Source organism: Bos mutus, chromosome 18 (genome assembly GCF_027580195.1).
Source record: "Bos mutus isolate GX-2022 chromosome 18, NWIPB_WYAK_1.1, whole genome shotgun sequence".
In the NCBI taxonomy this organism is placed as follows: Eukaryota; Metazoa; Chordata; class Mammalia; order Artiodactyla; family Bovidae; genus Bos; species Bos mutus.
In genome coordinates, this window is record NC_091634.1 from 7,391,529 (window position 1) to 7,509,564 (window position 118,036).

General features: G+C 49.4%; 6 protein-coding genes across 14 annotated transcripts; 4 read left to right on the top strand and 2 right to left on the bottom strand.

Moving 5' to 3' along the window:
• Positions 1–1,381: 1,381 nt before the first annotated feature.
• On the bottom strand, positions 1,382–17,584 carry NUCB1 (nucleobindin 1). 2 transcript variants are annotated; one of them, XM_070387360.1, is made up of 13 exons: positions 17,442–17,584; positions 16,917–17,053; positions 13,241–13,348; positions 11,888–12,020; positions 10,686–10,789; positions 8,149–8,334; positions 7,792–7,882; positions 3,977–4,035; positions 3,585–3,677; positions 3,402–3,494; positions 2,932–3,102; positions 2,389–2,485; positions 1,382–2,274 (listed from the first exon to the last, which is right to left on the bottom strand). In XM_070387360.1, the coding sequence occupies exons 2-13, from the start codon at positions 17,040–17,042 to the stop codon at positions 2,162–2,164; spliced, it is 1,374 nt and encodes a 457-aa protein (XP_070243461.1). In that variant the 5' UTR covers positions 17,043–17,053; positions 17,442–17,584; the 3' UTR covers positions 1,382–2,161. The 2 variants fall into 2 exon arrangements, with proteins under 2 accessions (XP_070243461.1, XP_070243462.1); XM_070387361.1 differs by lacking the exon at positions 17,442–17,584 and adding an exon at positions 17,186–17,366.
• Positions 17,585–17,737: 153 nt separating this feature from the next.
• On the top strand, positions 17,738–26,210 carry TULP2 (TUB like protein 2). Of its 2 annotated transcripts, XM_005895376.3 has the most exons (13): positions 17,738–18,264; positions 18,557–18,589; positions 19,038–19,089; positions 19,504–19,630; positions 20,287–20,424; positions 20,670–20,792; positions 21,598–21,719; positions 22,378–22,680; positions 24,261–24,373; positions 24,868–24,982; positions 25,067–25,165; positions 25,401–25,572; positions 26,060–26,210. In XM_005895376.3, the coding sequence occupies exons 2-13, from the start codon at positions 18,558–18,560 to the stop codon at positions 26,191–26,193; spliced, it is 1,530 nt and encodes a 509-aa protein (XP_005895438.2). In that variant the 5' UTR covers positions 17,738–18,264; position 18,557; the 3' UTR covers positions 26,194–26,210. The 2 variants fall into 2 exon arrangements, with proteins under 2 accessions (XP_005895438.2, XP_070243459.1); XM_070387358.1 differs by having other exon boundaries at positions 17,738–18,589.
• A 1,104-nt stretch (positions 26,211–27,314) lies between these two features.
• PPP1R15A (protein phosphatase 1 regulatory subunit 15A) lies at positions 27,315–30,921 on the bottom strand. Its single transcript, XM_070387367.1, is given in 4 exon segments — positions 27,315–27,735; positions 28,145–28,473; positions 28,732–29,983; positions 30,680–30,921. Coding segments are annotated over 3 exon segments (1,917 nt in total). The 5' UTR covers positions 29,975–29,983; positions 30,680–30,921; the 3' UTR covers positions 27,315–27,390.
• A 1,798-nt stretch (positions 30,922–32,719) lies between these two features.
• On the top strand, positions 32,720–56,990 carry PLEKHA4 (pleckstrin homology domain containing A4). 6 transcript variants are annotated; one of them, XM_070387369.1, is made up of 20 exons: positions 32,720–33,301; positions 33,681–33,866; positions 34,977–35,081; positions 36,861–36,933; positions 37,050–37,150; positions 37,308–37,417; positions 38,931–39,149; positions 39,506–39,785; positions 40,415–40,489; positions 41,736–41,783; positions 41,913–41,993; positions 42,159–42,308; positions 43,028–43,126; positions 44,491–44,631; positions 46,155–46,254; positions 46,337–46,413; positions 53,664–53,825; positions 55,693–55,751; positions 56,149–56,261; positions 56,583–56,990. In XM_070387369.1, exons 2-20 carry the CDS (start codon positions 33,783–33,785, stop codon positions 56,843–56,845), a joined length of 2,340 nt encoding a protein of 779 aa, XP_070243470.1. In that variant the 5' UTR covers positions 32,720–33,301; positions 33,681–33,782; the 3' UTR covers positions 56,846–56,990. The 6 variants fall into 6 exon arrangements, with proteins under 6 accessions (XP_070243470.1, XP_070243473.1, XP_070243474.1 ...); XM_070387368.1 differs by having other exon boundaries at positions 32,721–33,301; positions 33,777–33,866; XM_070387372.1 differs by lacking the exon at positions 53,664–53,825 and having other exon boundaries at positions 33,777–33,866.
• A 153-nt stretch (positions 56,991–57,143) lies between these two features.
• HSD17B14 (hydroxysteroid 17-beta dehydrogenase 14) lies at positions 57,144–79,665 on the top strand. The gene is made up of 9 exons (XM_005895378.2): positions 57,144–57,583; positions 58,226–58,264; positions 58,454–58,536; positions 59,065–59,131; positions 63,467–63,558; positions 76,733–76,837; positions 77,212–77,279; positions 77,380–77,476; positions 77,567–79,665. The coding sequence occupies exons 1-9, from the start codon at positions 57,496–57,498 to the stop codon at positions 77,738–77,740; spliced, it is 813 nt and encodes a 270-aa protein (XP_005895440.2). The 5' UTR covers positions 57,144–57,495; the 3' UTR covers positions 77,741–79,665.
• Positions 79,666–79,813: 148 nt separating this feature from the next.
• On the top strand, positions 79,814–93,217 carry BCAT2 (branched chain amino acid transaminase 2). 2 transcript variants are annotated; one of them, XM_005895379.3, is made up of 11 exons: positions 79,814–79,984; positions 83,473–83,547; positions 83,868–84,071; positions 88,099–88,209; positions 88,306–88,425; positions 88,573–88,736; positions 91,115–91,257; positions 91,422–91,507; positions 91,688–91,828; positions 91,928–92,002; positions 92,794–93,217. In XM_005895379.3, exons 1-11 carry the CDS (start codon positions 79,961–79,963, stop codon positions 92,830–92,832), a joined length of 1,182 nt encoding a protein of 393 aa, XP_005895441.2. In that variant the 5' UTR covers positions 79,814–79,960; the 3' UTR covers positions 92,833–93,217. The 2 variants fall into 2 exon arrangements, with proteins under 2 accessions (XP_005895441.2, XP_005895442.2); XM_005895380.3 differs by lacking the exons at positions 83,473–83,547; positions 83,868–84,071.
• Positions 93,218–118,036: the final 24,819 nt, after the last annotated feature.

The window sequence follows — 118,036 nt, forward strand, 5'->3', positions numbered from 1 at the left end:
GGCTTCTCTGTCCATGGGATTCTCCAGGCAAGAACACAGGAGTGGGCAGAATTTCCTCCTCCAGAGGATCTTTCTGACCCAGGGATTGAACTCGATTCTCCTGCATTGGCAGGTGGATTATTTACCACTAGCGCCACCTGGGAAGCCCTAGTTGTATAAACATGTCCACTTAATACCAATAACAGCTATTACTTGCTAACCTTATATTTCAGGCCAGAGGAAATGCCACTCATGTATAGGCTTATTAGATCCTTCAAAGAATGCTGCAAAGTGGCTACCATTTTAAGCCTAGTTTCCAGATTGGGTCACTGAGGCCCAGCTTCCAGTTTTCCAAGAGAAGCAGAGAGGCTGTGGCTGAAGTTTGTGAAGGTCATTGTTGAGGTTCCTAAGGGAAGGGTGGGTGCAGCACTGTATCTTCCCAGTAAACTTCCTTGAACATTCCAGGATCTGGGAATATGTATTGCTTTTTTGTTTTTAAATTATTTTGCTTGCACTGGGTTTTCATTGCTGTGTGGGCTTTTCTTTAGTAGCGGCGATCGGGGGCTACTCTTTGTTGTGCTGCGAGGCCTCATCATTGCTGTGGCTTCTCTTCTTGTGGAGTATGGGCTCTAGAGCACACAGGTTTCAGTAGCTGCAGCACACAGCCCCTAGAGCACAGGCTCAGTAGTTGTAGTACTCAGGCTTGGTTGCTCTGCAGCATGTGAAGTCTTCCCAGACCAGGGATCAAACCCGAGTCCCCTGCATTGGCAGGCAGATTCTTATCAACTGGGCCACCAGAGAAATCCTGAGAATATGTATTGTTAATGACCCTCACAGATAATTTTTTATCACTGGGGCCTCCTTTACATTTCTTCCTTTTTGTGGATGCTAAACTAGACCTGTCTCATTCTCAGTAACATTCTGGTAAACAGGTTCTGGGTGGGCTCAGGAGGCTGATTTTTAGCCTCTGCCAATTTCGTCAGTTGTCAGTGCAGACAGGTGTGACATCCAGAGCAGCTGCAGCCACTTTGGGACAAGAGGAGTACAGGTTCCCCCCACCTTCCACGCACACCTACCACAGCAGGGCTAGCAGATGGGAGAACCTAGTTCCCTGAAGGCTTTGGAGTCACTTTACTTTGAGACTTCTTGTTTGGGGCGATAATACACTTTTCTTTCTTGTGTAAGCCTAGGTTTGGGTTTTCTGTCCTTGTGGCTGAACGGATTCTACTGAAGGTATGCACATGTGTGTAGGCAGCAGACCCATCAGGACAGGACAAAGATGCCACGATGGAGCCTCTCAGAAATGATGCTTGAATTGATTCTTAATGAAGAGGGCTTTGGCAGGTGAAGCACAAGTGGAGTTTCAGAAGAAACAGGGTTTCCAAAGAAACAGAGGCATGGCTTTGTTCCAGAAAGTGTATTTGGATGGAACCAGCATATAGAGCAGAACAGGGAGCCGTGTGAGATAAAGCCAGAAAGGCTGAGGGGCTGGAACCTAATCCTGCGGTGGGGTCAGTTCTGTGATCCTTCTGGGGATGTGGAAGGAAGGGGCTAGGAGCCATGACATCAGGGAGGGGGCTGAGATGGCTGGAAACCAGGGGTCAGGAGAGTCAGGGCTCCTGGGATCAGAGTTGATCAGCGATGCAGAGGACTCTTCTGGCCCTCACACCCAGCTGCGGGGGAGACACTATCTTTGAGGCATCGCCAGTCCCACAAAATGTAGAGAAAGGTGTTGAGGGGCCACTGAAGCCCCACAGACCAGCGGAAGCTGGGCCCAGAGCAGCAGGCAGGATTTCAGCAGCTGTGGGGATGCGGGATGCTGGAGTGGCCACAACCTGGGCGTCAAGGCCAAACCAACTAGAAAGGCAGGTGTGAGCAGACCCTCCCTGGAGGGAGGGGGCTTCCCTCAGTGAAGCTGAGGCCAGTGAGCACTCAACTGGATACGAGAAGGCAAGTCCCTTGGAGGGGAACAGAAAGAGGGGACCACAGACTGGAAGGCTGTGGAGACTGAGGTGGCAGATACAGGGCCTGGGCAGCAGTATGAGAAGGAAACAGCCAGCCTGTTCCCCCTCCCGCAGGAGGCCACAAGTGTGGCCGGGTCCCCAGAGGAGGTTGATTGTGACACTCCACCCCCCTCCCATCAGCCTTGGGAGGAACCCTGAGTGTTGGGGTCCTGGAATGATCACAGGTGCTGTGAATCCAGCTGGGGAGGCTCAGGGGTCTGTTCTGGGACCTTCTTTTCTGAAGCATCCACATCCTTCTGGTCACCAGCTGGAGCTGGGACGGGTACATCATCTGAAAACGGAGGGAGAACATGGCAGGGCTAGACATCGCGGCCCCTCCTCCCTCAGACACGGAAGTCTGGGCCCCCAGCTCCCTCCCTGGCCCCTGGGCCCAGCGGGCCAGCACCTGTGTCCGGGTGGAACTTGAGCTGTCCCTCGGGGCCGGGGGCTGGGTTGTTGTGGCTTTGCTGCTGCTGTTTCCTCTGTTCCATTTGCAGAACGGCCTGCAGCGGGTGGGGGAGATCACAGAGGCAAGACGGTAGCATGCTGAGTCTCCATGGCAACCTGCTCTGTGGTCATGGACCAGTCCTTTCTCTAGGGCCTTCAGTTTTCCTCTCTCACTGAGAGTTGGACTTAATACTAGTTAAAGATCCAGTTCTCCCTTACCTGTCATGGCTTGTGTCACACCTTGGGACAGGGAAGCCGCTTCCTCCCTCTTTGGCCTTCCCCTCCTTTCCTGCTTACAACCTCACTGCCCTTATCCAACATGGCAGCTGCGCAGCAGCCAGGGATGAGAACAATGTCTGCCCTTACTCAAGATGGCGGCGGCTGCCACCCATGGATCTACCAGTGATTAACATAGTGGCCCCAGGCCTTCCCCACTTGTGGACACACCAGGACAAAGGCCACCAGGGAATCAGAGAATGGATCCATTTCCCTGGCCAGTCACCTGCTGCAGCTCTCTCTTCTGGGCCTCCAGGCGGCCCTGGGAGCGCCCCAGAGCCTCGGTTTCCTGGCTGAGGCGCTGGGCCTTGGCATTGAGCTCTGCCTCCCGGGCAGCCAGCTCCTCCTCAAAACGCCTCAGCTCCTCCTCCGTGTAGGCAGGGTGCATCTCTACCGTCTGCAGGGTGAGAACAGGGGACGTCGGCAGGGGGACTCCACCCTTGCCCTGCTGATGGAGGAGGTTCAGGGAAGATGGGGAGGCCTGGGCCAGGCGTGTGGATGGAGAGACCTAAGCCAGAACTAGGGAAAGAGGATAAAGGCCAGAGTTGGGGGGAGAGAAATTCCAGGGGGTTGGGGGAACAGAGAGCTGAGGGTGGGAGGCCCAGAGAGAAACCGAAGTGGCCAAAGACCCTGAAGGAAGGGTTAGGTCTGTGAGAGAGGGATAGTCAGGACCCAGAGTATCACCCATGTCCTCACCTCCCAGCCCTCCCCGGTGTCCCCGAACTCCTTCCTCTGCGTGGATGCGAGGAACTCCTCCAGGGTCACGAGGCGGTCCTGGTTGGTGTCCACCTGGGGAGCCAGGTAAGGGTAAGCAACAGAGCAGGACCTCCTCCACCTACCTATCTCACCCCCGCCCACGACCCAGGTCCCTGCACTCACATTCTTCATCACGTGCTCGCGCATGCGCAGCCGCTCCTCCTCCATCTCCCGCATGTCATCGTCCTCATTCTTTGGGTCGTACACCTTCTCCAGCTGCAAGGGTCAAGTGAAAGGCAGGATGTACTGAGAGGTCCAGGGTTATGCTCCTTCGCAGGCTAAACTAACCACCCCCCCCCCCACTCCCACATGCACAGACACAGCAAACTTCAACTCCCATCAGTCTTTGGGGTACCCTGCCACTCCTGGCAGCCTCTTTTTGCCCAAGGGACTGCTGGGAGTTGTAGTTTTCACCCTGAACCCACATCCAGGGGCACCTTAGGGGATCCTGAGGATCCTAAGGGGACATGTGGTTGATATGGGCATCCTTTTCACCCACGGCCTACAAGACACACCTCCTTGGTGAAGAGGGCCTCTAGTTCCTGCTCATCTAGGACACCATCGCTGTTGATATCTGAAGAAGAGACAACAAGGTTTCTTGGGGGACTAAGCACAGAGTGGGTCAAGTCCCTAAGTGATCTGCTAGAGAAGATCTGGCTGATGCGAGGTCTATTCTCAGAGGACGGGCAACAGCAGGGTGGTTGTTAGGATGGTGGCCTTCAGACTTCAGTGCCCCACAGACCTGATGTTAGGACACCCCTTTCCCAACCATTCTCAAGAATGGAATAGATGAAGGTCAGGCTCCATTGGGACTATTCGTGGGCCCACTGTCTTGCAGAATAACTTGATCTCTAGCTACCAGTGATCTGGCCACAGGATCAGCCCCTTTGCCCAGGATCCAGGGGTGTCAGCGGCACCTCCCTGAGAACCACCCCAGGGCTGACTCCCATCGCCAGAGAAGCTTCTCCCTGCCAATGTGCCATATGTGCCTTGCTCACTGCCCCAACAGAGGTGGCCAGGAACCCTGATCTTGCAAATCCAATGGTTAGTCTTTAGCCTGCACTTTAACTTGACTTTCTGCCTTTGGCTCCCAAAACATCATTCTCTCCTCTCCAGCTGCCCTTATTTTCCTTAGCCGGCCCTGCCCTCTCCCTGACCTCTACACTTTGGTGTACCCCAGGGGTCAGGGTCATCTTTCCTATCAAGTATTCAGATTTGTCCATTACGGTTGCCACTAGTCAGATGGGCTGTTTAAATTTAAATCAGTATCAAATAAGATTAAAGTTTCAATTTATCAGTCCCACTTGCTACATGGCAAGCATTCAATACCCATAAATGGCCAGTGGCCGCCATATTGGGCAGCACACAGAACGTTAGCCATCATAAGGAGAGTTCAATTGGCCCAGACTTCCTTAGATGGATTTCCCTCACTTTAATGCCATCCATGAGCTGCCTCCACACTTGAATATCCCACTGCCTACTCTCCATCGCCACCTAAATGTCTAACAGACATCTCTTAACTTGATGTGAACAGACCCAGCTCCCAATCTTGTTTGCTTTTCTCTCCCATTCCTTCCAGTTGCTCAGGCCAAAAACCTCAGAGTCACCCTTGACTCTCTTGTTCCATTACAGTCCTCATCCAGTCCATCTCTGAGTCCTACCAGCTTGACCTTCAAGATGAATCCAGAATCCTATCACTCTTTCCTACTTCCATGGTCCAGCCATCAGCATCTCATGACTTCTGACTTGGATCCTGGTTTTGACCCTCGACCCCTACAGCCTGTCCTTGACACAGCACCCAGCACTCAGATGAATCCTGTTAACACTTGACAGGTGAGGTCAGTTCCTCTGCTCAAAATCCGTTTTCAGTGTCTCACTCAAGACAGAATAAAATCCAGCTTTCTCACTCTGATTGTAGAACTGCTCTTATCCCCCCAACAGTCTTTCCTATCATTCTTTTCTTTTGGTTGAGCCACTCAGCAGGTGGGATCTTAGTTCCCCGACTAGGGGAACTAAGTAAAAGCTCGGAGTCCTAACCCCTGGATTGCCAGGGAATTCCATTTCTCATCATTCTTCTCTTCCAGCATTCTGTTCCAGTGACCTTGGGAAACCCACCAAGTTCATTCTCCCCGGCCTGTGTTTGCTGTGTCCCCAGTTTAGACACGTATCTGTGAGACTCAACCCCTCACTTTACTGAGGTCTTGGTTCAAATGTCATCTCTCTTGAGCTGTGCTGTGCCATCCAGTGGCTGCTAGCTACACGGGGCAAATGAAATTTCAATGAGCAACAATCACATACAATGAAAAATTCATTTCCTTGACATTATGCTAAGGGAAATAAGTCAGTCACAAAGAAGACAAATGCTGTACAATTCCACTTCTATGAAGTAGTTAAGAGTCAAAAATCATAGAGAAAAGAAAACAGAAGTAACTAGGGGCTGGGGGAAAGGTCATGCGGAACTGATGATTAACATAGAGCTTCAGTTTTTGCAAGGATGAAAACACTTGCATAACAATGTGAGTGTACTTAACCCTATTGAAATGTACGTTTAAAAATGGCTAAGATCGTAGATTTTATGTCAAGTGTATTTTACTACAATTACAAAATTTTAAAAATTTAACTGCACACCCCCACCACTATACTGTTTCTTAGTTGTAAAACCCACATTTCAAGTCCTTAATTAATAGCCATGGGAACTAATGGAACACATGGGAACTAATAAGAACCGATTGTATGGCACAGGGAACTCTACTCAATACTCTCTAACGATCTACGTGGGAAAAGTAGCTTAAAAAAATAAGCTAAAAAAAAAAGCTGAAACTGAGTCACTTTGCCACAGCAGAAATTAGCACAACACTGTAAATCAACTATGCACCAATAAAAATGAATTTAAAAAGAAAAGAACAAAGGATGCTGGGTTAATAAACTTCCTCATTCATTTCAAAAAAGACTTCGCTGGTGATCCAGTGGTTAAGACTCTATGCTTCTACTGCAGGGGGCACAGGTTCAATCCCTGGTTGGGGAACTAGGATCCCATACTCTGTGTGGTATGGAAAAAAAAAAAAAAAGCAATTGGGCTGGCGGCTGCTGTCTTGGACAACACAGGCGTGGAACATTTCCATCAGCAGAGAAAGCTCTGCTGGACAATGCTGATCTAGCAAACACCTTTCCAGACCAAGTTATCTCAAAATCATCTGTAGACCCTAAATTCCGATGTCGTTGTTTCCATGGTACATGTGACTCTCTGATCATCTACAATAGAACCAACTTCACCAACTCTAAAAATGTACTTTTTTTGCTCCCCATATTTTATCATGCATGAAATTGGGAGGTATCTTATCATTGAGGGTGTGTCAGTTTAAAGGACAGTTTGTATAAAATTCGAGTGTGTCTTATACTCCAAGGTCACTTTGATTCACTGAAATAGAGTATTTGCCTCGTCACAGGCTCTGTGATGGCAGGGAGGCTTTCTTTTGTTCACATCTGTACCCACAGGGTCTCCATGAAACTCAGTCCTTAAGAGGTCACTTAGCAAACCTTTGTTGAATAAATGAATCAGACCCTGCTAAGCTCTGGTGACAGGCTATAGCTTTTGCGTGGGGATCCTGGGCACACCTGAGGGGGCCTGGCAAGAAGTGACATCAGGGGGATTCCCTGGTCATCCTGTGGTTAGGACTCTGCGCTTTCACTGCCAAGGGCCCCTGGTTCAATCCCTGGTCAGGGAACTAAGATCCTGCAAGCCTCAGGGCACAGTTAAAAAAAAAAAAAAGTGACGTCAGGATATAAGACCCAGCACGGGCCAGATTTAGAGTCAAATTCCTGTCATTTGGAGGTTTTGGAATTTGAGGCTGGATACAGAGGTGATGTTTCCAGGCAGGAGGAGGATGAAGGGGAATATGCCCCTGAATTAGCATGCAGAAGGGGCTTCCTGGCTCCTTGGAGGCCCAGTAACTAGAGCTCAGCACCCCCACCCCCAATACCCCTCCTTAGCAATAGGACCCCCGGGGGGACCAGGGCTTCTGTACTGCCATGAAGTAGGGCGGGGGCCGGGGGTGGTCCATACCTAGCCAAGCCTGGTTTGCTCTGTTAGGGATACTGATCAGTCCTTACAACCCAGAAGTCTGGTGTACCTCAGAAGAAAGGACCAGCTCTTGTATGCAGGATCTTGGCCCCAACAACAGGGAGTGACAGGGTCTTTCTGACCACCAGGGGAGAGGGGCTCAGCATTCTTAAGCCCCATGACATAAGGGAGACCCCTTTCCAGCATTCAGGCCCCAGACAGGTCAGACCTCAGTGTTAGCCTGGGTCCTGGACTCCCTCCCCACCTTACCATGCAGTATGAAGAAGGTCTTGGGGTTAAACCTGTTGGGGTCCAATCCATCCAGTTCCTCCCATACCTCCTTCAGCTGGGCTTGGCTGCCCTGTGGAAGGGAGAGCCAGGGGCTCATGAGCAAGAAGGCTGGGTCCCACAGGATGAAGCTAGAGAGAACCCTTTACCCCCATCCCTCGAATGTCTTACCCCTCAAACAAAAAAACTACAACTCCCAGCAGCCCCTGGAGGTAGCTAGGCACATTAAAAGGGAGCTCTGCCTTAAGGTCTGCTGGGAGTTATAATTTTTCAGCTGCTTTCCTGTGGAGCTCGGAAAGTTGGACGTGGTGGGGGCTGGGCATAAATGGGGGTTCTTACAGGCACATTAACTTTGGGGTGTTCTCGGTGCCGGCGCTGTTGCTCTTCCAACTTCCTCTCCGCCTCCTTCCGCTGCTCTTCCCCCAGGGACTCCAGATAACGGCGTCTCTCATGTTCCTTGAGCATTTCGTAGCGTTTGAACTCTTCATGATGGGCTGCGTCGTACTGGGCCAGGTCCCGAGTAGCCTGGGGAAAGGCAGCTGGTCATTCCCACCTCACCTCTATACCCAGTTCCTAATTCCAACCTCTGAATAGCCAGGCCTTTGGCTCTGAATCTGGACCGCCCCCCCCCTCCCCGTTCCACCTGTGCTGGGTCTTAGGTCCCAATGTCACTTCTTGCCCCATAACACAGAGCCTCCCTTCTTTGCTCAAAAAAAGATGAGGATGGTTACACAATAGCAACATTAACTCACCTGTTTCAAGTCCTCCACAATCTCAAGATCTTGGAGGAATAAATACTAAGGAATAGCTCATGAGGTGGCTTACAATGGAAAGCAGTACAGTTAAGAGGGTAAAGAACATGAGGGCTCTAATTATTCTGTCCAGGGTTCAAATCTAAGCTCTGTTATGTGAGCAAGTCCCAGTCGCTGTATGACCTGGGGCAAGTCACTCATTCTCTCTGTGCCTCTGTTTCTGCCTCTGGAAATTGGAGATAACAATACATAGTGGGTGGTCCAGGGTCTCCCCTCCCCCACCTCAGAATTCATGTGAACAGAACTGCAGAATGTGACTTCTTTGAAACAGGATCTTTGAAGATCTAATTAGGTAAGATGAGGTCCTGCTGGATGAGGGTAGACCCTAATTCTAAGGACTAGTGTCTACAGAGAGGACACAGAGAGAGACAGAGAGAATGCCATGTGATGGTAGAAGCAGAGACTGGAGTGAGGTGTCTACAAGCTAAGGAATGCTGGCAACCCCCAGCAGCTAGAAGTAGAAAGGAGCAGATGCCTCTAAAGAAACTTTGGTTTTGGCCCAGTGATACTGATTTTGGACTTCCGTCCTCCAGAACTGTGAGAGAAACCTTTGTGTTGTTTTAAGGCATGAGTCTGTGGTAATTTGTAATATGGCAGCAATAGAAAGCCAATACAGCTGTTGTGTGGGGAACAGACAGAGGTTCTCAACCTGGGCTGACTGCGGTCCCCAGGGGACAGCTGTCAATGTCTGCATATATTGTTGGTCACAGAGGTCTATTGGCATCTAGTGGGTAGAGGCCAGGGATGCTGCTAAACACCACACAATGCACAAACAGCCCCACAACAAATTATTCAGCCCCAAATGCCAAAAGTGCTGAGAAACCCTGCTGGCATGCGTGAAAGGCAGAAGCAAGAAGCCTATTTCTCAATATGATAGGGGTTGAGACCAGGAGAATGACAGTGGGGCTGGAGGAAAGCACAGAGTTTCCAGAATGTTTTGGAAAGAAGCGGCAGAAACATCCCTCAGGGACAGAGGTCAGACATGGACCCAATCAAATGACTGCTATTAGCTTTACAGCCACTAGATGGCGCTCCAATCAGCCAGGAAAGCAGGCTCAGGTTCAGGCTAGGAGGAAGGGAGTGGGTTCTGTCCAGGGGGTGCTGGGCAGCTACAGCAGGGCTGTGAGCCAGGGAGAGGCAGAGGCGGGGGCAGGCCTGAGTATCCCTGGCCACTCCCCAGCCCCACACTTGGCTTTGCACACGAGGCATGGTTGTGGATCCCACTTCTCACATGACGACTATTTAGTTGCTGGGCTAGTCTAACAAATTACTGCCAATTTTGTGGCTTAAAAAACACACACTTATCATCTTACAGTATGGAGGCTGGAGTCTGAAATTAGCTTCAGTGGGCTGCAATTACAGTGCTGGCAAAGCCGTGCTCCCTCCGGAGATTCTAGGAGAGAATCCTCTTTGCTTTTTCCAGCTTTTACAAAGACCTTTTTTTCTTGGCTGCCCTGATCAGGGAAATGAACCTGCACCCTCAGCAGTGAAAGCTCAGAATCCTAACCACTGGACCCCCAGGGAACATCCAGAAGTAAACTCAATTTCTTTTTTTCTTTGCCACGCAACACACTTGGCAGGATCTCAGTTCCCTGACCAGGGATGAAACCTGGGCCCTTATAGTGAAAGCCTGGAATCCTAAACTAGGATGCCAGAGAACCCTATAAGGACCCTTTTGATGACACTAAGGGCCCACCAGGATAACTCAGGCTCATCCCCCATCTCAAGATCCTCGGCTTAATCACATATGCACAGGCCCTTTTGCCGCATCAGGTCATATACTGAACAGGTAACGTCTTTCAAGGGGCCGTTATTTTGCCTACAACAAGGACACAGAGGAGAGAGGGGAGAGATCTGAATCCAGGTGTGAGTGAAGCCAACTCCCCCCACCCCCCAACTCTGCTTTCCTGTAGAGAATCTGGGGAAGGCGTTTAGGCACAACCAGCCCTCTGCAGCCTGCTGGCCTGTGAGAACACCAGGCAGGGGTGAGCAGGCTCAGTCCTGGGCTCCGTCCCCTTCTTCCCCTGGGGGCAGTCCTCTGCCTTCAGGTCCCCTGTAAGTTACCGTCTGGATCAACAGCTCTAGGTCCCGGGCCTCGAATGTGTGCTGATTCTGAGGGTCCAGGTGTTCAAACTGCTTCAGGAGGTTCAGGTGATCCAACTGTATGTCTGGATGAGAGGGAAGAGTGGGGGGAAAGCATGAACTCATGGAATGTTCCTTCTTCCAAAATCCCTATCCTGGACTGGATGGGCTGGATGTGCTCTAAAGGAGGTCACAGAGGGCATGGAAGGATGTCACAGAGGACAGCATGAATGGGCCTGGAGCAATCAGGGAAGGCTTCCTGGAGGAGGCAATGAACACAATTGAGTCTGATGCTGAAAATGATAATAACCAACATGTGTCAAATACATATTATATGCCAGGCCCTGCTCCCTAAACACATTAAATATATTAATGCATTTACTTTTCACAAAAGTCTCACATAGGTTCTGCCATTATCTCACTTTATGGTTGTGGAAACAGGCTCAGAGAGGGGAAGGGACATCTAGGTCACCATCTAAGAAGAGGCAGAATGAAGATTAGCTGGGCTTCAGAGCACATGATACTCAGCCTCCTTATGGGTTGAACTGCCTTGCCCCCACATTCACACAGGGGTTCAAATCCTGACCCCCAGTATCGCAGAACTTATTTGGAGACAGGGTTTTAGAGGTGATCAACTTAAAATGAGGTCATGAGGGTGAGCCCTAATCCCATATGACAGGAGTCCTTATAAAAATGGAAAATCTGGGGGCCTCCCTCGTGGTTCAGTGGTGAAGAATCTGCCTGCTAATGCAGGAGACACAGGTTCAATCCCTGGTCTGGGAAGACCTCACATGCCTTGGAGCAACTGAGCCTGATCGCTGCAACTATCTAGCCTGTGCTCTAGAGCCGGGGAGCCGCAACTACGGAAGCCCACTGCGCCTGGAGCCCGTGCTCCACCACAAGAGAAGCCCCTGCACGGCAACTAGAGAGTAGCCCTTGCTCTTTCACCGGTGGTCTGCCCAGCAAGGAAGACCCAGCACAGCCAAACAAATAAATTAAAAGAAAAAAATTTTAAGTACATTGTGGTAGGAAGAAAATTTGATCAATCTTCTACACAGATTTTACAAAGGCCTTGAGAAGGAGGCCCCGAAGGCGCCCCCCCGCCCAAATCACTTAGACGCAGGGGAGGGAGGCCGCCGGCCCCCGCACCGCGCCGCCGGCCCCGCCCACCGCGCCACGCTCACTGGGCTCCTGCTGGGCGTCCATCTTGGCCTTGAGCAGCATCCTCAGCCTAGACACCTCCTGCCGCTTGAGCTCGTCCAGCTTGGTACGGACGTGGTGGCTGACGAAGTCCAGCTCCCGGCTCAGCTTCCCACTCTGCCCAGGAGAGAGGGGACACTGGTCAAGCCGCCTTCTCTGGAGCCTTCTGCAAGCTTTCTGATGCCTTCCTGGGGTGCCCCAGAGCCCCCAAAACAGGATCGACATTTAGCGAGGGCTGATTCACACGACACCCCCCACTCCCGTCCCTGAAACAGAGAAAGTGCTGCGTGAGCCTGTCTTTTTCTGGGGGTGGGGGGAAAGGCACAGAGGGGTGCGTCCACTTGCTCAGAAGAGCGTGAGGGGAGGGGCTGGGATTGGAACCCAGCACCATACCACTCCAAAACCCGCCTGCCTACGTGGCAGCGTTTCTGACGTGGCAGCGTTTCTGACGTTATTTCGCACTTGTATGACCTTGAACAAGCTAGGTAGGCTCCAGAACTGCTGTTTCTCTGGCTAGGCAGCGGGACGGGCTGGGCTCATTGATCTCTGGTTCCACCCATCCATTGTCCGGGGGTCCAGGTGAGTGGGGACAGATGAGAACCCCAGGAATGCTGGGAGGTTTGCGGGGAGCAGGGCTGCCCTCCTCATCAGTCCTCGGTCAAGGAGTTTGGGGTAGGGCGAGGAGCGAGGCAGCCGTGTGTGTGTGTGTGTGTGTGTGTGTGTGTGTGTGTGTGTGCGCGCGCGCGCGCATTCTTTTCAAGAGACTCTGCTTAGGGGTTAGGGGATGGGGCAGGGTATGGGCTCAGGGCTCAGTCAGTCCAGGGACTGAGACCCAGGCCTCCTGGAAGGACAAACACTGCTACCAGGACCTCAGGGTCCGCCTCTGTAAAATGGGGAGAATCCCAGTTCCTCTGGAGGCTTAAGGTGAGAGTTAGAGGAGATGTGTGTGATGGCAGCATCTCCCGTGTTTTGAATTCTTCCTGTGTGGACAGCACTTTGCTGCGAACTCACAGAACCAGCCCTTTCAGGGTACAAACTGAAGACAGCCACTGTGCAGGTCCACGTCTTTTACACATCAGATAGTCCTGTCATCGCCCCACTTTACAGATGGGAAAGCTGAGGCACAGCGCAGGGAGGCCACACAGCTGGTAGAGCTGATACTGGAAGCCATGGGCCACCCATATCCACACTTAACCACACATTCTGTCTTCCCCGCCCAGATCCTTTCTCAGCTGTGCGACCTGGAGAAGCGACTTCTTCCGCAGGCTCAGACTCTGCCCTCTGAGCACGCATCCCCTCATCCCTACCCAGCGCGCTCGAAACCAGCCACAGCGCACCTTGATGTCCTCGGCATTGGCGGCCTGCAGCTTTTCCCGGAAGTGCCCATCAGTCTCCAGCACATTGATGACTTCCTGGAGGTACCGGTGATAGTACAGGCCTGTGTCCTGGGGCAACAAAGATGAACGTAGCAGTGCCAGCCCTGGGCCTCTCTCTGGTTCTGCCCTGCAGATAGGACCCAGAGACCACCCCACAGCCCTGAGCAGGAGATCTGCCCCATGGGACACAGGCTCTGGAGCCAGTGACCTCGGTTGCTCTGTAATCCCAAATTACCCGACCCTATGGGCCTCAGCTCTCACCTCCTCTTAGATCTGTCTGTGCTGGAGATGAAATTAAAATCACATGGGTAAACACCAAGCCCAATACTGCCCCCAGAGTGGACATACTGCAATTTATTGGCAAGCAGTGAAGCCGTCATTCATTCGATAAGCATTCACTCAGCCCCTACCATTTCCCAGGCACTGTTCAAGAGAACACAGCCAGTGAACAAGACAGACAAAAATCAGAACTTCCCTCCTGGTCCAGTGGTTAAGACTTTGCACTTCCAATGCAGGGGGCGCAGGTTCAATCCTTGGTCGGGGAACTAAGATCCCACATGCCTCATGGCAAGGCCAAAAAAAAAAAGACTGACAAAAATCCCCAGGCTCCTAGTCCTAGCCCTGCCACTTTTCTTTTCCAGGGTCTCACTCTTCCACAGACAATAAAATTCCCTACTTCTCAGAACTGTAGTGAAAAGTGATGAGATAAAAAGCCTGACACATAGTAAGGCTTTAGAAGAAACTCAGTCTACCGTAGCAATCATTACACGTGTTGAGGAAAATAAATGGGAAGAGATTGCCCAGCTATGGGTGTAACAGCTTCCTATTGCTGCTCTAACAAATATTACAAACTAAGTGACTTAGAGCTGTAAAAATTTATTCTTTTACAGAGTTCTGGAAGTCACAAGTCCAAACTGGTTCAGCAGGACTGGGCTTATTCTGCAGACTTGAGGGAACAATCTGCTTCTTTGCTTTTTCCAGCATCTAGAGGCTGCCTGCTGGAGAAGGCAATGGCACCCCACTTCAGCACTCTTGCCTGGGAAATCCCATGGATGGAGGAGCCTGGTAGGCTGCAGTCCATGGGGTCTCGAAGAGTCGGACACAACTGAGCAACTTCACTTTTACTTTTCACTGTCATGCTTTGGAGAAGGAAACGGCAACCCATTCCAGTGTTCTTGCCTGGAGAATCCCAGGGACGGGGGAGCCTGGTGGGCTTCCGTCTATGGGGTCACACAGAGTCGGACACGACTGAGTGACTTCACTTTCACTTTTCACTTTCGTGCATTGGAGGAGGAAATGGCAACCCACTCCAGTGTTCTTGCCTGGAGAATCCCAGGGATGGCAGGGCCTGGTGGGCTGCCGTCTGTGGGGTCGCACAGAGTCGGACACGACTGAAGCAACTTAGCAGCAGCAGCAGCAGAGGCTGCCTGCATTCCTTGGCTTATGGCCTGGCCTCACTCTGACCTCTGCTTACATCATCACATCGCCTCTGACACTGACCTTCTTGCCTCTCTGTTCTAGGGGACCATTGTGGTTACACTGGGCCCATCTGAACAGTACCAGACATACAGAAGGAAATAGCCAACCCACTCCAGTATCCTTGCCTGGGAAATCCCATAGACAGAAGAGCCTGGCGGGATCCAGTCTGTGGGGTCACAAGGAGTCGGACAGGACTTAGCAACTCAACAACAAAATACTACAGTATACAGAACTGTGAAAAAGAAAGTGAAAAGTGTCAAGGAGAAAAACAAAGTTTGCAGCATGGAATGTTTTTGCAACTCTTTCTGCACATGGATACTCCCTTGTGTATGCCAGCAACTAGACATATGTATTCAGATACAAGGTGTTTTTTTTTGTTTCATAAAAGTAAAGTCATACTCTGTAAACAAAACAAACCAGACAGGATTACTTCTCCACCTAACTCAATCACACCCGCAAACACTCTTTTGCCATATATTCACAGATTCTGGGCATGGACATCTTTGGGGGCCATCATTCAACCACACAGAGTAGGCTAAATCCCAAATCTGCCAATGACTAGCTATGTAATGACTAGTGGAACTGCTAGGATGCCTTCTTACATTTCAATTTCAGCTAAAACAACAAATAACTTTCAGAATATGGATACTGCATGGAGGGCATTTATATTAATAATTATTCACTGTGTATGTGAAACTCAATTTTAACTGAGCAAATCCTTTTTTTGCCAAGTCTTGCAACCTTAGTCCTTGGTCAAGATACTTAACTCTGTGCCTCTGTTTCCTCACCTGTAAAGTAAGGTTAAGGAATACCTACCTCATAGGGGCTGTTATGAGGATTAGAGGAGTTAATATCGCTAAATATTTAACTCAGAGCTTAGTTGTTGATCAGTTGCTCAGTCCTGTCTGACTCTTTGTGACCCCATGGACTGCAGCATGCCAGGCTTCTCTGTCCTTCACTATCTCCTGGAGTTTGCTCAAACTCATGTTCATTAAGTTGGTGATACTATCTAATCATCTCATCCTCTGCTGCCCCCTTCTCTTTTTGCCTTCAGCACTTAGTAGGAGCTGTCAGTGTTATTATGACTGCTGTCATCGCCATTTATAACCTTCTATTCACCTCAGAATAAAGTCTCCACCACGGTCCACAAGGCCCCGTGTGATTTGCCCCAGCCCGTCTCTGACCTCGTCTCCCCTTCCCTCACTCTGTCTCAAGCCACACTGGCTTCCTCTGCGTCCTTCTACTCACTCTGCTCTCCTCCACCATACAGCCGTTGCGCAGGCTGTCAGATCTCAGTTCAAATGATCCCTCCTTCCTCCCTGACTATCATCGCTGGTGGTCCATTCTTAGCAGCCCCAGCCTTTCCAGTGAGCTAGGCTGGTCTGAGAGGGCAGGGGGCTTGCTCTAAATGAACTAAGGGAAAGGGAACTCAAGCTGCACTTCTGTATCTGCAGAGAATTCACAAGGCAAAGGTCTCAGCTGCTGGGTGGGGACCTGCCACACCACACACAGGAACTCGGAATGATCTGTTCCAGAGACAGTAACGTGTCCATTCCTAGTGGAAGCTGTAGGATTCGGGCCACGAATCAGGGCACTGGCCTTGAGGATCTTTTAAAGTTCCAAATTCCCTAAGACCATAGGTTTCATAGTGTTTGACAGACACGCACTGGAATAAATGAGCATTTTCCATGCCCCATGCCCATCATACTTTAAACTACAACTCCCATGAGCTCCCTGAAGTGAGAACACCCCAGTTAGCTAACATCACCAGCTCAGCGTGCTACTGGGAAATCTTTTTTTTTTTTTTTCCCAGCTTCCTTCTTGAGGGGAGGGCGTCTTAAAGGAGCAGAGAGATTTAGGTGTGTGTGGGGTGGGGGGCAGGGGCCCGGGGGCGGGATGCAGATTTTCTATCTAAAATCTGACCTGATTCCCCATACCTCATAGTCAGAGAGAGACTTAAAATCTGACAGACAGACAGACACACACACACACACACACACACACGCCCTCAAGTTTTTCACCACGTCAAAGCCCTGGGACTGCAAAGAATGGCAGGCAAACTCCAAGCCACATCCGTAGCCACCCAGGGGCCACGGGGGAGCGGGAACTGTAGTACCACTGTAAACACATGGCTGGCAAGCAGGGCAGGGCCACTCACAGGGCTCTCGGTCGCGGGATTCTCCTCCTTGGGCGCCCCCCGCTCCAGGGGCACGGCCAGAACAGCGCGCAGCAGCAGTAGAGATGGCAGAAGGAAGAGGGCTGCACGGGGCCCAGAGGGAGGCATGGCGGCGTGGTCTGTGGGGGGCGGAGAGGTGGAATATGTCTGTCCCAAGACTCCTCCTCCCCTGGACCCAGGAGTCTGGACTTCCAGCGCCGCTCCCCGCCCCCTTCCAAGAATCAAGATCCCAAGCGTTTAGTTATCCGGACCTAGGAGTCTGAGCCTCCAGCCTTTCCTTCCTCAGACCCAGGAGTCCTGGCTTCCAGCATCCTCTTCGCTTAGACTCAGGAATCCGGGATCTCGACCCCCTCTTTGCCTAAACCCAAAGGTCGAGGCCCCAGCCTCCTCTTCTCCCAGGACCTAGAGGTACCGGGGTCCTCCCCCGAGATCCAGTTTTCCAGCCCTCCGGTCCCCCGCCTCCCTTCTTCCCAGGACCGAAGAGTCTAGGACCCTCCAGCCCCTTACCTCTCCTTCACCGCAGAGGGCGTCTTCCTGGCATAGGACCTCCGGAGCTTTCTTGGTGTTTTCCCCCCTAGGCCACGCCCACTTTCCCGCATAGGACCCGATCTCAGCAGCCTGATTGGTCCACGCTGACTCCAGGTTCCTCGGGCCTCTGTCTAGCGGCTCCGCCCCTTGTCGAAGTCGCTGGCCTTTTCTCGAAAGCCTATCCTCCTTTCTTGGAAGTCCTACCTTTTGACGCCACATATCCTGCTTTTTAGGAGAAAGAACGGAGACTTTCAAAGAGAACTACAACTCCCTCTCGACCGGGGCAAAATAAGTCTACTTCCGCGGGCATCTTGGCCTCTTTGGCTCATGGGAGTTGTAGTTTTCTCATTTATTTTCTCGCCTGGACGTGGCTGTAAATTACAGATCGATAGTAGTTGGCACAGGTCACATTATAACTTTCTTATGTAAGAGAGAAAAGAGCTTGCGACGAGGCCCCTCGAAGGTCCCTTTAAGGAACACTTGCACGTTCTTCCAATTTAGAACCCCTGGAGTAGGGTTGCCTGGCTGCAGCAGAGGCCAAAGGTCATTGCTTTGTTGGAAGTAGAGCGCGGGGTGGGGTCAGAAGGGAGGGGGATTAGGGCAGGTTCCAAGGGAATCCCCCGTCCTCCCTCTAAGCCCTCTTCTCTCCCCTGCTTACTTCCCAGAGACCCAGAGATTATGTCCCTGGTTTCCAAAGAGAGGGTCAGTTATGTTTAGAAATTGGCCAGACAGGCAAGGAATTGAGGTGTGAATGTGAAAAGTTTCTCCAGGTAGGAGAAGAGGTCTCCAGGATCCCAGGCAGGTGGGTACTGAGGGTCTGGGATCACTGGGGATGGGGTGTTTGGAGTCCAGTCTTGAGTTCTCATGTCTGGGTGAAGGAGAGAGTTAGGTATTGGGAGAAGAGCAAGCTGGACTCCTGGGCTCCTGATAGTGGTGAAAGCTGGAACAGGCTTCAGGGTCCCTAACTAATATTAGCACTGGAATTTGGGTTGCCTGGGTCCAGGAGAAAATCTCAAGCTTAAGATCAGGTGTTGGAGGGCAGAGCCTATTGGGATGTTGGGTCTGGTTCCTGACTCCTTGTTTTGCTTCTCCAGAATGTCTCGGGAAAGTGATACATGGAAGAAAGAGTAAGTGGGGGAAATGGGATGGGCAAGGGTAGAGATGGAGGGGGCAGCACACCTCCACAGCAGCTGTGGATTATGCCCACACCTGCTCAGCAGCTCTGGTCTCCTAATGATGTGTGCCTTGCAGGGAGGGGCTGGGGGCTTGGACTTCTGGGTCCTACCTACCTAACCGGAGGGAGCTACAGATGAGGACCCCTGGGTCTGAAAGAGGAAGGGCTGGGGGCTTTGAGTCCTGAGATAGGAGGGGCTTGAGATCTCTGACCCCTGGACTCTAGATAGGCCAGTGCAGGGAAAAAGAACTTAAGCACTGGCGGAGCAGACTCAGGTTCTATCTCTTCTGTGACCTCACAAGTGTTCAGAACCCTAAGTTGGGCAGCGGGAAGAAGGGGAAGGGCTCTTGGGCAACGGGGGTGCCCTGCTTGCTGTCACTATTAGCCTGCACCTCTCTCAGGGCCCTGGGAGATGAGCTAGCCGCTATGAGACTGCAGAAGCTGGAACAGCAGGTACTGTGCCCAGGAATCCTGCCAACCCTCCCCTTCTATCTTCCATACCCCCTCAGGAGTCCCACCCCCAGGACTTGCTCTGGGAGTGGTCCTCGTTGTGTCTCTCGTAGTCTCAAGTTTTGCAATTGGGAAACGAGAAAACAGAAATTCGGAATCCTCAGGAAGCAAATCTTGGTGACGAGACTCTGAAATTTCTAAGGAACAAGAGTTCTGGGTCCTTAGGACTTCTAGGTCCTTCGGGAGGAGGGGCCTGGATGCCAGGACTCAGGGTTCTATGGAAGGAGTTGCTGAGAGACTGAAGGCCTGGAACTCTCCCACCTATGCAAGGACTCCCCTTGCCCCAGGTCCCCTTTCACCCCAGTCTTCCGGTTCGGTTCCTAGACCCCCCACCCCACCTCTTTCCCGCTCCCGCAGTGGCGTCTGTTTGAGAAGAAGCAGCGACGGAAGCGCCAAGAGCCCCTCATGGTTCAGGCCAATCCTGACGCTTCAGTGCGGCCGCGGAGACCGAGGCGGCGGGAGGAACGCTTCTCGGCTGACAGCGGTGAGGAAAGGTGCCCGGAGTCCGGCAGGAGCACAGGCTGGAGGGAGGGGCCTGTGGGTGTGTGATGGCGGGTGGAGCTAAAGGGCCTAGAGGGGAGGGGCCTAGTGGAGCTCGTGGAGGGTGGGGGCGCTTTGATAGAGCGCGGGGGCGGGGCCTGTGAGAGTTCGGGGACGTGGCCAGAGAGATCGAGAGTGCAGGGTATGGTGCAAGTAGAGGTGGGCCCCGAAAGAGATCTGTGATTCGGCTAGGGTGGAGCCTGGGAGAGCCGGGGACCGCCCAAAGAGTGCGGGGACGGGGTCTAAGGAGTCGTGGAACTCGTGGGCTTGGGAGAGTTGGGGGAGGTGCCTGGAAAAGCGCCGGGACGCAGCTCCTAAGAAACTGGAGGGCTGAAGTAGGCAAAGCCCCGGGGCCAGGCCTGGGTAATTGAAAGCCGATTTACTGGAGAGCCCGCGTGGGACTGTTTACACACGGAATCGCGACAGTTTAGTGGTAGGACTGTGCTTCTTTGAGACTTGAGGTTCGGGTTCTGAGTGGGTCTCAGGGGTTTGGGTAGTCAATCAGGGACGAGGTTTGGGAGACCAGCGAGGAGGCGGATCTTCTCAGAGGACCAGGATTTTATGCTTCGTGTTAATGGGCCTCGCCACACCTTCTTCCAGGCCCCAGGAACCCTTTCCTTCAGGAGAATGTGCCAGAAGCGCATTTGTGCCCTGGATCCCACGGTATCCTGGGCACCGTGAGCTGCGGTGGAGATGGCAGTGGCGAGCGTGACCCTCTGTTACCGCCGACAGAAGCAGGTAATCTCAAATCCTTGGGCAGTTGATACCCCAGAACTCCACTCCCCCTAGAACCCAGAAGTCTAGAACCACTCAGTCCTTGATGTCTCCAAAGGGCCCCCGCGGGCCCGGATATGCTTCACCGCCAGGAGTCCAGGTCATGAAACTTCTCCTCCAATACCCAGGAATCTGCATCTCCAGCCCTCTTCCTTCCCTGGTATTCAAAAATCCCAGTCTCCAGTTCTCCTCCCTTTCTTGACTACCAGGCAGTTCTGATCTGGAGTTGGAGGAAGTCTCCGTGGAGGATGTTCCTGCCTCGCCACCTCCTTGTGAAGAGCCTCCGGGGACTCTTTTGCAGCGCAAAGGCTGGCCAGCCCGCCAACGATCTGGTAATTTCTGTGACACTGGGTGAAATCTGGTGCCCTGGTCCATTTGGCACTTCCTCCCCCTTTTTTTTGTAATAGCTCTGTTGAGATGTATTTCACATATTATACAAATTCACTCATTTAAAATTTTACAATTCCATGGTTTTCAGTGTATTTACTGAGATGTGCAACACACACCACAATGAATTCTAGACTATTATCATTACCCACAAAAGAAAACGCTATACATTTTATCAGTCACTGCCCCATCCCCCATTTCTCCCAGACCTAATAACTACTAACTTAATTTCTCTTTAGACACTTCATGTATAGAATAATACAGTATATAATTTCTTGTGATTGGCTTCTTTGGCTTAGCATGTTTTCAATGTTCATCTATTTTATAGCATTATCAGTATTTCATTCCTTTTTCTTAATACTATTCAATGGTAGGGAGATTTCCTTTTATTCTCATGACTTGACCAGTGATTTCAATAACAGGACTCTGGGTTATAACCCCAAATTTGCTCCCTCCTCCCATTTTAGTTCCCCAGTCTCGCGGATGCTCTCTCTGGGACAAAGGAAAGAGAGGACTTTAACCCCTCCCTGTCCTTAGATCCAGGGCAGTCACAGACTTCTCAACTTGTATAGACCCCTGTGCACATAGAGGAGGAGAAGAATCTGGCAAGTGAGGTTGATGATAAATAAGTAGGAGTCGGAAACCTAGGAGTTCTGAGCTTCTCCAGCTAGCACTGATGACCTTGTCCCAAGCTCTTGGGTCCCAGGTGCCCTGAGCTCAGTCTTTTCAGGGCTTTTTTCTACCCCTTAGGCACCAGTGCTGAGGACGAGAGCGAATTACAGGATGTTGGAATTGAATACGAAGTGCCCAGTGCCAGATCAAGCCCTGGAATGGATGGTGACGGTGGCCTTGGAGACTTGGCCTCCAACAAGGTGGGAGGTGGCACAGCCAATAAGGATATAGGAGAAAGAGGGCTAGTCTCAGGCTCGCGGGGCGCTAAAATTCTGCAGTCTAATCAAGGGCCCTTTTTACTGGTGGGTGGAACCTGTTATGTTTGGGCTAGCAGAAGTTCTTTGTGTGCAGCATTTATTTTCAACCTAGAGGATCGGAATTGATGTGAGCATATACCTTAAAACCCAGCCCACCAAAAGGCAGTGAGCTTTGGAGAGGGTGAAATAGTGATAGGAAAGGGCCAGATGGCACTCATTTTGGTATGAATGAAAGCGAGATAGTTTCAGTCGAGAAAATCTGGGCGGTGTTATATGTTAATATATAGACCTGGTGAACACGGGTATTAAAGGAATGGGCAGTACTTTCAAGAGGATTCTCCAATTGGTAGGTGAAATGGGTGTGGCTAATGTTACTGGCCAATCAACAAATGAAGCGATCTTGGGGTTTGAGCTTGGGAATTGAACGTACTGGCCAATCAGCAGGCGGCTGAAATATTTGACCAATAGACAGAAACTTGGTCGAGAGACAGAGCTGGGATGGCCAATCATCAGTTGGCAAAGCAGGGAGCCGGGGAGGGTGAGCGGGCTGAGGAGGGCGAGTCTCAGCTGTCTCTCAACTTGAATTTGGTGCGTGGGCCAGGGCGAAGACCTCGAAGAGAAGAAAGAGGAGCCGGAGTTTACCATGAGGAAATCCCCAGGGACAGCCGACGAAGTGGTGTCCGAGGGCGCGCGCAGCGCGGGCAGCGGCGATGTGGGGAACTCGCCCCGCACGCCTCCCTGCGCCCCAGGCCCTCGGCTGGGCGAGGACATGAGAGCATATGTGCTGCGGCCAGCGATGCGCGGTCGCACGGTGCAATGTCGCATCAGCCGCGACAAGCGCGGGGTAGACAAGGGCATGTTCCCGTTCTACTATCTCTACCTGGAGGCGGCCGACGGCCTAAAGGTGTGGTCTGGCAGCTTGGAAACAAGTCCCACCTCGCAGGGTCTGAGTGAGGTCAAGACTTAGGCGAATCGAAGCCTAGCTCTTCATTGAACTAGGACTAATCAGCTCCAACGCCAGGCCCTGCCCTTCAGAGAACTGGGCTCCTTTATTCTCAGAGCCCAGTGGCATAGGCCCTCTCCATCCCATAACCCAGGCTTGTCCACTTTCGAATTGAGCTGGCCTTTATCACAGCTAGGCCACGCCCCCTCAGAGTCCCAAACCCCACCCCTTACAGACCCTCCAGGTATTGGCCACCTTTTGTTGGGGCTTCCCTGGTAGCTCAGCTGGTAAAGAATCTGCCTGCAATGCAGGAGACCCCGGTTGGACTCCTGAGTCGGGAAGATCCCCTGGAGAAGGGAACGGGTATTCTGGCCTGGAGAATTCCATGAACTGTATGGTCCATGGGGTTGAAAAGAGTTGGACACGGCTGAGCGACTTTCACTTCTCACTTGGTCCAAATCTAGGCCCTAGTCCCCCCCAATCCTGAGACAGGTCCCGGCCTCTCTCAGGAGCTAAGCTTTTCCCTTCGTGGATTTTCCACTGATAGCCAAGCTACGCCCCTTTGAGTCAGGTCATTTCTCTCACGTGTGACCGCCTCTCAATTATTCATTCTCCCCCAGAAAGAGGCTTTTCCCCTACTCAGTGCCAGACAGGGTTTTCACAGATGAAACACTGAAGTCCTGCTGTAATGTTCCAAGTGAGGCCCGTCCCTATTCTAAAGCCAGGCCCTGCCTGCCAGGCAAGTTCACCCCCTGCCTTGGCTTTCCCTCAGCCCTGGGCCCAATATCCAAAGGATTAGGGGGAGATATTAAGATGTGAAATGAAACTCCCCTTTCGGGACCCAGCTGACACCCTGCATCTACCAGCAAGCCTCAGTTCAGTTGTTCAGTCATTTTCGACTCTGTGACCCCATGGAATGCAGCACGGCAGACTTCCCTGTCCATCACCAACTCCCAGAGCTTACTCAAACTCGTGTCCATGAGTCATGATGCATCCAACCATCTCATCCTCTGTCATCCCCTTCTCCTGCCTTCAGTCTTTCTGAGCATCCAGGGTCTTTTCCAATGAAGAAGACCTTTGCATTAGGTGGTCAAAGTATCGGAGTTTCAGCTTCAGTTATCAGTCCTTTCAATGAATATTCAGGACTGATTCCCTTTCCTTTCCAGCAAGCCTTAGGACACTTACTGCTCCATTACCCTTTCCTCTGTCTTGGGACATGGTATTTCCTTGTTTTTGAACCCCTGTGTGCACGCTAAGTCACTTCAGTCCTTTTCAACTCTGTGACCCTATGGACAGTAGCCCACCAGGGTCCTCTGTCCATGGGATTCTCCAGGCAAGAATATTGGAGTGGGTTACCATACCTCCTCCAGGGGATCTTCCTGACCCAGGGATTGAACCCTCATCTCTAAGGTCTCCTGCATTGGCAGGTCGCTTCTTTACCACTAGCACCACCGTCACCAGGGAAGCCCCGGTGTTTTGGACCCCTAGCTCTAGCCAAATATCAGAAGTCGATTCTAATGGGCTATTTATCACATCCACAGCACTTCCTTCTGGCGGGGCGCAAGAGAAAAAGGAGCAAAACCTCTAATTACCTCATCTCCTTGGACCCTACAGACCTGTCTCGGGATGGGGACAATTTTGTGGGCAAAGTCAGGTGGGCAGAGTTCTGATGTGTGTGCTAAACAGGTGGCAAGGGGTGGGAGGAAGGGGACAATTGAACTACACTTCCCAGCAGTCCAAGGGTACAAGTTCCACCTGTTCTAGAACTTTTTCTCGTAGGGACTGATGGGTTATGTAGTCCTTCAAGTTTTAACTCCAGGGTGGTTGGGAATAGAACTGAAGACTTCGGAGGCAAGGCTGGCATTAAAGACATTTGACTTCTTGAGCAGCAGAGAGCTGGGACTTCTAAGTTCCTGTGACAGAAGAGGGCTCGTGTATGTGAGTTCTGTCTTAGAGGAAGAGCGTTGCTAAAGGCCCAAGGCAGGAGCCTAAAAATCCTTCTCCCCAGAGGAAGAGAGGGACCTGGGACTGGTAGATGGAACAAGAGTCTTATGTAGAGGATGGATCGAAAGACTTGATGAGATGACATGGGAAAGCAAAACAGAAATAATTATTGTTTTTATTCTGACCATTTCCCTCCTGGAGCAGATCTAATGTCTTGGGCACCAAGTTCAGCATCTTCGACAATGGGGTGAATCCGGAAAGGAAACATTTTTTTCCGGAGACAGCTCGGATCAGGGAGGAGCTGGGGGCTGTATGTTATGTGAGTGTCCGGGCGGATGAGAGAGAGGAGTAGAACGGTGGGGAGGGAGAAAGAAGCAGGCCAAATAGAGCATACCACCCTCAGGAGACCAACGTCTTGGGATTCCGAGGGCCCCGGAAAATGAATGTTATTATTCCGGAAATCAACGCCCAGAACCAGAGAATCTGTGTCCAGCCACAAAATGTGAGTCCACCAAACTTGAGAATCTCTGGGTCAGTGGAGGAGGAAGGTCTAGGGGACCGGCCACAGGTGCTAAGAGGAGAGGGGGCCGATGGGTTGCATAAGGTCACATAAGCCTGGAGGATTTTGTCAGACTTAAATGTCTTAGGAAGGGAAAACTAGGGACTCAAAATTCTGCGTTCAGAAGAAAAAAGCTGGTTGGTAGTTGGCTAACCACGCCTCCTACTTTACCCTTAAGGAACAAGAATCGCTACTGAGTCGCCTCCAACGGGGGGCCAGCCAGGGCCTGGTCCTGCTGCAAAATAAAGCCCCATCGTGGAACGATGAGAGCGGCGCCTACGTGCTCAATTTTCATGGTCGGGTCACACGGGCCTCGGTCAAGAACTTCCAGATCGTTCATCCGGATGACCGTGAGCTCCTAGGAAACGGTTTACCTTGGCAAGGGGGCAGGAGGAAAAGTACTTGTCCCATTAGCACTTGAGCGTTTTTGCAGGGAGGGCCGACTCCACGCTATTGCAAAGCCTATGGGGAAGTGTAGTGTACATGGCTGAAAGTGAAGTCGCTCAGTCGTGTCCGACTCTTTGCGACCCCATGGACTGTAGCCCACCCGGTTCCTCTGTCCATGGGATTTCCCAGGCAAGAATACTGGAGTGGGTTGCCATTTCCTTCCCCAGGGGATTTTCCCGACCCAGGGATCGAACCTGGGTCTCCGGCATTGCCGGCAGACGCTTTACCGTCTGAGCCACCAGGGAACTCGGCTAAGGGCCCTGTAAACACACTTCCGGGATTCTGGGCGGAATAAGGGCGCCGCACAGCCTCTCGGGAGCCGTAGTTCTCGCGGCTCAGAGGCCCGCGGCAGGGAAATAACACACCCTCAGTTCCTGACTTCCTCTTCAGCGGACTACCTCGTGCTCCAGTTTGGTCGTGTAGCCCCAGACACGTTCACCATGGACTTCCGCTTCCCACTTTGCCCGCTCCAAGCCTTTGCCATCTGCTTGTCCAGTTTCGATGGGAAGCTGGCATGTGAGTAAATTCAATAAACAACTCTCATCAGCTTCTGTGCCTGCTCATTTAAAGGAAGGGCCTCAGCATGCCTTTTTTTACATGAGTTTACTAATAACCAATACTTACTAGATGGCGCCTGGGCGCTCTGTTCTGTGCCCTAGGGAGTGGGCTTGTGGGCAACACTTGCTCTCCTGAAATCATAGTCTGATCATGGGGGATGGGTCTTAACAAAAATTCAAAATGCTCGCCTGCTATAAAGGAGGAAAATATAAGGTGGCTGGGTCAGAGCAAGGCATCTCTAAAATATATATACTTTTATGCTACATCTGAATAACCACAAGGAGCTAGCTGAGCCAGAGAGGTCAGGGACGAGCTACATAAGGCAGCGGCTCATACAAAGGTGGAAGGGGGATTAGTGGTTTTCGGAAAGGGTGGTGTAGCATCAGCTTGCTGGGGAACCAGTGGGGAGGCGCAGGGTATGAGGCTGGACCGGGTGCAGGACATTTGGAGCACTCTTGTTTGAACTGCTGAGAAGAGTTTTTGAAGTTGGCGCAATAAGTAGGATGGGTAATTGACATGCATGTGTGGATGAAAGAATAATTACAGTAGTAGCCAACACTGAACAGGTTAACAAACATTGTTTTAATTATGACTTATTTTGGGATCTTACAAGCTCTTAAGGTATGTGCAGTTGTTAGCCGCATTTTACAGATAAGGAAACAGTTTATGGACATAGGATTTATAAATGTGAAATCAGGTACATTTATAAGTTTAAAAGTCTTGGGGAACTCACTACATCTGCCAGTAGGGAGGATAAGTCTTTGTATTTAAGGAGCACACAGAAAACTGGAGCTTAACCCTTTTTTAGGAATTAGTGAGTTCAGCTCCCAGACCCTTTGGGGATATAACTGTCCTAGGTTTAATAAAATGTAGGCAGAAGCCAAAAAAAACACAAAAAAAGAAACCCGACAAAACCCACCAGTCCTTGGTTCAAAGAAGCCTCAGGATGGGAAGAGGCAGATTTAAGGGATGATGGGAAATGTAGTTTATCTTCCATGAAAGTGCTGGCCTTTATGTATTCCCCTAACCGTCCTGGGGACTCAGGAGTAGTGAATGCTGTCAGTTCAGACACACACGGAGACGCTACTTACTACAAAAAGCTTTATTTATTATATAAACCTACATTCAAATAAATAAATAGTTAACACAAAAACTACTTCACATTAGCCACGCCTCCCACTGAGGTCTAGGCTAGGAGACACACAGGGAGGGGAGGGAGAGGCCAGAGCGTGGCTCAAGGGCGTGGCCTGGATGGGGGACATCGGTGAGGTCTGGGTAGGGGCAGGGACAGTGGCCAGGGAAGTGGGAGGGTTCCCGAGACGTGCCCAGGCCCTGGCCCGGGCAGCAGGGGTGAGGTAGGGACCCAGCTCCTCTTGGACCTGGGCGATGCGTCGGGCGAAGCGGCTTCGATCCCGGGCAAACTGCTCCCAGGGGCCTCTGCGGGCGGCCTGAGCCGGTCCTGCCCAGACAACCAGGGGATGGATGGAGACCTTCTCAGAGAAGCGCACCTGGAGATGGACGGGCACAGATACGGGGAGACACACACACACAAGATCCAGAGGGCCGCAGGTGGGGAGAAAGAGAAACAACAACAACAAAAATGAGTTGCACAACAATGCTTGTCATCTGGCTTGTTATCTTGCCTGCCAAGTGATTCCCCAGCTGACTCACTGAAGGTAGAGGTGGGGCCCTGGGGTTGACATGAGCTCAGAGGCTCCTTCCTCCCACAGGGGCCAGCCTCTTGCAAAGGATTGCATTAACGTGAACACAGCCCTCCCAATGGAGCTCACATGCAACCCTCTGCAAGTTGGGGGAGCCAGGAGTCGGGGCCTCCAGTCCTTTGGTCCCCAGGCCCAGGAGTGCCAGCTCCCAGCCCTCTCCTCCCTAACCTCAAGAATCTAAGTTCTCAGTACCCACCTTTCTGGTCTTCAGGAGAGGTTCAAGGTCCTGATGCCTGGTGGGGGTTTGTGCAGACTTGAGCCGTCTTTGCAGTCGGAGGGGCAACCGAGGAGGAGCCCAGGGAGGTGGGGGCTTCTCTCCAGGTAGATAGATGGCCACTCGGAAGGGGCAGGACTCAGCTTCTCCCCACTTCTCAGCAGCTTCTCCTCCGTCTGTTTTCTCTCCAGGCTGATAAATCTGGTCCCTGAGGAGGGCACTCTGGGTCTGAAGGGAGGGGCTGGGCCCCAAGTCAGCTGCTCCTGATTCATTATCTTCGTCCTCATACTCATCTTCTTCCTCCGTGTCTTCTCCTGGTCGATACACCCAGGCGCTCAGGAAGGCACTGGGGGGTGGGGTGGCAGAGGAGACCTCGGCTTCTCCCTCATCTTCAGTTGCTTCTGAATCACAGTCCTCCTCTTCCTCTGTGTCTTACACCCAGGCGCCTTGTCAGAGAGATGTGTCCCTCATCTTCAGTTGGTTGATACACCCAGACACTCAGGAAGGCACTTGTCAGAGAGGTGGCAGAGGAGACCTTGGCTTCTCCCTCATCTTCAGCTTTGAATCACAGTCCTCCTCTTCCTCCATGTCTTCTCCTGGTCGATACACCCAGGCACTCAGGAAGGCACTTGGGGGTGGGGTGGCAGAGGAGACCTCAGCTTCTCCCTCATCTTCAGTTGCTTCTGAATCACAGTCCTCCTCTTCCTCCATGTCTTCTCCTGGTCGATACACCCAGGCACTCAGGAAGGCACTTGTCGGTGGGGTGGCAGAGGAGACTTCAGCTTCTCCCTCATCTTCAGTTGCTTCTGAATCACAGTCCTCCTCCTCTTCATCCTCCTCCTCCGTGTCTTCTGGTTGATACACCCAGTCGCTCAGGAAGGCACTTGTGAGTGGGACGGAAGAGGAAGCCCCCATTTCCTCTGAATCACGGTCCTCCTCCTCCTCTGTGATCGCACTGGATGGATGCTGCCAGGTCCTGAGAGAGGGCCTCTGGGCTAGACTTGTGAAGTGTGGCCCTGGGTCAGCATCTCCTTTCTCAGCCTGTTTGTCCTTCTCCTCCTCCTCAGACTCCTTTCCCGAACAACATTCCCAGGCCCTGAGGTGGGAGCCTACAGATGAGGGGGACATGGAGGTCTTCGTGGCTGCTTCAGTCTCTGTTCTTTCTTCTGTGGCTCCATTCACCGGGCGGCACACCCTAACAGCTTCTCCATTCTCTTCCTCCTCTTCTTCCTCCTCCCCTGGGCAACACTTCCAGTGTGACAGAGGAAAAGAGAACGCGGTCACTTCGTTACCTCCACCTCCAGTAACGGCTTCTTCCTTCGATTCCTCCTCCCCAGGAAGGTCTGGCAGAGATCTTATCAGAAGGCTGAGGGGCAGGGGAGCAGGCTGGCCATCCATAAATTCTTTCTGCTCTCTAGGGACACCAGTTGCTTCTTCCCCACCGTACTTTTCATCATCATCATCTGAAAGTCCCCAGGCTTCGGGAAGAGAATGCTTGGCTTCCAGGTTGGGGCAGGCCCCCGGGGAGGCTTCTCGGTCCTCCTCAGCCGCTCCACTGTCTTTGGTCTCCTCTTGAGGGTGCCTGCCCCAGAGGGCATGGTAGGTGGCCAGAGAAGCCTTTGCTTCATCCTCCAGGCCAGCTCCTCCCTGATCTGCTTCGGTTACTGCTTCCACTAGCCAGGGCTCTGGAGGTCCTGGGGCCCTCAGGAGGCTCCAGGCCCGGCTGAGAAGGCCCATCAGTGGGGACAGGAGGAAGAGGGGGTGGGTACCTCTCCAGGGGGCAGGCTGATAGGGCATTTGGCCTGGAGCCATCTGTCTGGGCTGGGGAAAGGGGAGGAAAAAAAAAGGGGGTCAAGTTTAGAAGCCATTTAGGGAATAGCATCAGAGGATGATGACCTTGAGTCATCGCAACGGAAATAGTAACACAAATAGCAACACAAATAGCAACGTAAGAGTTCCTGCCTCACATTCTTTTCTGATCCCAGCCACTCCCATCTCTGACCTTCGTTTCCCCACCTCTTCTTTCAAAACCCAGGAGTTCCTAGTTCTCTCCTTCCCTTAGTCCAACAAGCTCCCAGCCCCATCTGCTCTCAAACCCGTAAGTCCTGGTCCCAGGAAGCCAAAACTCAGGTCCTCTACTTGCTTCTCTTGGGAACAAAGTCCTAGTCCTTGCTTCTCTCAACTCCCGAGGACTGACAAATCAGCTCCCATCACCCACCCCCGCCTTGGAAACTCAAAAATTCCGATCCCTAGATGGTTACTTTTCTGGGGACCCAAGAGTCTGGCTCCCAGACCCCTCCTCCGTCTGCCTCAAGACTCTCAAGTTCCCAATTCTTTCTGCTTCCTAAGTCGGAGCCCTGGGGTTCCTCCCACCCCTCCAGAACCCCTCAGGTTCCCAGGCCTTCCTTAGTACCCACCGGAATTGAGAAGTCTGACCTCCCGCCTTCTAACTGGCCAGGAGTCCGGTCCCAGCCCCCAACCCCTGGGAACCTAGGTGTTCCGATTCCCTCAACTCACCAGCTCTGGACTGCGCGTCAACCCGGAGGCAGGAGCGCCGGCTGAGGTTGCCACAAGTGATCGCAGGTTCGGACGGCTCGGGAGATCAGCGCGTTCATCTCGCCCTCCGGCGTCGGGCTCGAGGACTCAAGTTGTCACCGGCTGCTGCAAGCGCTGTCGCGACAAAGAGGCATACGATCGTCCAGGGAAACATACAAATACATTCAGGCCGGAAACTTCATGAAGAGGTGACGCCACCCTCAGCGTTTTTATGGACCAAGGCAGCCGGACGTGCTGACGTCAAAGGGGAGGCGGGGTTTCGAAACGTAAACGTGAGGGAAGGGAACGGAAAACAAGGTTGGACTTCTCGCGGAGATTCCGGGCTTTGTGACATCACGCGGCGGCGGTGTTTCCAAGCGTGGCCACGCCCCAAGGGAGCGAGCTGTCACTCAAGCGCGTGAACTGCTCAAGCAGAATGCGAACTCGTTTAACCCTTGTTCCAGGCAAATGCCTCGCCTCTCTAATTTAAAACCAGGCCCCGCTACCTGGTGTGGGAGAGTATTATTGTTCCCATATCACAGATGGGGAAACTGAGGCTTGGGAATGAAATCACTTGCCCAAGGCGATCACAGCAGAGTCTAGATTCATTGCCAAAGAGACAGAATGTGTAAGGCCCCTGAAGGCAGGCACTTTGCTTTGCTCACTGCATGGCACATAGTAGGTACTCAACAAATACGTGGTGAAAGTGAAGGTGTTAGTCGCTGAGTTGTGCCCGATTCTTTGTGACTCCATGGACTGTAGCCTGCCAGGCTCCTCTGTCCCTGGAATTCTCCAGGCAAGAATACTGAAGTGGATAGCCATTCTCTTCTCCAGGGGATTTTCCCGACCCAGGGATCGAACCCAGGTCTCCTGCATTGCAGGCAGATTCTTTATCGTGGTGAGGGGATACTTAACCAAAAATTCACACGCCTTCCCTGTCTCGGGCACAAGTCTCCACTCGTAGGTTTCACCTGCTTCAAATTTATCAAAACAAAACAAAAAACCTCTGCTTACACAAACTGAAATTCTGGCTGTGTAGCACCAACGGACTCTTGCCTGGAAAATCCCACGGACGGAGGAGCCTGGTAGGCTGCAGTCTATGGGGTCGCTAAGAGTCAGACAAGACTCAGCGACTTCACTTTCACTTTTCACTTTCATGCATTGGAGAAGGAAATGGCAACCCACTCCAGTGTTCTTGCCTGGAGAATCCCAGGGACGGGGGAGCCTGGTGGGCTGCCGTCTATGGGGTCGCACAGAGTCGGACACGACTGAAGAGACTTAGCAGCAGCAGCACCAACGGAACCTCATGGGAGTGAGGGGGGGGGGATCTTCTGTCACAAATTCCAGGCCCAGGAACACAGTCCCAGTCCTCCCCCGCACCGCCCTCCGCCACTCACCCCTTCCCTCCCACCCCACCCCGTAATCCTGTTCTTCAAAATATGCCCAGGACTCAAGTCTCCCTCCTGAAGGGGTCATCCCCAGTATAGAATGGAATTCTCACGTGAATCCGAGGTGGACATTGACCCTGGCCACTTGACCCTGCTCGCTCAGGAATCTGGGCCACTCCTCGTCACTGGCACACTTGGACCCGTCCACTTAAAGCCACCCTTCCAGATCCCAGCTCCATTTACAGCCCAGCAGTCCTGAATCCTAGCTCACACCTTTCCAGGTGTCCAGGAGTCTGAGCCCCCGCTCCTTCCAAGATCCTAGTGATCTCTACTCAGGGTGCGCCAGTGACCCCGGCCCTTGACAGCGACCAATCCACTGAGGCCCTGGAGTCCAGGCCCAGTTCCAACTCGCCAAATATTTAGGAATCCTAGCTTCAGCTTTTATGGGACCCCGGTGGCCCAGTCTCCAGTCCAGCAGGGATCTAGCGGTCGGGGAAGGGGCTGGACCTCGCCCCCAACCCCTCCCCTCGGCTGCGGGGGCAGCTGAGCCAGAGGTCAGGCTGCGGTGGGGAGGCCAAGAGGGGCGGGGTCAGCTGGGATTGGGAGGGGAGACAGACGCGTGGGCGGCTGGCAGAGGGAGGGAAGGACCCGCAGAGAGGAAAGAGAAACTGGGCGAGCGAGGAAGAGAGAAAGTGAGAAGGGGAATCCGGGAGAGGAGGAAAGAGCGGTCGTAGAGGGCCATGGAGAGAAAGAGAAAGAGATTGTAAGGGAGAGGGAGAGACGGGGCGAGACAGCGAGGGAGAGAGAGAGAGAGAGAGAGAGAGAAAAGGGGATGGAGACTTAAAGACGAGAACTCCGTGAGTCCCAGAGAAAGAACTGGACAGAAACAAGAAAGACGGAGAGAAAGTGGGGTGGGGGTGCTGCAGAGGAGAGAAGGAGTGAGGGAGAGACTGGGAGAGACAAGAGATTCGAGCGCCAGAGACGCGGAGACAGAAGGTGAGACTGGAGAGAGAGAGACAGGGTAAGAGGAAGAGAGATCGTCCGAGGAAGAGACACCATCAGAGACAAAGAGACAAAAAGGGTGTGGATGAGCAGGTGAGAGCGGAGGGCTATGAGAGGCGACCCCTGAGAGGCGGCCGAGTAGGGGGACTGAGGCTGGGTGTCCCAGCACCCACGCTGCCCTCGTGTGCTCTCTGCCCTCCGGACCCCAGAGCTGGTAAGTCCCCTGGCTGAGCTGCGAGGAGCTGCCAGAGTGCACATTCCTGGTGTCCTGGGACTTGGCAGGGATGTTTTAGGGGTGCAAGTGGGAGGGAGGGCAGGAGACAGGTAGCTGCCGGGGCGGGGGTAGCCCCGGAAAGAGTCAGGGAATGAAGGGTTCCTGAGCACAGAGAGGGTCAAATTCCTGGCCAGAGGGCAGGGGGGCAAGAATAAAGGGGCCCCTATTCTCTGGCCCGGGCTACAGATGACTCCCCTCTCCCCTCCCCACAGCTGCCAGGGCCGCCCACCTCTCTTGGCATCACTCTTGGTATGCGGTCCCAGGCCCGGGCCTCCCCCAGCACCCCCCAGGCTTCAAACAACAGGCTCTTTCTCCTCAGCCTCCTCCGACCTGCAAGCCCCTGACCCTGTCTCTGTCCCCACCCGGGTCATCTGCAGAGAGAGGCGCACACAGCTCCCTTTTTTCTCTCCTCAAGCCCCCAATGGAGGACGGCAGACCTCGGAGCAGTCTCAGCCTAGCCAGCAGCGCCTCGACTATCTCCTCGCTCAGCGGCCTGAGCACCAAGGTTCGACTTCTTGGTGGGGCTGGGGAGGAGCCAGGGGGTGCTCTGGGCTCCCCCATCCTCCTGTTTCCAAGCCCTGCTTTTGGCGCCACCCAAGGGACTCCGGTTGTCAAGAGCAAGGATCTTTAGCAATGGGGTCTGCCAGACCTAGCAAGGTCCCAAATTGCCCACCCGCCAAAGCTAGGAATTCAGAGGCACTCCCAGCTGTCCCCACCCCGCGGTATTTTCCTAATTTGAAGCCAGACTAACAACCCTGCATGACTCTGGTTGCTAGGATAAGGCCACTCCCCAGCCGTGACCTCCCCCCTCCCCAGCCAGGAACTCAGTGTCTACACTTATTAGGGACTAAGAAATCCTGTCTCTAGCCATGCCATCTCCCCAGTTCTGAAATCTGATAAAGGAAAGACCTTTCTCTGACCATAAGGCCTCATGGGGCCCGAGATACTTGCCTCCCAAATCATCTTCCCAGACCAAAGTTCAGCAGTGACATTCATTTTCTTGTCCTCCAGCCCCTCCCCTCACTCATTTCCAGCTTCCCAAGTTCAGATTCTGTAGATTTGATTCTGACCTTCGTCAGCACCATTGCCAAGGAAGGGCATTCTTTGGGAATCTGGCCTGGGATATCCGTGGGGACGGGGGTTGGGGGGGTGGCATCTATTGGAATGGAGGGATTTGGAGCTCGCACCACCACCCTGGATGTGGTCACTATGGAATGACATTCCCTGGCAAATCAAAGGTGTCCTTTGATTCCAGCTGACTCATCACCAGGGACTCAGCCATGTTGCTGGTTCAGATCCCAAAGGCTTCGGATCTCCATCTCTGGCTTTGGTGGCTAAGGGCATGATCTCCTTGGCAATGGACCCTTTATTCCCAAAGTCCCTCCCTAGTGGTCAATGGCCTTTTCATTGACTCCAGACACCTCTCTCCACCCATGGAAAGTGTCTCTTAACTCTGCACTATGCACATACAATTCTAATGCCCAAACTCAGCTCCCTCCTTGACCAGGTTTCTAAAGACAGCTGAGCGAGGGCCTTGGGTTGCCTGGGTCCCACTGCATGCCTTACCAAGCCCATCCCAAGTCCGTGTTCACTTCTGTCCTCCTTGTCTCCTCAGAAGTCCACCCGGGCAGTGAGCAAGGTGCACGCCGGCAAGCGGGGCAATGCTCTCAGAAGGGACCCCAACCTCCCTGTGCACATCCGAGGCTGGCTTCATAAACAGGTAGAGTGAGTGAGAGAAGGGAAAGGACCCTCCAAGTGATGTCAGAGGCTGTGCCTTTGGCTGTCCACCGTTTCTCTCCTTCCAAGTCTCCAAATATGTTTTTTTTTTTCCCCTATCCCTGCTACCTCCCTTATTCTGTCAACTCGTTCATTCCTGCCATGACTACTTCTTGAACATTTACCCTGTGCCAAGCCCTGGGGCACATATCATGTCAATAAACAAGTATCTAGCTACATCCAAGATGGCAGGGATGAATAATAAATTAATGTATATAAAAATGGATTCGATGATTTCAGATGGTGGGAAATGAAGCGCTGTGAAGAAATAACACAGGCTTCCCCAGTGGCTCAGTGGTAAAGAACCCACCTGCCAATGCAGGAAATGCAGGTTTGATCCCTAGGTTGGGAAGATCCCCAGAGAAGGAAATGGCAACCTACTCCAGTATTCTTACCTGGGAAATCCCGTGGTTAGAGGAGCCTGGTGGGCCACAGTCCATGGTGTTGCAAAGAGTTGGACATGACCTAGTGACTCAGCAGGAAGAAATAACATAGGAAAATGTGCTGGAAGGTGGCTGAAGGATGAGAGCTACATTTGACTGTTGGTCAGGGAAGGTGTCTCTGGGGAGATGACATTTGAGCTGAATTATATGTCAAGAAGGATCCCACTGTGTTAAGATCTGGGGAGCAGAGGGAATCTGAAAGCAAAGGACCATGCAGCAGGCAAAAATTTGGTGTTTTGTGGAAGCTAAAGTGAGAGAAGGAGGAGCGACAGGAGGTAGGGAAGGGTTCTTTAAGAGTGGTCCCAGACCAGCAGTATCAGCATCACCTGAGAACTTTCTAGAAATCCAAATTGTCAGCTCCCACCCCAGATCTACTGAGTGGAGAACGCCGGGGGTGGGAACCAGGGGTCTGTGTTTTAATAAGCCCTGCTGCTGATTCTTATGTGTACCAGAGTTGGAGATGCCTTGTAAGGCAGCAAGTTAGGGTAAGGAATTTGAGATTTATTCTAAGTGTGACAGTCATCTCTGTTTTGAGCAGGGGATTCACATGATCTGATATATAATTTTAAGGAATCATGAGTGGGGACTTGCCCAGTGGTCCAGTGGCTAAGACTCCTCACTCCCAATTTGGGGGCCCAGGTTCCATCCCTGAATGGAGAAGTAGATCCTACACGCTGCAACTAAAAATCCCACATGCCAGGATGAAGATCAAGAGTGTTGCAGTTAAGATCTGGCACAACCAAATAAATAAGTTAAAAAAAATACTTTTTTAAAAGATCATGCTGCTCCTGTGGGAAGGGATGGAAGAGAAGAGGAGAACAAGGTTGGAGATGGATTAGTTCTGTCAGAGGAAATGGGGAGATGCAGGGTATGGTTCAGCATCACCTTCTTGACCTCTCTGTCTCACATGCCATATTAAATGGGCCAAGTTATCCTACAGAAAGCTGATGCCAGTGTGTGGTGAAGTATCTTTCTGTCCCAGTCTTTCTGTAATTTCTCAATCCCCGAATGACAGATGAGAAACCATGAGGTTCCTAGTGGAGAAATGACTTGCTTAAGGGCACGGTGTGAAAGTGCTGGGGTTGGGAGTCATACTCAGGTCCCGCTGTGTCTAAAATCTGTGTCCCCTCAGCTGCAGCCCACTGGTTTCCAGTTCTCCAACTGAATCTGTTCCATCTAATATGTCTCTCTTTTCCTCCCCTTTCTGTGGGTCTTTGCTTCCAAGTGTCGCTGTCTCCACCTTTTCCCCGCCCCTCTCTACTTCCACTCTGTCTCCCCAGGACAGCTCCGGGCTCCGGCTCTGGAAACGCCGCTGGTTCGTCCTCTCTGGCCATTGCCTCTTCTATTACAAGGGTCAGTGCCCCAGCTGTAATGGGGTGGGCGGGGGCCCCCCTCCCCGTCTCCCTTTCCTCAAGTCTCTGGGCCTCCAGGTCTCTGTGTGATCCGTTATCCCAGCCTCTCTTTTGCAGACAGCCGCGAGGAGAGCGTCCTGGGAAGCGTCCTGCTGCCCAGCTACATTATCAGGCCAGATGGGCCAGGAGCTCCCCGAGGGCGGCGCTTCACCTTCACCGTGAGTCCCTTCATCCCCAGTGGGAACTAAGGCACTGGGCGGTGGGGGCAGGCATGCAGCATCCATTACTGGAGATAAAAGACCTTTACCAGGGTCCATGGCATCCTTCTTTTTAGAGGGCCCGATATCCTGGTCCCCCAGCTCTCTCTTCTCGCAGGCAGAGCACCCGGGCATGAGGACCTACGTTCTGGCTGCTGACACGCTAGAGGACCTGCGGGGCTGGTTACGCGCGCTGGGACGGGCCTCTCGCGCGGAGGGGGACGATTGGTGAGTATACGCCTAGGCCACGCCCCTGATCCTATACCTCCAATCTGGGCCCAGCTAATCATCCCAAACTCCTCCCCTTGAGACCCTGACACCTTCACTGTCTAATCACTGGTCTTCTAGCTAAGGCGACTCCGCCCTTCAGGCCCCACCTCCAGGAAACTTCATCTCCAATCGGCAAAAAGTATCTCTCTCCGCCGACCACTTTGTCCATCAGTATTCAGTTCAGTTCAGTTTAGTCGCTCAGTCCTGTCCGACTCTTTGCGACCCCATGGACTGCAGCATGCCAGGCCTCCCTGTCCATCACCAACTCCCGAAGCTTGCTCACACTCATGTCCATGGAGTCGGTGATGCCATCCAACCATCTCATCCTCTGTCGTCCCCTTCTCCTCCCGCCTTCAGTCTCTCCCAGCATTAGGGTCTTTTCCAGTGAGTCAATTCTTCGCATCAGGTGGCCAAAGTATTGAGTTTCAGCTTCAGCATCAGTCCTTCCAATGAATATTCAGGACTGATTTTCTTTGGATTGACTGGTTTGATCTCTTTGCAGTCCAAGGGACTCTCAAGAGTCTTCTCCAACACCACAGTTCAAAAGCATCAATTCTCTGGTGCTCAGCTTTCTTTATAGTCCAGCTCTCACATCCATACATGACTACTGGAAAAACCACAGCTTTGACTAGATGGATCTTTGTCGGCAAAGTAATGTCTCTGCTTTTTAATATGCTGTCTAGGTTGGTCATAGCTTTTCTTCCAAGGAGCAAGTGTCTTTTAATTTCATGGCTGCAGTCACCATCTGCAGTGATTTTGGAGCCCCCAAAAATAAAGTCTCTCACTGTTTCCATTGTTTCCCCATCTGTTTGCCATGAACTGATGGGACCAGATGCCATGATCTTAGTTTTCTGAATGTTGAGTTTTAAGCCAGCTTTTTCACTCTCCTCTTTCACTTTCATCCAGAGGCTCTTTAGTTCTTCTTCACTTTCTGCCATAAGGGTGGTTATCTGAGGTTACTGATATTTCTCCCGGCAATCTTGATTCCAGCTTGTGCTTCATCCAGCCTGGCATTCCGCATGATGTACTCTGCAATATAAGTTAAACAAGCAGGCTGACAATATACAGCCTTGACGTACTCCTTTCCCAATTTGGAACCGGTCCCGTTGTTCCATGTCCGGTTCTATTCCATGTCTATCAATACTGCTCCCCCAGAAATCTCCACCCCATGAGGCTGCCACCCAAACAATGTCAGATTAAAAAAAGGGAAGGCTCTAGGCTGTCTCTGTCTACTTGCCCCATTGTTCGGTCTGGAGATTCATAGTTTGGGCCCAGAGACATGGATGGACCTTGTGGCGTTGCACAAGACACTACTCAGGCCTCAGTTTCCCCATCTGCAAAATGCGGACAATGGTTGATAGTGCACTACCTCCCTTTTTTTTTCTTTGTAGATTCCTTGTCGGTGAAATGAGAATAAGGGCTGTTATAAGATTCAAAGGAGTGATGTCTTTTTTCTGTGTCCATTCTTTAGTGGGCAACCGAGGTCATCTGCACGGCCCCAGACTGGGGAGGGTCCAGGAGGCCCCGGTGGTCCCCCAGAAGTGAACAGGGGCACGGAAGAGGGGCGCGGCTCAGAATCACCAGAGGTGGCGCGGCTCTCCAGAGGTCGTGGCCGACCCGGGCTGCTCACTCCCAGCCCCACGGCTGACCTGCAATCTGGACCCCGAATTCGGAGGACGAGGAGCCCAGAGTAAGTTGGACGAGGGAGTCTGGGATGAGAAGGTTCTACAGGGCTGAGCTTCCGAGGGCATTCTGAGGGCGTGGCCGAAGGGCAGGGCTGGGACTGGTTAGGGGCGTGGCTTAGCGCCTTCTCGAAGGTGTGTGTGACTTGCTGGACGCTTGCTGGGTCAGAGTCTGTTGAGAAGTCCTAAGGAGGGGATGTCACAAAGAGGGAAATTATTCGGGATCGAGCTACTAGAGGAGAGTTCTGCTCCAGAGAGACAATGAGACACACTGAAGGGAGGCACGTCTTTGAGGCTGACTTGATGGATGGTGGGATGAGGGAGCTCTTGTTGACGCAGTTCGCCTTTTCTCTCCTCTCCACAGCCTGTTCACACCCCTCTCTCGTCCTCCCTCGCCTCCGAGCCTCCCCCGGCCCCGTTCTGCTCCTGCACGCAGACCTCCGCCCTCCTCTGGAGACGCGGCACCTTCTGCCAGACCCCATACCCCTCTGAGTCGCATCGATGTCCGGCCTCCCCTGGATTGGGGCCTCCAGCGCCAGACCCTCTCCAGGCCCCCCACTCCCCGCCGAGGACCGTCTTCTGAGGCAAGGGGAGGAAGGCCTCCCAGGAGTCCTCAGCACTGGAGTCAAGAGGCCAGAACACCGGTGAGCAGAGATGGCAGGGAGAGGGACTACAATGCCCATATGGCCAGCGGGCTGCCTTTCCAGGCCAGTCTCTAAGCCATTGGCCCCTGGGTATCATGGAGATTGTAGTTCAGCATAATCGCAGCTGGGTTCAAATGTGAAAGGGAGAGTGAACTTTATCTCCTGTCAGTTCTCAGGGCTGTCTTCAGGCTAGCCTTTGGCAGTTATTACCCCTTAAACATTATGAAATAGTCCAGAATATGCTCCTCTGATACAGTACTGTGAGAGACAGTGTGCATTGCATCTGCCTCGTGTGTCCAGTTTTCTCTTTCCAAATTGGTCACCTACTATTTTCTCTGAGCATCACGGGATTGCAGCCCAGAAAATCCAGAGCTAACCACAAATGTGAGAGTAAGAGTAGACTGCAACTTTCATTGGTCCCTGGGACTGTTTTGCAGGCTGTTCATTTCTTATCATCCTGCGTGTCGCCACAGTGGCACACAGCTGGAGAAAAGATAGTTGAAGTTCGGGGGCCCAGTTCTGAACCTCAGAGAGTCTCCTATGGCACTTCAATGCCAGACACATCCTTTCTATATCTGTTACTAAGACATGCCAATTTCTAAACATCTCTATTTGAATATTCCTCCCAGGCCCACTCTGGAACCTCCACATATCTCCAGCTCCCTCCAAGGCCTCCTGGGACCCGGGCTTCCATGGTTTTATTGGTAGGTATCCTGGGGCACCTTGAACCTGCCAGAGCCCCTCCCATGCTTTCTTTGCTATAGTGAATGTCATCTCATTGACTAGTGTGCCTGGAGAAGGCTGGGCATTTCAGGGTGCCTGCATAGGTGCTATGTCAGTTTCCTAGGGCTCCTGAAAACTCAGCTCCTGAAAAACAGCCTGCAAACAGCATATGTATACAGAATACCTCTCCACCATTCACACAATCTTCTTGTTCAGTCGCTCAGATGTGTCCAACTCTTTGTGACCCCGTGGACTGTAGCACGCCAGGCTTCCCTGTCCTTCACCAACTCCTGAAGTTTGCTCAAACTCATGTCTATTGAGTCAGTGGTGCCATCCAACCATCTCATCCTCTGTCGTCCCCTTCTCCTCCTGCCTTCAAGTCTCTACCAGTATCAGGGTCTTTTCTAATGAATTGGCTCTTCACATCAGGTGGCCAAAATATTGGAGCTTCAGCTTCAGTATCAGTCCTTTCAATGAATATTCAGGATCAATTTCCTTTAGTATTGACTGGTTTGATCTCCTTGTAGTCCAAGGGACTCTCAAGAATCTACTTCATCTTTCATTTGAGTCTTAAAGTTTTTCCATAGAGATTTTGTATGCCATTAGTTAAGGTAACACTGATAGTTTTTATATTTATTTGAATGGTGTATTCTTCTTTTTTAAAAATTATTTTCTATTAATAGTTATTGATGATGTAGAGATGTTTGTATCTTCCTTTTACATCAGGCATCCTTGCTGAATTCTCTTATTTGCTCTAATAATTTTTAAAGTTTTTTTGTTTTTTTTTCTTTTAATAATTTTTTTCTGTTGGTTTTCAGGGCAGATGAGTGCATCATCTGTAAATAATGATGGTTTTATCATTCTCCTTCCTACCCTTACACTTTTCTTTTTCTTAAGTTACAGCTTTTGTCAAGATCTCTAATACTGTGTTAAACTGTCACAGTGGCAGTGAGCATCCTTGTTTTATTCTCAATCACAAAGGAACTGTCTAAATTTTCTCCATCGGTTATTGTATTTGCTATAGTTATTTGGTAGCAAAGCCCACTGGGTCTTCCTAAAGCCAAAAATCTAGCAATTAGTCTACTGAGGTTTGCTTTTGCTAAAGCTTGGAACAAAGGTAATAAGGACAAGGGGTGCCAGCCAGTAGAAATAGGGCTCAGCTCAGCACTGAGCTACAATGAGGACTTGTTTGGGCATGTGACCCCCAACTTTTCTCTTTCTCCTCAGCCAGGACCCCCTCTAGACTCAACCTTCCATCAAAGCTTGGAGACAGATGTAAGTGCTACTGATGCAACCCTTGTTGAATTCGCAGAATTGGGGATAGAATGTTTTGGAAGGTGGGAGGGTGGGCAGGGCAAAGAGCCATGTCTGGTCCATTAGCAGCTCCTGTCTTCCTTTCTCCAGACTCTGCTGACCAAGTTGTGTGGGCAGGACCGGCTCCTGAGAAGGCTGCAGGAGGAGATAGATCAGAGGCAGGAGGAGAAGGTACAGGACTCTGGGACAGGGGAGGGAGGGGGACACTTGGCCTCTCCACCTGCCCTTAGCCCATCCTGACCCCCAGGATACGAGAGGATACCAGAAGCCAGCTTTTCTCTTGCCCTGAGGCTGGGTATGGTTTCAGAAGTCTAACCATCTTCTCTCTTGGTGCAGGAGCAATTAGAAGCAGCCCTGGAATTGACCCGACAGCAGCTGGGCCAAACAACCAGGGAAGCTGCAGCTCCTGGGAGGGCTTGGGGGCACCAGCGCCTCCTGCAGGACCGATTAGTCAGTGTGAGAGCCACTCTCTGTCACCTGACTCAGGTGAGCGTCTGGGAAGGGGCATACCTCCTAGGAGACCCCAGGACTCCAAGTGGTTACTAAAGGGAACTTTAGTTACTTTACCTTTCTGGACCTTAGATGCCTCTTCTGTAAACTTGAGATGATTAAAGTAATATTTACATCTTACGGCCATTGTGAAGATCTCATAAGTATATGTAAACGAATCACAGAATATTTAACGCCTATGCACCAAGTATATGGTAAGCATTACCTGTGTTAGCTGTAATTATTGTTACTGTAAAATGGAGACATTGATAGTACCTACCTCACAAGAATTAAGTGAGAGCTAAGAACAGTGCCAAGTAAATGTGCCAAATAATGCTAAGTAAGTGCCGAATAAATGTTAGCTGCTCTTGTTACTATTGGGACTGTCAAAGAAGTTTCTGCTGCCCTGTGGGGCATAAAGTTTGTAGCTTTGTCTGTCCAAGAATTCATTAGATCTGTGGACTCTGTCACCCTAGAGGAGTGCAGAGGTAATCCAGAAGATTCAGGAAAAGCTGTTCTATGTCTGCACTAGCTGTTCATTGAATGGCAGGTTCCACACAGATGCTGGGGTTCCCAGTAGTCTGAGCAGAGGCCCTTGGGATTGTGGTCCATATAGCCCCAGGGGACACTTCCTCCTGCTCAGCTAGGAAAAGATAGAATGGGGAAAGATATGGTGGGTGGGCATGCTAACTGTCTCTCTTTTTCTGGGACCTGAGGAGCGAGAGCGTGTTTGGGACACATACAGCAGCCTGGAGCGGGAGCTGGGCACCTTGAGAGAGACCCTTGAGTACCTGCTGCACCTCGGGTCCCCCCAGGTACACCCCTGCCCCAAGCCCCCAAGCCCTGCCTTGCTCTCCCAAGTTCACTCGGTCATCTCAATAAATGCAAGAAAAACAGTTATAAAATGTAATATCCTTTCAGGGTCTTCCCTCATAGCTCAGTTGGTAAAGACTCCACCTGCAATGCAGGAGACCCCGGTTCGATTCCTCGGTTGGGAAGATCCCCTGGAGAAGGGAGAGGCTACTCACTTCAGCATTCTGGCCTGGAGAATCCCATGGACTGTATAGTCCATGGGGTTGCAAAGAGTCAAACACGGCTGAGCCACCTTCACTTGCACTTGACTTTCAATATCCTTTCATAATAAAATCTCTCAGCAAAGTACGAATATAAACTACTTCTTTAACCTGATTAGGCATCGATAACAAACCTACAGCAAAGCATTGTTGTTGACAGTGAAATACTGAAATCTTTCCCCTGATGTTCAGAATAAGGCCAGGATGTATGTTATTGCCAGTTCCAGTTAGCGTTGTACCAGGGATCCTAAACAGTACAAGTGAGTCTAACAAATAAGTCAAAGGTATAAGGACCAAAGAGGAAAAAGTAAAGCTGTTTTTACTTACAGATGATGAAATTGTATATGTAGAAAATCCAAAATAATCTCCAAAATAATCTGTTAGCATAAGCAAATCCAGCAAGGTAACTGAATGCAAGAGTAATACACAAAAATCATCTTCCTGTATGCTAATACCAACAATTAGAAAATAAGTATGTATAAACACTAGTGTTTACAATTAACATAAATTAGCTATCTGAAAGAAGTCTAATGAAAGATATGCAAGACATCTACTCTGAAAGCCACAAAATGTCATTGAGAGAAATTAAAGAAGGCCTATATAAATGGAGAGATGTACCATGTGCATGGATAGGAAATATACTAGTATAAAGATGTGGTCTCCACAGATTGACTTCCCCAGCAGGGATCTGCTGTCCCAGTACAATATGTGGAGATTGACAAGCTGACTTTAAATCGTCTCTGGAAGTGCAGAAGGCCGAGAGTAAGCCAAGGCAGCCTCCAAGAACAAAGCCCGAGGACGAACACAACTGGATAGTGTCTGACTTTAAAGCTACAGTTAACAAGAAGGCAGTGTAGTACAGACACAAATTTAGACGAATAGACTAAAGGGATGGAATATTCAGAAACAGACTCATATTTACTTATATGGTCACCTATTTACAACAGAGGCAACACGGCAGAACAGTGCAGAAAAAGACAATATTTATGATAAACGGTAATGGGTCAGTAGAATGGGGAAATTTCAGACCCTTTCCATGGCTTACCAACTTTAACCCTCCTTGCATTTTCCCACCTCTGAGTAACAGATTCCTTTCCTCTCTCCAGGACAGAGCATCTGCTCAGCAGCAACTGTGGATGGTGGAAGACACGCTGGCAGGTCTGGGGGGCCCCCAGAAGCCACCGTCCAACACTGAGCCTGACTCCCCATCCCCTGCTCTCCAAGGCGAGGAGTCCTCAGAGAGGGAGGTGAGGCCACACACATCTTTGCCACCTCCAGTTTCCTGTCCCGTCTGCCCCTGGCCTAACCCACTACCCACTCACCTCTTTAACCCTTGATCGGCTAACCAACCCCAGGTACATATCCTCTATTTCCTCGTTTGGTATTATGGTCATAGTCCAGATGTGTGCTTGACCCACAACACAACAACTTGGTGAGTTGCCAATACCTCGCAAGGTCCAGTTGCCTGCATCTCAACTCCACACTCAGTGATGACACGTCGGTAGCTTGAAAATTGACTATGGTGGGAGTATTTACACCATGGAAATTGGCAGACTGCTGCAAAGGAGGGCTCTTTTCTTCCAGAGGGCATTTGTTAAACATTTACCTGATACCACTGATCTTAATCCCTCCCCTGCAAGGTTTTTTTTGGGGGGGGGGAGTTTTAAGTTTAAACATTTGTTTGCAGTTTATTTTGGTTTTTCTAAATAGACATTCACATCTGTAAACAGTAGGATTTTGGTTTCAGCTCCAACCCCCAATTCCTTACAAGTTTTTATTCTCACACATTGGCTAGAACTGCCATTTGTTGCTGTTCAGTCGCTAAGCCGTGTCCAACCCTTTTGTGACTCCATGGACTGTAGCACACCAGACTCCCCACGGGATTTCCCTAGCAAGGATACTGGAGTGGGTTGCCATTTCCTTCCCCTGCAGGGCTCTTTAGAAAGTAACTAGAAAGTGCCTGACATAGAGTAAGCCCTCAGGAACCAGGAGCCATTGTGGTCATAGCTGAGTAGAACTGTTGCCGGCCCTGATCATCAGGTCATGTATCTGGGAGACCTGGATTTTGATCTCACCTCTGCTGTCTTTGTGACATCAGTCATTGACCTCATTCTCTGAACCTCAGTTTCCCCATCTGTCAAATAGGGATAATAATAGCATCTCATACATTTACTGAGGGGATTCGATGAGATAATTCTGGTAAAGTAGTTAACACCATGCCAGATGCATAATCGTTATAAAATCTCGTACATGGACCAGTGTGGGAATCCCTGGTGGTCCAGTGGTTGGGAATTCACCCGGCAGTGCAGGGGACATGGGTTCTATCTCTGGTTCGGGAGGATTCCACATGCTTTTGGGTGACTAAGCCCAAGTACTCCAACTACTAAGGTCCGTGCCACCTAGAGCCTGTGCTCCGCAACAAGAGAAGCCACCACAGTGAGAAGCCCATGCACGGCAACTAGAGAGTAGCCCCACTCGCTGCAACTAGAGAAAGTCTGGGCAAAGCCACAAAGGTTTATGTGCCAGGCACTGTTCTAAGTGCCTTCCTTGTATCCATTCGGTCTTCATATCAAAAGGGTGAAATGAGGCACAGAGAGGGAAAGTAACTTGCCCAAGGTCACACAGCAAGCAAAATGGCAGAGCTGAGGTTTGAAAACAAGGTCTGGCTCCTGGTTTTCAATCTTAATCCTACTTATGCAGTGTCTGTACTGCTACGTGCTTGAAAACTGTAATCCTAGTGATCTATTATCCACTTTCCTGACCTCCCCAGAGCCTGACGGAGTCCCTGGAATTGAGCTCATCCCGGTCCCCCGAGGTGGACTGGGGGAGGCCCCCAGGGGGCGACAGAGAGCTCTCCATCCCTCGCTCAGGTGAGCATCTGGGGTTGGGAGGGACTCACTGGGCATTCTGCATCCTCACCACATCCTCACCCGTCCCATTCTGCTCCTCCAGGAATTGTATCTCCAAGGGTCTCCCGGGCTTCCAGCCCCGAGGGTCGCCGCCCCACTTCCCCTCAGCCAGGAACCAAGGTAGGCAGTCCATCCAATCTCCTTGGGTCCATTGTAACCCTTTGCCCACTACAGATCCCCTACTTCTGGGGAAATATCTGGGAGAGGAGCATTCTAAGCCACACCCCAGAGCAGAGAGAGAGAGATTTGTTAAGAGCACTGGGATTGAATTTTGTCTCTGCCACTTCTAACCTGTGTGACTTTGGGTTGGTTAAGAAACCTCTCTCCCTCCATTTTCTCATCTGCAAAATGGAGCTGATAGCAGTGTCTACCACCCAGAGCTGTTGTGAAGAGTCCAACTAGGTGAATGCCCCTGAAGTTTGAAAGTAGTGACTTTGAGCAAGCACTTCATTCATTCATTCATTCATTAATCATTCATTCAACAGACATTTACTTAATGCCTTCTTTGCTATCTAATAAGGTAGCCAGCAGCCACATGAGGCTATTTAAGTTTAAATGAATTTAAATGAAATAAAATAAAAAATCACTTTCATTTGAGGAATTCAAATATTCAGGAGATACACGTGACCAGCAGCTATCCTGTTGAATAGTGAAAATATAGAATATTTTCATCATTCAGGAAAGTTCACTCAGGACACAAATGTGAGCAAGATGAGAAAAAAACATCCTTCTCTCATGAATCTGACATTCTAGTGGGAAGAGGTAGATAGTAAATAATTGACTGTAAATTATTTTATGTAAGTGCTAAATAAATAAAAACAGCCTGGGGAGGGGATTTGGAATATTGGCGAAGGCATGGAGTTGTAAATGTTTTGATCTGGGGAGGCTTCTGTCAGGGAAGGAGCCCTGGGGATGTCTGGTGGAAGAGCGTTAGAGGCAAAGGGAAGAGTGTTTGCAAAGGTTCTGAAGAGTCTGGCGTGTTGGAGGAGCAGCTAGAAAGTCAGTGTGGGTGGAACCGAGTAACCGAGTAAGGGGAAGGGGGTGCTGATGAGGACAGAGAGGTAATAGGGGCAGACCGAGCCGGGCCTTGTGGGCCAACGTGAGGACTTAACTTTGACACTGGGTGAGCTGGGGCCATGGAGAGTTCTGAGCAGAGGAACGGGAGTCTCCACAAGTGGAGACTGGTGCTCTCTGGCGGCCACTTGGGGAAGTGGACTGTGTGGATACCGCCTGAATCGTGGTTGAGGGGCCAGTGGGATATTTGGCCGGGACTGATAACAATTGTTTGCACTGACTTAGAAGTGGCAACCGGAGAGGGCAATGGCACCCCACTCCAGTGCTCTTGCCTGGAGAATCCCACGGATGGAGGAACCTGGTGGCCTGCAGACCATGGGGTCGCTAAGAGTTGGACACAACTGAGCGACTTCACTTTCACTTTTCACTTTCATGCATTGGAGAAGGAAATGGCAACCCACTCCAGTGTTCTTGCCTGGAGAATCCCAGGGACCGGGGAGCCTGGTGGGCTGCCATCTATGGGGTTGCACAGAGTCGGACACGACCGAAGCGACTTAGCAGTGGCAGAAGTGGCGACATCAAGAGGGAGTCAGATTCTAGATATACTGGGTTTTCAAACTTTTTTAAAAACCCTTGGGACCTCAGATGCCGTTTTTGTTTTTGTTTTGGCTGCTCTCCACCAGCTTGCCGGTTCTTAGTTCCAGGACCAGGGTTGGAACCCCAGTCCCGGGTGGTGAGAGTGCCAAGTCCTAACCACTGAGCTGCCAGAGTTTAAAATGCAAAATGTTGCAGATTCTAGACTGGTAATGTGGTGCTTATACTGTGTACTGTGTGTGTCTGGAGCAGCGTGTGTGTGTGTGCTAAGTTGCTCCAGTCATTTCCGATTCTGTGTGACCCTGTGGACTGCAGCCCGCCAGGCTCCTCTGTCCATGGGATTCTCCAGGCTAAAATACTGGAGTGGGGCCATGCCCTACTCTGTCTGGAGCACATGCTTCATCAAATACATTACCATTTCTCTAATAAAATGTATGAATCTGCATATGAAATGGGATAAAGGCTATAAATAATATCGCCATTTAAATGTCAAGCTAAAAGCAGAGCAGTAAATTACTTAAGTGAAGGAGTCAGTGGAATAAAATTAGATTATAATATCAGCCGCTTTTTATTTCTCAGGAAAAGGTTTAGTAAACATGTCACACATCCAAGTACAAAGGAAGCCAAGAACCTAACTATTCACACGCAGTGAATGCACACGACATCTGGTGGCTTGAGGACTCTGGGGACAGAGGTCATTGGTCGGGCCAGCAGTACCATCATCAAGTTGGACATAAGAGGCAGGACCATGGGTGGGGGTTCCTGAGGATGAAGCAGGTGACCTCTGTAGAGTTTCTTGCTGTGTCATCTGTTTTTTTTTTTTTCCCCCAAGCTGCTTACTTCCCCAAACGGAACGGACCCAGGCCACAGCAGTGAAAGTGCCAAGTCCTAACCACTGGGAGTTCCCTTGTCTGCTCCCTAATAAAGGGTCTTGTCTGGGCCCTGTCCTTTTAATTGAGTACACTGGTTAGTCTCTTGGTTGCTCATAAACACAAACCCCTGAAGGTCAGCAATGAACTGACTGCTCATTTCATCATTTCGTCTGTGGGGAGTTTCCACTCTGTAGCCCCAAGGTCATCAACAGCATTGCTGTAATCTCCCATTTCAGAATCTCAAGCCACAGCCTCAGTTTCTTTGTCTCCCAACCAGTGCCCACTGAGCAAGTCATTGCGGGACCAGTGGGAGCTTCCAGTTTTACCTGATCACCTTGGGTAAAAAGAACAAGGATCAGGAACTTCCCTGGTGGTCCAGTGGCTAAGAGTCGTGCTCCCAGTGCAGGGGCCCAGGTTCCATCCCTGGTCAGGGAACTAGATCCTGCATGCCACAGCCCCAGACTAGGAGACTTCCCGTGCTGCAACTAAAGTTTCCATGTGACACAGTGAAGATCGAAAGTCTTGCAAGCACATATCATTGGGGACTTCAGGGGACAGCTCCCAGGCCACCTGGACATGTTGGGGATGGTTTCCTGGAGGCAGACAGACCTTGAAGAAGGAATCCATGGCAAAGAATTTATCCATGGCAAAGCAGGACAACAGCTGGTGTAAATGTCTAGACTGAAGTGGGGATTTAGGAAGCCAGGGCTTCTATTAGCCTAGAGGATACCTTTTTTGTGAATTAGAGACAGGCGCCCCCTTCTACGTGGGCAGAACCTGGAGCCATCAATGGAGGGCTCAGCCCTTGGGCAGTGAGCAACCCATACAATTGCACATGGCCTCTTTCGAGCACAGAACTCTGACCTCCGGAATGCCATCCACCAACTGAAGGGTAGTTCAGTTCAAGTCAATGAATTTGTCAGACCCTTCCTAACTGCCAGGCCCTACAAGGCAAGATCCCCAGACCACGTCCTATTTTCAAGGACCTATGTTTCTGAGTTTGCCAGTGTAGTGAATCTCTGCATCACAATCTCTAGTTTTTTTTTAACTTTGTTTTTGCTGTTTATTTTTTTTGGCTGTGCTACATTGCATGTGGGATCTTAGTTCCCCAACTAGAGATTGAACTGGCACCCCCTGCATTGAAAGCACCCTGTTTTCCTGTGGCTTCCCCCATCCTGAAGCTGGCAAACAGATTCTGCAGGAAAGCATGGCCGCTGGACTTGGCAGGACCATTCTGATGCTCACTAAACCATCAGCAGATGACTAATCCAAGTACAGTGTCAAGAGGAGTTGCTGTTTCTCTCTTTCTCCCTAAACTTTGGCGAGTGCAGGAAGAAACCCCAAATTCCCTTATTTGTTCAAGATTCTGATCTTCTAGGGGCCAGCCCATGTGGAAGGTGTTGGGGGACCTGCCAGGAATTATTCCTGATGCTGGAGTCTGATGGGGGAGAGGCATGAATGCAATCCTTACACACATCTAACAGAGTTAAGCTATTTCCTAGGGAGACTCAGCATTAGGAAGCCTTTTAAAGGTTAGGTAAGCAAAAGAGTTTGGACATGACTTAGCGGCTAAACGAGGACGACAACAATAAGCTGTGTCTGGATGAATGAAAAAACTTTGGCTGTGCAGGAAACTGTACTCCAAAAGGGAACAGGCTATGCATGTAAAGGCATGGAGCGGATAAAGGAAAAAGCAGCTGCTTTGTATAGGAAACAAAGCTGAATTTATTCCGTTGTGGCTCAGATGGTAAAGAAGCGGCCTGCAATGCAGGAGACCTGGGTTCAGTCCCTGAGTTGGGAAGATCCCTTGGAGGAGGGATCCCTTGGCCACTTGGGCAACCCACTCCAGTATTCTTGCCTGGAGAATCCCATGGACAAGGGAGCCTGACGGGCTACAGTCTAAAGGGTCGCAGAGTTGGATACGACTGAGCGACTTAGCACAGCACAGGCAAGACGGACCTCTTGTAAGACCCAGCCGATCTGAGCAAAGCGAAGAGTTGATGTCATATGGCGTAGAGTTGGGACACGGGTGGACTTGTGGAGCCTGGAGTGTTGAGTTGTTCTATCATAAGCTGGGGAAGCTTTGTGTCTGTTGCTGATTGGCTGATTTTCGGAAACGCAGGGCCGGCGCTGATTGGCTGGCTTTTAGGGCGATGGAATGCCAGTTATGATTGCTTATTCGAATAGGTTTAAAAGCTTCTCTGTTGCTTCCTTACTATCGGGTGGAAACCAAATACTCAATCTGGCCTTTCTTAGGAAGAGAAGAACTATTTTCAGTGGTGTGTGTTAAGGATTGCTGAAAAGTGTTAGTCGTTCAGTCGTGTCCGACTCTGCGACCGCATGGACCGTAGCCCGCCAGGCTCCTCTGTCCATGGAATTTTCCAGGCAAGAAAACTGGAGTGGGCAGCCTTTCCCTTCCCCAGGGGATATTACAGACCCAGGAATCGAACCTGCATCTCCCGCATTGCGGGAAGATTCTTTGCCATTTGAGCCATCAGGTTGGGGCTGCACCAAGTAACATCTTGGGGGACTTCCCCGGTGAAGGTCCAGTGGTGAATGAAGATCCCGCATTTCCAATCCAGGGGGTGCAGGTTCAATCCCTGGTCCGGGAACTAAGACCTCACATGCGATGTCGCGCGTCAAAAAAAAAAAAAAAAAAAAGAATTATCTTGGGAATGTCTCCTCCCCCAACCCTATGGGCGAGGGGAGCCAGGAATTTCAGAACTGATCAAGGAAAAAGATATAACCACTAGGTGGCAGTAGGACAAAGAGCTTCAGTAGGTCCGTGGCTGACCGGTTTGCTTGTGGAATAAGTCCCTCACTGCAAGGGACCCTCCAGAGGTCACTGCGTGGGGGCCACCGCCCAGGAGGAGAGGGACCGGGGACAAGGGGACTCACAGGAGAGAAGAGACTGGAGAAGGGACTTGAGGATCTAGGTGATGTGCTTAGCAGCACAGAGGGGAGTTTCCTAAGGGCAGCAGCCTGTTGAGGGGGTACGTGGGTGGGGTTTTTATAGCTACAAGTTAATCCTGCTTGTGGCTAGCAGATGCTGGTTACAACTTCAGGAAGAATTTAAAACAGGCAGGCTTCAAATGGCTAAAAATATCCACCCATGTGGGCTGTCTTTGAAGCAAGTGGATGTGTCAAAAGTTTCAGTTTGCCCCTGGCGGAGACTTTCGGGTCAGAGGTCTAGCCTGTTGTGAAGAAGTAGGTGATACAGGGCCAGGGAACTCCCTGGCGGTCCTGTGCTTAACACTCTGGGCTTTCACTGCAGAGGCGCAAATTCAATCCTTGGGAACAGAGATCCCACAAGCCCCACGGCTCGACAGGAAAAAACAAAAACCATAGGGCCAATTTCCAGGGGGCCGTGTGACCCAGGATCGGTCAAATCAAAGCGAGTAAACTGCAGTGATTGGTACAGATCCAAGCTGTCTGCCTAGAATTTTCTAACTGGAGACTGCAGTCAAGAGTTCTATCCCCACTCACCTTCCCTTTGTTTTTTGCTTAAACAATAAATGTATTGTCTTGTAGTTCTGTAGGCTAGAAGCCTGAAATCTAGGTGTCCACAGGGCCACGCGCCTTCTGAAGGCGCTAGGGAAGGATCACTTCCTGGGCTTGCGGCATCATGACTTCACTGTCACGTGGCGTTCTCTCTGGGTTCACGTCTGTGTCCAAATTACCCCCTTTCCTGAAAGATAACACATGTTTGCTGCTCTGTTGGCCCCTTTCCTGCTCAGAGCATCCCAGATGTCCAACAGCCTTCCTTCATTTTATCCCGTCTCTGTCTCCTTCGTTTTGACTGGGCAGCTTTTCTGCTGAGCTGGTTTACTGGACTCACACATCACATGCCTGATCTCTTAGCAAATGGTTTTCCGGCCACACCCTTGGCATTCTCTTCAGAGCAAGCTTCCTTGCAAAGCAGATAGATTGAGAATGTTCCAGATTTCAAGTTCTCCTTCCGTTCATCCCCGTCCTCTCATGGTTTGAGTTCCTAAGGCTCTAAGCCCAAGATCAAAGTGTCGTCAGGATCATACTTCTGGAAGCTTCAAAGTTCCCTGGCTTGTGGCAGATAACCATAATTACCATAATTATCACAGGACAGTCTCCCTGTGTGTCTCTTCCCTCTGGTTATGAGGGCACTAAAGAACTTGTCAAGTCCTCCCTCAGGCAAACCCAAAATGATCTTCTTAATGATCTTAGTTACACAATAAATCTCATCCTTCATGTTAATGTTTTCAAAGCTGATTGAAACCAGACTTTTTTTTTTTTTTTTTTTAAATCATGAGCAAACCAGAGTCCCGACTACTACTTCCAAGAGACTTGTTATGTCCAGAGAAGAGTGGGTGTTGATCAGGCTGGCACTACAGGTTCCAATAGGGCAGCTGATGGGCTTGAGGCTAGACAGGTGGGTGGGTAGCAACCAGTCACACAGGAAGTGTAACACCTTTGTCCTGAGAGCCTTGTGGGATATGGAAGGACTTGAGCATATCCAGCAGAGGGTCAGCCTGGGCTCCAGGTGTAGAAATAAGTCCTCAAGATCCAGGGTTGAACTTACTGGGAAGGGCAAGACACAGGAATTCTCCAGGCCAGAATACTGGAGTGGGTAGCCTTTCCTTTCTCCAGGGATCGAACACAGGTCTCCCGCATTGCAGGTGCATTCTTTACCAGCTGAGCCACAAGGGAAGCCCAAGAATACTGGAGTGGGTTGCCTATCCCTTCTCCAGGGGATCTTCTGGACCCAGGAATCAAACCAGGGTCTCCTGCATTGCAGGCGGATTCTTTACCAACTGAGCTTTGAGGGAAGCCCAAGACACAGGAGGCTGAGAGGTTCAGGGAAGAGAGAAAACAGAGGCCATGGTTGGAACCTCTAGATGTTTCTCATCTCCCCAGGTCCCCCTGGCCCGACCCCGGATGAGTGCTCAGGAGCAGCTGGAGAGAATCCGAAGAAATCAAGAGTGTGGACTGCCTCTCCCTCGCCCAGCCTCCCCCCGGCTCCTCACCCTGGGGAGGACACTGTCCCCAGCCAGACGCCAGCCTGATGCGGAACAAAAAGTGAGGGAAACGGGGGTGGGTCAGTGAAGCGGCAGTGGGTTCTCAGTTCCTGGTTGGAGCCTCAGTTTTCCTCTCTGTAAAATGGGGGTTTTTTCCTTCCTCTATATCGGGTTTACTTGTACCTGTTTTGAATTCAGCATCCTGTCTCCCTTATCAGTGGAGAACAGGATGGGCCAGAGGCAACATCTCCATCCTCACCAGCATTCTCACTCCTCTGGGAGGAGTGGGTTTTAGAGCTGGATTGGAAGCTAAGTTTTCCTGTTCAGTTACTATGCTGTCAAAGGCAAAGAAAAAAAATGTATTTACTCTGTTGCCATGGAGATCACACTGCCAATCTGAAGATCAAAGTGTCTGGGCAGGATGGTTTTTTCACTTGTTTTTTGTTTTGGGCTGTGCCACTGCACAGCTTGTGGGATTTTAGGGCTTGGGTTCAGTCCATGTTTGAGGACTTGGCTGTGGCAGCATGGAGCCCTGCCTACTGGACCACCAGGGAATTCCCCATGGATAGTTTCATCTTAAGACTCTTCTAGGAAGGAATTAGACAAGTGGGGTGATTTTGTGGTTGTGATTGTTTTTGTAAATGGGGGGCATCTCAAGTCTGTTGAATATCAAACACTGATCTCTATGTCTAGCTAGTTTTTCGGGGGCAACAAGCTTCATTAATCATTTATGACAAAAGGGATGTGAATTTGGAGGGTCTGTTTCTGGCCTTGTCACAGGGGGCTCATCTGTGAATCTTGTCGATGAACATTCTATTAAAATCAAGTTAACAAGAAAAAAGGGGACTTTTATTTGAGCCAAACAGGATTAGAACTTTGGAGAGAGACTCAGAAAATTCTGAGAACTGTTTCACCATCTGTTAGAAGTCAAGAGGCACACTCGTATCTGTTTTCCAGACAAAAGATCGAACATCAAAATGACATATTGACAGGACTTTCCTGGCAGTCCAGTGGTTAAAGAGTTTGCCTCGCAATGCGGGGGATGAGGGTTTGATACCTGGTCTGGGAACTAAGATCCCACATGTCTCTGGGCAGCTGAGCCTGTGCGCCACAACTACAGAATCTGTTGTTTAGTCACTGAGTCATGTACGACTCTTTTGCAACCCCATGGACTATAGCCTTCCAGGCAGTCTTCCTGACCCAGGGATGGAACCCACATCTCTGTTGAGCAAGTAAGTCTCCTGCATTAGCAGGCAGATTCTTTACCACGGAGCCACCAGGGAAGCCCCATGCACTGTGACAAAAGATCCCACATGATGCAACTCAGATCCCAAGTGCCACAACTAAGACTTGATGCAGCCAGACAAGTTAAAGCAAAGAAGCAAAATAACATAGTGATATTTCACCTCAAGTTCACCAAGGATACATAGTCTAGGGAAGCACATGCAAAGCCAGCAGCAAGTTACTATGATCCCTTGCAGACTGTGAAAGAAGCTATTCTTTTAAGAAGTTACATTGGTAGTGTCAGAAGAAAGGGAAAAAAGAAATGATCTTCAGAACAGAGCAAGCACTGCCAACTCTGAGGAGCTCAGCTCCTAATGAGCTACTGCACATTAGGGATGGAGGAGCCCCAAACAAGCACACAGAGAGACTTTGATCTTTAATTTTCCTGTCCTGTCTTAAAATATCAATTTCACATCATCAGGCTTATCTAAGTCATATGAAGCTGCTTACCAGAATGCAAAAAGGCGTGGGGAAGTTGGGGGGTGGTGATTTTCCAAACTCTGTCCTCTGTCCCAGGAGTTCAGGTAAAGTTAAGAATTAGCAGTGTCTTTGGGGCAATTTTATCCTCTGAGCCCCTTCACCCTCAAAATGAGAACATGGGAACTTCCAGGGTGTGGAGTTCTAACGCCCCCATTCCTTTGCAGCCTGTCTTGGGACACTCAGGAGCCCAGAAATGGCTCAGAAGTTCGGGGTCCTGGAGCAGGTAAGGAATTGGAGATCGAGGCAACAAGGAGGGAAATAAAAAATAGAAGGGGAGTAGTATTACTGTTAATGTCTCTTGAGTACTAAAGTACAGATCTCAGAATCTTTTAGAGTCGCTTGAGTTCTTGGGGAATCAGAAAACCCTAGTTCGCGGGGAGAACGGCAGTTCCTTGTTCTATAGCAAACTCCGCCCCCCTGTCAGGAAATCGGCGAAATTTTCGGGCAACTGGACTACAAATCCCACAATGCACGCGGGCTTCTAAAAAAGAGGGTCGCTCCACGTTTAAAATTCTTTAGAGACACGTGCTAGGGACTACAACTCCCAGAAGGACACGCGCGGCACTGTATCCTTTACTGTACTGGCTAATTGAAGTTTTCGCCAAACTCTTTCTTTCTAGTCCAAGGAACACCACCCCTTATTTGCTGACATCCGAAGGGCACCGGGAGCGAGTCCTCAGCCTCTCTCAAGCACTGGCCGCTGAGGCATCGCAGTGGCGGGGAATGATGACAGGTGAGAATGAGCTGGGGACTTAGGACTTATAGGTTTTAGGGATGAGGAGGGGTCGGAGGTCTGGAATCTCAGGTCGTGATGTGGAGGGGTCTGAGGGCCCCTGGGAATCCTTTGTCTTGATGAGAGAAAACCTGGACAGGGCTTGGGAGTGCTAGATTCCAGGCAGGAGGGGGCTGGGGTGCAGGAGTGCTGAGTCTAGGAGAGCAGTGGGCAGGGAGGCCGGACTCCTAGGTTTGAGAGGAAAGGCCTGGAGGCGGGGGGCGGCGGCTGGACTTCGGGATTCCTGAGTTTGCCATTCTCATTCCCCATCGTCCTCACCAGGTGGAAATTTGGACTGTCGAGGGGACCCTCTTCCCCCTGCGCCGCCGCCTCCGTCAGACCCCACGCCCCAGGCGTCCTCACCCCGAAGATCTCCTCCAACAGCCAATTCCTGCTCCACGGGTTTCTCCCCCAGAGGTAGTGGGCGCGGCGCAGGCCCCGCCTCCTGGGAGCAGACCTGGGATTCCGAGCCCGCCCCCCCCGCCCGGACCCCCGACGAGGGGGCGTGGCCTCTGAGAGTCACCCTGCTGCAGTCCAGCTTCTGACCCGCCCAGACGTGGCAGCCAATCAGAGCGTGAGGGCGTGGCCTGGCGGGACCACCTGAAGATCTGGAGCCTCTCGCCTCCCGTGACCTAGAAATGGTTTCTGTGGCCAAAGTTTGCTTTTCCTAGCACTTGTCCAAATTTGGATTAAAACTTTGAACTTTTTAGTCAATAACTTTTTGTCTGTTTGAGGTTGTGACCCTGGTGTCTCTGAGTGGGTGTAGAGCTGGGGTCGTGGATTTCTGGGTCGCAAAGGAGGAGGGGACCGGGACCTTGGACTTGTAGGTCTGAGGAAGGAGGAAATCTCAGGGTCCGGAGTACTGGGTCTGAGGGAAGAGGGAGATGGGGACCTGGATTCTTCCGTCTGAAGGAAGACGAGGGACCTGGACTTTTAGGTCCGAGGGCAGAGGGCGGCCGGATGCCAGGAATCCTGAATTTGAGGGAAGACGATCTGGGCATCCAGACTCTTGGATCTGAGGGAGGGACCAGGCTTCTAGGCTTCTGGCTTTCCTGGCAACGCCCCCCACCCCCACCCTCAGGGCCGGGCTTCCAGTATCCGGCCCTTATTTACGATTCGACCCACTACCTCACCCGACTTTGGAGGTGGATAGAAGCCCGGAGTGACTGACAGAGGAGAGGCGGTGTCTGGCGGAATGGCAATGGGAACGCGCTATGCTGGGAAGGTGGTCATCGTGACCGGCGGCGGCCGCGGCATAGGAGCCGGGATCGTTCGAGCTTTCGGTGAATGGGGTCTGGCTGGCTCTAAATATTGGGAATCTGGGAGAGGAGGGACCCCCGAGGGCTAACTAATGGGTGTGAGAAAAAGTAGGTCCTATACTGGAGTCTTGGAGAAGGAAATGGCAACCCACTCCAGTGTTCTTGCCTGGAGAATCCCAGGGACGGGGGAGCCTGGTGGGCTGCCGTCTCTGGGGTCACACAGAGTCGGACACGACTGAAGGGACTTAGCAGTAGCATACTGGAGTCTAGATTCTTATCTTACAAGATCCGGTTTGCAAAGTGAACGAAAAGGTAGGCAGTGGTTGCCTAGGGCCTGAGATTTTCGCAGATTTCCAAACGCCGTTTCTCTGTTCTCAGCTGTCTCTGCAAACAGGCGGTTTGGGGGACGATGTCTCTTGCAGATTTCGGGTTTACTCTGGAACCCACGAAGGCAGGCTCAGGAGCCCCAGCAGGCACCTAGAGTAACCCAGAAGAGTATCTGTCAAAACTTCTGCCCTCTGTCCTAGGGAGTCATCACGAGACTTTGGGGTCACGAGGGGAGCAGAGTGGGAGACGGGCCCCACCCACTGTAAGTGGCCACTAGAGGGCAGCAGAGGCCTTCGCCAAGATCTTCGCTGGGGTAACCTCTTCTTTTCCTATTCTCAGTGGAAAGCGGTGCACAAGTGGTTATCTGTGACAAAGATGGTGAGTGAGGGTCCCTCAGTCCTCATCCCCAACCCTCCAGGAGGAGTCCAGGCCCCTAGACCCCTCTTCTGGTAGACCCAGGAGTCCAAACCCCTGGCTCCCTCCTCCTTCAGACCCAGGATCCGGCCCCCCAGCCCCCTCCTCCCTCAGACTTTGAAGTCCAGACCCTCAGCCCTTCTCTTCCTGCAGAGGCCAGGGGCAGGGCGGTGGAGCGAGAGCTTCCTGGCACTGTCTTTCTGCTCTGTGACGTGACTCGGGAGGAAGATGTGAGGGTGAGCGTATTTTCTGTCTCTACTACCCGCCATGTCCAATTGGTTCTCTCTCCCCACGACCCCCCCTCCCCTGGCCGCCCCGAAAGCTCTTGCACATGCCGTTTCCCTCTGCCTTTCCCCGTTCTCCTGGCTTTATTGTACCGTTCAGCTCAGTATTACTTCAAGGCTTTCCCTAACTGTACTGACCAGGTCTTTTGTTTCCTGGGAGGATTTGCTTTTACCTCCCACTCATTCAAGGCTCTGTCACAGCTGTCACGTGGATTGGGATAAATACATTCCTCACAGGGGGTCTCGTTCTGCAAGATTCTTTTCTCTTTCCTCACTTTCCATTCCTTCTGTCTAGTCAGTATCTCCGACATCTGTCCCCAGTCCCAGGTCTCTAGGGTAGTGACCGCAGTGCAAATGTCACCAGCCTGCTGGGCTCCAGCCCCTCAACTGTGACTCCTGTCCCCACCTCGCCTTTGGGACCCCTGGCTCTATAAGACCTGGTGCCAGCACCGCTCACTCACAAGACCTCTCTCTCCCCAGACCCTCGTTTCTGAGACCATCCGCCGTTTTGGCCGCCTGGATTGCATAGTCAACAACGCTGGCTACCGTGAGTCGTGAGGCCTGAGGGCCTTTCCCCAGTGGTGTCAACCCACCTCCTGGCTTCTCACCCCAAGCCTGGCTCTACCCCTGCTGTGTGCTCCCAGGCCTGTGCCCTTAGTCCTTTCTGCATCCGTTTCTACATTTCTAAAATGAAAATGACCATTCTCATCATCGTTATAGAGTCATTGTACTGAACAGTGTAACCGCTCAGCCTTATAATTATGGGAACTGTCTTGGATGAATAACGTCCATCTTGTAGCCTGTTTCTTATCTAGGAAGCAAGGCTGATGGCCCTTCTCTTTTTCCATGACTTGGAAGACGTATTTTCCACACATGGGTTATAGGGCTTGGTGTGGAGGCTTTTAAGAGAAATTGCCATCCAGTTAATGACTACCCTTTATAACAAGGCCTCACATGGCTACACTGAGACTCAGAGAGGTGAACTGATTGGACTGGGATCACACACCGTGGTAGAAAGAAGCCTTTCTTCTTGGCTGGGCAACGTTGAGCAATTGACTTACTCTCTCTGGGCTGCACTCTCCTCTTGTTGTAAGGATTTAAAGAGATACTAGTGACTCCTTTCTCTCCATGTGCTTGATCCATTCGGCAGATATTTATTGAGAATCTACTATACTCCACGGACGGGGGAGCCTGGCGGGCTGCTGTCATGGGGTCGCACAGAGTCGGACACGACTGAAGCGACTTAGCTTAGCTTTAGCTTATACTCCACCTTCTGTCCTAGGGACTGGAGATTTAGCAGTGAGCAAAATCCACCAAGCTTTCCTGTCTTCATAGCTCAGTTGGTAAAGAATCTGCCTGCAATGCAGGAGACCTGGGTTTGATACCTGTGTTGGGAAGATTCCCCTGGAAAAGGGAAAGGGTACCCACTCCAGTATTCTAGCCTGGAGAATTCCATGGACTGTATAGTCCATGGGGTTGCAAAGAGTCGGACACGACTCAGTGACTTTCACTTCCTGTCCTCATGGGATTCACATTGTAAAGTAAGGAAATAGACAATAAAAGGCAGATATAGTTAATACTCATTTATTCACAGATTCCGTATTTGCGAACTCACCTACTTGGTGCAGGTGCGGGTTGTAACCTCAGAATCCCACTGTGCTTTCTGGGTATTTGCGGACAAGTTCAGAGAGGCAAAAGTTTGAGTCACCAGCAGCACGTGTTCCCAGCTAAGGTCAAAGAAGGTGATGCTCTGCCCTCTGAGTTCAGCTTTCAAACAAAGAGATGCCCAGAGGTGGAGACAGAAGAGGGCAGTGTCTTGTAAGCCCCCCTGGGGCTAGTTGGACAGGCTTGAATCCTAACTCTGGTACCTGGAGTGGGGCAGCCCCAGGCAAGTCAGCTACATTCCTGAGTCTCCATTGCTTTATTTGCAAAATAAATAAATCCACCAGTCCGAGTTATTTTTAGGATTTAAGATTATAATCTATGTTAGAGAAACATAATTGTACACATGTACATATGTGCCTATATGGGCTTCCCCTGTGGCTCAGCGGTAATGCAGTGCAGGAGACGCAAGAGATTCAGGTTCCATCTTGGGTCCGGAGGATCCCCTGGAGGAAGGCGTGGCAACCCACTCCAGTGTTCTTGCCTGGAGAATCCCATGGGCAGAGGAGCCGGTGGGCTACAGTCCATGGGATCCCAAAGAGATGGACGTGACTGTTGCGACTGAGCAGGAGCACGATGTTCACGATACACATAACACAATATGTTCTGTCTTGGTCTGCTCATGCTGCTATAATAGAAATACCATGGACTCAGTGACTTAAACAATGAACATTTATTTCTGGAGGCTGGGAAGTCCAAGATCAAGTCAGAGGCAGATTTGGTGTCTGGTGAGGCCCCACTCAAGGTGGGAAGAACGAAGGACCTCACTGGGGTCTCTTTTATGAGGGCACTAATCCCATTCAAGAGGGCTCCATCCTCATGACTTAACTCCCACAGACCCCCGCCTCCAAATACCATCTTATTGAAAGTTAGGGGTTTTTTTCTTCTAACAGTTTTATATATATATATATATATATATATATATATATATATATAGGCTGTGCTGGGTCTTTGTTGATGCACGGATTTTTCTCTAGTTTCAGAGACTGGGGGCTACTTTCTAAGTGCAGTGCTCAAGGTTCTCATTGTGATGCCTTCTCTTGTTGTGGAGCACGGGCTCTAGAGCGAGTGGGCTTCAGTAGTTGTGGCTCCCGGGCTCTAGAGCACAGGCTCAGTGGTGGGGCTTAGTTGCTCTGCTACGTGTGGGATCCTCCTGGATCAGGGATCAAACCCATGTCTCCTGCATTGGCAAGTGGATTCTTCACCACTAAGCCACCAGGGAAGCCCTGAAGTTAGGAGTTGAATGTATGAAATCTGGGGGAGGACATAAGCATTCAGTCCATAGTATGTATATGTTATAATGTAATATTATATATACATGCTTCCCCTTAGAAGCAGTGGGGTCACTATTCACTACTTCAGTGTTTTCTATGACTTTGTGGACTATAATTGCCCCGAAGAATGAGAATTGGTTGTATATATTAACATATCCCGTAGTGATAATGGCCTTGAAGAAAAATAAAGCTGATGGAGGGCTTAGAGAATGGCAGGGGTGGTTTTGGATATAAGATCTGGGCTAGATTCTCTGAAGCTGAACTGTTTTCTGAAAGAAACAAAGCCATAAGCCCTGGGTCTCCAGGAGGAATACCCAACATTTCCTTAATTGTCCGTCATCTTGTTTCCCATCTCTCTTTCCTTTCATCCACTTTTATAATATATTTATTTATTTGGCTGTGCTAGGTCTTAGCTGCCGCACGTGGGGTCCAGTTCCCTGACCAGGGACCGAGCCCTAGCATTGGGAGCGTGGGATCTTTAGTCCCTGGACCACCAAGGAAGACCCTCTTCATCCACTTTGACTCCTAAAGCCTTTGGAAGGTTTGGGGGCCATTTTTCCCAGGTTTTTTTTTTTTTAATTTTCCTGTTCTTGTGCGTATCTTTCCTGCCTCTTTTCTTCTGAATGTTGATTTTCCTGTCCGTCTACTATCTACCCAGTTCTATTGACTTAAACACATTTATTGTACTGGGTGTCAGGCACAAATATTGACTTGTGAAATTTCTGAGAATGAGGTGTTACCCTCATTTTGCAAATGAGCAAACAGGCGCAGAGAAGCAAAGTGACTTGCCTGAGGTCACATAGCTAAGAGATGGCAGGGTTGAGGTTTGAACCCAGGTTTTCTGGCCCTGTGACTGCTTTCAAGGTTTTTTTTTTTTTTTCTCTCTCTTGCTGCTTCTTTTAAATGTTTTAATTGACGTATAGTTGATTTACAGTATTATGTTCGCTTCAGGTTTGCAGCAGAGTGACTCTGTTTTTACAGACTATATTCCATCCTGGGTTATTTCAAGATAATGGCTACAATTCCCTGTGCTATAGAGTATATCCTTGTTGCTTATCTATTTTATACATGGTAGTTTGTATCTGTAGGAGTTTGCATACCCCTAGTTTTCTGATTTTGTTTTTTCATCTTGTATACCCCCAAATTTTCCTCCCTCCTTCCTTTACCCCTTTGGTAACCACAAGTTTGTTTTCGATATCTGAGTCTGTTTCCATTTTGCATATATTAATACATTTATTTATATTATTTGTTAGATTCCACATACAAGTGATATCATACGGCATTTGTCTTTCTCCATCTGACTTATTTCACTAAGCATAATATTCTCTAGGTTGCTGCAAATGGCAGAATTTCCTTTTTTAAGGCTGAGTAATACTCCATTTGTACATATAAACCACATCTTAAAATTTGTTTTTATTATTTTTTGTTGGCAGTGCTGTGTCTTTGTTGCTGCGTGAGGGCTTTCTCTAGTTTCGGAAAGCAGGAGACTGTTCTCTAGTCGAGGTGCTGGCAACTGGTGAGGAGATGGCTTCTCTTGTGAAGCACAGGCTCTAGGCACAGGGGTTTCAGCAGTTGCAGCCTGGGCTTCGTGGCTGCGGCACGCGGGCTTAGTTGCCCGCGGGGGCATGTGGAATCTTCCTGGGCCAGGGATCGAACCCATATACTCTGCACTGGAGGTGGATTCTTAGCCATCGGCCCCCCAGGGAAATCCTAAACTCCATCTTCTTAACCCAGCTGGATGCTTATTTTTTTAGTAACCATTATGCAGCCTCCTTTCCTCTTCAGGACGCCTGACCCTCTCGTCTGCCACCCCCCATGCTCTTCCCCACCCCACGCTCTCCGCCCCCGACCCCCTTCCGCCCCCGCATGCCTGTTTCCCTTCCCTGTTCTCCTGTCTTCACGGTTCCCTCATCCTTTCGTCCGTCTCTCTCTCACCCGACCCTTAGACCCACCCCCACAGTGGCCCGAGGAGACCTCCGCCCAGGGCTTTCGCCAGCTGCTGGAGCTGAACCTGCTGGGGACATACACCCTGACCAAGGTGAGGCTGGGGTCCCCGCCACCAGGCCTGGGTGACCTCCTGACCATGAGCTTTTCAGACCCACTTTGTCTAAGAGCCAAATGTTTTGTGTGCCTTGCTTTGATCTTATTCCGGAAGGGCTCCGTTCTTCGTAGAAAAGAAATGCCCATAGATCCCTATATCCAGCCAAAGCTACCTGTGTTGGCTACATAGCCCCATCTTCTTAGCAACCTTCCAGAACCTTCCAGCATGGTGTGGTGAGGGATGTTAAGGATATGGAGGGAGGGGTTGGGACAAGGAGTCAGTAATAGACAGATACAGCTTTGCCATCCAACGAATAGCTATTAGGAGGAAAGAGCATCCCCCCTCTACCCCTATGCCTTTCCTCTGAAGCTTGCTATAACCGCCTCCTATTTACTGTCTCAGTTCAAATACCACATCTTCAGAAAGGCCCTTCCCAATCATCCTTGCTTATGTGGCATCTACACCTATATATGGGGCTTCCCTGGTAGCTCAGCTGGGACAGAATCCACCTGCAATTCAGGAGACCACGGTTCGATTCCTGGGTTGGGAAGATCCCCTGGAGAAGGGAAAGGCTACCCACTCCAGTATTCTGGCCTGGAGAATCCCAGTTGCAAAGAGTCGGACACAACTGAGCGACTTTCACTTTCACACCTATATGTTCATTCTCTATGATAACAGCTTGTTTTCATCAAAGTATTTTTTAAGATTATAGTTTACTCTCTTTTTTGGTAAGGTGTTGTTTTTTTGTTTGTTTGTTTTTTTTTGATGTAGACCATTTAAAAAGTCTTCATTGAATTTGGTGCAGTATTGCTTCTGCTTTATGTTTTGGTTTTTTGGCCGATAGGCATGTGGGATCTTAGCTCTCTGACCAGGGGTCAAACCCTCACCCCCTGCATTGGAAGGTGAACCACTGGACTTCCAAGGGAGCCCCATCATTAGTAAATAAAATAAATTTTAATTAGTTGATTACTTCTATTTTTTATTATAATACATTTTGGGGGCGCTACTTAGCAGCTTGCAGGATCTTATTTTCCCAACCAGGGATTGAACCCATGTCCCCTGCAGTGGAAACTTGGAGTCCTAACCACTGGACCACCAGAGAATTCCCCATCATAATACTTCTGTATTCACTCATTCAACAAACAATTATTTAGCACCAGACACATGCTAAGCACTGGCCGTGCAGCAGGGAACAAAATAGACAAAGAGCTGTGACCCTGGGGAGCCAACATTCTCATGGGGGAGACAGACAGTAAGCCAGGAAATATGATATAACATCAGGGAGTGATAAGTGCTGTGCCAAAAAGTGAAGAGAGGTAAGCGGATCAAGAAGGATGGGCAAGTGTAAATGCTATGTTATAAAACTTTTTCTTGTGGCATTTTACACGCATGCATGAAAACACAGAGAATTGTATTAATAGTACTGAACCCGCATACCCATCACCCAGTCCTAACAATCAATATTCTACCATTCTTGCTTCTTGTCAACTCCTCACTTTTTTCTTTTATCTTTTCTGGAGTGAAAAATGAAAGTGTTAATGGCTCAGTTGTGTCTGACTCTTTGCAACCCTATGGACTGTAGCCTGCCTGGCTCCTTTGTCTATAGAATTCTCCAGGCAAGAATACTGGAGTGGATTGCCATTTCCTTTTCCAGGGAATCTTCCAACCCAAGGACGGAACCCAGATCTCTTGCCTTACAGGCAGATTATTTACCGTCTGAACCTCTAGGGAAGTAAATCTCAGATATCATATTTCACCTGTAAACAATTCAGTATAATCTTTACCAGATAAGGTTTTTGTTTGTTTTCTGTTTGTGTGTGTGTATGTGTGTGCTCTTTTAGACAGGGTAGGTAGTCAGAAGGCTTCTCTAAGAGGTGACATTTGAGGCAAGCCCCCAAGGAGGTGTGTGAGCAATTGCAATCTAGCAGAGGAACAGCCAGTGCAAAGGCCCTGGGGTGGAAATCTACAGTGAGAAGGGAGCTTGACAACACAGGCGAAGCAGGGAGAGGACATAAGCTGACGGCAGATCGTGCTGGGGCTTGGGAAACCCCAGAGAGGACTTGGCTTTGACGCTGACTGAGCCAGGAGCCATTTATTTTCTTGGGCTCCAAAATCATTGCAGATGGTGACTGCAGCCATGAAATTAAAAGACGCTTGTTCCTTGGAAGAAAAGCTGTGACCAACCTAGACAGCATATTAAAAAGCAGAGACATTGCTTTGCTGACAAAGGTCCATACAGTGAAAGCTATGGTTTTTCCAGTAGTCATGTATGGATGTGAGAGGTGGACCATAAAGAAAGCTGAGCACCAGAGAATTGATGCTTTTGAACTGTGGTGTTGGAGAAGACTCTTGAGAGTCCCTTGGACTGCAAGGAGATCAAACCAGTCAGTCCTAAAGGAAATCAATCCTGAATACTCACCGGAAGGACTGATGCTGAAGCTGAAGCTCCAGTACCTGATGGCCACCTGATGCGAAGAACTGACTCACTGGAAAAGACCCTGATGCTGGGAAAGATTGAAGGCAGGAGGAGAAGGGGATGACAGAGGATGAGATGGTTGGATGACATCACCGACTCGATGGAAAGGAGCTTGAGCAAGCTCCAGGAGTTGGTGATGGACAGGGAAGCGTGGCATGCTGCAGTCCATGGGGTGGCAAAGAGTCAGACACGACTGAGTGACTGAACTGAACTGAGCCAGGAGCCATAGAGTATTCAGAGCAGAGGAACTCGAACTGCTGTAAGTGGGATATTGTGCCATCTGGCAGCCGCGTGGGGAACAGAGTGGGGCACGAGGGCAGAGGCCGCAAAGCCAGTAAACAGGTGCTGATGGGGTGGTCCAGGCTGGAGTAGGTGATGTCGGAGGCCACCAGTCTGGTGGATTTGGTGAGAAACGGTCCGATTCTGTATGCATTGTCATGGTGGATTGTAAAGATTTCCTTATAGTAGACTAGATGTGGGGGCAGATTTGCCAAAGAAAGGGGCGGTGGAGTTTGTTTCTGATTTGTTTGTTTCCCTCACCCCCATCCCCAGCAACTGGCAGAAGTGTGTGGCCATCCACTGCCCTGGGAAGGCCGGGGGAGAAGTACATGGCCTGGGGGACTGTTGAATGAGAGATGCTAACCGGATTCCCACGTGGGAGCCCTGCATCTAGAGCAGGGGTTGAGGCTTGAAGACATCAGTTTGGAGCCCGCTAGCCCAAGGCTAAAGGAGCTCAGAAAAAAAAAAAAAAAACCCTATAAACTGGAACTTCTCTGGGGGTCCAGGGGCTGACTCCACACCTCCAATATAGGTGGCTCACATTCCATCCTTTGTCAGGGAACTAGATCCCACAGGCCCCAACTGAAAAATATCCCGTGTGATGCAACTAAGACCCGGCATAGCCAAATAAGTAAATATTAAAAAAACCACAATATAATCAGAGGGCAGAGGCCCACTCTGTGGGCCAGGGGTCACCTGTGTGGGGATGCTCAAGTGCTCCCCAGATCTTGTCGGAGATCCAGGTGAAATGTCCCCAGGGAAACTGGATAATTTGTTGCTCAACCAGTCAGCCTTGGCTCCTGTCCCCAGTTTCTGTTCAGCTTCTAAGACTGGTGCCTAGCTCAGCTGGTGAAGAATCTGCCTGAAATGCAGGAGACACTGGTTTGATTCCTGGGTCGGGAAGATCCCCTGGAGAAGGGATAGGCTACCCGCTCCAGTATGCATGGGCTTCCCTGGTGGTTCAGACCAGTAAAGAGTCTACCTGCAACGCAGGAGACCTGGGTTCGATCCCTGGGTTGGAAAGATTCCCAGAAGGAGGGCATGGCAACCCACTCCAGTATTCTTGCCTGAAGAATCCCCATGGACAGAGGAGCCTGTCAGGCTACAGTCCATGGGGTCACAGAGTCGGACATGACTGAGTGACTAAGCACAGCCAGAATTCCCTGACAGTCCAGTGGTTAGGACTCTGTGATTTCATTGTCGAGGGTGTGGGGTTAATCCTCAGTCTGAGAACTAAGACTCTGAAAGCTGTGGGGCGTGGCATAATAATAATAATAAGAGGAAGATTAGCACCTCTGTACAGTAAGACAGTCATAAATCACAGCCCATAAAGGATATGTGTGTGCACATATATATATATATATTTTAATTTAATTAAAAATTTTTTGGCTGTGCTCAGGCTTTTGTCTAGTGGTGGAGAGTGGGGACTGCTCTGTAGTTGTTGTGAGCGGGGCCTCTCACTGCAGTGGCTTCTCCTGGTGCTGAGCACGGGCTCTAGGTTTCTCCTGCTTCAGTATTTGCAGCATGAAGGCTTAATTGCTGCACAATATGGGGGATCTTCCCGGACCAGGGATTGAACCTGTGTCTTCTGCATTGGCAGGTGGATTCTTTACTACTGAGCCCCACCAGGGAAGCCCTATATATTTTTTTTCTTTCTCTCCCTCCCTCATTAGCTATCAGCATTTTTAAAAGGGAGAGAGAGAAATTTCTCATAAACAACCGGTTTTCTGGTTTCTCCTGGAAATTTGACAGCTGGACCCACAGGGAGGGAGACAGTCTGCCAGACGTGGCCTGACTCTCCCAGTCCCAAGCTCTCCCTCCTGGGTCTCCTTCCTGTGACTCTTACCTGTGAACGGCTGGTGCAGAGACCGCTGAGGGTCTAGATCTGGCATCTGCCTGCCTGGGTTCTCTGTCACTTCTTGCTTATAACATTGGGTAAGTTACTCAGTCTCTCTGCATCTAGGTTTTCTCATCTGTAGTAGGAAGCTGAATCAGTTCAGTTCAGTCGCTCAGTTGTGTCCGACTTTTTGTGACCCCATGAATCACAGCACGCCAGGCCTCCCTGTCCATCACCAACTCCCAGAGTTCACTCAAATTCACGTCCATTGAGTCAGTGATGCCATCCAGCCATCTCATCCTCTGTCGTCCCTGTCTCCTCCTACCCCCAATCCCTCCCAGCATCAGAGTCTTTTCCAATGAGTCAACTCTTCGCATGAGGTGGCCAAAGTTCTGGAGTTTCAGCTTTAGCATCATTCCTTCCAAAGAAATCCCAGGGCTGATCTCCTTCAGAATGGACTGGTTGGATCTCCTTGCAGTCCAAGGGACTCTCAAGAGTCTCCAACACCACAGTTCGAAAGCATCAGTTCTTCAGTGCTCAGCTTTCTTCACAGTCCAACTCTCACATCCATACATGACTACTGGAAATACCATAGCCTTGACTAGACGGACCTTTGTTGGCAAAGTAATGTCTCTACTTTTGAATATGCTATCTAGGTTGGTCATAACTTTCCTTCCAAGGAGTAAGCATCTTTTAATTTCATGACTGTAGTCACCATCTGCAGTGATTTTGGAGCCCAAAAAAAGAAAGTCTGACATGTTTTCACTGTTTCCCCATCTATTTCCCATGAAGTGATGGGACCAGATGCCATGATCTTCATTTTCTGAATGTTGAGCTTTAAGCCAACTTTTCACTCTCCTCTTTCACTTTCATCAAGAGGCTTTTTAGTTCCTCTTCACTTTCTGCCATAAGGGTGGTGTCATCTGCATATCTGAGGTTCTTGATATTTCTCCTGGCAATCTTGACTCCAGCTTGTGCTTCTTCCAGCCCAGCGTTTCTCTTGATGTACTCTGCATAGAAGTTAAATGAGCAGGGTGACAATATACAGCCTTGACGTACTCCTTTTCCTATTTGGAACCAGTCTGTTGTTCCATGTCCAGTTCTAACTGTTGCTTCCTGACCTGCATACAGGTTTCTCAAGAGGCAGGTCAGGTGGTCTGGTATTCCCATCTCAGAATTTTCCACAGTTTATTGTGATCCACACAGTCAAAGGCTTTGGCATAGTCAATAAAGCAGAAATAGATGTTTTTCTGGAACTTTCTTGCTTGTTCAATGATCCAGCAGATGTTGGCAATTTGATCTCTGGTTCCTCTGCATTTTCTAAAACCAGCTTGAACATCTGGAAGTTCACGGTTCACATATTGCTGAAGCTTAATAGCATTAGCTAATTCACATGGTTGTCCTGAGAATTGAATATGATTAAATACCCACAAAGCCCTTAGAACATGCCTGGCACCCAGTTTACTCTCTGCAAGGTATCACTGTTATTGTGAACCTTGCTCCATTTCTGTTTCTTGTGGCTACTCAGTCTGTAGTCTCTGATATACATATTGGGCAAATGAAGCCTGGGAGGAGTAGAAGGGAAAGGTTAAGGCTTGAGCTGAACTTTGAATGGAAGTGAAGGAAGTAGAGAAGTAGGACGTTTTGCTGCCCAAAGAGTAGCAAAGGCCCTGGGGCAGAAACCACCCAGGTAGATTTTAACCCGAGAAATTCTCCATCTCCATTTGCCTTTAGCAATTATAAATATTTTCCAAGGCAAATGTATTTTATTTATTTTTGGCCACATCGTGTGACATGTGAAACTTCCTAACCAAGAAGTCTTAACCACTAATCTTCAAGGAAGTCCAATTATATTAGAAACATTTTGTTAAGCTTGTTGTATCCATTGCCTTCTACCATCCCGTACCCGGACATCATATAATTTCATTAGTAAGAACTTCATGAATACTACCAATGGATTAGAACATTTATTTATTTTTATTTTGACATAACTTAAGACTTACAGAATATTTCCCGGATAGTACAGAGAATTCCTGTATATCCAGACTCCCCGTTGTTAACACTTTAAAAAAAAAAATCATATTTGCTATATCCTTCTATCTCTGTATTTAGGAATAAGTTGCAATCTATTTTGAGGGCTTCCCATGTGGGGCAAGTGTTAAAGAACGCACTTGCCAATGCAGGAGCTACAAGAGACTCGGGTTCGATCTCTGGGTTGGGAAGATTCCCTGAAGGAAATGGTATCTCACTCCAGTAGTCTTGCCTGGAGAATTCCATGGACAGAAGAGCCTGGCGAGCTACAGTCCATGGGGTTGCAAAGACATAACTGAGCCTGCATGTATATGTATGATGTCTCTTTACCCATAGTGCTTTGGAGGGTATTTCCTAAAATCAAAAGAACATTCTTCTATGAAATCACAGTAAGACTAACATTGATACCATGGTCTTAGCTAATCTTGAAACTTTCTTATTCAGATTTTTAGAATTCTTGTCATCACAGTTTCGTGGCCACACCTATGTTAGCTGGGGTTCCCCCATAAGCAGAGCCTAGGTGGGGATTGAAGGGCAGGGTGGATGGAAAGCCATCCTGTGAATCGCTGTCTTCAGCCTGGGGAGTAGTTGTCAGGGAGCCAATGAAGGGCATCACCAGGGCAAGTGGGGGCCACTCCCTGCGGACACTCTGGGAGTCATGGAGAAACATGAACCCAAGAGTTACCCTCCACTCCCAAGAGGCAAAGGACAGCCAAATACTGTTTTAATTTAAAAATACATTTAGGGAATTCCCTGGTGGTGCAGTGGTTAGGACTCAGTGCTTTCACTGACAAGAGCCCAGGTTCAGTCCCTGGTCAGGGAACTAAAACTCCCACAAGTGGCTTGGGGTGGCAGAAAAAAAAAAGAATAACAATGAAAAATTTGACTTCATGTTAAAAATTAAAATTAAGATTTTTTTACATGACCAAATTACTATTAGATCTCCTAAGAAAATGAACAGTATTTCTTAATACCATTTAATGCCCAAGCCCTATTTAAAGTCACCTGCTGCTGCTAAGTCATTTCAGTCATGTCCGACTCTGTGTGACCCCATAGATGGCAGCCCACCAGGCTCCCCCGTCCCTGGGATTCTCCAGGCAAGAAGACTGGAGTGGGTTGCCATTTCCTTCTCCAATGCATGAAAGTGAAAAGTGAAAGTGAAGTCCCTCAGTCATGTCTGACTCTTCGCGACCCCATGGACTGCAGCCCACCAGGCTCCTCCGTCCATGGGATTTTCACCTAGTTGTTCCCAAATGTCTTATTATTAATAACAGTTGATTTGTTCACACCAAGCTCCAAAGTCTGCCTGTTGCCTCTGGTTTTTCAGAGGGCAGAGACTTTTGTCTGCTTGTTCTTGCCTCTATCCCAGTGCCTATTGCAAAGAAATTTGTCAACATGCGTAAGTTGCTGCCCTTGCCACCACTGTCATCATAACCATAACCACCATGACTGCCATTGCCATCATCATCATCATGAACCTCATCATAGCCATCGTCACCATGATGGCCACCTTCACCATCATTTTAATCACCATCACTTCCATCACCACCACCATCATCATTTACCATCATTATCATGACCATCTTCAACATCATTGGCATCATACTCCCACCATCATCATCACTACCTTCATCACCACCATCAGGATCACCACCAGCATCCCTTGCAAGCCCTTTATTTATTTTTAAAAATATTTACCTGTTTATTTGGCGGTGCTGAGTCTTAGTTGTGGCACGAGGGATCTAGCTCCCTGACCAGGGATCGAACCCATGCCCCCTGCATTAGGAGCTTGGAGTCTTAGCCACTGGACCACCAGGGAAGCGCCTCCTTGTAAGCTCTATAAATATTGATTCTTGGGACCCCAGCCCAGGCCTCCTGAGTCAGAATCTCTGGGTCTTTGACCTCCCTGGTGAATTCTGATGCGAAGTTAGCCATTCCCCAGGTTAGAGAAAACGCCAGAGGAGGTTGGGATATTTATATAGTTAAGGAAAGAGAATCTTGTCAGGAGGGTGTTCACGGAAGGCATTTGAGCACTGGAGTGTCCATCGTAAGCGCTCAGAGCCGGATTGGTTCTTAGAGACCCATCCGTTCACTTATCTATTTACTCATCAAAGACTGAGCAAGCATTTGTAGGTGCTGCGGGGTGAACCACGTGGTCTTTGCCTTTGTGGAGTTTATAGTCACAGGGCAGCCAAGTGTTACCAAATAAACAAGAGACGAGTTTATATGAGTGAGTGTGTTCTGGAAGTCATGGTAGGCTTCCTGGAGAAAATGAAAGATGAGAGATGTTAACTCGGGGAGAGGTGGGAGAGATTGGTGTCTGAAGGGGAGGCAGTCAGGCCGTTAAGAGTCCGGTGGGTCCTTCATGGAGGTACACAGAGGTGCAGACATTCCTGGAAGGGAATAGGCTGTGCAGAGGCCTGGCCCTGAGAGAGAATTAGGAGCCCAAACACACTCTAGAACATTCCACAGTGCACTTGCATTTGCTTCTGGCTGCCTCCCCATGCAACTTGAGCTCCATGAGGGCAGAAGTTTCTCCCAGTCTTGTTTCCTGCAGTGTCCCCAGCTTTTACCCTGTTACCTGGTACATAGTAGGTCCTCATGAAATGTTGGTTGAATGAATTAATGAGCAAGGGAATCGTAGAGATTCAAGAGTGCCTTGGCCTGTTGAGGACCCAAGGCTGAGGGAAGGGGTTGGTGCACGAAGGGGTTGAGGGGCACATACACGGGGCCTGGAGGGCCCTATTGGGGCATCTGGTCTTTTTTTTTTTTTTTTTAATTTTTCAGCCATGCTGAGTGGCACGTGGGATCTTAGTTTCTTGACCAGGGATAGAACCTGCGCCTCCTGCATTTGGAAGCGTGGAGACTTAACCACTGAACCGCCAGGGAAATCCCTGAGGCATCTGGTCTTCACCTCAAGAGCAGCAGGGAGGCATCGAAAGCATTTGAGCAAGAAGGTGATGTGCATGCTACATCGCTTCAGTCCTGTCCAACTCTTTGTGACCCTATGGACTGTAGCCCAGCAGGCTCCTCTGTCCATGGGACTCTCCAGGCAAGAATACTGGAGTGGGTTGCCAGGCCCCTCCTCCAGGGGATCTTCCCGACCCAGGGATCAAATCCGTGTCTCTTGCAACTCCTGCATTGGCAGGCAAGTTGTTTACTACTAGTGCCAGCCGGGAAGATGATGTTAGCCCATGAATACTAAGATCGTTACTACTAACAGACCACTCTAGCTCTTGTATGAGGAAGAAATCAGCGGGCAGAGTGGGGTAGGAACTGACATCAGGAGGCGGTTGCATTTGCGCACTTGCATTTCAAGGCCTCACGCAATCTGACCCCTATCGCTCCTCTGATGTCACTTCCCTCCACAATGCCCTTCTTGTTGCCAAACACACCCCACCTGGTCTTGCCTCAGGGCCTCTGCACTCCGTGTTCCTGCTGCCTGGCATGGTTTTCTCTAAGAGATGCCCACAGCTCACGCCTGGACTCAAAATGCTCAAATCTGGGATTTCCCTGGCCATCCAGTGATTAGAACTCCGTGCTTCCACTGCAGGGGGCACAGGTTCAATCCCTGAGTCAGGAAGATGCCCTGGAGAAGGGAATGGCAACCCACTCCAGGATTCTTGCCTGGAGAATCCCATGGACAGAGGCCACTGAAGGCTTACAGTCCATGGGGTCTCAAAGAGTTGGACACGACTGAAATGACTGAGCATACACGCACTTTCCCAAAGCCTTCACTCGGGCACCCTGTTTGAAACTGCACCCAGCCCAACACTCCCATTCTCCCTTATCCTGCTCTCCTTCTGGTTCCGTGTCCCCAGTCACACTCTTTATTTGTTGTTTAGTCGCTAAATTGTGTCCAACTCTTTGCAACCCCATGGACTGTAGCCCACCAGGCTCCTCTGTCCATGGGATTTCCCAGGCAAGAATACTGGAGTGGGTTGCCATTTCCTTCTCCAGGGGATCTTCCGAACCCAGGGATCAAACCCAAGTCTTCTGCTTTGGCAGGCAGATTCTTTACCACTGAGCCACCTGGGAAGCCCAAACACACTCTAGAACATTCCACAGTGCACTTGCATTTGCTTCTGGCTGCCTCCCCATGCAACTTGAGCTCCATGAGGGCAGAAATCTCTCCCAGGCTTGTTTCCTGCAGTATCCCCAGCTTTTACCCCGTTACCTGGCACACAGTAGGTCCTCATGATATGTTGGTTGAATGAATTAGTGAGCTAGGGAATTGTAGAGATTTAAGAGCACCTTGGTGATGGGTCAGTTGAGGACCCAAGGGGGAGTCTCCTGAAGCCCCCCCCACACATCTCCTGAGACTCTGATTTGAGAGGCTGAGTGGGAGTGGACCCCACGTCAGAGACTGGGGGCCAGGGATGGGGGCAGGTTTGGGAGGACCCAACGCTTAAGTTTTGCCCTTGAGACACAGAGATGGAAATGCCCGCAGGTGGCAGATCCAGCTCCACAAGGGGGCTCCGAGGGAGACTTAGGAGGTGCCCATGGAAACCCAGGAACGTGGGCCTCCCATGGCAGAGCAGGGAAGGCAAGAAGCGGACCCAGGAACCCCAACATTTAGGGGAAATGGAGTCAGGCCAGGGTGAGGCTACAGTGTGTCTGCTGAGTGAGCCAGGCTCTCTTAGGTCGGGTTGTCCAAGGGAGGGAGGCGCAGAGGTCAGGCTGATAAGAGACTAGCAGGTCCTTGATGTAGCCACACACAGGCATAGGTGACCTTGGCAGGAGGGGTGGGGGAGGAGCCAGCATGTGGGGAGGGATTGGGGAGGAGTGTGTGTGAGGGTTGGAGAGGGGCCACAGGAGTACGGGACAAATATTTATTGAACACTAGCTGTGTGCCCAGTGCTGAGATGAGGTGGCGAATAAGCCTGGCTCAGCTCCCACGGACCTCACCTTGCCAGGGTCGGGGAGAGGAGGGAGTTAAATGGCTGGGGACCCAGGGATAGGCAGGTTGCAGTTTTAAATAGAATGGTAGGGACTTCCCTGGTGGTGCAGTGGTTAAGACTCCGTGCTTCCTCCGTAGGGGTGTGGGTTCAATCCCTGGTCAGGGAACTAAGATCTGAGGTGCTGCCAAAAAAGAAAGTAACAGCATGTTGAATGTATGTGTGGATGGCCACTTGGGATTAATAAGCCAGATTCTTACAGAGCTGGACACCTAGCCATCCTTTAAAAAAAATATATGTTTTAAATAGAATGGTCAGGGAAACCTCACTGAGGAGGTAACATTTGCACTAAAGTTGCTGAGGGGATAGGACTATCCCCTTTCAGCCCTGAACTGAATGTCCTGTGTCCTCAGAAACCCTTCACTCCTGGACAAACTGGGGAGAGTTGGTCACCCTAGGAGTAAGTCACATGCTATATCAGGAAAAACATTCCAGGCAGCGAGAATAGCAAGTGCAAAGGCCCTAAGGTTGGAACACTTGGGGGAATATCTGAAGATACAGCACTGAGGATGGGGCAGAGGCTGTTTTGTGAGGGAGTGGAGGTCTGCAAGAGCTGGTGGGGTGATACAGAGAGGGAATAGATTAGCTTCCCATTCTGAGTATCCCTTGGTGGGAGCCACCTTGTACCCATTAATCAATCTTTAGCGATAGGAAGGGGCCTTGCCCAAAGCAAGCAAGGGGAGGGATAGAATTGGAATTTACTCAAGGTCATTCGAGACTGAGGAGCAGAGACAGACTGGAGTGAAGAGAAAAGGAAAGGGAGAGAGAGTTGAGAGTTAGTTTAGGGACCTCCGGGTGGCCAGGGGGTTGCAGGGTTGGCAGAGTAGGGAGTTCATTTCATGAAGGTCTGCCATGTCACGTTTGGACCAGAGTTTTCCCTGAAACTCAGAGAAACTTATCTTCCCCTTCATGTATAAAAGGGATTCCTCCCTTTTTTTCTTTTTTTGTAACATATGCAGCCATCTTGGTCTATCTTTCATTTTCCTATCTTGTAATGAACAGGAGTTTGAGTAATATACAAAGAGCTAGAGAGAGAGGCACAGGGACCCTGAGAGATGGGGTCAGGGACACAGAAGGGGGAGGCAGAGACAGACAGAGGCAGAGAGAGAGAGAGAGAGGCAGGCAGGCCAAGAGACAGAAGGATCCTTCCCAGGACTTCCCTGGTAGTCCAGTGGTTTAGAACCTGCTTACCAATGCAGGAAACACACATCTGAACCCTGGTCCAGGAAGATCCCACATGCCTCGGGGCAACTAAGCCCGTGCACCACAAGAGAAGCCCTGTAGAGAAGAGAGAGTAGCCCCCACTCTCCTCAGCTAGAGAAAGCCTGCCTGCAGCAACGACGGCACAGTGCAGCCAAAAAAAGAAAAAGAAAGAAAAATTCCTTTCAGATAAAGACAGACTCCTCAAGGGCTGCTACTCAGAGACCACGGGGAAAACCACAGAAGGTGCCCTGGAGCCCTGGCTGCTGTCTGTACAAGGCACCCAGATCCGCTCGTGAGCACATCAGGGAGACGGCCAGGAGGCATTTCAACGGGGCTGGGGGGAGATCCAGGGGCTTGGGCGGCTTACTCCGCTCTCTGTCTCCCCAGCTCGCCCTCCCTCACCTGCGCAAGAGCCGGGGAAATGTCATCAACATCTCCAGCCTGGTTGGGGCGATTGGCCAGTCCCAAGCGGTTCCCTACGTGGCCACCAAGGTACACCGCCGAGATACCCTGCCCCTTCCTCCAGGTGTCTCAGCCCTGAGGTATGGCCTGAGGCACGGCCACCTGGCCTTCCAGGAAACAGAGCCTGGTGCAGCCGGAGGCAACCTGCAGAGAGAGTGTGACTTCCCTCTTCCGATGCCCCTGCTTGACGCCCCCTGGTTGGGTGCATGTGTGCCAGGTCATTTGCTCAGTCGTGTCTGACTCTTTGGGACCCCATAGACAATAGCCCGCCAGGCTCCTCTGTCCATGGGATCCTCCAAGCAAGAATACTGGAGTGGGTTGCCATGCCCTCCTTCAGGGATGGGAGGAGACAGCGGAAGGAACCTCATTTCCTCTGAACTTTCTCCATGCCCTGTCTTCTGCAGGGGGCAGTGACAGCAATGACCAAAGCCTTGGCCCTGGATGAGAGTCAGTATGGCGTCCGTGTCAACTGGTGAGCAGCTTCACGTGGGTTGAGAGCCTCTTGAGGGAGTGAGTCCAAGGGGCAGTGTGTGCATTGGACTTCCCTGACCTCCTCTGCTCCCCCACCCCAGCATCTCCCCTGGAAACATCTGGACCCCTCTGTGGGAAGAGCTGGCGGCCTCAACACCTGACCCCACTGCTACAATCCGAGAGGGCACTCTGGCCCAGGTAGGAGTGGGGCCCGGGTCGAGGTGGTGTGGGCGTGGAGGTCAGGTGGGGGCTCCTCGTGACTCTCCTTTCCCCCTTGTCTCTCCCCAGCCCCTGGGCCGCATGGGCCAGCCAGCTGAGGTGGCGGCTGCTGCTGTGTTCTTGGCCTCCGAAGCCACCTTCTGCACGGGGACTGAGCTGCTCGTGACCGGGGGTGCGGAGCTGGGGTATGGGCGCAAGGCAGGCCAGGCCGCCCCGGCGGAGGCCCCCACCACCCCTTCCTGATCTCCCACATTTCCACCTGGGCCTCCTTGATGAGGGTCCTCCCACCCCAAACTCTGTCTCCCAAATTCCAGTTTCCACCCTCTGCCTCTGAGGTGCAGCACTCCACCCACCCCAGCCCCGACTGTAGACATTCAGACCACTCACCAATGTGCCAAACCACCCCACAGTTTCCCATAAAAGCACTTTGCAACCAGGAGGAGGAGGGCATCACTGCATTTATTTCCGACCCTTTATGAGTCCTACCATGCCAGGACCGGGTCCCCCGACCCCGCCCCACCCAGCTCCCACGCATTCCCACGCGTGGCTTAGACCCGAGGGACTACAACTCCCGGCAGGCCTTGCGGCAGGAGACTGCAGCCCAGGGCTCCTGGGAAAAGTATTGCAGGTTGGCTTCACCGGCGAGCTAATTAAAAAGGCCCGCAAGGGAGAGTCAATTAAGCTCTAATTAGGAGATAATGGAGGGGGTTAAGCAAACAGGCCTCCACTTTATTCTTGGCCCTTAGGGGAAAGGAGCTTTGACTTCGCTTGCAGCGGAGTAGGAGGCTGCCCAGCACCAAAAATAATGAGGGAAGAGAAAGCTAGGCGGTTGACATTCCCGGGTCAGAGGGAGAAAGGGCTGGGATCTGGACTCCAGGGTTTGAGGAGGAGGGAACTAGGCGGTGTGGACTCCCTGGCTGGGAGGGAGCGGAGTCTGGCCGCCCCCTCCAGATGGGGCGAGGGGCCCCATCGGGGGTAAGTCCCCCGGGTGCGGAGGTGGGGCTGCATCGCTGCTGCGGGATTGGCCGAGGCGGGGGTGTGTGCGGCAATCCCTGATTGGCCGCGGCGGAGGCGGGGAGCCGCCTGGGCGCCGCACCCTTGCGGCTCCAGCCTAGGTGGTAGGGGAGGAGGACTGGGCAGGTGGGAAGAAAAACAAGGAGACGTCCTGCGGGGAAGGACTCAGAATCTGACTGCCCGGGCCTGTGGCTTTTCGTACTGGGGAACCAGAAATTGGGAACAAAATGTCTCAGGGTCGAATTACGCAGACACAGTGACCTAAGGAGCGGAGTTTGAGGATACAACAGGAACAACAGTTTGGTGTCACTGTAACCTGGGTGCAGGAGATGGGGGAACTTTGACCACGGAAGATTTGGGGAGGGGGTGCGCACGGTGACCTCGGGGCACGATATAGGGAACACTGAAACAGGTTTGAATTGCTAGCGATTAGAGAGATCCTGAGGGGCTGTAGGGCTTCCCAAGTTGCTGAGTGGGTAAATAATCCGCCTGCAATGCAGGAGAAGCGGGTTCGATCCCTGCTGAGTCGAGAAGGAGGAGAGCATGGCAACCCACTCCAGTATTCTTGCCAGGAAAATCCCATGGACACAGTCGGACACAAATGAAGCAACTGAGCACGCACGCACTCAGCAGGGACTGTAATCGACTGTCTGCCTCTGGGGGTCATGAAACTGGGGCGACAATCTTGAAGGGGCGTAACCAGGGAATCCTGCCTAGAGGCTGCTCACTGAAGCTCATTGATGAACTGGCTGCTGCTGCTGCTGCTAAGTCGATTCAGTCGTGTCCGACTCTATGCGACCCCAGAGACGGCAGCCCACCAGGAACTGAACAATTTCAGGCGTCCCTGATGAAAAGGGCTGGAAGGAGGCATGGTGAACTCTTGTGTGTTTATCTCTTTAAAAAGTTACCAAGAATACACGTATATCTTCTAGTTGGAAAGGAAACCTATATTCAAACAGGGAAGTATCCGGACAGAGTCAAGCTCTCCCTTCATCCCTATCTGCCGCCCTCTTCAGAGTCCTTTCCCTTCAAAAGTGTATTTTTACATAACATCTGCGGCCACCGACCTTAATTGCGTGGTTTTTCACCAAGAATCGCGATATGTGAAGATTTCTGCTCCCCACCCCTCCCTTCTTTTCCCTTTAGCTCTCCACCACGGTACTGTACCTATTAAAATGCATTTCTGAAAACCGCTGAATGCACACTCTAGCGTCGGGGCTGGAAGGAAGATGTGTTTCAAGTTACTCCCTTCTGCTCGCGGGGTCTAGCGCATGCGCTCTGCGGTAGGGCCCTGCTCCCCGCGGACGCCCTGCAACTGGGAAGGCCAGGCCCGCCTGGGGTGCTAGGCTGACAAACCATCCCACTGGAGGGGGCGTGAGCGGGGCGGGGCCGGAACGTCTTTATCCCGGGCCGCGCCCTGGGCGGGCACAGATACCAACCACACAGACCATGGCTACAGCGGCATTGAGGCAGGTGGGTTCGCGGCCCAGTGCCGGGGTCTGGGGAGCTCTTAGGGGAGGCGCACTTCCGGGACCACTCGCCGGTGGCCCATCCGGTGGGGCGCAGGTACTCCCGAACTCAGGTTCCGCTGCAGGGAGCCAAGGAGGAGGGGGCCCCTTAGAAAGGAGCACGAGGCTTTAATGGGGATGAAGGGAGAGAAGTAATCGGTGGGAAGGGGGACCCAGATGGGACTTCTAGGGATGGATATATGGAAGAGGAGACGGCAATGGGAGAAGCATGGGACTGGGGTGACGGGATGGATTAGGAGAGAAGGGAGACTTTGGGGGCGCCAGAATAAGATTCCCAGACCCTCTAGGTGTGGGAGCAGGATGGAGGCAGAGTTCAGTTTCAGGTCTGGACTGGGACTAGGACCCAAGGCCCTATTTTCTTGGCACTAAAAATAGAGGTAGAATGTTGTGCCCGGAAACCCCTTATCTGAAACTCTGCGCCAGGGTTGAAAATGAGTTAATACCTCATTGTCAGCGACAGAGATTCTCCTGCTGTGAGTGGGACCCTCCATTCTTACTGATACATGTCAACAGGCAGAGCTTCGGAGAGCCTGTGTTTTGAGAGAACAGGGTTTCTCAGTGAGGAAGGAAACAATAACAACTCGAAGAAGGGATTCTTTATAACCCTTGACAGCTGCAGCTTAACGTTGGGAAAAATGGTTCCTGTTAACTTTGTACCTGACTTTATATGGGACTCTTAGCTTGATGGATAGCAGGACAGATGTTTCCTTTCTGAGTTGAGACGGAGACCAGCCTGGGCTGTGTCTGGGACAATCTTGACTTTACGATGACACTCCTGGGCCGTGGTGGTAGGACAGCCTTGGGCTGTGAGTGCTGGGGTCAGTGGAGATTCCATCATATTATAGAGCTCTGCTCTGTGCATACGCCACCCCAACTCCAACTATTTCTCATTTCCTAATTCAGCCCCAGAGCTTTTTACAACTCTATGTCCCTAAAGCTCAGGGATTATCTGAGATTTCCTTGGGGCCCAATCCCCCAATAGTTTGGGGTATCAGGTGGTGGAGCACCTTCCCTGAGGGGAGGTGAGACCCCTGCCCCCAGAAAAATATCCTGGGAGGGTGAAGGCAGCTTCTCCCAGTGTGACAGTGTCTCTATGGCCAGTACAGATTTATAATCTCCTGGAAACAGTGCCTGGCACCTTTTCTCTGCCTTGTGGGTGTGTTTTCCTGCTCCTCTCTGTCTCTCCTGGATATCTCTGTCTCCAAGCATTGCTGAGGTAGTTTCTCTCCAGGTGTTGGCATCACTCTGTCTCTGCTAGTCTCTCCTCATTTCCCTAGGCCTCCCTTTCACTTTGTGCTGTCCCCCGACATTGGGTCTTGATCTATTACTCTCCTTTCTCTTGTTCTCTCTCTCTTACGGCTTCAATTCATCTTGCCTTCAGTATTTTTTTTTCTTGATTTCTCCAGGCTTTACCATGCCTGAATTTCCCTCCCTCGTGTGTCTTGTCTCAGTCTCTATATATATGGTGGTTGTGGTTTAGTCACTAAGTTGTGTCAAACTCTTGCAACCCCATGGACTGTAGCCAGCCAGGCTTCTCTGTTCAAGGGATGTCCCAGGCAAGAATACTGGAGTGGGTTGCCATTTCCTCCTCCAGGGGATTTCCCCCTCTCTCTGTATGAAAGTGAAAGTGTTAGTTGCTCAATCCTGTCTGATTCTTTTTAACCCCCTGGACTGTAGCCCTCCAGGCTCCTCTGTCCATGGGATTCTCCAGGCAAGAATACTGGAGTGGGTTGCCATTCCCTTCTCCTGGGGATCTTCTCGACTCAGGGATTGAGCCCAGGTCTCCTGTATTGATAGGCAGATTCTTTATTGCTGAGCCCCTCTATGATCATATCTAATTTGACTTCTCTTGGCCTTGGATTCCTGTTCCTTAATGTCCGTGTCTTTTACTTCCTTGTCTCTTATTTTTTCTCATTCTTCTTCTCTACTTTTTTCCTTTCTGCCTTCCTCTGAGGGCTGCTTTCCTGTCAACCTGCTGCCTGTCTCCGCCCTGCCAGTTGGTGTTATCTCAATGCCGGGGGTGTCTTGTCCCCCTCCTGGCCAGTAACCCGGCCCTGGCTTGGTCAAGCCAGAGAGCGCCACCTAGAGGCCATCCCAGGACCCACACTCCGATCATCCCAGTAGCCCTCCAGTGCTCATAACATCCAGGACCACTCCTCAGACTTCATGGCCTAGACTTTAGGACATTCCAAACCCACAGCCCCTGTCTCACCATGACTCACCTACTGACCAGTGACTTCGGCCATTCACATCTGTTCTCGGTTCCCTCAGCTCACAGGGCAGGAGCAGGCTAGGCTGTTCTGTCTGCCAAACCTCATCACAGCTGCCTTCCCACTGGGCTGAGGAAAGAGGTATCGCGAGGTCAGAGACTGTGGGGGAGAGGCCATCCTGCTAGACGCAGACAGACCTTCTCTCCCCCGCTGGCCTCGGGCCGGACCACAGGGGAAGCGTTCATCTGAGCAGTGTCTCTCGATGACTGGGGTGGTCCCCGAGTGTATGTGGCTGCCCCTCAGTTCCCTACAGCCCTGGGAACCATAGGGAATTGGAATTGCTGGTGTCCAGGGTGTGGGACTCGGAGAAGGCAATGGCACCCCACTCCAGTACTCTTGCCTGGAAAATCCCATGGACGGACAAGCCTGGAAGGCTGCAGTCCATGGGGTCGCTGAGGGTCGGACATGACTGACTTTTCACTTTCATACATTGGAGTGTTCTTGCCTGGAGAATCCCAGGGACGGGGGAGCCTGGTGGGCTGCCGTCTATGGGGTCACACAGAGTCGGACACGACTGAAGTGACTTAGCAGCAGCAGTAGCAGGGTGTGGGACTGGGGCCTCAAGTAAGCTGAGCCCAGTTGATCTAATACCCCAAAGGGAAGGACTTGCAATTCTGGGTCTGAGGGCAGAGGGGGCTGGGGGTCTGGATCCTGAGGTGGGGGCCTGGAATCCAGGGTGTGTAGTAGGAAGGGCTGGGGCCCTGGGCCCTGGGCCCTGGGGGAGCATGACCTATGGGCCCTCCACTTTTCTAACTCTTTTCAGGATTTGAGTTCCCCCGGGGAGGCCTTCACTTACCTGCACACCTTCTCTTGTCGTCCTCTGTCTGATCTGGGCTCAGGCAGGGCTGGGGCCAAAGTTCCCTGGGGTAGGAGGTGCCTGTATTTGACTTTGCCCCAGCTTGGAGGAAGGGATGGGAGCCGATTCAGCTCTTTATTGAGATGGCCCTTGTGGGGGCAGGGAGCAGACTTGGCCTCCTTGGGGATCTCCTGCTCCATGCTGATCAGGGCAGGGGAAGGGACCTGGCCTGGAAGCACTGGGCCTGGGACAGAGCATGCCCGAGAACATCCCCAGTGCAGACTGTGGAAAAGATGGGTGCCAGGACCCCCTGCGCTCTCTGTCTCCTGGTCTCATCACCTTTCTTACTTCTGTCCCCACCCTCAGATTTGGATCCCCAGATTTCTCCCTGTTCCTTGGTTTCTGTGTGGTTCCAGAAGATATGCCTCATCCAGCTTCAAGGTGACAGTGGGGATTAGGGTTTGGATCTCAAGGAAGAGGGGCTGGGGGCCTGGACCAGTGGGTCTAAGGGAGGCAAGGGCTGGGAGCTAGCTTTAGGCATCTCCAAAAGATCCAGGGTCCGAAGGTGAAGGTGGGTGGCAATGGGTTAGCCTAATTGCTTGCCATCAGGCCGTGGAAAAGAGATGAAACTGCATGTCCCAGGAGCCTCTGGGACTACAGATCCTTCTTCTCTCTGGTTCTCAGCTCCAGGGGTTCCTGGGAGTTGTAGTTTTTCAGATTGGAAGCTGTGGTCAGACTCCAGGATGCCTATCTTTTCTCAGGCTGCTGACCTGCAGCTGGAAATGACACAGGAGCCTCATAAGAAGCCTGACCCCAGCCAGCCCCTGCTGTTCGGGAAGACATTCACCGACCACATGCTGATGGTGGAATGGAATCAGGAGAAGGGCTGGGGCCAGCCCCGAATCCAGCCCTTCCAGAACCTCACGCTGCACCCGGCCTGCTCCGCTCTGCACTACTCCCTGCAGGTGGCAGGGCGACTGCCCTCCCTCCCCTGCCTCTCCCTGCATCTCTTCCATCTTGCTGAGTCTCTTGCTGGGTCTACCTCCCTGGGTTTGCTTTTTGTGTGTTTCTCATTTCCACGCACTCCTCATCCATTTTTCTCAGGCTTGTCATGTTCCAAGTCCCATATTTATTGGGTGATGCCAGGTCCCCAGAGATGAGCAGACCCAGTTCCTTCACTTGAAAACCCCCACACTTTGGTGCTCACCCAGGGGGATCTGGACTCTGATGGAGGCAGCTGAGGTATTGTGGGAGGCCAGAAGAGGAATGCCCACCCTACCTCTGATTCGACCGAAAGTGGGGTCTTTCCTGGCAAAGAGGGGAGCTGAGGCTCTTAGTGGGAGAGGCGACATCAGTATAAAGACACAGTCCAAAGAAGAGCCTGGTATATTTGGGAGGGAAGCGTGGGGTTGGAGGCTACGGGGAGGCTGAGGATGCCATCAGAACCCCAGAGGAGCTGGGACCTTGTCAAGGGCACTGGGAGCTCCGAGGGCTCTGAGCAGGCACAGAGCAGGTAGAGTAAGACCCTTCTCAGGCCATGTAAAGGATGAGCTGAGGTCGGAGCCAGGGGGATCACCAGGAGTGGATGGGGCAGAGAAATTCAGGGATACTAGGGATTGACCCGCTGGGCTAGAGAAGGGCAGGGAGGGCTGAGGACTGTGCCCAGTGGTTTAGCCGGGTGACCATGTAGACCACGGGACCATGCCGATATGGGGACATAGGAAGAGGAGGATTGGCTTTGTGGGACTTGGTGAGGGCCCACGAGGAGAGAGATGCAGGGGACATTTGACCCAGTTTCCAGCTTCAAGCTATGGCTGAAAGCAAAGTCTTTTCCAAAGAAGCTTTACTTGTTGCAAAATTTTGGAGGGACACACTGCAGTTGTAGCTGGTTGGCACTTTGACTGATTTTTGTCCCTTATGGAGTCGTTCTCCAACATTAGGCATGTTCCACCCGCCCCCCCCCCTTTTTTTTTCCTCTTTTCTTTTCAGAATTTTGATGGTTTTTCTTCCCACCTACTCTGGACATTTGATTCAAATGGATCAGTTCTGTGCAGAGGAGACCCAGCGTGGGGAACAGATACAAAGGATGGATGGTCAGGACGTGTCTACAGAGCCCCGCCCCCAGGAAGGTGGCTTTTGGAGATCACCATTTATTTGGCTCTCCTTTCAGCCCAGCATGACAGGATGTCCTCCAACAGTACTTTTGGAGGACAAAAGTACTTTTGGGGACCCAGTACTTTTTCTTTAGTAGAGTGAGTGAAGATGAAGGGGTTGAGCATGCAAAAAAACATGTCTTTCATGATAGCTCTTACATAGGGCTCCCCAGGTGGCACAGTGGTAAAGAACCCGCCTGCCAATGCAGGAGACGCAAGAGATGCGGGTTCGATCCCTGGGTTGGGAAGATCCCCTGGAGGAGAAAATGGCAACCCACTCCAGTATTCTTGCCTGGAGAATCCCATGGACAGAGGAGGCTGATGGGCTACAGTCCATGGGATCACAGAGTCAGACAGACCGAGTGACGAACACTTTCATTTTTCCTTCTTTTAATGTAGCCTAGAGATTCTTGGGCAGCCCTTGAAGAGCTTTGTCCTCCTTTTCTGCTGCTGTGTAGTATTCCATCCTAAAAATGCCTCCTTTAGGCAATCACCTGTTGCTGGACACAGGTTGTTCCCAGTCTTGTGCTATTATAAACAGCACTGCAATAAACCAGCAAACACTTCACTTCCCTTAAAAGCAAATGTATCTCTCCTTTCAATTTCTGGAACTGTTGGCTCAAAGGCTGTATGTGCTTGTGATTGCTGACAGATGTTGAGTCATCAATATCTTCTGTGACAGATGTTGTGACAGAGCTGTGTCAATTTTCACATTTACCAGCCAGGCCTGTTTTCCCTGTTCCCAGGATGACCCTTGTCAAACTTTTAGATGTCTTGTAAAGTGCTTTTAAAGGTACTAAGTGGTTTTAAAGGTACTTCAAGGTAATTTTAATTTGCCTTTTCCCCCCGATTATGAATGGAGTTGACCATCTTTTCACAATGGAAGAGCCATTTTTAGTTCCTTCCTGTGAACTGTCCATTTTCTTGGCTGATTTTTCTATTAGAGTGGGTTTCTGCATTTATTTGTAGGAGTACTTTGTGTATTAAAGATAAGTCATTTGTGATGTGAGTTCAAAGTTTCTACCCAGTTTGTTTATTTTTATTTTTATGCAGTCTTTTCTTTTTGATTTCTGTGATTTGTCATATTTAGAACACCAGCCCCAATTCAAAATATAAAATGGTCCTTTTGTGTTTTCCTTTATTGCTTATAGAAGAAATTTCATTTAAACCTGAAAATTTTCCTGATGTGAGGTATGAGGTAGCTGCTGTTGCTGCTGCTAAGTCGCTTCAGTCGTGTCCGATTCTGTGCGACCCCATAGACAGTAGTCCACCAGGCTCCGCCGTCCCTGGGATTCTCCAGGAAAGAACACTGGAGTGGGATGCCATTTCCTTCTCCAATGCATGAAAGTGAAAAGTGAAAGTGAAGTCGCTCAGTCGTGTCCGACTCTTATCGACCCCATGGACTGCAGCCTACCAGGCTCCTCTGTCCATGGGATTTTCCAGGCAAGAGTACTGGAGTGGGGTGCCACTGCCTTCTCCGGTATGAGGTAGGGATCCAACTTAATTTTTGCCCCCCAGAAATGGATATTTGGTTGTTCAGCACCATTTAACTGAATTGATCATGTTTTGTACAATTTTTACTTAAATACAGTTGGGTTACAACATTGTGGTGGTCTCAGGTATACAGCAAAGTGATTCAGCTATACGATAATCCACTTTCTAGTCTCTTGCATTGTTTGATCTGTCAGTTCATTTGTCAATGTCACTTCAAGTGTTGTAGATTCATAATCTGTTTTCATATGTGATAAGGCAGCTTCCCACTCTTACCTCTTGCCCTTATTTTTACATTTTTTCCCAAAATACTCCAATTATTTTTATTTTGCATTCTTCATTCTTCATTCATTCATTCATTCAGTCAGTCAACAGAAACCTACTATGCACCAAGAACTTACCTGGGGTTGGTGGGATTAGGAGGGTGGTTCTTTAGTGATTTATGTATTTGTTGATGAACATTTAAATTGCTTCCATATCTTGGTTATTGTAAATAGCACTGCTATGAACACAGGGGTGCAGGCATCTTTTTGAATTAGTTCTGTCTGATATATGCCCACAAGTGGGGTTGTTGAATCATACAGCAACTCTATTTTTTTTGTTTTTTGTTTTTTTTACTGTTGTTGTTTTTACTGTATTCCATAATGGTTGCACCAATTTATATTCCCACCAACAGTGTAGGAGGGGTCCCTTTCTCTACACCCTCTCCAGCATTGGTTACTTGTAGACATTTGAATGATGGCCATATTGACCTATGAAGTGGTACCTCTCTGTAGTTTTGATTTGCATTTTTCTAATAATTAGCGATATTGAGCATCTTTTCCCTATTGGCCATCTGGGTGGACATTGTATGATTTCATCCATGGCTATTAAAGTATTTCTCTAAAACACAAAAAGGCTATTTAAAAAGATAACTTCTGGGAATTCCCTGGTGGTCCAGTGGTTAAGACTTTGAGCTCTCACTGCCAAATGACCTAGGTTCAATCCCTAGTCGGGGGACTAAGATCCCACAAAGCATGTGGTGTGGCCAAATAAATAAACAGGTAACTTCCATGTCATCTTCATTCCTGAGAAATGGTCCCAGTAACATGGAAAGGGTTTAAAAAAGCGTGCTCCTTGCTCTGGGTCTCTCTGTTCTGCTTTCTCTGGCTTCTGTCCTTTGCTGTCTCCTCTCCTGGTCTGTCTGGATCTTTGCTCTCTCTCCTCCTCTCTGTGCTCAGTGGGTTAATCTCTTCCCTGCTCACTGTATTTTTCTGTGTCTGTATCCCTGTGTATCAGCCTGTGTTTCTCCCTGGCTGGGTGAGCTGTCTCCCTGAACCCTGACCTCCTGCCCTGCCTGTCTCTGCAGCTCTTTGAAGGCATGAAGGCATTCAAAGGTGGGGACCAGCGCGTGCGCCTCTTCCGACCTTGGCTCAACATGGAACGGATGCTGCGCTCGGCCCTCCGCCTCTGCCTACCGGTGAGGGGCCCCCGGCCGCCCAAGGAGGGTGGGGCAGGGGGCATGGGCGGGGGCCAGGGTCAAGAGGGTACCCTGACTCATCTTCATCCCGCCCAGAGTTTCGACAAAATTGAGTTGCTGGAGTGCATCCGCCGGCTGGTGGAAGTGGACCAGGACTGGGTCCCTGGCAGCACGGGCACTAGCCTCTACGTTCGGCCCGTGTTGATCGGGAACGAGGTGGGCCGGCTCCGGGGGCTGGGGAGCCACACTTGGGGGGCGGGTTGCCTTCCTGAAGGAGAAGGGCCGGGGACCTAGGCTTGGGTCAGGGAAGGGGTTGGGGGCCTGGATTCCTGGGTCCCTGATGTCCCCTTCCGCCCATCACAGCCCTCGCTAGGTGTCGGCCACCCTACTCGAGCCCTCCTGTTCGTCATTCTCAGCCCTGTGGGCGCCTACTTCCCTGGAGATGCCTTGAAACCTGTCTCCCTCCTGGCAGATCCATCATTCATCCGGGCCTGGGTGGGTGGGGTCGGCAACTACAAGCTGGGAGGGTAAGTAGTCCCTTGCCCACCCCAGGGTCTGGTGCACTGGGCGTCAGAGACACAAGGTGTGTCTTTGGATGTCCAGTGGAGAAACTCAGACTGGCCCCCAGGAAAGTCTCTAGAAATGAATTTACACTTAGCTCACTGGTCTCTCCTCCAGGTAGCCTCCCCTGAAAACCCAACCTTCCTCAGCTCCCATAATGCCCAGGGGCTCTGGCATCCACCACCCTGCCTGTAGACTTCCTGTGGATTTATCTGTCTTGCCAAGGGCATCAGCTCAGCAGGGCAAGGAGGGTTAGGATGGGGATAAGGCAGAGGGCGGGCTTAGGATGTATTGGGACAGCAAGTGTGGCCCCAGCTGGGAGTTCATTCAGATCCTTTCAAAACATATCTCGTTGAAGTTTCCTGATGGTCAACGTGAACTTCTCGATGTTCAAGCTGGTTTTAGAAAAGGCAGTGGAACCAGAGATCAAATTGCCAACATCCACTGGATCATGGAAAAAGCAAGAGAGTTCCAGAAAAACATCTATTTCTGCTTTATTGACTATGCCAAAGCCTTTGACTGTGTGGATCACAATAAACTGTGGAAAATTCTGAACAAGATGGGAATACCAGACCACCTGACCTGCCTCTTGAGAAACCTATATGCAGGTCAGGAAGCAACAGAACTGGACATGAAACAACAGGCTGGTTCCAAATAGGAAAAGGAGTACGTCAAGGCTGTATATTGTCACCCTGCTTATTTAACTTATATGCAGAGTACATCATGAGAAACACTGGGCTGGATGAAGCAGAAGCTGGAATCAAGATTGCTGGGAGAAATATCAGTAACTTCAGATATGCAGATGACACCACCCTTATGGCAGAAAGCAAAGAACTAAAGAGCCTCTTGATGAATGTGAAAGAGGAGAGTGAAAAAGTTGGCTTAAAGTTCAACATTCACAAAACTAAGATCATGTCATCTGGTCCCATCACTTCATGGCAAATAGATGGGGAAACAGTGGCAGACTTTATTTTCTTGGGCTCCAAAAACACTGCAGATGGTGATTGCAGCCATGAAATTAAAAGACGCTTGCTCCTTGGCAGGAAAGTTATGACCAGCCTAGATAGCATATTAAAAAGCAGAGACATTACTTTGCCAACAAAGGTCGGTCTAGTCAAGGCTATGGTTTTTCCACTAGTCATGTACGGATGTGAGAGCTGGACTATAAAGAAAGCTGAGTGCTGAAGAATTGATGCTTTTGAACTGTGGTGTTGGAGAAGACTCTTGAGGGTCCCTTGGACTGCAAGGAGATCCAAACAGTCCATCCTAAAGGAGATCAGTCCTGAGTGTTCCTTGGAAGGACTGATGTTGAAGCTGAAACTTCAATTCTTTGGCCACCTGATGCAAAGAGCTGACTCATTTGAAAAGACCCTGATGCTGGGAAAGATTGAAGGCAGGAGAAGAAGGGGAAGACAGAGGATGAAATGGTTGGATGGCATCACCGACTCAATGGACATGAGTTTGGGTAAACTCCGGGAGTTGGTGATGGACACAGAGACCTGGCGTGGTGCAGTCCATGGGGTCGCAAACAGTCAGATACGACTGAGCAACTGAACTGAACTGAACTGAACCCCTATGTTGGGTGAAGCTGGAGACACAGATAAGTCTGATCTGGGCCCTGCCCTCCATAGGCTCCCAGGCTGGTGGGAGCCCGAGTATCCAGGGCAGCACGTGCTCTGATGGAAATGACCAGAACATGGGAAAGTCTTCACAAAGGAGGTCCGATGGGTAGGCTGGAGATGGTTTCCTGAATACAAAAGTGGTGTGTACGTGAGTCGCCCAGTCATGTCTGACTCTTCACGACCCCATGGACTGTGGCTCGCCTGGCTCCTCCATCCGTGGAATTCTCTAGGCAAGAATACCGAAGTGGGTCGATTTCAAATCCTGGGAACACACCAGTGGAGACAGGGGGGAGGGGCAGAGTCACCGAAGTTGTCAGAGAAGAAAAATAAGTCTGGCTTTTGCAAAAGGCTTAACAGGTAGTCCCAGACCAGGCCCAGCCCTGAACACTGGACTGAAGGGCTGGGATCTTGTCCTAGAGGCAGTGGGGAGCCCCGAGAGGCTTGTGAGCAGACGAGGTGCGAGGTCAGCTCTGGGTGAGAGACAGTGAGTGTTAAATCAGGGCAAAACGGGAAAGCATCGAGGTGGCCAGTTGATCGCGAGAGCCCAGAGGAGGCTTGAAACCCAGCCTGGAGGTTCAGTAAGCCTCTCAGAGATGACGTCACAGCTGTTTGTGAATGGGGCGGGAGCAGGATGAGCGCTGGTCTGGAAAGACTCACATCGGGCCACGTCGGGGGAAGGCTGGGGGTCCCTTGACCTGGTCCACCATGTTGCTGTCCGCCAGGAATTACGGGCCCACCGTGTTAGTGCAGCAGGAGGCACAAAAGAAGGGCTGCGAGCAGGTCCTCTGGCTGTATGGGCCTGATCACGAGCTCACGGAGGTGGGCACCATGAACATCTTCGTCTTCTGGACCTATGAGGACGGGGGTGAGCCCACCCATGACCAACCCCAGGCTGGGCGGAAGTGGGCGGGAGCAGAAATTCTTAGTGGCTGCAGGTCTTGGGGCTTGGCTGTGAGTGGGGTGGCTCCTAAGAGGATGGGATGGTGTGAGGTAACACGCCCCCTCCCCCTTCTCTTCCACCTGACCCAGTGCTGGAACTGGTGACCCCCCCACTGGACGGCATCATCCTACCTGGAATAGTCCGACAGAGTCTGCTGGACCTGGCCCGGACCTGGGTGAGGGCATGCTGTCTTCGGGTGGCCAGAATGATGGGGTACTCCTCTGTTGCAGGACTGGAGTATTGGGGGTGGTGGAGGGGACTGGGCACAATGGCATGGCTCTTTTTCACCATCCACACAGAGCGGGGAGCAGAGCAGCCCCCCGGGCTCAGAGGTTATTTGTGTCTCGCCCCGCAGGGTGAATTCCGAGTGGTAGAACGTAAGATCACCATGAAGGAGTTCCTGCGGGCGCTGAAGGATGGCCGGGTCCGAGAAGTCTTCGGTTCAGGCACTGCTTGCCAGGTCTGCCCCGTGCACCAAATCCTGTACCAAGGCAAGGTGAGGAAGGGCCAGCTTAGAGCGTGAGGAAGGGCCGGCTTGGACCGTCACGGAGAAGAAGGGGGTGGGGGCCTGTTCTTACCACCCTTTCTTCCCCAGCATTTCCACATTCCCACCATGGAAAACGGGCCCCAGCTCATCCTCCGCTTCCACAAGGAACTGAAGGCGATCCAGGTGAGGTGCACCAGCTGGGAGCTGGGCTGGATGCTTGGTTGCCCAAGAGAAGTTCACATCCCACTAGCCTCTGAACTGAGGCTTCCCTTCCCCCACCATAGTCCCACCAGCTGAAAATGGCTCCTTCCATTGGCCTCTGGGCCTCCGATTGAGTTTGCTTTCCTCAAGGCCCTGTGGCCTAGAACACTTCTTGGGACTAAATGGTGCTTCTCTGTGAGCCTCGGGAGCCCTGGCTTGAGAAATTCCCTTCCCATGAGCCTTCGGGACCTGAAGCCAACCTTCTGGCCACTGAGTTCCAAGTCCCAGAGATCCCCAGGAGCCCTGGGCTATTCCGCTGGCTTGAGAATCTTGCTCCTACCAGCCTCTGCACTCTGCCCCGACTCTGTGGCCTAAGAACGTTTCCTATCATAAGCCCCTGGAGGTACTTTCATACGTCTGAACCGAGCTATCTGGCCTTTCCTGGCACTGGAACTGGAGCTCCTTTTCTGTGAACTTCTGTAAATTCCAGAGTATCTGGACCGAGAACTACACCTCCTGCCTATCCAGGTTTTCTCAGCTGAAGAACTTTTCCCCCGAGCCTTCAGGGCCTTACAAGAACTCCTCTTTGCAGAACTACAACTCCTTTGGGCCTCTGCGCCACCTTTGCCACGTTCGGTGGGCTTCCGGGAAGTGGCCTCATTTCCAGTGAGGCCCTGGGGCGTAACTTTGCCGGCGCTCAGGCTAGGATGCCCCAGGGCCTGCTGGGAGTTGTAGTGTGGTTTCCTCTCACCTCCGCCTGTGTTATTCTATAGTACGGATCAAAAGCCCATGAATGGATGCTCCCGGTGTAATGCTCTGGGCTACGCTGGACCACTCCACGGACCACCGACCTGTAGCATCCAGCCCCTGTTGGACCTTCACCTCCTTACCAATGACTCACCTGAAGTGCAATATGAAGTAAAAGACGGGGGAGCTCGGACGCCTGGATCTCCGGTGCCCCCATGTTACACTCCCAAAGCCATAAGGGCCTGACCCAGGCGTCTTGGCCCCTAGCCCCGCCATTCAGGCCTTGGGGACCTGTACTCCCCGCTGCTCCGTGTTGTGGGTCAGGGATACACTTTGACCCCAAATCTGCATCTCCGTTTTCAGGCCAGATCTCCCGGTGCTACAGTTGATTTTTTTTTTTTTTTTTTTTCCCCTAGCTGCGATTTTGAAATAAAATGCCAAAGAACAAGACATTAAGTTTCATCTTCAATGAAGCAATTCAGCGGCTCTAGCGTCTTAACCAGGAACCCACATGTTCAACCCATTTCATTTTAGAGGGCCCAGCAATCCAAACCCTCAGAGTCCTGATGGTTTCTCAGATGGGGAGATTTTTCCACTTGTCACAAATTGAGCTTAACATCTTCCCTCCCTAAAAAGGGACCCGCATCCCCATCTTGCAGGACAGCCCCACTGTACACTCCAGTCACTCTGCCAGACCCCTCTGCACTGTACTTCTACCCCCAAAAGCCTCTGAGTCCCCAGCCCTGTCCTCTTTCCCCAGACTCTGTCTTCTTGGCTTCAGCTCAGATCTTGTCTCCTGCCTGGACCCTTGTCCTGGCTTCCAGTTTGACCTGGAAAGGATCTTTCTACACTCAGAGCTGCCCCTGCAGGGCCAGGCATAACTGGCTACAGATCTGGATTCTGGATTCTAACTTTCTTCTGTTATCTGATCAGTGTGTAACTTGGGGTATGCCTGAGCTCTGATCCTGGGGGAGACCCTGTGGGACTAGTGGGTAGACTCCATTTGTGACCTGTCCAGCAGCCATCAGCTTTGGTACCAGGACTCTGATCTGTTGAGACAGCAGGCAACCATTGCCTCATTGAGAATGAGGCACCCCCCTCATTCTCTTTTTCAATCGTTGTTCAAGGGAAGGCCATGGGCCAAGGGCATACAAGAGGAAATTTGCCTGGAGGCCTCTGGGAAAGCTGTCCTTCCTAAATTAAACATTCCAGAAGGGCTACGTCTGCTTTTCTTTCCTCTGTTTTGGCTTAGTTACAAGTGTGATGCTTGGAGCTGCTGCAGCCATTTCATGGCCAAGAGTGCCAGGCCTACTTTGAATATAACAGAGCACAAAGAAAGATCCTGGCTCCTCCAACTGGGAAGCCTCTGATTTCTGGATTGTTTTGTTTAAAAAAAAAAAAAAAGAACAAAAAGCCATTTAAGTCACTTTTGTCAGATGGTTTATCTTTTGTTATTTGCAATTGTATTATGTGTGTGTGTGAGAGAGAGAGAGAAACTTACAGTCAAAAACTTCTTTGCTTCCCTGGATCTTCTGTTGGCCAGAGCTGATCACATCAGGAAGAATTCCTGATTCTAGTAGCCAGGTCCCAAATGAAGACCTAGGCCAGATTTTTATCTTAGATTTGAATCCTGAGGGAATGATCAGGAAAGGGTAAGTAGCTGTCGCTTAAAAAAAAAAAAACAAAACTCAGAATTATGCTTTATTTGGTGGACAAAACTGAGGACTTAAGCCAAAGACATGGCATCTCATATAGTGAGAGATGCTTCAAAGAAGCAAAGAGTGGGGGAGCCAGGATATATAGGAGTTTTTGCAATGAAGACTAGGTAGTCAAAACATCAAGAGATTACTGTGAAATATGGTGGTCCAGTGGCTAAGACTCTGTGCTCTCAGTGCGGGGGCCCCAGATTCCATCCCTGATCAGGGAACTAGATCCTGCGTGCCACAATGAAGACTGAAAATCCTGTGTGCCGCAACTAAGACCCAGCACAGTCAAATAAATAGATAAAAATAAAATTTAAAAAACAGATTGTGTGTGTGCTAAGTTATGTCCAACTCTTTGTGACCCCATAGACTGTAGCCCGCCAGGCTCCTCCATCCATGGGATTTCCCAGGCAAGAATACTGGAGTGGGTTGCCGCTTCCTTCTCCAGGGGATCTTCCTGACCCAGGGATTGAACCCAAGTCTCCTGCCTCTCCTGCATTGGCAGGCAGATTCTTTCCTACTGAGCCAACCCACCTGGGAAGCCAAAAACAGAGATAACTGTCAATTAAAGAAAACCAAATACCTAAAGTTAAGGAATTTAGCCCTTTTCTGTGTATGGTAAGATGCAAGAGTCTGCTCCCTGAAATCATTCCTTTGCTATGCTCCTTAGCTATCTAGGGTCAGTGTCTTATTCTTGTCCATCTTTGGTCTCTGAGTGCACTGCTGGGGAGAAGGGCGGCTGTAGCAGCTGACTGATGGCAGGCATTCTGTTTCTACCCTGAGTTCCCTCAGGGCTCACTGTCAGGGGGACTGTGATATGCTGACTTGGTGGCTGCCACATCCTTTGTTTATGAGGTGGCAGGCAACATTTACCCAGCTTCCCAGCTGGCGCTGGTGGCAAAGCACCCACATGCGAATGCAGGAGACATAAGAGACCTGGGTTTAATCCCTGAGTTAGGAAGATCCCCTGGAGGAGGGCATGGCCACTCCAGTGTTCTTGCCTGGAGAATTCCATGGACAGAGGAGCCTGGCAGGATGCAGTCCATGGGGTTGCAGTGAGTTGGACACGACTGAGTGACAGCACACACGCACGTGTTTTGTTAGTCTTCTTTAGCCACTATTAGGAGATAAGGCAGAAGCCCGCTCAATATTTTTTCCTTATTTCTCTGACCAGGGAACAAACCTGTGCGCCTTGGAGAGGAAGGGCAGAGTCTTAACCCCTGGACCACAGCTGTGTGTGTGTGTGTGTGTGTGCACATGCGTGTGTCCGACTGATTGCCATTTCCTTCTCCAGGGGATCTTCCCAATCAGGGATCAAACCTGTGTCTCTTGCGTCTCCTGCATTGGCAGGTGGGTCCTTTACCACTGATACCTTTGCTTCCCTGATAGCTCAGTTGGTAAAGAATCTTCCTGCAATACAGGAGACCCTGGTTTGACACCTGGGTCGGGAAGATCCCCTGGAGAAGGGATAGGCTACCCACTCCAGTATTCTGGCCTACAGAGCCCATGGGGTTGCAAAGAGTCGGACACGACTGAGCGACTCTCATTTTCACTTTCCTTTACCACTAGTGCCACCTGGCAAGTTCCTCAAGTCGCTTTTTGAAAATCACTCGAGGCAGTGGCATCTGAGAATAAACAGCGATATGTTTGACATGCCATAGGCTAAGGCTTGTTATCTTTAAATGAATATTTAAAGATATTATAAATCTTTAATATTTATAATTAAATATCAAAGAGCTTTAATATTTAAAAATATTGAAAATATTAAAATATATGAATATTTTGTTCACCTTCTGTCATAATGTCTAATTCTATAAATATTAATAGGTGTAACCCATATGAACTAAAACTCTTAACGGTTCTCAGTGATTTTTAAAAGTGTAAAGTGGCCTCAGGTCGAAAAAGTTTGAGAAATGCTGTCCACGGACAATGCCTGACTCTCAGCAAGCTGATGTGACCATTGGTTAAATAACAAAATAAACAACAAATCTGATCCAGTTGCAGTTTATCACAGAAAAGAACTTTGTTTCTTGTTTTGCATTCGTAGACATTTTCAGAGCCTTTTCTGTCTGAGACAAACATTCTGTAGGAAGATTCCAGTAGGCTTACTTGGCATTATTGCTTCATTTGATCACTTTTCACAGTGAGTAAGACACTCAGGTTGCAAATGAGAATTATTAGAGCACACACATTCACATTTCAGATACCCTTCATGCTTTGCCTAATTAAAAATCAACTTTAAAAAAAATTCTCTAATAGCTATGTGATGGGCTTCCTGGGTGGCTCAGTGGTAAAGAATCTGCCTGCCAAACACGAGACTTGGGTTTGATTTCTGCGTCAGGAAGCTCCCCTGGAGTAGGAAATGGCAACCAAACTCCAATATTCTTGCCTGGAGACTTCCACAGACAGAAGAGCCTGATGGGCTACAGTCCATGCGGTCTCAAAAAAAGTCATCAGATATGACTTAGGGACTAAATAGTTACAACAACAAAGCTGTGTGATGTTGGGGAAGTGAGTGCACCTCTCTGAGCCTCAGTTTCCTCATTTCAAAAATGCAGATCATAGTACCTACTTCTTAAGGCCATGTCATTGCTGTTGTTCAGTCACTAAGTCGTGTCTGGCTCTTTTGAGATCCAACAGACTGTAGCCCGCCAGGATCCTCCTCTTTGGAAAAGACCCTGATGCTGGGAGAGATTGAGGGCAGAAAAGGAGAAGAGGGTCACAGAGGATGAGATGGTTGGATGGCATCACTGATGTGAAGGACAAGAACTCGGGCAAATCCCAGGTAAGGGTCAGGGAGACCTGGCCGCCACAGTCCATAGGGTCACAGAATCGACACGACTTGGTGACTGACCGACAACAAAAACAATGTTTAGGGGGCTGTAGATGTTAATGGCTTAAAAAATTGTGTGTGTGTGTGTGTTCAAAATATTATGTCATCTTCGTGCTTAAGGATGTTCTTCATTAGAAAATAATAAATATACACTAAGTAGAAAGAGCAAAATGGGAATTTTCATTTAGTTTATTCAGAATTCTGAAAAGTTCACTAAAACTCCTTGGATTAATATCTAATAAAGCCATTTTGAACTTCCCTGGTGGTCCAGTGGTTAAGGGTCCATGTTTCCACTGCAGCGGGTGCAGCTTCCCATCCCGGTTGGGGAGATAAGATCCTACATGCTGCGTGGTGTGGCCAAAAAGAAAAAAGAAAACATTTTGTAAGTTTGATTGTCTGCAGCTATAAATACCCGTTTCACTAATCATGTTCAACAATCATGCTTTTGTATAATAATATTTTCAGTGGCTTCTAAAAAACAAACAATAAGTTCAAAAAATCAGATTTAGTCTAACTGTGAATACTAAACTAGTTCTAAGTGATGAAAAGATCAGAGAAACTTATAAACATCACTTATGTTCTACGTTTACTCCTTGGAAGAAAAGTTATGACCAACCTAGATAGCATATTCAAAAGCAGAGACATTACTTTGCCAACAAAGGTCCGTCTAGTCAAGGTTATGGTTTTTCCTGTGCTCATGTATGGATGTGAGAGTTGGACTGTGAAGAAGGCTGAGCGCGGAAGAATTGATGCTTTTGAACTGTGGTGTTGGAGAAGACTCTTGAGCGTCCCTTGGATTGCAAGGAGATCCAACCAGTCCATTCTAAAGGAGATCAGCCCTGGGTGTTCTTTGGAGGGAATGATGGTGAAGCTGAAACTCCAGTACTTTGGCCACCTGATGCGAAGAGTTGACTCATTGGAAAAGACTCTGATGCTGGGAAGGACTGGGGGCAGGAGGAGAAGGGGACGACAGAGGATGAGATGGCTGGATGGCATCACCGACTCGATGCACATTAGTTTGGGTGAACTCTGGGAGTTGGTGATGGACAGGGAGGCCTGGCGTGCTGCGATTCATGGGGTCGCAGAGAGTCGGACATGACTGAGGGACTGAACTGAAATGACTGATGCTCTGTGTAGGAATATCCAGTAATATATAAAAATCGTGATATAAATAAATAAACAAGACAAAATAATGAGGAATAAGATTAAACAGAGGAAAAGAAAAACTGTATTGAAAGTAAATATCAGCTAAAGTAACCATCATTGAGCGATCCGGCCTCAGGAGCCGCAGGAAGTGCCGCTGGCGCCATCTGGCGGCCAATGGTGGGATAAAGTCTCAAAGGCGGAAGGAAGAGCAGAGAGAGTCCAAACAAAATTGGTTTAAAACAATTTTATTGCATTATAAAAATTTACAAACATCTGGAGGGACACTGTTTGAGAAGACTCCTTTTCGAAGATGTATAGGAAACAGTGGTTTAGGATGAGAAGGGAAGGATTGAGAGTTTGGGGTGAGCTATTATACATAGGATGATTAGACAACAAGGCCTTACTGTATAGTATAGCATAGAGAACTATACTCACGATCCTGTAATAAACCATAATGCAAAAGAACATGAAAAGCATGTATATATGTGTGTAACCAAATCACTGTTCTGTATGGCAGAAATTCACACAACACTGTAAATCAACTCTAATAAAATTAACAGCCACAACAAAAAAGAAACACTGGCTTGGGTATTTAAGAAGAACTGTCAGCAAACATCTTACTAAATGGTGAAAGACTGAAAGTCTTTCTTCTAAGATCAGGACAAGAAATGATGCTACCTTTGCATCTTTCACTCAAAAATGTAGCCGAATTTCTATTCAGAGCAGTTAAGCTAGAAAAAAATGAAAGGCAGTTAAGTTTGAAAGTTGTAAGGTTATCTTTATTTGCAGATAACATGATCTTATACATATAAAATGCTAAAGGGGACACCCCTGGTGAGTCTCTGGTGAAGATTTCCCCAACAACAACAGTTAAAGAATCCACACTAAAAACCTACTGTGAGTGTACTATAGCCTGCCAGACTCCTCTGTCAATGGAATTTTCCAAGCAAGAATACTGGAGTGTGTTGTTATTTCCTACTCCAGGGTATCTTCCCAACCCAGGGATCGAACCAGCATCTCTTGCATCTGCTGCATTGGCAGGCAGTTTCTTTACCTTTGCACCACATAATGGGAAGATGTCCTGTGTTCATGGATTGGAAGGCAGTATTATTAAGATGGCAATACCAAGCCTTCCCTGGTAGCCCAGTGATCAAGGCTCCTTGCTTCAAATGCAGGGATGAAGGTTCCATCCCTGGTCAAGGAATTAGCATCCCACCTACTGCATGGCATGAGACAAAAAAAAAAAAAGCCCCCAAAGCAATAACGCAATCTAGGGACCCAATATAATCTCTATCAAAATACCAAAATAAGACAAAACAAAAGCCCAGTCCTTATTTGCAGAACGGAAGAGGTGACTCTAAACTTCATAGGGAACCACAAGGGACCCCACATACCAAAACAATCTTGGAAATGAACACGGTTAGAGGATTCACACATCTCGATCTCAAAGCTGACTACAAAGCCACAGTAATCAGAACAATATGGTGCTGCTATAAAGACATAGAAATCAAGGGAGTAGATGCAGAGCCCAGAAGTAAACCTATCCATCAATGGCCAGTTGATTTTTGATAAGGGACCCAAGTCCATTCAATGGCAGAAAGAGTTGTCTCTTCAACAAACAGTGCTGGGATAGCCAGATACCCCCTTGCAAAAGTCTGAAGTTGTACCTTTACATCATACCATATACAACCTTTAAACCATCAAAGTCCTAAATGTAAGAACTAAAACTAGAAAACTCTTAGAAGAAAATACTGGGCTAAATCGTCATGACTTGATTTGGCGATGAGTTCTTAGGACACCAAAAGCACAGGCAACAGAAGAAGAAAACAGGAAAATTGGACTTCATCAAAATGAAAGATTTTGTGCATCATCACGCTATCAAGAGAATGAAAAAACCCACAGAATGGGAAAAGTATTTGCAAATCATATAAGTGGTAAGGTCTAGATTCAGACTCTACCAAGACTCCTACAAGCCCCCTGTCCCCAGCAGGGCTCCTACAACTTGACAGAAAGACAATCCAAAATAAAGATGGGCACACCTGGAGAAGGAAATGGCAATCCACTCCAGCATTCTTGCCCGGAGAATCCCCAAGGACAGAGGAGCCTGGCAGGCTGCAGTCCGTGGGGTCACAAAGAGTCAGACACGACTGAGCAGGCACAGGCGCATCTTGTTGCATAAAAATGGGGAAGTGTCGCTAGTTAGAGATGCTGGGATACAGGATGCACCGATTCCAGCAACTAGGATGCTGGAATACCGGTCCTCTGGTTCCTACACACAGCATTCTGTCCTGGACTGTTGTACTGAATGTGTTGTGTAATGATGAATCCTTAATTAGCAACAAGCAGTTCTTAAAAAAAATTTTTTTTAATTCATTTATTTATTTTGTCTGTGCTGAGTCTTTGTTGCTGCACGTGGGGTTTTCTCAAGTTGCAGCGAGCAGGGGCTACTCTCTAGTTTCCGTGCGCCAGCTTCTCATTGCTGTGGCTTCTCTTGTTTCGGAACACAAGTTCTAGGCCACACGGGCTTCAGTAGTTGCAGCTACTGGACTCTAGAGCACAGGCTCAATAGTTTTCAGTTCAGTTCAGTCGCTCAGTCCTGTCCGACTCTTTGCAACCCCACGGACTGCACCACGCCAGGCCTCCCTGTCCATCACCAACTCCCGGAGCTTACTCAAACTCATGTCCATTGAGTCAGTGATGCCATCCGACCATCTCATCCTTTGTCGTCCCCTTCTCCTCCCGCCTTCAATCTTTCCCAGCATCAGGGTCTTTTCAAATGAGTCAGCTCTTTACATCAGGTGGCAAAGTATTGGAGTTTCAGCTTCAGCATCAGTCCTTCCAATAGTTGTTATATATGTTTATATATTAGTAAGCATTTTGGGGAGAAGGCAATGGCGACCCACTCCAGTACTCTTGCCTGGAAAATCCCACGGACTGAGGAGCCTGGTAGGCTGCCGTCCATGGGGTCGCTAAGAGTCGGATACGACTAAGCGTCTTCATTTTCACTTTTCACTTTCATGCATTGGAGAAGGAAATGGTAACCCACTCCAGTGTTCTTGCCTGGAGAATCCCAGGGACGGGGGAGCCTCATGGGCTGCCGTCTATGGGGTCGCACAGAGTCGGACACGACTGAAGCGACTTAGCAGCAGCAGCAGCAGCAAGCATTTTGGAGTAGGAAATGGCAACCCACTCCATTTCCCACTGGAGAATCCCATGGACAGAGGAGCCTGGTGTGCCGCAGTCTACGGGGTCGCAAAGAGTCAGACACGACTGAGCGGCTGAACAACAGCGAGGTTGAGCCCAGAGCCAGGAGAGCGTTGGGAGCAGAAAATCTTGACCTTCAGTAAATGGGAACAGGCGCCCTCTGGCGGCCGCGTGGAGGAATCGACAGAGGGCGGTGAGGGCGGTAGCCGGAAGCGTCCCTTGAGAAAGACGGTGAAGAGTCCGGGGGACTGTGGTGACTGTGGTGACTGCGGTCACTGCGATGACTGCAGGACCAGGGTGGTAACTGCGGGAGGGGCCAGAAGTGATCGGATCAGGGTGCCAGTCGGAGATCAGACCATCAGGATTTCCCGAAGTGTTGATTCACACCCCTACCGGCCACATGTGGGTGGAGAAAGGGAAGTAAAATAGGACTTCCTCAGCTCAACATTGTTTTATGAGATTTTTTTTTTTCATGCTGTGTTGTTAGTTGGCTCATTGAAAACTTCAACTTGCTGTGTGCTGGCAACTATTAACACAGTATTTACGTGATAATTATAACTGTTTACATTGCATTTACATTGTATTAGGTATTATAAGTAAGTAATCTCATAGCAAACACCCTCTTCCAACAACACAAGAGAAGACTCTACACATGGACATCACCAGATGGTCAACACCGAAATCAGATTGATTATGTTCTTTGCAGCCAAAGATGGAGAAGCTCTATACAGTCAACAAAAACAAGACCCGGAGCTGACTGTGGCTCAGATCATGAACTCCTTATTACCAAATTCAGACTTAAATTGAAGAAACTGGGGAAAACCACTAGACCATTCAGGTATGACCTAAATCAAGTCCCTTATGATTATACAGTGGAAGTGAGAAATAGATTTAAGGGCCTAGATCTGATAGATAGAGTGCCTGATGAACTATGGAATGAGGTTCGTGACTTTGTACAGGAGACAGGGATCAAGACCATCCCCATGGAAAAGAAATGCAAAAAAGCAAAATGGCTGTCTGGGGAGGCCTTACAAGTAGCTGTGAAAAGAAGAGAAGTGAAAAGCAAAGGAGAAAAGGAAAGATATAAGCATCTGAATGCAGAGTTCCAAAGAATAGCAAGAAGAGATAAGAAAGCCTTCCTCAGCGATCAATGCAAAGAAATAGAGGAAAACAACAGAATAGGAAAGACTAGAGATCTCTTCAAGAAAATTAGAGATACAAAGGGAACATTTCATGCAAAGATGGGCTCGATAAAGGACAGAAATGGTATGGACCTAACAGAAGCAGAAGATATTAAGAAGAGGTGGCAAGAATACACAGAAGAACTGTACAAAAAATATCTTCACGACCCAGATAATCACGATGGTGTGATCACTGACCTAGAGCCAGATATCCTGGAATGTGAAGTCAAGTGGGCCTTAGAAAGCATCACTACGAACAAAGCTAGTGGAGGTGATGGAATTCCAGTTGAGCTATTTCAAATCCTGAAAGATGATGCTGTGAAAGTGCTGCACTCAATATGCCAGCAAATTTGGAAAACTCAGCAGTGGCCACAGGACTGGAAAAGGTCAGTTTTCATTCCAATCCCAAAGAAAGGCAATGCCAAAGAATGCTCAAACTACCACACAATTGCACTCATCTCACATGCTAGTAAAGTAATGTTCAAAATTCTCCAAGCCAGGCTTTAGCAATATGTGAACCCTGAACTTCCTGATGTTCAAGCTGGTTTTAGAAAAGGCAGAGGAACCAGAGATCAAATTGCCAACATCTGCTGGTTCATGGAAAAAGCAAGAGAGTTCCAGAAAAACATCTATTTCTGCTTTATTGACTATGCCAAAGCCTTTGACTGTGTGGATCACAATAAACTGTGGAAAATTCTGAAAGAGATGGGAATACCAGACCACCTGACCTGCCTCTTGAGAAATCTGTATGCAGGTCAGGAAGCAACAGTTAGAACTGGACATGGAACAACAGACTGGTTCCAAATAGGAAAAGGAGTATGTTGAGGCTGTATACTGTCACCATGCTTATTTAACTTCTATGCAGAGTACATCATGAGAAATGCTGGACTGGAAGAAGCACAAGCTGGAATCAAGATTGCCAGGAGAAATATCAAGAACCTCAGATATGCAGATGACACCACCCTTATGGCAGAAAGTGAAGAGGAACTAAAAAGCCTCTTGATGAAAGTGAAAGAGGAGAGTGAAAAAGTTGACTTAAAGCTCAACATTCAGAAAATGAAGATCATGGCATCCGGTCCCATCACTTCATGGGAAATAGATGGGGAAACAGTGGAAACAGTGTCAGACTTTACTTTTCTGGGCTCCAAAATCACTACAGATGGTGACTGCAACCATGAAATTAAAAGACACTTACTCCTTGGAAGGAAAGTTATGACCAACCTAGATAGCATATTCAAAAGTAGAGACATTACTTTGCCAACAAAGGTCCGTCTAGTCAAGGCTATGGTTTTTCCTGTGGTCATGTATGCATGTGGGAGTTGGACTGTGAAGAAGGCTGAGCGCCGAAGAATTGATGCTTTTGAATTGTGGTGTTGGAGAAGACTCTTGAGAGTCCCTTGGACTGCAAGGAGATCCAACCAGTCCATTCTGAAGGAGATCAGCCCTGGGATTTCTTTGGAGGGAATGATGGTGAAGCTGAAACTCCAGTACTTTGGCCACCTCATGTGAAGAGTTCACTCATTGGAAAAAACCCTGATGCCGGGAGGGATTGGGGGCAGGAGGAGAAGGGGACGACAGAGGATGAGATGGCTGGATGGCATCACTGACTCGATGGACGTGAGTCTGAGTGAACTCCGGGAATTGGTGATGGACAGGGAGGCCTGGCGTGCTGCGATTCATGGGGTCGCAAAGAGTTGGACACGACTGAGCGACTGAACTGAACTGAACTGAATCTAGAGAGGATTTAGAGTAACGTGGGAGGTTGCAGTCACTGTGGAAAACGGTATTGAGGTTTGTCAAAAATTACAAATAGAACTACCCAAGGTTCCACTCCTGGGTATATCCCCCACCACCACACACACACACACAAAGCCCCACTAAGTGGAAAAGATGCATGCACCCCGATGTACATAGCAGCATTTTTTTTTTTAACAATAGCCAAGATATGGAAGACAGAGGATGAGATGCTTGGAATGGCATCACCAACTCAAAAACCATGAATTTGAGCAAGCTCAGGGAGTTAGTGGTGGACAATGAAGCCTGGCGTGCTGCAGTCCATAGGGTCACAAAGAGTCAGACACAACTGAGCAACTAAACTGAACTAAAGATATGGAAACAATTCAAGTGTCCATCAACCAATGAACTTAGTGTTTTCAGCTTTTGTTTTCAATTTAGTTTAGTTTAGGAGGTTTTTTTGGGAGGGTGTATTTTGTTTTTTCATTTTGTCTTTCCTTTCTGGGGTGCTGATTTTTTTCTTTGTTTTTTTTTACAGGTCAACTTTTTGATTTGGAATAACTTCATATTTACAAAGACAATTTGCAAAGCTAGTACAGGGTTCCTATACCCTTTGCCCAGCTTCTCTTAATGTAAACATCTTAATAACTATGGTGTATTTGTCAAAACTAAGAAATCAACAGTACTATACTATTAACAAAATGCAGGCTTTATTTGAATGTCAATTCTCCCACAATTGTCCTTTTTCTGTTCTCAGATCCATCCAGAATGCCACATGGCATATAGTCATCCTATGTCCTTTGTTTTCTTCTATTTGTGAGTTTTATGTTTTCTCTTCTCTTTCCATGACCTTGACAGTTTGGGAGGATATTGGTTGAGTATGTTGTGGAATGACCTTCAGCTTCAGTCTGTCTGATATTTTCTCATGAAGGCTCCACAACCAGAAATTGGGGGAGAAAATGTTCTATTGCTTAAACTGGGTGGTGGTGGCTAAAGAGTTTGTTTCATACTTATTTCTTAAATGGTACGTGGTAGGCTGAAAAATGTCCTTCTAAGTGGGATTCAAGTCTAAGTCCTGGAACCAGCCAATGTACCTTATATAACAAGAAAAAAAAAAGATTATTGCAAATGTGATTAAATTAGGTCTTAAGATAGGTGATTATCTGGGAAAATTCTTTGTGTTTTTTAAAGATGTATTTATATTATGTTTTGGCTGGGGTGGATCTTCGTTGTTGCATGTAGCTTTGCCTAGTTGTGGCAAGCAGGTGTTGCAGAGCATAAGCTCTGGGTGCAAGGGCTTCAGTAGTGGCAGTGCATAGGCTCAGTAGTTCCAGCTTGCAAGCTCTAAAAAGTGGGCTCCGTAGTTGTGGCACACGGGCTTAGCTGCTCCATGGCAGGTAGGGTCTTCCCACACCAGGGATAGAACCAATGTTTGCATCGCGTTGCAAGGCGATTCTTAACCACTGAACCACCTGGGAAGCCCTGGGCAACAAGCAAGTCCTAAATGCAATCAGGTGTATCCTTGTACGAGAGAAGCAGAGGAATACTTGACACACATAGAAGAGAACGTGATGTAAAGGCGGAGCAGAGAGAGATTTGCAGATGCTGGCCTTGAGCTTTGGAGTCACGTGGCCACAAGCCAAGGATTGCTCGTAATTATCGAAAACTCGAGGAGATAAGGAAGAACAGATTCTCCTTTAAGAGCCTCTGGAGGGATCAAAGCCCTGCCCACATCTTGATTTCCCTTTTTTTTTTTTCAGTTTTATTTACTTATTTATATTTGGCCACAGCATGTAGACTTTTACTTCCCTGACCAGGGATCAAACCCATGAGCTCTGCAATGGAAACATGGAGTCTTAATTACTGGACAACCAGGGAAGTCCCTACACCTTGATTTTGACCTGGTGACTCTCACGTTGGACCTCTGGCTTCCAGAATTGTGAGAGAATAATTTCTTTTCATTTTAAGGCACCCAACTAATAGTAATTTGGTCCAGCAACCAAACATTTCCGTTTTATTCATGTGTTATGTGTTTATGTTATATGTCTGCATTAAAGGCTTAAAAATTAACCTAACAGCTTTCCCTTTTCTTTCACTGACAAGAGTAATGTTGACAATTCTTTGGGGAGACCTTTCTCAATCCATTAGCCCATACCACCTCCATTTGATAAGGCAAATGGATTTTAACCCCAGTTGAACTTTCTCCTGCTGGATATTTCAAAATAATGATGCTCTAATTTACAGCCCTGTCTGGCATGTTTAAAGCAGCCATGAACTAGCATGGATACCTTATAAGAGCAAAATGAATTGAACAGAGTATCCAATATACCCTGCACCTCATTGGTCTAAGGGACATATTTAATTTTTATTTCATTTTATTGCACTGTGTGGCATGTGGGATGTTAGTTCCCCAACCAGGGATCAAGCCCTCACTCCCCTGCATTGGAAGTACAGAGCCTTCACCGTGGGATCACGAGGGAAGTCCTAAGGGGCACGTTTTAACATCTCTGAAGTAGAGATGTATCTTATAACCCTTGGGATTGTATACATTTTTATTGCCTGCATGTGTGTGGACATCAAAGTTACAGACTTCACAGTACTGAGTGGAGATCAGCAGCCTGTAAAAAAAAAAAAAAAAAAATCCCAGAAGTGATACTGAAACTCCCTTTAGGAAGCAGGGTTGTGGGGAAGATGAAGATAGCTGGTGAATCAGACGTGTTTAGTGGCAAACCCAACCCTAGTCCCAATTTTACACATTTCAGTGAGAACCTAGTAGAGTGAAAGTTGTTACTGAGAGGTGGTATGGGCAAATGGACTGAGAAACGTCTCCCCAGAGGGGTAACGTTTGAACCAGATCATGATGGAGATGAATCCTCCAGGCAGAGGAACACTGGTGGCTGAGAAGGGCAGCTGACTACCAAGCATGTGTGTTCCCCTTGCATAGTGCCCACGGAGGGACTACATTTCCCAGCTTTCCTTGCAAGAAGGTTTGGTCATGTGACTATTTTCTGACCAATGGAATGGAAGCAAGAGAGCTCTGCTCCACTTCCAGGTCTGCTTCATAAAAATCTCTCAATGTGTCCATCTCTCTTCTCCACCTGCTGTTTGGATGTGGGTGGTAGTGTATTAGTTAGGCTGTGTAACAAATTACTTCCACCCCAATTCCTCTTAAAATTGGAACTTTATCTTTAAAATGTCAAATAACAAACATTTACTACCTCATGTGGTATCTGAGGGTCAGGAATTCAAAACAGTTTCAGCTGGGTGGTTCTGACTCAGGCTTTCTTATGAGGTTTCGGTCAAACCGCAGTCATCTGAAGGCTCAGTGGGGCTGGAGGAGTCAATTCCAGGCTCACTCACGGGGCTGTTGGCTAGAGGCCGCACTTCTCTGTCTGATGGAGTCTCTATAGGCTATTGGGTGTCCTTGGAACCTAGTATAAGAGGGAAGAACAAATCTGACTCCATATTGGGCTTGTTTCTTTTACTTTAACCTTTGTATTTTTTGCTTTTACTACGAGCTAATCACTAAAGGGATGTTTCCTGTAAGGATAAATTATACATCTCGGGGAACACTTCCTCCCAGGTAATGAGTGTTAAGCTAATATATCTTTAGTTATTTAAAAAATATCTCATGGTGGTCTGTGTTTTTGTTTTACTTATTTATTCAGTAGTTGTGGCATGCAGTCTCTAGAGCACTGGCTCAATACCTGTGGTGCGCAGGCTTAGTTGCTCCACAGCATGTGGAGTCTTCCCAGACCAGGGATCCAACGTGTCAACTGCAAACTGCGATTCCCAAGGGAATTTGTTGGTTTTTTTTTTTTTTTTTTCCTTCTCACTTGCTGGCCAGTGCTCTTGGCAAGTGCCAATTTGTTGCTGACACATGTTAAGACAATAGAACTGGGCTTCCTTGGTTGCTCGGTGGTAAAGAATCTACCTGCCAATGCAAGAGACATGGGTTCGATCCCTGATCAGGGAAGAACTCACATGCCTCGGAGCAACCTGGTCTGTTGTTCAGTTGCTCAGTTGTGTCTGACTCTTTGCGACCCTATGGACTTCGACACACTAGGCTTCCATGCCCTTTACTATCTCCTGGAGTTTGCTCAGACTCATGGCCATCGAGTTGATGATACCATCCAACCATCTCATCCTCTGTCGCCCCCTTCTCCTCCTGCCTTCAGTCTTTCCCAGCATCAGGGTCTTTTCCAATGAGTCGGCTTTTCGCATCAGGTGACCAAAGTATTGGAGCTTCAGCTTCAGCATCAGTCCTTCCAGTGAATATTCAGGGTTGATTTCGTTTAGGATTGGTTGGATCTCCTTGCTGTCCAACTAAATCTGTGCACCACAAGTGTTGAACACGTGCTGTAGAGCCTGGGAGCCGAAACTACTGAAGTCCGTGTCCCCTAGAGCGTGTGCTCCACAACAAGAGGAGGCGTGGCAATGAGAAGCCTGGCACCGCAACTAGAGCCCTCGATCGCCCAAGGTAGAGAAAAGTTCGAGCAGCAATGAGGACCTAGCACAGCCAAAATTAAATAAACGAAATCATGTATAAAAAAAAGACAGCACAGCTGCCGTGAGCCTGCGTTCCTGCCCCGCTTTCTCTCTGATGACTGGACTTTATATGAAAGGAAAATGAAAATCAGTTGCGTAAACCATTGACATTTCAGAGCTTATCAGCCTCGGTGATTAATATTGCTTTCACTAACTACAGGAATCAGTTGCCAAAGGAACAAGGTGTGGAAGTTTAAAGAGAACACAGCACTCTGAGACTTTACCCTGTGCGTGTATAACTTTGATTAAAAATAAACATGCAGTTACATGCTAATAAAAAATAAGTATGAGAAAAGGAGAATAAAGACAACCCCACAGGGACTTTCCTGGCAGTCCAGTGGTTCAGGGGAGTGGGTTTGATCTTTGATCAGGCAACTAAGATCCCACATGCCTCTCAGCATAGCCAAAAAGAAAGAAAGAAAACCCCACAAACCCAATAGAAGGGAGGAAAAGAAAAAATAATATTCTGGATAAACTCCAAATGGATCTAAGGTATCAATGTAACATATGAAAGCATCAAAGCCTTTATCAGCTGAATATGGAGACAACCTTTGAACTATGACTCAAAATTCAGAAGCCATGAAAGAAAGCACTGATACATTTCAATGCATGAAACAGGATCCAATGTTCCTCCTCTTCTCTCTCCTTTTCTTTCTGAACAATACAGCCCTAAGGCCGTTATATGAGGCAGACAAGGTGGGGTTGGGGACAATGGCCCAGCCTAGGGGCCTTGGTGGAGTAAGCAGGGTATCTGTGAGCAACTCAGCCTAGTGGGAGGATCCAAGTGGGAGATGTGCTAGAAGAGGGGGCCCTCTGGCCTGGGGAGTAAAAACCCCAGCTGGGTGATAAGGGTGGGGGTGGAAGGGTGAGGGAAGGGACGGGTAAAGTACAGGGGAGTTGATGAAAGAAATAAATTAAGGGGATTTCCCTGGTGTCCAGTGGTTAGGACTCCACGCTCTCACTGCTGAGGGGCCAGGGGTTCAATCCCTGATAGGAGAACAAAATCCCACGAGCCATGAGGCATGTCAAAAAAAAAAAAAAAAAAAGTTAAAAACTTGAAAGTTGGATGAGGAGTAGGGTATGTGAACGGCTTCAAAGTGTCTCTCTACAGAGTTCTCATCAGTCACAGAGGCAGAAAGAGGAGTAACTTTGCAATGTGTAAGACTGTCAGATGCCACCTTTGAGTGAAGGAAATATCAGGTCTACGCAGAGAAGGAGAAATCGGGAGCCCCTGATATGCAGTGAGAACAGACCACATCAGCAGTTTTGCTGCTGAGGAATTTGATCCGGAGGAAACATCAGACAAACTCCTGGTAAGGGAGATTACACGAGATAACTGGCTTCTAGTCTTCAAAAATGTCAAGGTCAAGAGACACCGAAGAGCTGTTCTTTGCTGGGAGAGCTGACACCAGCAGCAATGCAGGGTTCTGAACTTCCCTCTCCTGCCATAAAGGATATTATTGGAGCAATTGCGTCCCAGCTGGCTCAGTGATTAAGAATCTACCTGCAAGGCAGGAGACAAGGGTTCGATCCCTGGTTGGGGAAAATCCCCTGCAGGAGGGCATGGCAACCCACTCCAGTATCCTTGCCTGGAGAATCCCGTGGACAGAGGAGCCTGGTGGGCTGCAGTCCATGGGGTTGCAAAAGACTCGGACATGACTTAGCGACTAAACAACAACATCACTGGGGCAATTGGCGAGACTTGAAAGAGGTCTGAAGACTCCAGGATAGTAAGCTGTTATTCTAAGGTTGTGCTACGGTTCTTAGGAGAATGACTCTGTAAGAAATACAAGTTCCGGCATGTTATTAGCGTGATGATGAGACCTCAAGAGACTGAATTATGTGCAAATGGTTCTGGAAAATAAGAGCTGCTTATACTGTACTTCCAACATTTGGTGTAAATTTATGATTGTGTCAAAGTGGAGAAAAATATTGTTTTCTTTTTTCTAAAGAACAAACCTTGTGTGGCAAATGAAAACACCTTCAGCAAAACTCAAAAGGTCAATAACAAATGGGGAGATATATTTACAACTCGTATTGATTTCTAATATACAAAGAACTATGGAAATCATTTCTGCTAAGACTCCACGCTCCCAATGTAGGGGACAGTGTTTGATCCCTGGTCAGGGGACTAGATCCCATTTACTGCAACTAAGAGTCCGCATGCCACAACTAAATATCTTGCTTGCTACAATTAATACCCGGCGCAGCCAAATTTAAAAAAAAAAATCATTATGAGAAAGACCAACAACCCATTACAAATATAGGCGAAAGATAAATACACAAAGTTCCCTAAAAAGGAAATTAAAATGGCTTGTAAATCTATGCAAGGATGCTCGATCTCATTGACAAAAAGAGAAATGCAAACAACTAAATACCATTTCTGTGCTTCAGATTGTCAAAAATCCTAAAGTCTGATAACACACTTTATGTGGGAAAAGGAATGCATGGATTATGGGTAAGTATACAAACTCATGCTACTTGTATAGAGGGTAATTTGGCAACATCTGTAATACTACAATGGCACCCCACTCCAGTACTCTTGCCTGGAGAATCCCATGGATGGAGGAGCCTGGTGGGCTGCAGTCCATGGGGTTGCTAGGAGTCGGACACGACTGAGCAACTTCACTTTCACTTTCCATTATCATGCATTGGAGAAGGCAATGGCAACCCACTCCAGTGTTCTTTCCTGGAGAATCCCAGGGACAGGGGAGCCTGGTGGGCTGCCGTCTATGGGGTCGCACAGAGTCGGACAGGACTGAAGCGACTTAGCAGCAGCAGCAGCAGTAATACTACAACTGGGTTTATCCTTTGGTTTAGTCATCCTGTTTTGTAGGATTTAGCTTACAAGTTGGCTGTATGTATATATATGTGTGTGTGTGTGTATGTTTTATATAGATATATAGATATAGATATATATCAAATGAAGTTTTTACAAGACTGTAAATGGTTGCATTCTTTGATATGGCAGGTGATTAGAAACAGCTCAAATATCCATCAAAAGGAAGCAGATTTATGGTACATGTAAGCAATGTAATTATATGTGGCTATATAAAAGATGAAACGCTCTCTAGGTATCCATACAGAAAGAGTTCCAACATATAGTGATAGATGAAAAAAAAACCAGGGGCCAAAAAGGGATCTTAGTATTTGGGGTATTTTATGAGAAAAAGGGACTTCCCAGGTGGCGCTAGTGGTAAAGAACCTGCCTGCCAATGCAGGCAATGTAAGAGACAAGGGTTCAAACCCTGGGTTGGGAAGATCCCCTGGAGAAGGGAATGGCAACCCACTCCAGTATTCTGGCCTGGAGAATCCCATGGACAGAGGAGCCTGGTGGACTACAGTCCATGAGATGACAAAGAGCTGGACTAAATCACCACGGGAGCTCTAGTCCACATCCTGACATGTTCCAAAACACTGATTCTTGACATTACATTGTTCGGCTGGGCATGAAAATTAAGGATGACATTTTATTTCCTTGTGGTCATGACCAGCATTGTTCCACTTTATCTTGAAGTAATGCTTGCTGTGTAAAAGTCTGAGGCCATGCTTCTTTTAGTTTCCCCTGGTAAATTACATTTAGTAGTTCTTTTTTTTTTTCAGTTTGACTGCCTCACCTCTGTCTCAGCACACAGAGGTTGTGTCACACAGGACCTTTGCATTGAGGTGCCCGGACTCTCTTCTGGCTTCAGTACTTTTAGCACTTGGGCTTAGTTGCATGTGAGATCTTAGTCCCCCAACCAGGGATCGAACCTACATCGCCTGCATTGAAAGGTAGACTCTTTATCACTAAGCCACCTGGGAAGCCCGCGGCACGTCCTATTTCGTTCTTTTCTAAACCTGCCTGATCTTTTAATAATGCCGTGACTTTCCTCATTTCTGATCCTTTTTTTTTTAAATCTTTAAACATTTGAACATATTCATTTTGCAGTTGTTAATATTGTCCATCTTAAGCTTTCTTAGAAAGATAAGCTGTGACTTCAACATTAACCAAAGGTTTTCAATCAAACTGAAACCCCGGACCAGGTTTCTTGGTCTGCTGAGGAAAACAGAAACCTCTCCAGGTATTTAAAATACAGGAAATTATTAAGGGGAATTGGCTACACACACACTAAGAGGCTGGAAGAACCAGACATGATCCCTGAGGTAATAGGGGCAATAGTGACCAGAAGTAGCTGAGATTTCTGGGGCTGTGGGTTCCCCGGTGGCTCAGATGGTAAAGAATCTGCAATACGGGAGCCCTGGATTCTGTCCCTGAGTAGGGAAGATCCCCTGGAGGAGGAAATGGCTACCCACTCCAGTATTCTTGCTGGAGAAATCCATGGACAGAGGAGCCTGGCGGGCTACAGTCCATGGGGTTGCAAAGAATCAGACAGGATTGAGGGACCTACATCAACACATCTGGGGCTGTACGAGCTCAGAGGATAGGTAGAACTGTCTACCTATCCAGGGTAGAACTAAACCTCTGGGCAGGGGGCTCCAGGCAGCTGGTGCTCTGGCCCGTGGATGATAATACGTCTGTCCAAAGAAACTGAAAATCTCTGTGCAGCCAGCTGTGGATGGACGTGCCGGGAATAACCGGTAGCATGAGCGCTTGTTGCCTGTGGCTCCTGGCGAGATGCAGACTGGAGCTCGGGGCAGGCGAAAGGAAGTTCCTTAGCCTGTCCTCCTGCCTCCTGCTCTCCTGCCAGGTCCTTCCTGCCACTCTGGTCAGTTGTCTGAAGGGATCACAGAATGAGAACGTGAGATTCACGCTGCAGAGACCGTGGTACAGCCTCCCCAGAACAAAGGGAGGGAAAAGTCTCACCCTCGCGTGCAAAACAAAGAGGAAATATTTCACACATTTAATGGGGTAGGCTCCAGAACAAACAGCCGCTAAATAATCTTGGGTATTAAACCAACAACGACTTTTAGGACATGTTGTTCGGGCTGTTCTACAAGGCGGTGACACTCTGAACAAACAGTGGTGAGAAGTAAATCAGGATCACCCAAGTCAATTTCCTAACTCTGGTGGTCATGTGGTCACAACAACGTCTAATTGTCCTGGAACTCAGGCATGGTGTGAGTCAATTTTGGAAGAGACCCCAGGCCTGAATCTTCAGCCATCAAAACTGTTAACTCAGGTGGTAGACAAGCAAAGCTTAACTTTCTGGTAGGTAAGAAATATCACAGGTAAATATCAAGACTGTGGAATTAGGACTTCCCTGGTGGTCCAGTGGTTGAGAATCCGCCTGCCAATGCGGGGGACGTGGGTTTGATCCCTGTCGAGAAGCAGATCTCACATGCTCTGGGCAACTAAGCTCCAATAGCCCGAGGCTACTGAGCTTGTGCTCTGCAACACAGAAGGTTTTTGTGAATCAAAATCTTTGATCAAAATCGAAGCACCAAAGAACCACATGTATATCCATAATATAAATATGACATAAAAATATTTGCAACCAGTTTTTAAAAATCAATTTATTTTTGGTTGCTTTGGGTCTCCGTTTCTGAGTACACGCTTTGTCTAGTTGCAGCCACCGGGGACTCCTCTCTAGTTGTGGTGCTGGGGCTTCTCATTGCAGTGGCTTCTCTTGTTGCGAAGCATGGGCTGGAGAGAGCAGGCTTAGTGGTTGTGGTCCATGGGCCTAGTTGGCTTCTGAGATCTTCCTGGACCAGGGATCGAAGTTGAGTCCCCTGTATTGGCAGGCAGATTCTTAACCACTAAACCACCAGGGAAGTCCTGCAACCAGTTTAATGTAAGCAAACTGATGAATGTGATCATCACTGTTCTATTTGTGGGTCTTAAAGCTCTGCTAGTCAAGGCTACGGTTTTTCCAGTGGTCATGTATGGAAGTGAAAGTTGGACTGTGAAGAAAGCTGAGCACCAAAGAATTGATGCTTTTGAACTGTGGTGTTGAAGAAGACTCTTGAGAGTCCCTTGGACTGCAAGGAGATCCAACCAGTCCATCCTAAAGGAGATCAGTCCTGGGTGTTCATTGGGAGGACTGATGCTGAAGCTGAAACTCCAATACTTTGGCCACCTCATGCGAAGAGTTGACTCATTGGAAAAGACCCTGATGCTGGAGGGATCGGGGGCATGAGGAGAAGGGGACGGAAGAGGATGAGATGGGTGGATGGCATCACTGACTCAATGGACATGAGTTTGTGTAAACTCCGGGAGTTGGTGATGGACAGGGAGGCCTGGTGTGCTGCGATTCATGGGGTCGCAAAGAGTCAGACACGACTGAGCGACTGAACTGAACTGAAGGTATTACAGTGTTTATAAGAATCTGCTATATTAGACTTGTGAAATATATGCTCCAGATGATATTATTCTGAGCTGCTCTTGCCTTCTGAGAGGGACTGCATTCTGCCTAGGGAATGTTTCTCTCTTTCGATAAACCTGCTTTCACTTGGAAAAATAAAAAGATTGTATGACTCTTGTGCTTCTCTTCAAAGTTCTAGGTTTATTTAAGGGACTCTGAGGTCCCAGATTTGTAAAGTTTGTTTATTAAATTTGCAATCCTTGTTCAAATGTTTTGGGAAGTCTGAAATTGTGAAACTGGCGGCTTGCTATTTTTAGGCTTCAGAGTAGTCAGTGAATATTTAGAGAAAAGTTGATGGTTCGAAAATTAATTAATCATTACCCCAAGACCAAATAGTTGTGAATATTTGTGCACGTATGCAAAAGTTCTTCTGGCATTAAAAGATATCATTACAATCGTTTCAGCAAACGGTGCTGGGAAAACTGGATGCCCACGTGCAAAAGAATGAAGTTGGACCACTGACAAGCATACAGTTCAGTGGCTGTCAGTGCATTCACACTGTTACGCAACCATCCCCATCAGCCATCTCAGAACCCGATTTCATTACTGTAACTCTTAGCTCATGAAACAAATTCCCACCCCCGCTGCCCCTGGCTGCCACCATTCAATATCCTGTCTCTATGAATTTGGCTATTCCAAGTACCTCTTTATCGGTGGAATCATGCAGTAACTATCCTCGTGTGGCTTTTTTCACTTAGTAAAATGTTTTCAAGATCCAGCCGTGTTTGGCATGCTTCAGAATCCCCTTCCTTTTCAAGGCTGAATAATATTCCATTGTATGTGGGTTGGTGGGGTTTTAAACTTTGAGTCACGTTGCATGCCTTTGAGCCTCACCTCGAAAACATGTCCTGTCACAGAATCAGAGATGCCGGGGGCCCGCGTGGGGCTTCACACTTTCCACTTGGTGTGTCACACCTTTCTTACGTGTTTTTTTCCCCCTCCCATCTCTCTTCCTCTTCTTTCACCTCTGCTTTCGCCTCTTTTTCTTTCTTTCTCTCTTTATCTTTCTTTCTTTCTTCTCTCTTCCTTTCTCTCTCCCTCTCCCTCCATTCTTCCCTTCTTTCCTTCCTTCCAATCCTTTCTTTCACAAGTGGGATGGGGAGAGGACCTGAAAATTTCCCTTTCTTCTTAGAAGCAGCATCAAAGGATGTCTGGAAAGAGGCCAGATAGCAGTGGAGGCTGTAAATAGCATGGATTTGTTTTGGGGGGCACTGGGAGTAACTTTTACCTGATAGAGTCTTGAACCTATAGAAAGTTTCAAGTTGCAGATAAAGAGCAATATAGGAGCAGGGGATTAAGGGGCATAAAACAAATCATCTACCAGAAAATACTGTATAATATGGAGAACACAGCCAATATTTTATAATAGGAAATGAAATCTATCCATTAAAAATTGTGAATCACTATCTTGCACACTTGAAACTTATATTGTACATCAACTATATCTCAACTGAAAAAAAGACTTGTACAAAGAACTCGTAATCTTAACTAGGCTTCCCATATTATCGCTATTCCTGTTCCTTTTTGCTTTTGAAAAAGCAGGCATTCACTCTCTATGTCCATATATTATTATGTGTTTACCTTTCCAGAAATATTTGAGAAAGCACTGGAGATACCATGCCCCTTTGTCCCGAAGTACTTTAGTGTGTATTTGCTAAGAACAAAGACATCCTGTTTAATAACCACTGTACAAAAATCAAAACCAGAAAATATTAACAAGGATAAATGACTACTTTCTAAAGGACAGACCTCATTCAAGTGTCATCAAGAGTCTTATTAACATTCAGGACAACACCTGGATTGCTCAGCCAACTGTATTTCCTTGTGATGACTCTGGTCTCTGTTCATTTAAACAGTTCTCCCACCTTCTTCTTGACCTTGACGTTTTCCCAGAGTCAAGGCCAGTTGTTATAGCGAAGGTCGCCGATTGGAGTTTGTTTGCTGTTTCCCCGTGATTAGACTCGGGTTAGAGTTTCTTAATCTTCCCAAATTCCACCCCTCCTCCCAGAAAAAACAAACCATGGGAGAGCCAGTAGGAGAACAGAAGCTCACAAACAACACTTTTCACAAAACCAGCAGACCGTGGAGCCCCAGGAACCCCGAAATATGAGGGGGCGGCAGAGCCAAACCAGTGCCAGGGCATGAAGAAAAGCAAAAGCGCCGTGAACTTCCTGGGACTCCCTGGTGGTCCAGTGGGTAAGAAGCCACATTCCAGGACCTCCCTGAGGGTCCAGGGTTATGAATCTGCCTGCCCAGTGCAGAGGACACGGGTCACATCCCTGGTTCGGGAAGATTCCATCTGCTGCGGGGCAACTGAACTCACGCGCCATAGAACCCGTGCTGCCCAACAAGAGAAGTCATCAGAATGAGAAGCTCGTGCACCCCAATGATGAGAAGCTCATGCACCCCAATGATGAGAAGCTCGTGCACCCCAATGATGAGAAGCTCGTGCACCCCAATGATGAGTAGCTCCTGCTTGCTGCAACTAGAGAAAGCTTGCACACAGCAACGAAGACCCAACGCAACCAAAACTATAAATAAATACAAATTAAAAAAAAAAGAATCCACATTATTCCAATGCAGGGGATGTGGGTTCAGTTCCCGGTTGGGGAACA

What these genes read in the sequence shown, in the direction of transcription:
- NUCB1 (XM_070387360.1), bottom strand. Translation starts at nt 17,042, where the DNA reads ATGCCTCCCTCTGGGCCCCGTGCAGCCCTCTTCCTTCTGCCATCTCTA. An exon ending in GGACGCCCAGCAGGAGCCCA is followed by an intron (nt 10,790 to 11,887) that starts GTGAGCGTGGCG and finishes CCTCTCATCCAG; the next exon opens with ACATACAGTTGGATCACCTG. An exon ending in GCGAGCACGTGATGAAGAAT is followed by an intron (nt 3,495 to 3,584) that starts GTGAGTGCAGGG and finishes CTGGCTCCCCAG; the next exon opens with GTGGACACCAACCAGGACCG.
- HSD17B14 (XM_005895378.2), top strand. Translation starts at nt 57,496, where the DNA reads ATGGCAATGGGAACGCGCTATGCTGGGAAGGTGGTCATCGTGACCGGC. An exon ending in GGTTATCTGTGACAAAGATG is followed by an intron (nt 58,265 to 58,453) that starts GTGAGTGAGGGT and finishes CTCTTCCTGCAG; the next exon opens with AGGCCAGGGGCAGGGCGGTG. An exon ending in GGACATACACCCTGACCAAG is followed by an intron (nt 63,559 to 76,732) that starts GTGAGGCTGGGG and finishes CTGTCTCCCCAG; the next exon opens with CTCGCCCTCCCTCACCTGCG.
- TULP2 (XM_070387358.1), top strand. Translation starts at nt 18,516, where the DNA reads ATGTTGGGTCTGGTTCCTGACTCCTTGTTTTGCTTCTCCAGAATGTCT. An exon ending in ACGCTTCTCGGCTGACAGCG is followed by an intron (nt 19,631 to 20,286) that starts GTGAGGAAAGGT and finishes ACCTTCTTCCAG; the next exon opens with GCCCCAGGAACCCTTTCCTT. An exon ending in AATTTTGTGGGCAAAGTCAG is followed by an intron (nt 24,374 to 24,867) that starts GTGGGCAGAGTT and finishes CTCCTGGAGCAG; the next exon opens with ATCTAATGTCTTGGGCACCA.
- BCAT2 (XM_005895379.3), top strand. Translation starts at nt 79,961, where the DNA reads ATGGCTACAGCGGCATTGAGGCAG. An exon ending in ATGCCTCATCCAGCTTCAAG is followed by an intron (nt 83,548 to 83,867) that starts GTGACAGTGGGG and finishes ATCTTTTCTCAG; the next exon opens with GCTGCTGACCTGCAGCTGGA. An exon ending in CCGTGTTGATCGGGAACGAG is followed by an intron (nt 88,426 to 88,572) that starts GTGGGCCGGCTC and finishes CGCCCATCACAG; the next exon opens with CCCTCGCTAGGTGTCGGCCA.
- PLEKHA4 (XM_070387369.1), top strand. Translation starts at nt 33,783, where the DNA reads ATGGAGGACGGCAGACCTCGGAGCAGTCTCAGCCTAGCCAGCAGCGCC. An exon ending in CGCGCGGAGGGGGACGATTG is followed by an intron (nt 37,418 to 38,930) that starts GTGAGTATACGC and finishes TCCATTCTTTAG; the next exon opens with TGGGCAACCGAGGTCATCTG. An exon ending in CCCCTCAGCCAGGAACCAAG is followed by an intron (nt 46,414 to 53,663) that starts GTAGGCAGTCCA and finishes TCATCTCCCCAG; the next exon opens with GTCCCCCTGGCCCGACCCCG.